Consider the following 125,211-nt stretch of genomic DNA (forward strand, 5'->3'; position numbering starts at 1 on the left):
ACAAGATGTTCTGGGGCCCAGAATTTGCTTTGAGACTAGCAGCTGCCCTTGCTAATTAAGTGACCTTAGGCTACAAATGAAGCTCTTACGCTCCTCTGCTTTTGCATCTGTAAAATTAAAACCATAATGCCTGACTTATTTTGATAAGTGTTTTTTTTTTGATAAGTGTTTTCATGAGAATTCCAATGAGATAATTATGTGGATAGGACTGGACTATTCCAAACATTAGCAATTTTACTAGGTAAAAGAAAAGAAGGAAGAGTAGGAACAGGGTTTGTTTTGCTCTGCACAAAGAAATCTAGCCGGGCTCTCGGATAGCTTTTATGCACTATCAAAGCATACTGACCCAGAAATACCCTCAAGGGATAAAAGAAATGCCAGTTAGCAGGCCAACTGTAAGCACTGATTTTTCTAAGGAAAAAGAAAAGATGGAAGTGCCAAGCCACAAGATTAGCCCCCTCAGAGGCTCCTGGCATCCTGAGTGGGGATGGTGGATTTCTTAAATAATCATGTTCCCTTCTTTTGGTTAGATGGAAGCATTAAGTCATCTGACCCAAGGATGAGTCATAGACAAACTTACGGGAAGATTCCCAAAGTCTGAGTGGTAAAGTAAGTGAAATGGAAAAAATGTGTATGGATGCCATGTTTCCATATGTCTAGAAAGATTAGCTAACATATGTTCCCCTTACGAACCAGACCCAATTCTGTTTTTAGGGTTCAAGGAGACTGCCTTATGTTGGGCTCTTCTAAGTTTGAATATGTGTTCATTTAGACAAGCTCTAGATTCAAGTGTATTGTTACAGTTTTCATGAAAAATTTTTAAAAAATTAAACAGCGTAAGGGCACTTCGGTGTCTCAGTCAGTTGAGCATCTGACTCTTGGTTTCGGCTCAGGTCGTGATCTCAGGGTTGTGAGATCCAGCCCTGAGTAGGGCTCTGTGCACAGCGGGAGTCAGCTTGAGATTCTCTCCCTCTGCCCCTCCCCCCACTCATGTGTGTGGTCTCAAAATAAATAAAATCTTTAAAAAAAAAAAAAGCAAACAGCATATTTAACCCTCCTAAAAAAAATAAAAGAACTTAAGTAACACTATTATCTACCTATGTATAATTTGTAGGCTCAATTCTTAGACACATTCTTTATAAACTTAACCACCCTCATACGGACATCCATTGTTAACAAGATATTTATTCTTCATAAGGACTTAGGGTGAGGCCAGTGTGGAGAATCTTCTAAGGTCTCTGTTGCTAACAACAGTTTTGGAAATCATGTTTTAAAAATGACTTCCCAAACTACAAAACTCAGTCTGTACCATAAATTCTATGACTCAGTTGAATGGCTCACCACACTCACCCACTTATCTCAAAACTATTCTCAAAGATTAACCAAATTAAGTTACGCCCTTCTGATAATCTTCCTGTAGCTTTCCGCTTATCCATATGCTGTGAAGTAAACTCAGTTTTCTCTCAGGGCCCTAGATCATCCTTCCCAGACCCTAAGGAAGGAGGCTTATTCCTTTTTTTCACAGTTCACCTGCTCAAAAAGGCATGCCTTGACCCCTCTGTCTAAAATATTTCCAGTCTCCCAAAACACTCTCCTTCTCAGCACTTAACACCATCAGAAATATTATTTGTTTGTTTATAGTAGATTCAGGGAAGGCAGGGATTTTGTGTTTCATGTTTACCACTGTATCTTCACTGCATATAACAGTGTCTAGCAAGAAGCAGAGACTAAATAAATATTAACTAAATGCATTGAATATAGGCAAAATGACATGGCCTCTATAACGATAATTCTAAAGAGGAATTTAAAAAGGTATAGATAAGAGTAGCGTCATTAGAATAATTGTGTCCCTAGCTCTGATGGCTACTTTGAAGGAAATTTATTATTTATTTGGAAATACCCATTAACCATAAGAAAAAAAATTTTGTTTAAGAATACAACAAATTATATATATGCAGCATGACTCCCTGCTCTTATGATCTTCTAAGCCTTTTGGCAAGAGATATCTAACTTCTGGCTATTGATTTTCCTGGGATATAAATCCAGGAATAATTTTCTCCTCACCAATTTGTTTTCCAGAGAGCTTTTCTGGGTAGGCCCTATCAGGTGGCTATGGTTAGGAATCCAACTGATGTCTCAGAAGTAGGCCTGGGAGCCTGGGAGATGTTAGTTGGACTCATTTCCATCTCAGAACAACTGGTTGCTAGTAGATGGAGCTACTGGTTGAGGAGATGGAAGTTCACTGTATTGTTTTGGGCATTTGTTACAAAGAGAACACAAGGGTGTTCCAGTTGGTAAAATGGTCAACCTGAGACTATGTCAATAGTTTCTGGAAGGGAGGAGTGATGGTTGTTGGTAGCAACTTTTTCTTATTTTCTTTGTTGTTGTACCAGGAATGGCACATTAATAAAAGATAACAGGGACTTGTTTATAGGGCAGAAGATTTCTTATATCTGAGCCCTGACTTTCACATTTACACATAGGAGTAATTCGTGACTTCATTCATTTCTAGGTTGGGAAGAACTTCTTCAAATTGGTAAATACTTGAAAAACAACAATCACAACAAAACTCAGTATTGGGTATTGGCACTGGGCACAGAAACCTAGGCACAAGGGAACTCAGTGAAGGCTAACTTAGCCGACTCAGCAGAAGTGAATAAAACTGAAATAGAAATCTGTTCAGAGCAAGATGCCCATGAGAAGCAAACCTGGGGTTGAGGGCCTCTATTCAAGAGGAGAAGCGTAGTGTCAAAGAATTTTGTGCCCACGTTTCAAACTACCTGAGTTCCAGACAAGGAAACTCTTCTCTGGAGCTTAAGGTAAAGAACTGTCTAACCCTCTGCGCTTAGGTCCAGTGATAAAGAATGAATAGGAAGAAAAACAAAAGGCTCCCGAGCCCAGTGAGTCAGAAGGAGACTTGGCTAGTTGGGGGCTTGGCTGCTCTGAGCTTGAGGAGGACCAAGGTTTCTTTTTGGCAAGGAAAATGGGAAAATAAAGTAGAAATAAAGAAAATAAGATCACTCATAATCCAACCACCCAGAAGTAACTAGTGTTTACATTTTGATGTGTTGTATCTGCATGTATGGGAGTGAGAATGTCACAATTTCAGTGAGAGAGTGTGTGTGTGTGTGTGTGTGTGTACGCACACGTGCCCATCTGTGTGTGTGTGAGCACGCATGTGAAACCTTTTGATCCTACCGTATATGTCCTATGACATTGTTTCAACAAATTTAATGTGGTTGGAATGACACTGTGTGACTTACGAAGCTGGGTCATGAAACGCAATGCAGCTTCTGGCTCGTTACTCACACTTAGTTACACTGAACCACCGTGTGACTTCTGACTACCGTGAAGCTGCCGTGTTATGAGTCAGCCTCAGCCCCAAGGCTAGACCATGTATAGGTGCTGAGCCCAACAATGAGAGTGAATGGCCTTCAGATGATTCCAGCTCTGTAGGGTTTCCCCCTAGCCTTGAAATCTTCCCAGCTGAGGCCCCAGACACGGAGAAGCAGAGTTATCCTGTTCGTACTGTGCCCTGTCTGAATTACTGACGGCAGAATCTGTGAGTTTAATAAAATGGTTCTTTTAAACTATACTGCCATTTGGGGTAATTTGTTACACAGCAATAGTAACCAAAACAGGAAACTTGAACCCAGCTTGAGTCAGGCTTCTGACAAAGAGCTGAAGTCAGCTATTTTTTCCATGGCCCAGGAGCCAAATGCAACCATTCTTCTTAGGTTGACATAATGCTTTTCCCAAATATTCCACCAACTCAAGCAGCCTGAAGGAGGAGCTCTGCTTCCTGTTACAGGGATGCCCAAGGAGGCCCTAGGAATAGAAACTCCTCTTAATAAATCGTATCTTTTCTTAATAAGGAAATATCCTTAATAAATTATATCCTTCACCTGTGCAACTTCTGGATCCTTAGGATTTAAGGACTCATTTTCTTTACCTCTTAAAAGTCTAGAAATCTTCTGTCTTCCTAAAAATACATGCACTTGCCTGTCTCCTTGTCTTCCAGTATGGATTTAGCCGAAGATTCTAATCTCTGAAATTTTTTTCAGACTTGGCCTGGGTCACATATACCTTGAATGTCAGAGATGAGAAGAGGAAATGAAGTCAAAGTAAACAACACACAAGCTAAAGATAAAAAGAAAGTAAAAGGTAAAGGTAAAAAGAACTGTCATTCTTGGTTATTGACTGTGAACCAGTAGTTACGTGTGTTATGTCATTTCAGTAAAACAGCAGTCCTAATGAAGTCCTGTAATAAACTGATACACAGATTTTCCCCAATATGGCTGATAATCATACCCAGGAGTCTATCAGGAGTTTGAAACCGGATCCTGCTCTCTTAACCGCTAGACCTTACTGTCTAGAAATAGTCAAAACTATTTTCACAATAATATTGAGTTTATTTGACTTTTTTCACTCTTATTATCTCATGTGTGTGTATTTGGAAGATCTGCATAACTCAGTGAGCCAATATATTCCACATTTTTAATGCACAGTGTTACGACATCATACATAAGTAAAAGATTCATTCAAAGTGCAAAATAGACCAATGAATTTTAATGGAACACAATACCAAACATTTATTGACATGATTCACTTTGCAACTAACCTTTCAGAAGCAAATTTTGATGTGGCATCAAAGAAGAATATCCACAATTATCTAAAAAGGCTATCACAATAATCTTGTCTTTTTTGTCTACATATTTGTATGAGACTAGGTATTCTTCATATATTTCAACCAAAAACCAAAACATCACAACCAATTGAATGTGGAAGATGTGTGAATCCGGCTGTTTTCTAGTAAGCAAAATATTTTAAAAATTTACCATTCTTCCTATGGAAATATGTTTTTCATAAAATATGTTATTTATGTTAACATGTAGTGAATATAACATGTAATGAATAAATAAATATTATTTAAAAGTCTGTTTTAATTTTGATTATGGCTACTATCAATGAATATAACCCACGCAAACAAAACATCTTCGGGACCTGTCCTAGGCAGTTGAGGCCGCTACAACAAAATATCTTAGACTGGGTGGCTTACCCAGAAAATATTTATTTCTCTCAGTTTTGAAAGCTGGGAAGTCCAAGATCCAAGATTCAGCAATGGGAATAGGGAGGAAGGTGGGTCAAACCATTTATACTGATGACTTCCACATATTCTGTTAAGCAGAAGACAAATGATTCTTTTGAGATTGAGATTGTAAGGAGGATCTTGAGGAAAGAAGTAGAGAACTCTACAAACCATTACAGGAGTAGGAGAGGAAGCTTTCCAGAAACACTTAGTCTTATCCTGGCAAATGATCACAGATAAACTGTCGAATTCCTGAAACTTTCCATGGAAGAACTTAACAAATGTTTTTGTTGTTATCGAATATTGTTCATTCATATTGTGCTTAGCTCATGTGAAGAATGAAAAATGAGGAAAAGGGTGTCTTATAAAAATGACTACAATAACATCTTGGAGTTAGATATGTTAGGTAATTCTTACTAAACTGAGCAGCAAATTAAATTAAAGGTTTTTATTTCTCTCTTTCAGAAAAGCTGCTCTCCGTATTCTTCTTGCATATCCACTATTGATTAAAAACAATTGACTATTTCAGATTTCGTTTGTGGCTTTAAAGGATAGAGCAAGGGTATACCATTTATGAGGCTGGAAATGAACTCTTGATCAAAAATCTCTTCCTGGAACTAGCATTCAAAGTTCCCTAACATGGAGTTGCATTATCGATATAATTTTAAAATATATGGTGGGCTCCACTTTGTTGGGTTTACAACCCACCATGACATAGCTACCTCTCAAGCAAATCTATGAAAGTATTAAAAAATGCTGCATCAACTTAATTCATATTTCAGAATGATTACATGTGTTTACATGGGGGAAGTTGGTTGTTTAGGCTGTGAGGCAATGGAGGGCTTCGTTGTAACTCTGGGCCTGCCATGTGTCAGGGCCTGGGAGGGGAGAGAAGACAATTCTGGTGAGAGCGCACTGCAGAAGCGGGAGATCTTAAGGTACAAAAGATGACCTTGCACATCATATGGCATTATCCTACTTTAAAAAAAAAATCCCGTTTTTAATAATCCCTCTGAGAGGCAAATGTTTTATTGTTTCACTGCACAAGGAGATTAGTGACACCATCAATGATGTGACATTGTATCAGCAGAGCCTTGAGATGGTTCAGGGAAATGTTAAACCTATGTCTCAATTTCAAAGACAACCTCTTCACACTGTCATGTGACCAAAAACAAACTTTCTACAAATGATGCGGCAAAAAGACACATGGAATATTTTTATAGACTGAAATATGAAAGTCGCAGCAACAATTGACAGGAAGGGGACAATATCAGTTTGGATCATCTTGACAGTGACCAAAGACGAAAGGCCAAATCTTCACCTCAGCCTTCAATGTTCAGCCTTTAGAGCCTCACCCCCAGCATGACACACAGCAAATGCTTGCCTCAGGCTTTGGAGACATGCACATGGGTAAAGATTATTTTAAAAATATAAGAAATATTGTTAATTTAAAAATTATTTCTTCAAATATGTTTTATTATTTCAAATTTCATCCAATAGACTATACTGTACTGATTTTTTGGGATTTCTAGCCCTATGATTGCAATTAATTAGATGATAATATACGTAAAGATCGGTAGAGTTACACCAAGACCTACTTGTCTACACAACAGGAAAGCAAGCATATGTTTAAACAAATTTACATGGCCTCAAATTAAGCTTTATTTAGTACCTCAAAACACTTATTGTCTTTTAAAAATTCCATAATTAAACACCTTGGAGAAATGACAAATATTTTATAGTAAACAGTTGATATAAATGAATATTTTCTGAAGAAATCAATGTGACATCATGTTATTAGTGATGTCTAGTCTAGATTGACTGACTTTACAAAATACTAATAAATATATTTTATTAAAATCAGAAAAGGTTTTGGGGCACCTGGGTGGCTCAGTTAATTAAGTGTCTGACTCAATTTCTGCTTAGGTCATGATCTCAGGGTCCTAAGATTGAGCCCATGTGAGACTCCATGCCCAGCATGGAGACTGCTGAAGATTTTTTCTCTCTCCCTCTCTCTCTTTTTACCCCCGGCTGCATCCCCCTCACACACTCTCTCTCTCAAAAAAAAAAAAAAAAATCAGAAAAGGTTTTATCAACCAGTTACAGTTTTCTTATGTTGTCTGTAAGTTCCCTCTTGTTTTCTTTTTGACTTCTGATGGGAACAGTACTCCTATGGAAAACATTTTGTTCTTTTCACATATTATTATTATTTCAAATCTGATAATACATCACACTTGTTTTTAAATATTTTTAAATACCAGTTTTCACACAAAGTCTGATAAAATTCATAATAAGTCACAATATAAGAGCAAACTAACATTATTTTTCATTTATGATGAAACTTTAGAATTTGATAGGAAAAAAACATTATGGCTCAATTGAACATCCCTCATTGGACTGAAAAGGTACAATTTCAATAGTCACTCTTCCCAAACTCATAGCACATGGTGGTAAGCTAAACATCAGTTTTCCAACATCTGAATCAAAAAGAAGTGGAGAAGTGGAAATGTAGGTATGCAAAAGGGTGAAGCAATTAAAAACAGGGAAGTACAACTATAATAGTTTATAGAGTGGGGGCTGTATACAATTACGTAAGAGGAGTCAATATCCTGCTTTATTAATGTCAGTATATAAGTAAAATAAGTATGTATCAATTACTGAAATACTGATTAGAAGAGGAAAACAATGAATTGGGTCTTTATATATGACAGAAAGGGGGAAAATAGTAAAGGCACTCATTCATTCATCAGATATTTATGGCATGCCTGCAATTTTCAAGGCTTTGGGGAATACGAACATGAATCAGGTGCAGCCCTGCTTTGGAGGAAAATACAACCCATGTGCGAGGAAGTAAATATAGTCTGAGATGGCAAGTGTGATGAAGGATACAGGCGAAATGTCAGCAGGGCAGAGAAGGAGGGGCTACTTGCAGCAGCATGGACCAGGGAGGCCCTTTAGTGATAAAATGATTAGCTGCTTCCTTTTTTTACAGCATGTCCAGAAACCATTAAATTTATTCTTAGTGACTAGGTCCATCCTGATGATACAGTTTTTAAAGAATAGACGTCTAATATGTTGATCACTTGGACTTTATGTAGCAAGTAGTGATGAAGATTTCTATCAGGCAACACTGTGGAAGTCCCTCAGGTTTTGATAAATGAAAGTCTGACAATTAGAAATATTAGAAATATTTATAAATCCATTTCCAAGTCTCATTCACCCCCTTTCCCCTAAATCATCTTATTCACACCAATAGTTTGCCCATAGGAAATTATTACAAAAATAACATTCTTTATAACCACAACAAAGAGATAATTATTTGCTGGGATGGGGGACAGGAGGTCATCAATATGTACTAATGACAATGGGTTCTCTAGGCTTCCATTTTGATGATTTCAGCCCACTAGGCCTACATGTCTGCATCTGTGAAATGCATGATTGTAACTACAAAGATATTTTCCTTGTTTAATTAGTAGGCTCTTGAATGCAAGTTTGAAAAATTCAACTTAATGTAATTAGAAAAATATGTAGTAATCAATAAACAGAAAAGCCGACATTTCTATTCTTATGGAATTTTTAATATAAAATTGAATTGAACATATTTTCTTATGCATTATTTGTTGCATATAAATGTTATATGTATATGTTTTATAACTATAATAATAATAATAAATATTAAGTTGCTGCTTATTATGTGTTAGGCAATGTACTAACAATTTTAATACTTTGCTCCTTTAATTCATCACCCATACCATGAGATAGGTACTGTTAACATTCTCATTTAATTGATGGTGAAATTGAGGCTTAATGTAGTTAAACAGATACCTAGTTAAATATAGCAGATTAAACACATACATTTCTACTTTCTCCAAAAATCCAGCTAAAATGTAAGGGAAAGAATACAAATGAAGGGGTAAACCCAAAAGGTAATATGAGTAGGATGAGAGGAAGTGATGCCAGTAAATTATGGGAATGTGTAAAGCAGATAGATCTCTAGCAACTCTCTTAGCAGAGTGGAGAAAGCTGAAACCTGGGGCCTGCAGACGAGAAACAAAACAGTTCTTGCTGGAGAAAAGGCTCATAATTTGGAACTGCCGAATACCTTGGAATGCAAGATGGAGTGGTACAAACAAGAGGCTTGGTTAAAGGTTTGTATAGAAAGTCTGTAAGCCTCAGATCCCCTGTCCCACCTGCACAGCCAGAACACTATTCTTTCTTTGACTTCCTCCTTCCTTCCCCTATCAGTAGCTGGAGATTTATTGTCTGCAGAATATGGAAAAGAGGGCCTGGATTCAGGGACCCACATTAGATGAATATAAGGAGGGAGGAGGGGCAGAGGGAGACGGAGAGGAGAGAATCCTCAAACAGACTCCCCACTGAGCACAGAGCCTGCTGTGGGGCTGGATGCCATGGCCCTGAGGTCATGACCTAAGCCTAAAAAGAGTCTGATGTGTAACCAACTGAGTCATCCAGGCCCCCCACGACAGTTAAATTTTTTAAAATGTAATTATTAACCCAAGGAAAAACAGAAAATATACAAGAAAGGAAATGAAACCATAGAAAATTACTTACCTTAACACTGAATATTATTTACACAACCATAGTTGTGCAAATTTAGAGAGTAATCTAACTAAAATCATGACACATTTTGGGAAGTTTGGAGAAGGAGTGTATGTGTAAGAGAAAAAAAGAAAAGTACTGAATCCTCAACTTAATTGGTAGCCAGCCAAAAAACAGATAATGGGCTATGTTGGCTGTCAACCATTTACTCATTCTTCCTAATGGAACCTTAATTTTGTTTAAGTTTCCAAAAAAAAAAAAAAACCCTCCCTCCCATGTGACTCAGAGAAAGGTGACCCTATCCACGTTTCTAGGGAAACATCCCGACCAGCTAAATGTGAGTGGCGATCCCTTTCCCCCACCATGATTGGTTTAGTAATGACTATGTGACCTAATTCTGGCTAATGACACCAGGGGAAGTGTTTTGACATGTTTTTTGGGGGCAGTTGCTGGGCAAAGACATGAAGAATGGCAGTTCCTTTTCTTTGTCAGGGTATCCTCCTGCCGATGTGATGCCTAGAACTCTGGCACACATGTTCTTACCAGTCCAAGAGCAAGGGTAGGGCAGGCCAAGAGCATCAGAGACAGAGCCAGAGACCTGACATGCTAGGCCTGAGGACCTCCCTGCTTCTGGACACCGTTGTTTGTGCAAGAGTAGATTTTCTTTAATTTCAACCAGTTCAAGAGGTCAAGAAGCTAGGTCAAGATTTCACAGGTATTAGGTGGTAGAATTAGCATTGGGACCCAGGTTGACCTGAGTCAATGATTTGAGGTAAACATAATGCCATATCGCCATTGCTGAAATACCTTCAATGTATACTTTAAAAGTATACTTCAGATTATATTTTGTATACTCCCAAAACTGGTTTTGTGACAGAGAAAAAAATTAGGGCCTATGCAAGTTAGCTGATAGGCAATATTGGTCATGAGTAAAGACTGTATTAAAACTGTAATAACTTACCTTTCAATGCTTTATTTTTGCAATAAAAATGACACTTTTGGTAGTTTATTTTTTTATCTAACTGAAGTATCAAAATTAATTATTTCCTAGGTGTGCACTATACTGAGAATTGACATAGATAACAACAAAAAGACATGAAAGAACATAACATTTCTTCATTATTTCACTATATTCCAAAATCAGTAAACAACAAATGCTAGTCTTATCCTTATAAACAAGAAATGACAAAAAATAATTACCTTGAGAGGATAATTCAAATTATTATTTTATCTGGGACATCAAGGTCTATCCCCAATATTCTGTTATCCAAAATTCAGAACATTTTTTCCCTCTAATAAAATTTTATTTAGGTATACTATAGACCAGATTATACACTAATATGATTTAATTTACTATTTTGCCCAGTGATTTCAACATGTATGAATATATTCAAAGTGAGAGAACTGTCTAATTCATTTTGAAAATCCTGAGGACAAAGTAGTTTCTGGCATATGATGCCTGCATAGTAACTATTTGTTGACTGTATAATGAACAACTGTGCACCTACTTTAAGGAAAACATGGGCAGAATAAAGAGAAAAAGGGATTTTCCACTTTTGTGATTGATTTGGGGCAATTTTGCTGTGTGGATACTAGTTGTAACATTTATTTGTTTTGATTTAGGCAATAAATAATAATTATTGAAAAACTGAAAAATTCAAAGGTTGGCATTTATGTAACTGATTTGGTAATATTTTTCATTTTAAGAGATTTTTAAATTTTTAAGAAAAAATATTCTTTTTTAAAGACTTCTTCTTTACATGATTATTTGCCTTTTATAGCCTATACCTGAAACATTTTTTTAAAAAACTGATAATCCTTTGCATCTAAGTAGTGTTTCCACTTTAAGTTAAAACTGTGGTTTTTTAAGAATCATATTAATAGCTGGGGGGAAAAATGAGGGCCACACATTAACAAAGTAACATGAGAACAGTAATTAAGAAAAACACTGTGATTGAAGGTAAAGATAAATGAGAGGGCAGTCACCAAATGGTTACCTTCAGATACCAGAGCGGTGTCAGAGATAATGTCAGAGAACTTTGCAAAATATGATGCCTGCAGGGAGTTCACTGAACATTTCACGTATGATACAAAGTTGCGCACAAGCAGTCAGCAAGTGGGCTGCATGATCATTACAACTATCTTCAAAGGTATGAAGGTGCTCTGTGAATTGTGATCTGTGTCTGTGATACAGAAAATTACATCTGACGCAAACCATTTCTCTTGCAAACCTGTAATGGAAAATGATCTAAAGAAGACAACACGTATAATTCTGGGTGCTGCATTCAGAATGGGCATGGCATGGCATGCTGACCAATGCCATGCTTTTCTCTATTGGCACACCCTTTAAAATAAACCCTTCTACCTTTCAGTTCTATTGCAGAAATATTTCCTTTAACATATGTCACAAAATTCATTTTCCAGATTTTCAGAATGACAAATTAAAAATAGTACTAGTATTTTCATGGCGTATTTTAAATAATATCCATTTCCCTGGGGCCAAAGCTTTATAATATTCTATGATTTTATTCTCTGTTCTTTTTATAACATTTAATATTAGAGTTACTTATATCTCTTTTATTGCATAATGGATCTACATATTTCTTAGCTAGGCTATGCTTCACTTCCAATTAACATCATTGGAGATCTCACCAAGTGAAATTATAATATAATCATTTTACTCATAGTATTCTGGCTGAATCAAACACTCATAATCAATGTATGCTAAGTTTAGTTCTGCCTTAATCAGCTCTGCCAGAACAGGGATGTTCAGAATCAGACCAGCCAGTCATGGGGCAGAATACATAGGAAGCACCCAACCACAGGTGATAAGATAGTGCCAGCAGGAGGCCTTGAGGAGTTTCAGAGGTTGGCGAAGCTAAAGAACACCATTCTCTGGAGATTTATGAGACAAGGAGAGCTCTGGGTCTGAGATGAACTAGGCTATCAGACAGGGATCCAAGATAATAGCTAAATACTTGAGCTAAGGCATGCAACGAAGAGCTCAGTCACACAGGAATAAGGTGACAATGTCATTTTTGGAAACTGGGCATCGTATAAGATCAGAGTTGACTCAGGAATTTATTGATTATAGATTCCTTATATTCTCAATACTTATGGAAAGAATTGGGTCTAGATTTAAGGGTAGGACAAGGAATAAATCAAAGGTTTAAAGTTGATACCATTTTAGGCATTATTAAGAAGAAAAAGACCATAGAGTTACAAATATAGAATAAGGTAAAGAGTGAGTACTTATTTAGGATAAGAAGAGTAAACCTAACAATTGATGGAATCCTTGGGGTTCAGGTGTCAATTCTTTCCTAAGATCTCCTTTGGCAGTTTCTGTGAAATGCTGTTTCAGTAACTGTTTCTGATTACAACCTTGCTTCCTTCTCAACACAGCGTATTATACAATTCCCAGACACTCCCAATATGCCCAGAAGCTCTCGTAAGTGAGGGCACTTTTGCTTACGCTCTGTTAGCTTCAGGGCAAACGTGCCTCTAGGTAGAGATGTTTCCACAGAAAGGAGTTAAATGGTCCTGAGAAGAAGCAAGTCCAGGAGAATGAGGGGCCAGAAAAGCTACCATAAGAAATCATTAGAAACTACTGTCTGAATAAGAAATTTTTGACACTATATTGCGGTTAATCAGAATTAATGTCATTCTGGTGTCACCCATGTCAGCAAAGATGTCACAGCTTTGGTATGGAACTTTGGTAAATTGTTTGGAATACTGAATGCAGAAGCCACACATTTCTTCTGCTGACCTTGTAGGGTGACTCACGGCCCAGACAGCTCTATCCCAATGAGTGTGAATAGTCACAAAACATCTGTTAGGATCATCTTTGGAGTACTTGTGTGCTCTCTGGCTCTCTTTGCTATCCTGGCCTGCTCTTCTTACTTTGAATCTGGCTGAGGTTAGCTTTATGTCCAACATCATTTTGCTAGGTATGAGGGTTTCACAATTCATATCTACCTAGGGGAGACTGTATACAGTTATGCTCAGATGCCTAAATCATATAATGAAGGTTAAAAAAGTGGCTGGAAGTGCTGAATGGGACCTGGAATTTATAAAGGGCTTCTATCTTTTCCCGAAGACAAAAAGAAACCAGAGATGTAAAAAAAAACTTCAGAAAACAGCCCATGCACATTTCCCCTATGATACATAAATGTTTTTGTTGGGCGAAGAAAGCTCTTTTGCTTACCATATGTTAAGCATGTGTTTATTTTCTCATACTGGTCTTGTCTGGATAGCCAACTCTTGAAAAAGTCTCTTTGGAAATACTTTCCCTCAAATTGCAGCAGAAAGAATTTAAAAAGAAGATGGCTGGGGCCCACAGAGTGTGCTATGAGCCTCTCGTTTGTAGAAGGTACCTTCAGCTTGGTGGCAACTTGCTCTCCCTAAATTTAGAAAGGCTGCCCCTGACCACTGCAGAGAGGCTGATTTAGACTAGGGTAACAGCCTAAGAGTTCTGCTGCTGTGTCCTCCACGCCCTCATCTCCAGTGCATGTTACATCCACTGTGGCTTCTGCTCCCATCTAAGCTTTTGAGCTTAAACTCATGTCCGTAGTGCTAAAAGCACTGACATTTTCCCAGGCTTTCTTCTATTTCCCAAGTCTCTCTTTTGCAGAATTTTTGCTATTTCTCAGACTTTATCAGTCTCCTTTGCTAACTCCTCCTCTTCCCCTCAAAGCATTTGTCTTCTCCAAGTTTCAGCTCTTGGCTGTCTGGTTGTTTTCCTTCTCATCTATTTCATTTAACCTCTCCCTTCCTCTCCACCCCCAGGCCTATTTCATGTCTTCCCAAGGTTTGACTTCACATTCATTCAACAAATATTCATTGAATAAATATCCTTGTCTTTTTTTTTTCTCTCACACCTACATTCCAACCATCAAATTTTGTTGGCTCTACAATCAAAATCTATTTAGAAGCTGACTTGCTTTTATTGCTACCAACCAGGCTGAAAGCCCCGTCATCTCCTGGACCACTGCATTAGCTTCCAAATTGGTCTCCAGGCTTTGTATTTCATTTTCCCATGTCCCTTAGTCAAACCACGCATCTGGATTCTGTGAGCCTTCTCGAACCCTACACAGACCATGTCACTACTATGTGTATAACCATCTGATGACATTCTCTCTCTCTTTTTTCACCTGTGGTGAGAACACTGACCATGAGATTGACCCTCTTAACAGATTTTTAAATGTACAGGAGATTATTGTTATCTATGGATGCAATGTTGTTCAGTAGATCTCTAGAACATATTCATCTTGCATAACTTAAATTTTATACCCACTGATTAGCAGCTCCCCTTTTCCCCCTCCCCCAGCCCCTGGCAATCACCATTCTATTCTTAGTTTCTATGAGTTTGACTATTTTAGACGTAAGTGGCTTACGTATAATGTCCTTAAGGCCAAAGATGTTACCAGATTCTATGACTGATTTCACACTGTCTGCTTACCTTTACCCTCCTCGTCACCTCTTCCACTGGTCTTACTGAACTCCTGTTCATTGCTATCTTCTTTTACCACTCCAGAGATGTGCTAGCCTCAGAATCTTTAAACTCCTTGTCTCTTCTTTCCAGAACACAGTTTTCCCACCCAGCACAATGACGCTCTTTCCCTCACCACTTTTAGGTCTTTGCTCAAGCATCATCTTCTCAGTGAGGTCTTTCTAAGACTTCCTATTCCAAGTTTCCGCATACCCTCTCCGCCTTGGTCCTTCCTATTACCTTTCCTGATTTATTTTCTTTCTACCACTTATTATCATTATATGTTGTATTATCTCTTTCTTTATGTAAGAGCAAATGCATCGGGATGTTTGTTTTTTCACTGATATATTTGTTTTACCAGCATCTAGTATGGTGCCTAGACAGAGTAGGTACACAATGTTTTCTGAGTGAATGAATGAATGAATGAATGACTACATGTTACTATGTGCCAGTTACTTAGTATGCAGTGATGAAGAACAACTGGATCCTGCCCTCAAAAAACAGTTTAATAAAAAAAAAAACACAAAAAAAAACTGTCACTAATGAGAAAGTTTTGTTTAAGGAATTAGAAAGCCTGGAATAGGGATACCTAACCCAGCCTGAGGTAGGCTGAGGCACCAAAGTTGGGCTTCCTATAAGAGGTAGTGCCTGAGCCTGACAAAAGTTAGCCCAATGAAAGGAGAGGTTTGGAGAGGAACTTTTCAGATGGAGGGACAACATGAACAGAGGCATGGTGGCTGAGCAGGTGCTGTTAGTGCTCCTCTCATTTCTCCCCAAAGCTTTTTACCATTTCCGAATATGCCAAGCTGACTTATGGCCACAAGCTGCATCATGCTGTGTCTGTGAGCATAAGCAGGATGGAATGCCCAAGAATTAATGAGTGCCCCTCAGCTCTTAATGACTAATGAGTGTTGGGATATATATACCCCCTTTCTCTTGCCCCTTGGCCAGGATATTTCTGAAGGGTAAGTGCAGCAATTTTGTGAGGTTGAACTCTATTCAATTATTGTTGTTGATTTAATAATGCACCCATTATTGACTAAATTCTCTTTCCTGTGTCACTTCACCTTCAACTATGCCCTTTCATTGACACTCCCAACAAACTGTTGACCCTTGAATATTGGCTCAGGGTTGGCCTCTGGAAAAACTCAAACGAAGACAGTGATTTTTACCCAAACTCTAGAGAATAAAAAGGACAAAGTCTTTGGCCTGCTTTGGGAGATAATAAAGCAAGCCATATTGGTTGTGTACAGGTATAGGGAGAGGTGACTAGGCTTGATAGTAAAAGAATTTGAATTCTACATGAAGGGATTTGGACTGTTTCCAAGTTCTTTATGAAATCTTTGAGTAATCAAAAGCATATCTGAGTATGATGAATCTAGCTGTGGCATGTAGTGGTATTGTACTGGGGGCAGGAAAGGTCTACAGTTAGGAAACATTCAGGCAGCACAGTTAGGATATACTCAGGAGTGCATTAGTGAGGTGGCAGTGAGAATGGAAAGGAATAGATGGAGAGAAAATGTCAAGGGAAAAAATGACAGGATTTGGAACTGAGTTCTGTGTGTTGCGGGGGTGGGAAAGGAGACCAGAAAATGTCCGAGGCTCTGTGAGTTAGAAGGCAGAAGTATCATTAACAGAGTTGAGGAAGCTGTGAATGGGATCTGGATTTGATGAGTTAAAGACATTTGGGGATTGTGCCAGTGGAATGTCCAAGCAGAAATGTTCAGCAGACAGCTGGAAATATAAGAAGGCAGGAAGGATTCGGTTTCAGAATTGGGGCTCTTTTAGACAGCGATAAATGTGCCTGGCTATGTGAATATCCTGAAGAAACACTTGCTTTATACGGTCTTACAGTCCTAACCTTGTGACTCTCAATAGAGGAGAAATTTCATAGTAACCTGCAGTGATTGGTGGACTTTGCAATTGAAATACATACTTGTGATGTGGAGAGGCTCTAAGTGTGTATACAGGCAAAAGGGGGAGTGACAGGGCAGAAAGGTAGCCTCTGAGCGGGTGAATTCTTGAAGATGCTGGACAACCAGGGAAGCAAGAAGTCCAATTCAAGGAGTTTGGCAGAGTTCAGGTGCAGTTGACAGGTTCTGGAATTCTGGAGACTTAGATTTGGCCAAAAGACCAGCAGCTATTCCCTTCGGAGTCCTCAGACTCAGAAGACTGATGTTGTTTGTTTTCTGCCTGGTTTTATGGAGTCGTGCTGGCCACATGCTGAAGGATGTTATTAAGGAATCCATCCCTTAGCTTTTTCTTCTTCAGGCTAAATAAACCTATTTTATTCTTCTCACAGGTCATTCTTTCCATTTCTTTAATTATTTGTTACTCTTCTCTGAACTTTCTCCAGTTTTCCTCTTAAAATCCTGAGACCCAACTTTCAAAACAGTAACAACTGGGTTAGTTCTGGGCACAGGAAATGATTTTCTAAAATGTCACACCCAGGCAACATTTCTTTGCAGGTTTTTCCACCTGTTTTAAATGCAACCATTTATTACTCATCTTATCTAGATATCATGCTAATTTTAGACAAAATGTGATCATAACGGGGTATATTTTTCAATAATTTTCTGTTTTAACTTCAAAGGCTCAGAGTTGGAAAAAGTATTGGCTCAAATTATTATTTTTTTTTTCATTTTAGGAAAATAGAGGCGGAAGATTACAGAATACCACCGTATTATCAGTCTGATTCTTTTTCTCCCATAAGATAGCTCATGTCTTGAAATATATGAAGCAAAATTGTCACACTTGTACTTTTTACCCCTGCTCATCCCAACAGATTAAATACTGGGCTACCTAAAATGTGATGAGATGTAATACAGAAAAAGGGAATTTGCTTAGACATGAGTCAAAACTGGAAGCAGGGGAGGACGTGCCAGGGACCTGAGAGATCGCTCAGACAACTCTGGGAGTAATTTTCCATGTGGACTGAAGGAAGATCTTGTAAGGCACTGCCCCAGGTTACACATGCTGGACTCCAATTCCGCAGAATTTACAAGCCATTACTGGAGAGAGTCTATGGCTCTCCTGGCACAGGCGGAGGAGGAAGAAATGTTCACTGGACAATAAAAAAATTCGGTTTACAGGGTAAAATAAAAACACGGCCTTCCTTCTACAGAGTGAAGAAACTTGCCCCCCCGAGTAAGGGTTGAGGGTGGGGGGGTCGATTCATTTCTATGACTTAGAGTCTGGCGAGGTCTCATCGGCGAAGATTGCTGAGGATTTGTAGTCACTTCTGATTAGAGAGTCTCCAAATCCAGAGAAGAGCAAATTCACACCCTCTGAGGCTACTGGGAAGCTCCTGGTGCTGAGGCAGCAGAGAAGAAGGGGAGGGGAGCACCGCCCGCCCGCCCGCCAGACTCCCCGCGGCTCCTCCCCACTCTCCCAGGCCCACTCCCAAACTTAAGTACTCGCTCCCCTGTTCCAGCCAGAAGCCCTGCGTGAGCCTCTACACGTAGCCGCAGACAGCTCCTTAAATAGGTCGGCGTTGAGCAAACAATCCCAGACGTGGGGCCGGGGAAGGCGAGCGGAGGCGACCGCACCGGCGCGGCGGGTCAGCTGGCGGCCAATAGCCGGGGTGCGGCCCGCCCTGTCGCCTCCCCCTCGGGGAGTCTATAACTTGCCCGCAGCGCCGGGGGGCGCCCGCTCCTCCGCGACTCAGCGCCCGCCTCATTTCGGCCGCCCTCCCGCCGCTCCAGCTGCCCGCCGCCGGTCTTTTGCGCGCACTCGGCCCGCCGGCTCCCGCCCGCAGTCGTCGCCCCGGGCGGACCGGGGTCCCCGCGCTCTCGCGAGAAGTGCGCCGCTGCTGGGCGGTGGGGGTGCCGGAGCCGGCTCGGGCTCTCCAGAGGCCGAAGATGGGGTGCTGCGTCGTGAAGGCGCAGCTGCTGCTGCTGCTGGCGCTTGTCTTCCAGCTCTGGAATCCCTGCCTGGGTGCAGACTCGGAGAAGCCTTCCAGCATCCCCGCAGGTGAGCCCTCCGCGGTTTGCCCGTGTCCCGGGAGGCTCGGCCGGGTGGGCAGTTCATTCATCCACTGGCCCTTCGCGCGGGGCTTGCCAGGTGAGTAGATGGGGCGCCCGTCCCTCCCCAGGACTGCAGAGATGAGTCGGTGGGAGCCTGTCCTTCGCCAGGACCACCGAGGTGAGTGTTCCGCCTCCTCAGGACCGCTGAGGTCTTCCCCAGAACTGCCCTCGGGAGGCGCAGGTCCCCGGGGAAGTGTGGCAGCCCCCGCCCTCGTCGGTTCTTGGAGTTCACCGTAACCTGTGAGCGCACGAAGTTTTCTTCAGCACAAGCTGGGGTTTCCTTTTCGTCTTGCAGGTCACTGGGCGCCAACACCTTTCGGGCAACTCTCCTTTCTCCTCCTTTCCTGGATTTGGCATGATTTATTCGTGTTGGAAGAGGCAGTAGTCCCTCTGTGACCTAAACACGGGGCTCAGTGTATTTTCTGATTGATGTTGACACATTCCTTCCAGCGCCCCAGGAAGCAGCCGGTAACACGTCTACCTTTTGCCAAAAACAACGCTCAAAACCTTGGTTGTTTTCAGTAAGGCTGCCTGGCTACCAATACCTCCAGGCGGCTGCTTTCCTCCTTGGGGATTTGGAGGGGAAGCTGTGGACACACATCTCCCCTTAGCCACCCTTTTCTTAAGCCTGGTGCCATTTCTTGTTTTCAGAAGCTGGAACTGCAGTGAAGAGTCCAGTCAAGTTCTTGTAAAACAAAACTTTTTACATTTACCAAGATTAAAGAGTTTCACCACATGTTTGCCAAAACAGACTTTGGTGCCATTTGCTGCACAGGAGATATCCTTGGAGTTTTCCACTTTTGTGCTCTGACTCTATGCTCAACTCTCTGAAATTAGATCTCGCACTTAAATATCCTGGTGCTGTACTGTTTCTTTTTTTAAATTAGGATCATTTTGTCTTTTTTTTTTTTTTTTTTTTTTGGTGAAGTAAATAGGGCGCTTTTCTTCTTGAACTTTAAGCACAAGGACAAATTTCTATTTCAGGTTTACAGTCAGAAGATGACATTTGGTGTAGAACCCAGCTAGTCCATCTAAGCAGTAGTTTTGTCTTCATCTTTAAGTGTTTCAGAAGGCTTCAGTGGGCTAAATTGCCCATCTTTCTACATTCCTGCCAAACAGTACTTGCTTTGTTAGCTTGTAGATGGATTTTTGTCAGTTACATGATGCTTGTCTTTCTCCTAGATAAATGTGTTGGTTTCACAATGGATTTCTGAACCCTGTGTGGTTCCTTTAAATTTGAACTGAATTTTTTCATAACTTTAAAATTTTCTTTTAGTATAACACCTAGAAAGTAGACAAGTAAATGCCTTCAGCAAACATGGAAATGGAGATATTAAAAAAAAAAAAAAAACAACAGAAAAATGACTTTCTTTGTTGAAACACCCAAAGAAAACTTACTGGGAAATAAAATAACCTCGAAGGGCTTTGCTACTTTTAGAGGGACCTCTTCAGCCTCTGTATATTTTATTTCAGTGCATTACCACCCCCCCTTATTTTTATAGAATACATCTCTTTGTAGGCTCCTTTAGGTTTACAATCAAAATCATCTTGCTTTCCCACTCTGGCTTTTAAGTTTCATGGAGCTGGACAGTAAAGTTTTAATGGATTGTAACATGAAGGGGAATTTTAGATATGAATGTTTTCCTCCGAAACTGACCATGTAAAACCCACTGCTGAAATCTGAGGTCTGGTCGATCTTGGTGGGTAGGCATGGGGAATTCAGTTAGCACCTAAATGCAGGAAGATATTAATTTGTAGTACATGGAGGCAGCAGTAGCCAGTTTGGATTATGAACTTTTGTGTAGGTAAATGTGATGAGTTGATAAATATAGATGATACACTGCTCAATAACACGGCCAGTCATGTACTATGTTCCATTTTCTCCCTAAAATAGTGTAACCGAAAATTTTTAAATTTGAGATTTTATTTATCCATCTGTCAAGTGAAGTTTAGAACTCTTAACTTGTTTCACTTAATAGGAGGTCTTTAAGAAAAGTACTTATCATTTCTATCCACCTGTATTTGTCACTATGTCCCAGTTAGCCATGAAGAAATAGATTAGACCAGGCTTTCTTGGCCCAACTGACATTTTGAGCCAGATAATTATTTATCGGAGGGGGGCCGTCCAGTGCATTGTGTTATGTTTAGCAACATCCTTGGCCCCTGACCTCTAGATACCAGTAGCACCCTCCTCCACGTGTGAGAATGAAAAAGGTCTCAAAATGAAAAATGTCAAAATGTCTCCTGAAGGGCAGAATTGCCCAGGGTTGAAAACCCCTGGATTAGAAAAATCGGTGTGTATCTGAGGCAATGTGGCATTATAGTGTTACTGGAACGATACTAGCAACTCCTTTTTGAAAGCAAATGTTTATAGTGATTTTCCATTTTTCCACTGTAGTAGGGAATGTGCTATTTGAATCACATTAATCAAGTTTTGGAATATGTTTTTTCCGAGCTTTCTTTGATGCTGTCTGTTGACTAGAGTTGAGAATACTGCTTTTAGTTATACCTCCTGAGGTTTTTGCTGTGTACTATGTTCATTCCTATTGGTTGCCACTTTGTTTTTAGCATGGAAAGAATCTAAGATTTTGATTAAAAACAATTATTTTCTCCTAGAATTATTTATAGGAATTTTCCCTTAAAATTTTATCCCTGTGGGAGCTTTTGAGGCAAAACCCTCCTAATGAGTATCCACAAATCAGGTTAAAACCCTGATTTATCTTTCCTATACTCTTTTGCCTTCTGGATGAGAGGGGGAGAAGAGTGGGTGTATTTCCACCCCATATTTACAACCAGGTCTCCAGGCTTGGATCAAAATTTCTGTGGGTTTTCCAAAGTACCTTGACTATTCCATGATCTAAATTGGGCAGAAACCAAGTTTTGGGCAAAAATGGAGGAAATGGTTTCAGATGTTTCTGTCAAGACCAGTATTTTTCAACTATGTTCATTTATGAACTCTTTAATTTACTCTGGCACATTCAGGGAGGAAAGGAAAGGTTTGTCCCATCTCCTGATGCAAACTGGCAATTTTTGGGGTGGAGAGGGAAAGACCAAGGTCCTGGAGAAACGTCGGGAAGGGAGAGAGAGAGGCTTGTCCTCTGTGTACTTTGTGTGTCCCGGGCTTCAGCCGCACAGAACTTCTCATCATGCGTAAGCAGATTATGCCTTTTATTTCATGATATAAACAGGGACCTACGAAACACCTATGGAGAATGTGAGGATAGGAAATGAAAGCTAAATTAAGATACCCTTTTCTACCATCACGTTGACTAAAGCATTTTAAAAATAAACTCTGATCATAACAACTGTTGTAAGGATGGGAACCTGCAGACTGTTGATAGAAGCACATCATTTTTGGAGAACAGTCTAGTAGAATCCATAATCTACATACCCTACAATTCTAGATACATACATGTACAGTACTTTCAAATTTCTGTGTCTGTCTGTTCTCCTTGAAATTCTATTCATTGTTAAATCTAGCTCCTAGGACATACATATATATATATATATATATATATATATATATATATATATATATTTTTTTTTTTTTTTTTTTAAAGATTTGTTTATTTGACGGGGGGTGGGGGAGGGAGGAGTAGGGGAGAAGGGAGAGGGAGGGGAAGAATCTCAGCAGACTCCCTGCTGAGCGTTGAGCCCAATGACAAAGGGGTTCGCTCTCAGGACCCTGAGATCCCCACCTGAGCTGAAACCAAGAGTCCATGCTCAACAGACTGAGCCACCCACGTGCTCCACCCCTTACTGTTTTTTGTTTGGCTCACTTTCTAACTTTTTCATGCAGCTGGTTAATATAGATCATAACTGCTTTGTATCATAGATTTTTATGTTTAATAAATTGTAGATTCTTTGAAGTGAGGGACTAAGCTATTCATTTTTGTGCTCCTCACAGGATCTTCCCTGTTCTAACACAAAGGTTCTCAATGTATATTTGTTGAGTGTCTGGCCCACTTGTGGAATTTTGAAAAGTGACATGCAGTCAGTGAGATTGCTGGATGCTCATTTTCCCAGGATTTTAACTAAATTCACTGAACTTCCTTTCTCTACCCATACACTACTATGATCTAGCAATTTATCAATGAAATATCTGGCAAGGCCTTGTTTCTGAACTGTGGTTTGGCACCTCTTTTCTACAGATTCTATTTTTCTGCTCTACCTGCCTTACTCAATATAAAGTCACACCTTCAGAAATACTCTCAGGTGATTGGATACCATGATTTTTATTTCTTTTTTTAATTTTATGGATTGTGAAGTAGAGATTTGGAATAGTTATGTAGCTTGCAGAAGATCTCATAGCTGGAAAGCAATGCAGGTGGGGCTTGTGTCCTTTTCTCCAGGCTGTGCTCCATGTCTTTCCTGACATCCTAATTGTTCTGTTGGACTTTTGGGACCTATGGGAAATAAATAGAGACTAGACATCAGAGACCTAAAGAAGCAAAAGGAATGCTTTGCTAAAAGGAAAGCACATATTTGTAGGTTTGTGTAAATGGAGGGGAAAGGGATTGGCACAGGCTGAAGGAAAACTGGGCCCTAGCCCAGGGCGGCAAACGGTGGCCCATGGGCCAAATCTGGCAGGCCACAGCTATCTGCTTTTGTATGGCTGGTGAGTTAACAATAGTTTTTACATTTTTAAATGGTTGGAAAATATCAAATAAAAAGTAGTATATCGTGACCTGTGACAGTTACATGCAATTCAGTAGCCAGGGTCCACAGAGTTTTATTGGCAGACAGCCATATTTGTTTATTTACATATTGTTTGTGGCTGCTTTGGTGCTCCAAGGCAGAGTCCCGTAGTTGCCATAAAGACTGTATGGCTTGCAAAGTATAGATTATTTACTATCTGGCCCTGTACAGAAAAACCTTATGGATCCTTGCCTTAGGAGATGACATTCCATTTAAGCGTGGCTCATGGAGAGCTGTTGGTCTCTTAGAAGGAGCTGGATTCTGGACAGTAGCAGCTGATTCCGGGCATTCGAACAGTCTGTTTTTCATTTTAGACTTTCCAGTGATTTCTATGGTGTTTTTAATTCAGAGATACATCTTCTGTGTTGCATCTTTTTAAACATGGCACTGGATGCTAGCTAGACATGTGCTGTGGTGTGAAGAGTGTACTCATGATCAAAAAGGAATAAAACACTGATGACTGATTGAAAAGGAGATGCATGTTTCTTCTTCATAGCTTGTGGGTGTTCTAGAATTTGGTCTAGAAACTTGGTTATGAATTTGTGGCTCAGTTCCTGGGAGGAAATGATTAGCACATTTATCAGTGAGTACTTTTATTTTTCTTCAACAATTGGTATGAATTAGGCTAAACTGAGAAATCGGTGGCTTTTAAAGTGACAGATATTTCTCTTTTACATTTTACTAGTTTGCACTTGCAGAGGTATGCTTGCCTCACTAAATTAAACTTAAATAACAGAACTACTTTTTAGAGCTATCGAGACTGTAGTTAGCCAGAAATAGTCATCCTAAGTAGTAGCATTATAGACAGTCTGTGATAATTTGTTATCATTATACTGCTTACTACCTTAAGGCTTATGTGTTACAACCTGTGTTTAGAAATGCTGTTAGGATGGTCTAGCAATACAGAATTCATTATTACCCTATTAACCATGTCATAAAAATGCCCCTTCATGGGGCACCTGGGTGGCTCAGTTAGTTAAGCATCTGCCTTCGGCTCAGGTCATGATCCCAGGGTCCTGGGATCCAGCCCCACATGGGCTCCCTGCTCGGTGAGGAGCCTGCTTCTCCTTCTCCCTCTGATGCTCTCCCTGCTTGTGCTTTCTTGCTCTCTCTCTCAAATAAGTAAGTAAGTAAGTAAATAAATAAATAAAATCTTAAAAAAAAAAAAAAGGATGCCCCTTCAAAAACTGTTGTTTATAATTAAAAAATAACTCGCAATATCTCCAACTCAGGATAACTTTATTTTAAAACAGAAGTCAAAGAGTGGAGGTATGTTATTTTTATACACAGAGGAAAGATTTCTATTATATATTTTCTTTTGTATGTTAAAAGAGGGAAATTGACTTCTGTTAATAATTTTACTTAATTTTTAAATATAAATCTCTTTATTAAAAAAACTAATTCAGGGTAGTGCGTTTATGTACTTAGTTGCTGAATTGACTCAAGTATTTTTCAGGCCTTAAATTGTATTAATAGCATACTGTAGCAGTTTTGGGAAAATAGCAATAATTTTTTATTCCTATTGAAATATGTCTATATCTTCTCCCTTCTTAAATTTATAACTTTAAAAAAAAAGATTATGTTTATTTATTTGACAGAGAGAGGGAGCACAAGTAGGCAGAGTGGTAGACAGAGGGAGAGGGAGAAGCAGCCTCCCCGCTGAGCAAGGAACCAGATGTGGGGCTGGATCCCAGGCCCCTGGGATCATGACCTGAGCCAAAGGCAGACGCTTAACTGACTGAGCCACGCAGGCGCCCCTTAAATATATATCTTAAATGAGATGTGATTAAGTGAGAAAAAACTTAATTCATTAGTACAGAAATATATTTTGTTTACTATTTCTCTTTACAAGAAATTTGGTTTAAAGTTTAGTTTGTATAGGTTTAGAATTTAATGTTGTCTAACAAGGGAAAAGCTTTAAACAGTGAGTAGTAGACAGTCTTTGGTTTGCTTTATTTAGGGTTAACACTGATATATATTTTTTAAGTGTTCTTTTTGAATTTTATTCTTCCTACAAGGGAGTATCAGCCAGTTTCTACGCATGTTTCTGAGTGATGGGAGCACTCCAGTCATTATTAAGACGGAATGGCAGGGTCTACCACATTTGCATATCTTCTCCCTTTAGGCTGAAGGCTCATATTTCTGAAGAATTACTGTGTTTATAATCAAAGTCTTCACTATAAAGGGAAAAGAAACCCACCACATTTTAATTTTAATACAATTCAAAGAAAATGCAAAAATATGTTCTTTACATATACTCTATAATAAGTATACAAATATACAGTGTAAAACTTTTAATACTAATAAGAGTTTTGGTGAACATACAGTTAAAGTGAGGGGCCAAATGAGGGGAATGGTCAGGAAAAGTGTTTCTAACAAATATGTTTTAGTTTCTAAAATGGGTCAGTTTGTAAATCTCATTTGTTAGATTGTTATGTTGATTTTAATAATTGCTTTCCTTATTTTGGGTGCTTAAGACATCCCAGTGTGTATTACATTTACTGGTCATCTATGCATTTTCTTTAGGATTAAATTCTCAAACTTGTAGAAGGAATTCTCCTGTTTATTTTCTAGTTACTGTTAATCTGTTTTGAAGTTCCTTCCAAAGAGAAAGAGAGAGGGTTTTCCTCTGATTTAAATGCTAATGTGGTTCTGCTTCTTTATGCTGTGGACATGACAAGGTAAAGAGTCTTACACATGAAGGAACTTTAAAGCACATGCAATTTTTATCTCTTTCACCACCATCCGCAGTCAGTCCCAGACCCTCAGGTACACTAAGTTGGACATGCGTCATGCCACACAGCTTCACCGTCCTGCCCGCACAGAAGCAAGTAGGAGGTGTACCTGCAATCCCGGAAGCTTCGGATTCCCGATTCTGGGCATTGTTCAGGAGAAACTCCAGAAGCTCTACTTTTTAATTTCAGTGGCTGCAGAGTCTCAGCACAGAGCCATTGTCTCGTTAGCAAGGCTCTGTCATTGACTGGTGACTAGTTTGAAGCCACAACTTTCATGTGGCCTGAGGGTGCTAATTACTTATAGGGACTATACAGAGTGCTAAGAAGGAAGCCAGTTACTTTGAGATATTTTAAATACATTCTCTGACCGGTTCTTTAAACATTTAATCCTTGTCTTCCTGGTTTCTTCAAACCAGCAGCTATTTCAACATCTCAAAAAAAAAAAAAAAAAAAAAATCAGCAAATATAGAATTTAAATCATTTCTTAAAAAAAAAAAAAAAAAGAACAAAAAGAAGCTGGCAAACATTTTGCAGGCAGACTAAAATGACCTTCCTAATTCAATCATCTAGGGAAGTCTCACAGAGCTGTTATACAGTGAGCAAACTAGTCCTTTGCTGGGATTTTCCAGTCATGCCCAAGCAGCTCTGAGGCCCCTTGTCTTCAGAGGTCCCCCCTCTCCTGCTCTAGCCATGCAAGGTCTTTCCTGGCCTCCAGCTGGCACCACCACTGTGACCAGAGTGCTCTGCTTGTCCAGACCCTCTGGAATTCTTGTCGGCCACATCTAGAGAAGGACAGTTCTCCTTTTCTTCTTAGTTTAGTTTGAACAGGGTTGGAATTTTTTAAACAGTGACTTTACTAGGTAACCAAGGGCAAAACAAAACAAAACTCCAAATTGGAAAACCACCAAAGCAAAGAAATGAACAGACTTACAAAGTAGAGACTCAGAGTTCTTACTCTACTCTGATTTAAGTATAGTTAGAGACCTACATACCTGGCATATTTTGGGGGGTTCCTAGGTTCTGTGTCCTCAGCTTTTCTTTCTCCACTCTTTGATCCCATTTCTACTTCTTACCACGTTCTTTTACACAGACAGCTCTTTCTTCTCCAGGGTTGGAGTCCATAAAATCACAGACTTTATTAGTCTATAAGTGTTAATAGGTTGTGAAATAATAAGAAATATATATTTTGGTCTCTGCCCCTGGTTCCTATTAATATTTGGTCTTTGACCCTGGTTCCTGACACAGACCTTCTAAAACCCTTGTGATTTTTGAGTGATAGGAGTATCTGTCAGAAAACTACTAAATTCCTTAGAATTCCCTGGGTGAAAAGAGCATCTTTTGTTCTAATGAGGTTACTCTTAATGGGCCTTGAATGGGGGCTGATCACCAGAAAGATCAAGGCATGATTAGAAGCTTGAAGCTTTCAGGGGTGCCTGGGTGGCTCAGTCCGTTAAGACTCTTGATTTCGGCTCAGATTGTGATCTTGGAGTCATGAGATTGAGCCCCACGTGGGCTCTGTCCTCGGCGGGAGTCTGCTTGAGATTCTCTCTCTCCTTCTCCCTCTGATCCTTCCCCTGTGTCCTCTCTAAAATAAATAAATCTTAAAAGAAGAAGCAGCAGCAGCAGCAGCAGCAGCTTGAATTTTGAGCCCTAAACCTCATTTTCTGAAGAGGAAGAGGGGTTAGAAAATAAGTTAATAATTGATTATGCCTACAAAAAGACCTAAAATATGGGGTTTGGAGAGCTTCTGGGTTGGTGATTGCATCTGTGTGCGATGAGGGTGGTATACCCCGAATTGGTGGGGACACGTGGGATCCTTTCAGATCTTATCCTATTTATCTCTTCATATGGCTGTTCATTTGCATCTTCTAAAATATCCTTTGTAGTAAACCTGCAGTAGTAAACTGTTTTCCCGGGTTCCATGGCTGCTCTAGTAAATTATCGAACCGGAGGAGGAGGTCTTGGAAACTTCAGATTTGTAGTCAAGTCAGACAGAAGTTGTGGGTAACCTGGGGCCATCTACGTGTGGTTGGGACTGAGCCCTTAACATGTAGGGTCTGTGCTAATTCTGGTTGAATTGAATTGAATTACCGGACACTCAGCTGGTGTGGGAAAATTGGCCGGTGTGGGAAAAAAACCTACACATCTGGTATCGGAAGTATTGTGTGTGGATAGTAGAGGAGAAACATGACTGTGTTTTCTGTAGACATAGGTGGACCTGATATCTATAAAGTTTTGTGGGACATATGAGCATAACCCTAGCCATTAGGCAATCTATTTTCTTCTGTGAATGAAAGTTTTTATGCATTTTTTACCTGTAACTCTGTTGGTATTGCTCTAATTCTTCGTTTTGAGTAGCAATTTACATTTTCTTTAATGAGTCTACATACTTTAATAAATCTATCTTTAATTAATTAACTAAACTTTAAAAGTTCTCCCAGAATACATTTTTATAGAGATAACTTACATATTGTAACTTCCTAGATACAAATGTGTGCTATGAACAATTCCCATTGTGTAATACTCTGAATATGACAATTAATATTTCAAAATTTAATTCGAGTATTTACTCAATGACTAGTCTGTGTTCTGTGTTGCCTTATGTGAAGGAAAAATAGAAAAACAAAACAACACAGACAAAAAACACACCAGGCTCAGTTCTTGCTCCACACTGAAATTCTGATTCTTGCAGGAGAAATAATGCATATATAAAACTGAACAAATCAAAGAAGCTCTTAAGGTGAACCTGCCTGGCTTATGGGGAAGAGCACTGACATGTGGGCATCAGGAAACCTTGATCTAAGTTCTGACCCTTCTATTCACCAACCTTGAGCCAATTACCTTCTTCTCCAGACTTCCTTTGTAATTTATGATCTTTATAGCTCTGTTATTTGATGTCTCTTGAATCCTAAGTGTCAGCATTTGGAGTAGAGACAAAGGCTACAGGAATCAGAAAACAGGCCTGAAGGGAACTTACTATTAATACATTTGTTTTGCCCAAGGAAGCATAGATAGAAAGTTGTTTTGTATTTTAATATTCTAGTTATTCTCTCAGGAGTTGAACAGACCTTGATATTGCTTTTTTTCCTAATTAACTTTTGATTTAGAGGTAAGAACATAGATCTAAGAATAACTGGAATTAAATTTACATTTAAAAATATTCCAAGTGCTTTAATTTGAGAGAAAAAAGTCTGGTGTTTATATGAAGATATTTTCCATCTTCTGAAAGGAATCATATACTCTTCCTGTTTTAAAAAATACCTTTATATTCTTCTGCTTCAGTCTCAACTGTTTAAGTGCTACTGGTTAACAGAAATGATGCTGGTAACTCTTTAAAATTAGAAAAAGTTTTTTTAATGAAATGTGCTGTTTAAAAATTGGAGGCCCTCTTCCAAATTGTTCCTGAAACAGTTTTCAAATCACCTATCTAATTTTTAGATTCACTACATATCTTTAAAATATGATTGTATTCAGTAAACTAGAAACATGGTAAATAAAAAGAAAACCAGTTTATGGGAGAAAAGTATTTGTTTGAGTATCTGTCTCTGTGTGTATGCATGTGTCTCTAGCCAAGGAGATTACTGTTAAGCCTTAAGAATGGAGTAAAAAGTTGGAATGCCTTTTGATCTGGAATTTTCTTTGATATACTGCTCGATCATTGTCACAGTAGCATTTATTCTACATATGTTTGCACGTCTAGAATGGAACATATCTTGTGAGCGGTATTGTCTTAGACCCAATCTTTGGAGGAGATGGTGGTGCCCAGTGCTTTTTCTCTTTTCTTGACCTTCCCCCCTACTGTTTGCAGAGGGATTTTATGGAAATTGAAGGAAGCAGTTCAAATAAAACAATTGGAGAAGGAAGAGGGTGGCTTAATTTTGAAAATATATACAGTTGTTGCATTTTCAAGTGTAAGATTACCAAAAATCACAGAACCATTTAGCCTGAATGTTGTTTTTGGAGATTAACTGTGATTTTTTGAATAAGCAAGTAAGCATTAGCAGGTGTTTTTCCTATAGAGTAGGTAAGGTTAAAGAAAGATCTGTTTTAAAAACTGATAAGCTAACCTTTATATTATTATTTAATATAAAGTGGTTGGTATTTTTATATCCCACAAATGTAAGCATACGGTTTTTTCATATGGTATAAAATCCTAAACAGCCAAGCCCCTCTTCTCCATAGCAAGTCACTGAATGGCTCTATTGCACCAGTATCAGCAGCACCATCATAGGCTATGGTTTATGGATGAGTGGATACGTAAGATTTTTCAGGTTAAGGTAAAAGATAAACTAAGCAGTGTACTTTAAACCAAACACACAACCTTAAGAAATGACTATAATTGATAGTTACAGCTTCTTTTCTGTAACAGGATTTAAATTCTTTGTAGATGCAAATAATGAATTTTTCTTAAGTGTCAGAGTAACCCACACTTGAATTAGTTTCAAGATATTTGAATTGTAGAAAATCCTTTTGAGAATGAATCCTAGTCAGCGTGAAGAAGTGGTGGAAGGTAGAAGGTAAGTGGAGAAAGGGAGGTGAAATTGCTTGTAAGCATGTTAGAAAATTATAAAATACGTGATTTGAATGTGTTCAGACAAGTAATTAAAAAAATTCTGAACTAGAAGTCACTGCCCCAAATGCTGGCAAAAGGGAATTTTGCTTATGTAAAATTGGATATGCACCAAGCAGAAATCTGGTTTGCATATTTTCATACTTAGGGATTTGTTTATCTGGATTATGCTAGTTGATGGTATAGCATTTCATATTAACCATAATAAATTGTATATCTCAGCCGTTCTTGCCATGCCCTGACCCCTAGCCTGCAGTCCTGCATACATGGACCCTAATGGGACACGCACTAGGGATGGTGTGCAGTACTGGATTCATCCCATTTGGTTGCCTTGGGGATCAGCAGAAGTTCAGGAAAATAGATACTGTAACTCTGTGAAGCCAACCATGGCCATGTTCATGGTGGAAGAGGGTGCCTCACATTTCTTGTAATAACCAGAAATATCTGGTGAACTGAGGTACAAGTCTCTTGTGCTTTGAATTATCTGGAAAGCTGTATCGGTCCCACTTTCATCTTGAACATGATACTAAGAATTTGAGGGAAATGCTCCTTTGTTCTTCAAGCATTAAGCAGTACAGAAGAGAATGTTTGCTTTCTAGATACAGCCAAAAAGGGTTTACCATATAGGAAGGGGGTTGGACACCTCTAATTGTGAATTAAAGGTATGTATGGGCTTACCTGGCTCACGGGGATACGTGATTTATTTTAAGGCCGGATGCTAATAAACTGCTTGCCTGCTAATTATGAAAGATGCCCGTGGGAGACAGTGTAGGGTAATGGTTAAGGGGATAGGGTTTTGGAATCAGACAGCCTGAATTTAAGTCTCCTCTCTACGTGCAGAGGAGGAGGATAATCTTGCTGATTATCCTTGGAATAAGTTACTTAAACTCTCTGCATCATAGTTTCTTTATAAGGATAATTGTCGCCTAGGGTAATCTGATTTGGGGATTAAATGTGATAATGCCAGTAAAAGGCTTATTAGCACAGGGTCTGGGAACAGAAATTGCCCAGTAACTGCTGCTAACTAATGTTATTATTTTAAACAGAATTCTGATTAACATTGTTCTAAAGTGGAACCTAGATTTAATGTATAGAATTAATTCTTATATTCTGATTGGTAATGGGAAAAAAGCATAGGCTGTCAATAAATTCTAGAAAATACATTTTAACAAGTTAAGATGTAAAGACAACTTTTTCCAGGGGAACCCAAGGGAAATAAATAATAAATTTAGTGGTGCAGTCTCTTTGGTGATGTTCTTTATTTACTCAGATTCAAATCTTTGAAGTCGCTTTTCCTCATTCCTCTGATTTATTTTTGATATTCAAATATGTTGAATTCCCTTCATTATTTTCTCTATTTTTTTTGTTTCACCTATAATGGAAAGCTTATCTATATATAACATATAATTAAATATCTCAAACAGATGAGTCTTTTTTTTTAAACATAATCTTAATACCATTATCACACTCAGTAGTAATCCCTTCATGTCATCCAGTGTTTATTCAAGTTCACTTTTCTTTTTTTTTTTTTTTTTTTAAGATTTTATTTATTTATTTGACAGAGAGAGAGACAGCCAGAAAGAGAGGGAACCCAAGCAGGGGGAGTGGGAGAGGAAGAAGCAGGCTCATAGCGGAGGAGCCTGATGTGGGGCTCAATACCAGGACTCCGGGATCATGCCCTGAGCTGAAGGCAGACGCTTAACCGCTGTGCCACCCAGGCACCCCTCAAGTTCACTTTTCCACCTTTTCTCAAAACTGTCTTCTTACAGTGGGTTTATTTGATCAGGATCCATTAATTTCTCCTCCTAAGCACCCTCCCAGCTATCACTGCTCTAGTCCAGGCTGCAGATCTTGGGTAGCTTGAGGGTTAAACCCAGCCTGTTTATAGTTTTCCAGAAAACTTGAACTAAGTCCTGCATTTTTTAAATCAGGAAATTTTTACTTAAAAGTCTGGTATTTATTTCTCTTGGAAGAGGAGGTGGGGAAGAAAGACCTGGAAGCCTGGATTTGCCTTCCCATGGCAACAACAGCTGGCTGATGCTGAGGAGTGCTCTCCTTGGGGATGGTGCTTGTGCACGTGTGTTCACCACAGCTCCCACCTGGCCTCTTCACTAATGTGTGTTTGCAGCTCCTGGTCTGGGCACACATCACAGAAGGGGATAGTTATAATTTCTTCTTAAATTATTACTCTTACCTCATCTTTCCATACCAATCTTTCTGGAGTCCAGTAGCTCCTAACCAGGAGTGATTTTGCCTCCAGCCCAGGGGGTCTCGGTAATGTTTGGAGACATTTTTGACTGTCATGAGTGGAGGGTGCCACTGGCATTCTGTGGGTGGAGGCCAGGGATCTGCTCAGACATCCTACGGTGCCCAGCACAGCCCCCACAGGAAAGAATTGGCTGGCTCCAAATGTTTCTAATTTCTAACTTCACTGCCCTGTTCAGAAGCTTCCAGTGCCTTCCCTATTTTCAAATATATTTATTATTTCCCAATTTTCTCTGTATTCATACTGGACTCCTCACTGTCCAGCCAAGATATGCTTTTTTACCTTTCTTAAGGCATAGCTGTTTTTCTAGTTCCCTCCCACTGTCAGAATCCCACTTGTCCTTTTTAAGACCTCCATCTTTCCCATTCATGAAGCTGTCTTTGATGTCACCTTATCACAGTGTTCTCCAAAGATCACTTTATTAGAACTGGAAACTTTCTTAAAGATGACTGATTTTAATATTTCCCCTTACTATCATCCTGCTTCTCTAGTCCAAGAAACTGAATCTAGAGGTATTAAGTGATATATTCAAGGTGTCTCCTGGTTCTTTGTCCTCCCCCATGCTAATATATAATCTATTACTTAATTAGGTATTTAATATGTTATTCTTAGCCTTTTCATGTGAATTAACTTCATATTCTCAGCTGGATTTACCTGCAGGAGGACAGAGATAGTATCTCTTATGGTGGGTACCAAGACTGTGAATTGCTGGGGTTTTTTATTTGCTTGTTTTGTTTTAAAGATTTTATTTATTTGTCAGAGAGAGAGAGCACAACCAGGGGAGCAGCAGGCAGAGGGAGAAGCAGGCTCCCTGCTGAGCAAGGACCCTGGGATCATGACCTGAGCTGAAGGCAGACGCTTAACTGACTGAGCCACCCAGGCGTTAAAACTTAACTGCAAGCTTCTGGAAGTTTCTTTGTCTGTGGATCCTACAGAGGGGTCTGGTAACCCATGGGTCACCTCAGTCACAACTACCGAGAGGAGTAGGCACCTATGTCTGTCAGAGTACCACTCAGAAAAGGGAAGTCATTTTAAATATTTGGAGCAGAAAGGGATTTAACATAAGTAGGTAGGGGCTTACACAATTGTGGTAAGGCTGGAAGGGCAGGCTTTAGGCTGAGCCTTCAGCCTTGACAACTAGAACAGCAAAGCAGCTATCCAAAGTAGGAAGTTACTCCCTTGATTACAGTTGAAGGGTAGGTCTGTTGAGTTATGAATATGCTGCTGTAATATAATTCAGGGATCAGGAAGCTGTCTCCACTGACTCCTTACTCCTATGAAGCTGGTGACTAGACTCTAGAAAGCAGAATTCAACTGTGCCTCTGCAGCAGGTCTGTCTGTGTGTCTCTCTCCCTGTCTTCTTCTTTTTCTCCCTTTCTTCTTTCTTCCTACACAAAATGGAAGACTGGAACACTAATGTAGAAACTCCACATCTTGTTGAAACATGCTTCCCAGTAGAAACAGCCAGAAGTCATGGGGAGAAGACCATCTGTCTTCCACATCTTATAGACATGAATCTGAAAGATGGGGCATAATTTTCATCTAGAGGTTTAGCTCCAATGGAGTTGGAGGAATATAGCTTTAACATTTATGTTTGTATGACTTTTTCAGTAATTGTTCTTGTAGGTTGACAAATCATTCAATAATTTCAGAATTTTATGTCTTTTTGACAGTGGGGATGCAAGTATGGGGTCAGCATTACATAAAACACATGCTCTACTTACTAACATGAAAGTATTATAAAATTCTAAGATTTTTGAATACTTTCTCAAGTTTCAAAAACAACTGCTGAAGAAAGTCATGAGGAAAATGAAATAAAACTATAAAATAGAGGCAGTAAGTAATAGAAATTTATCTCTACTTATCCTCTTTTTTTTTTTTTTTTTAGGCCACTGGATCATAACTTAATGTGGAGGACAGTGTAGTGCAACTTATCTCTAATTACAATTTTATAGTGTTTATTTGACTTTTAGCTATTCATTCATTTTCTTATTTTCTAGTGCTTTCATCTCACAACACTCTATTAGTCTTCAGTAATTACTTAGCTGACTAAAGTCACTTTTCTGAGATGAAACAACTGGGGCTTATTTAAGGCTTCTGGAATTTGAGAAGGTCAAGAGATAACAGAAAAAATTCTGGCTCATTTAGGAAGAAAGGATTTAATTTGACTCCACTTCTTAAGTATTCATGAAAGCAAAAGTACAAGAGAAAACTTTTGGATCACCATAACTATACTTCATAATTACAGATTTAATGATTTTTATTTGAAAGTTTGGTTTTCAAGTAATTTTTTTTTAACTTTTGTAGTTTCTTTGCCCATAGCAGAAACTATAAATAAGCTTGTGGCTGAAACTTCTGCTGAGCAAATCTACAGGAGTATCTTGCATTATAATTAGAATGTTGGGCTTCCTCAGAATTTGGAGTTGGGACATACAGTACTTCATTTTACTTCTCTAGGCTCTAAGCTCTTTGCCAACTACACATGGCATTTATTTATTTTAAAATTACATTTGTTTTGCTTAATTTGATAATTTTTGACAACTCCAGATGATAAGTACATACACTTCAATGTTAAAATGAACAAATAAACAAAACTAGGTTGGAAATGGATGGGTTAGATTAATAAATACAGGTTTAATATGCTGCCATGGAAATTTCAGCTTTTCGTTTTTTTGTACTTGTGTTTAAAATGATAAATCTCAAAAACTTTTGCTTTCATTTTGGAGAAGATAAAAATAAGTCTTTGGTGAATCTGGATTTATTTTGATGGCATGTGCCCAGTAAGCAGTTAGTTTAGCCCTTTCTAAACATGTTTTTCATCTGAAAATCATTCTGAAAACCAGTAAAACATGACACATCTTTTCTAAGACATGTTAAATACTAAGATACAACAGACTTCATGAAGGTGGTATAATATCATTTAAGAATTTAATTTTGGTTACTATGAAAATAAATGCATATAAATGAAAATGAAGACATTTAAGAAGAATAAATTAAATTTGTCCATAATCCCACTATCATTAGTAAACAGTATAAAGCATTTTGATAGTTTTTTCCCTTTTTTGGTTCACATTTCTTCATGTTTTCTTTATAAAATCAGGATACGTACACATATTGAAAAGCGTAAAGAGATAATTTTACATTCTACCATATTCACAAAACACTACATTGTAAGTATTTTCTTATGGCTTAAAATACTGTTCAAGTCATGATTTTTAAGCAACATTTTGCTATCTGTTGTGGGGTTATGCCGTAATTTGTATAACTATTATTCTATTATTGGATAGATGGCTTTTTTTCTATTTTGTAGTAACAGAAATAACATTGTAGGGATATTCTTGAAAACGTGTTTTGGTTTCCATTTTTATAAGACAGATCCAAGAAACACAATTTTGTAATCAAAGGATATGAACTCTTTTATCTCTTGTTGCATATTATCAAGTTGCTTTCAGAGATTATATGGATTGTCATCTCTACCAGCAGGTACCAAAGGGTCTGTTGTGTGGAATTCTCAGTAGCATTACTTTTAAAAGATTTTCTTCTAGTTTTTATGGGAAATAAGGGTTTGGTTCTTAAATTTATAATGATTTCTTTCTTTACTTGTCAAAATAAAAACATTTTTTTTGTCTCTGCTATTTTTTCTGTGAATTGCATCTTCATATCAATGAAGTATACATTCTAGTGGAATAAGAAAGGACAATAAACAGATGTACTAGGTAGATATAAGTATCAGAAAGGAAAATAAAATGGGATGAGGGCCAAGAGTGCTGAGGCTGGCAGTGCCATTTTAGGTACTGTTTTCAGAGAGAATTTTCCATATTGGTTACATTTGAACAGACATGAAGGGAGGAATTGTTGCTGGGAGAAGAACATTATAGGCAGCAGGAGTCACAAGTACCAATGCCTTAGAACGTGCCTTATGTGTCCCTGGAAGAGCAGGTTTTCCCATGTGCCTGCAGCAGGGGCAGGGAGGGGCTAGTGGTGGAAGAGGAGCTCAGAATGACACGACCAGATCACTTAGGGACTTGGAGACTGTGGTAAGGAGTTTGTGTTTTATTGAGAACAAGCCACTTTGCTGGGTGGCTATGTGGAGTACAACTGCTCAGTTATACACTGAAGCCCTCAGCTGACAGAGTTGTAGATGTGTCATTCTAGGGACAGTGTAAGGAATAGGCTGAAGTGGGCAGGGGTAAATGCAGGAAGATCCTTCTGGAAGCCATTTCAGTAGTCCAGGGAAGAGATGATGGTGCCCAAATTTAGACCACTCACAGAGATGGTGGTTAAGTAAGGCTGGATTCTATAGTGCTGATAGAATTTGCAGATAGATTGGATGGGGAATGTGAGCAGAACAGAGGAGTCAAAGTTTCGCATGTTAGAAGTTTAAATTTGTCCCCAGGTTCAGGCACCTACTGGGAGTGTTGGAACATATCCCCACCAGTAAGTGGGAGGGAGAGGGGGACGACACTGCTGTATATGTTCATCAAGCCATCATGCTGTACACCTTAAACATACACAATGATGTATGTCAATTATTTCTCAATAAAACTAGAAGAAAAGTTTAAATTTGCCTAAATTTACGTCAGTAATATAGTCTAGCTGCCATTCTTATTTCTCACTTTTGTGAGATTTGTGGATTGGAACTTCCTTGAGATTTTGGTAACTATTTTATACAGTTATTTTAATAATCACCGTTATTAAAATTTACAGTCTGTTTTGTGTCTATAATGTTGTTATCCAAATGTTTATTTGGTAAAGTGCTGGTACTGAAAAACAGACTCCCTACAACAGAAATTTTGCAAGGGAAGTCAGAGTGTTAAACTCCAGGAAGAAGGCCAAAACAGCTGCTATGATTCATTGAACTGTGAGTTTGGAAGGGAGCACTCTGCAAAAATGATAGTTAAAGTGCTGAAAAATTACAGAGAAGCTTGAAGCAGATTTTTAAGTTTATAGAAATGTCATATAACCAAAGCAAGGAAGATGGGAACAAATGGGGGGAGGCTCTGACTTCATGACTGTAAGATCAGTCCGTGCTGCTGCAGTCCCTGAGTCAGCTGTGGTTTGCACCAAGGCATCAGTGCATTTGATTTGACCGGAGATTGGAATGCGCTGATAATGCCTTTCTCTTTTAATTTGATGCAACGTATTAACTGAAAAGCTTTATTTGAATTCAACTTTTATTGCTTGTTATTTATCATGCTTAATATGTTTAAAGGCAAGCACTGGGAAGGAGATGTATATATCTGGAAAACACTCCCCTTCCCTGCTTTCCATTTAGATCAATGGGAAAACTAATAGTGTAGTAGGAGAGGTTTGGATTTTGCAGTATTTTCACTGACTATCCTTTGCATAAAACATGCAGCTACCCTGTAGTTAGAAAAAGATCCCCAGTGCTTCTGATATGTGCCACTGTTAGTTTTCTGAAGGAGATGGAGGGATAGAAACGAGAAAAAGACACTGAAAATGAATAAGCAAAGAGAGGAGAAAAAACAGTAGGGAGAAATATCTGGAGGGAATAGTTTGATATAGCTGGACAGTGAAGTTGGTGGTAAAATTTTTGCTAATTGAATCAAACAAGGAAACTTGTTAGATTACATAATTTTCTATTTACTGAGAATAAGAAAATACCATACACATTGATTAGGTGACAAAAATTTGTTTAGAAAAAAATTAGTTTCTTTTAATGAAGGAAATTAAATAGCAGATAGTAGCTTTAGTTGTGGTTTATTTTTACTTACTTTCAACAGGATTTTTTTTTTTTATTGTGTTAAGTTGTAACTTGGTAATGGCTTTTCCAACAGGAACATTTGGTAAATGATACAGTAAGAGACATTGTTACAACTCCTCTAACCCTCTAGAAACAGAAATGAAAAAATCTGGGGCGCCTGGGTGGCTCAGTCGTTAAAGCGTCTGCCTTCGGCTCAGGGCGTGATCCCGGCGTTATGGGATTGAGTCCCATATCAGGCTCCTCCGCCGGAAGCCTGCTTCTTCCTTTCCCACTCCCCCTGCTTGTGTTCCCTCTCTCGCTGGCTGTCTATCTCTGTCAAATAAATAAATAAAAAATCTTAAAAAAAAAAAAAGAAATGAAAAAATCTGAAATAGCTGGCTTTTAAAGAGGGCACCCCTGCGATGTCAAAATTCCTAGGTTATATTCAGTTCCACTCCCTATACAAACAGTACATTTTTTCACCTTAACCCATCTTTCCTCCAGGTCTCAGCTTCAGTGTGAATTCCTGAGAGTTCTTCCCTAATCCCCCAATTTAAAACATTTCCTTTATTAAAATCTCTCCTCTCATTTTTTTTTAAAGATTTTATTTATTTATTTGTCAGTCAGAGCAGCAGGCAGAGGGAGAAGCAGACTCCCCGCTGATCAGGGAATCTGATTCAGGGCTTGATCACAGGACCCTGGGATCATGACCTGAGCAGAAGGCAGATGCTTAACCAACTGAGCCACACAGGTTCCCCAGGCATCCCTCTCCTCTCATTCTTGCTTTGAATTCATCCTTACATTTACCAAAATTTCCACTTGTACTTAGTTATGCAATTATTTTCTTACTGTCTGCCACCCCACTCCCTATTATATTGTAAAATCCATGAAGGCAACAATTGATTCTTCCAAGAATATTTACTGAGTGCCTACTATGTGTCAACTAGGAATTGGGAACACAGCTCTTAAAGTTTACATTATCTTAAATTCTGGTGTTTGCTTGTATCTCTAACATTTAGCACACAGGGCCTGGTTCACAGAGAACCATCAATAACTATTTGTTGAAAGAATGAAGATGAAAGCCATTGATGATTACTTGCAAGTCTCAAAGGTAGAGTGCTGTCAAGGTCTAAAAATGTAGTTCAGGAATGTAAAGTTCTGCATTGGCTGGGGCTCTTTTCCCTGATCACAGGCTGAAATTTCCAAGTGCCCCTGCCCTTGCAGTATTCCTTTGGTGAACGAGGGTTTCTCTCTGACCACAGTGATCTACCTTTCTGAAAAGGGAAATAAGAATAATCCAGAGATACTAAATGATTAATTGGTCCAAGGTAGGTTGGGGCATCAGTATTGTTTGTTTGTTTGTTTAGTCTCTTTAAGTGTTTGTGTTATGCATACCAGGTCTAAAATTACTCTCCTAAAGGAAGAAGAGAATGGAGTTTATGTCTAGAGGGTTCTCCTCTCTTCAAATACTACTTGTTTTATTTTGGCAGGGGAGTTTTTAGGTAGGATGTGTGTGTGTATGGTTGTACATTTTTTCCCCAGAAGGAGTTTTGAATTTTTTCCATGCCATTCTAATAATTATCAAAGCAACACAAATTTTCACCAAATACCACGGGAACCTGAGATATTTTTCACTACTTCAGCCCGAGGATGTTTTAGGTCAGCATGACTTTTTTTTCAATAAAAACTAGAACCTCCCTAATGTTAGATATTATTTTGTAACTGCATTTGGGGAGTTTATACAGTTTAAGTAAGTTGCAAGATACATCTCTAAAGACTTCATGTGGGTAGTGATCACTTGATAAACATTGTGAAATGGTGAAATTTTAATTCTAACATAGTTAACTTTGTACTTTTTGGACATAATCTAAACAGCTAGCTGTCTCTTTATATTACTGATAATTAAAGATAGGAAAACCATTTATTTACTTTATTTAGTATATAGTATGAACAAATGAATTTTCTACCTCTCAGTACATAATATGTTATGAAAATTACAAGGGGGCAGTAACTGGAAAAACATTGTGTTGTTGATAGAAGCAGACAGACTGACATTCAGACATCAAAATGGAGACCAAGAAGTTAAAGGTAAGAAATATCATGTGAAAAACTTATTATAGGGATAAAGAGTGTATAGAACTAGATGTGTTTTGGGGGAATTACTGTATCATGGGAAGATATTGTGAGAAATGATCATGAAACATCAGGAAGAGATAATAGTTGGTGTTCTCTGCTTAATTAGAGTATTTTATAGAATGGTAAGTGTTTAGAAGAGATCAAAGGCTACATGGTTTAATTGACCAGACTGCTCAGTGATTAAAAATGTTAACAGAGTAATTTGTGACTTTGAGAAAATATTTTCTATTCTTATTTTAAGCCACATTGTATATTTCTGGATAATGACACATAAATAGTATAGTTTAATCCAGAATCTCCGATATAAACAATATACCAATTTATGAAATCACTGTGAGTTTTCTCTACTTTGAGAAATTCCAGAATTAAGAGCAAGTGAGGAGTGTTGGAGAGGTCTTCAATGCTAAGAAATACTAAATGCTTACCCCTGCTTCTAGGTCACAGTGAAATCAGACTTCACTGGGGAGCCGTTATCTGATGAGTAATGTCAGGAACCCTTTCAGCAGTGGGACTATCTCTTTGTTTTACTCTTTAGAGTTTGGATTTTGGGAGATTCCTCACATCGGTAGGTCCCGTGTGACACTGGCCGAGCTGTCCAACCAGGGGATCTTCATTCCTGTTACACACATTCTCTGACTGAAATGCTGACTCATTTAGATACAACGTGAGTCAGTACCCGAGAGACATCCTGTCCTAAATGGATTGATGCTGCTGAGATTAGACCGCACTCAAAAGAGAGCTATTTTATAAACATCTGTTTTAAATGTGCATCTTGTTTGTGACTACGTAATGCCTTGCTATGTTTTTGTTCTTTTTGAAGAACCAGTTGAACCATTCATTTCTAATGTGTCGCAGCTACGTATTAATAGAATATGATTGTACAAGAGACAGGAAAAGAGAGGTTGGGAGAGATCACCTTTTTCACAGTGACCATCCTCCAGCAATGCTCTTTGCCAACAGCTGATATTTCTTTTCCCCAGCTGCTTTTCAATGTACATGTTCTCATCCTTGTAACACATTTCTTACTAATGACTCAAAGTGATGACATTTATACAGGAATGTGCAACTATGCCTTGCTTATTTTAAAATAGGGTTTTTTTTTTTTTAAAGAAAATCTCTGCATATTGATTTCTACCTAAAACCAATGAAAATCTAAATAAAATATTATGAAGTACAGAAAAGCTTCACATTTTAGGATGAGTTCAGTCATCATCCTGTTATATGCATTATAATAAAACACTTAATCTACACTTAGGTTGTCTAAGAATTGGTGTCTATAATTCCTCCAGAAGCAAACAAATGACAGAGAGAAGTTATAGGGAAGTTATAGGGACTGTATCCCTTCAGGATAGGGAATATGGCATTTAGATATTTTTATTATCTAGAAGGGCACAGTAAATACTTTTAATTTAAACATTTTCTTACCATTTTACCCACATAGCAGGCTAATCTTTTAAAGTTAGTCTTCTTAAACAAACTGGAGTTCTTCTTCACTCCTTTTTCTCAAACCTCACATTTAATCTATGAGTCAGTTTTGTTTAATCTGCCTTCAAAACATATACAAACTGATCACTTTTTATCTTCTTTACTGCTACGCCTTGATCCATATCACCAGGGCCTCTACCCTAGATTATTATTGTAAACACTCTCCCAATCAGGCTTCCTGATTTTATTCTTCTTTCAGTCATAGCAACCAGAGTAATCCTGTTAAACTTCAGTCTGATTATGGGATACAGTATTGTATAGCAGTTATGAGCACAGACTTTGAGCCAGGCTGTCTGGGTTCAAATCTAGGTCTTGCCATTTATAGTCTATTTAATTTAGGGCAACATATTTAAATGTAAAATTGGGCTAGCTCTATCTTTTTAGGTTTCTGGACCCAATGCCTGTGGGGGTGGCTCCCCCCAATAATACCTAGTGATTCTCAGACACCAACTGGGTGTCTGAGAATTCAACTCAATTCTGACACCATCTACTCTGGAGATAGCATCAGATTTCATGGGTTAAGGGCTCAGTCCTTTAAGACTGCCTCCCACCCCCTACTTCGGACACCAGTTGCAAAGTTACATGAGCTTCTGACCAAATGGCTATAGACTGGAGGTTCCGATTAACTCTTCCTTAGGTTCTTTTAATTTGCTAGAGTGGCTCACAGAATTCAGGGAAACACTTACATACTTATACTAGTAAGGACATAGTAAAGTATACGTATCATAGTAAAGTATACGTATCAACATCCAGATGGAGGAGATACATAAGGCAAGGTATGGGGAGAGGGCACAGAACTTCCATGCCCTCTCCAGGTGTGCCATTCTCCCTTAATCTCAGTGTTTATCAACCTGGAGGCTCTTTGAATCCAGTTCTCTTGGGTTTTTATGGAAGCTTCATTGCATTGTCATGAATTGTCATTGGCCATTGTCTGATTCAACCTCCAGCTCCACTCAGAGGTCAGGAGGTGTGACTGAAGGTTCCAACCCTCTAATCACGTGGTTGTTCTTCCTGACAATCAACCCCCACCTTTGGGTGAGATCCAAAAGTCGCCTTCATTAATAACAAGACAGCCATTTTCACCTTTATGGCTCTGAAGCATTTTTAGAAACTGTGGATGAAGACCAAATTATATCTGAGAAATATGTTTTTGTCATGGAATGACCAAATATATATTTCTGACAAATCATTATATCACACTGTAGTACTTAAATTATTTAATAGTATCTACATGGTAGACACTGCTAGTAGTAGTAGTAGTAGTAGTAGTAGTAGTACTACTACTACTACTAATAGTATTTAGCAACTGTTATGTCATCCTTTCACTCAAAGTGCTCTAATAGCTTCCCATTGCATTTGGGAAGACAAATCTTTACAATGACCTACTAGGCCTTGCTCAATTTATTTATTCTGACTTTTGAATTCATCTCATTTTCTCTCTTGCTTAGTCTCTTCTGCCCATTCTGGTGCCTGTAGTGTCTTCTCCTCATTCCCTCAAGGACATATGAAGGCTGGACCCAACTTATATTCTTTGTATTCATTGCTTCCTTTTACTGGAAAGCTTTTCCTGAGGTGTCTGCCTAGCTAGCTTACTTCCTATGTTTTATGTTACGCTCTCAGTAAAATTTGGTTATGCTATTCAAAACTGTAACATATTCAAGACTCCCTATTCTACCCCCCTTCTCTTAAGCACTGTAAGTTAAAAAAAATATTTTGTTTGGTTTTTGTCTACCACATACATGTAAACTCCATGATGGCAGTCTTATCCCATCTTTGAGGCCCACCTAAAATTTTTTCTTAAGTGGGAATATCCCAACTACTCTTGATTTCTGCCTTCATTGTTTGACTTCTTCATTGGGCTATAGTCTATAATTGGAGATGCCTAAATATGTATATTCATTGCATAGCTATTCAGCATCATCATCATCTCCTAGTGCTGAAGCCTGGTGCTCAGAAGTTATTCCTGAGCGTTTCCCAAGACATACCAAATAAAAAATTCTGGGGGCATGGTCTAGAAATTTTTGTTTTAATAAGCCCTTGGGTATTTCTAATGCATGCTAATATTTGAGACCCACTGGACAAGGACATTGTCATGATTGATCAGATTGGGAGTGTCTGGATTAAGGATCCAGTTGGATCTTCAGGGTTCAGTGATCCCCAGGGATAGAAGGAAACTAAACTGGGTATAGAAGGTCCAGAAGTAGAATGTTCCAAGAATGAGTAAGCAAAAACATTTCTCTCAAATGTATCAGAAACTGGGAAGTGTGTCTACAAGATAAAGGGTAGTCAAGGGAATCGAAATCTGTCAAAGACTTTCTTGTTGAGTAAATTTTGGAAAATAGATGGTTAGCAGGGAACTTGGAAGTTATGACTGTTAGCATCAAGCAAATCTTGAGAATGGTAAGCCATGCAAAGGTTAAGGCAATGCATGCATCCTTTTCTGGGTGGTGAGAATTTGAGATACCCCCTCTAAGACTGGAAATTTTTGATAGGAACTAAAATTAAGGAAGAGGATACAAAACCAGATTCTGGTTACCTATTGAAATGATATATCATGATAGAGATCTGACCACTGATGGAAGAAGGACAAGAAACCCAGTTATTAAGAAAGGAATACATCTCTGCAGAAGAGCTTGGAATTGGAAGAACCTGAGGACTGAGAATAGGTTGGTGTGAGCTCCTGGAACAAAGTTAAATTGCCTCAGGGGTAGTGTTTAGAGGGGCTGGTTATCACATAAATCATTAGGGTCAACAGTGTCTACTCCATGCTACATATCAAATTAAATATTTTACTTGAAGACAGGTGATTTATACATTATACATTTTTCTGTCTCTTCATTGCTTGAATGATAATGAATTGAAATCAAACACTTTCAATTTTAATCATATTTTAATCATATATATGTGTTTACTATGTGATATCAATCTTTTTTACCTTTTCCCCCTAATTTTGAACTTGAATAAAAGAGTGCTTCACCCACTGAGAGAATATAGCACATGTTCAGAAAGACTTTTGGCTCCCTGCTAAAACTGACTTATCATACATGTTACCATGGGTATGAAACTTAGAAAAGTGAACATGTTCAGGGTTTTATATTTTGCATGAAATAAGATAGAAGTTCAGTTGTGTAGAAGTTCAGCAGTTTCTCTGCTGCTGTCCTTCAAGCGTTCTAAGCCGCATGTTGAGGTGCATACTTACCCACATTACACCATCCCCACCTCATGGAATTTGCCTAGATCTGGGAGTGTAGTGCAGGGGTTCTGAAGCACCATGACTGGTGTGACTGAGGCCATACTGGGAGGATGGCTGTCTCAAAGTTGCAAGGTTAATCAGACACAGGCCAGACTTGTCAACAATGACTTGTCAGAGAGAATCATCCATGCAGGTATTTTAACATATAACTTGGTTCGGAAATCAAGTCACTATTCAAAATTGAGAGAAGAAACAAGAAGGGAGGAAAAACAGGTACTGAGACAACAGGGAACTGTTTGGAAAAGTGTCTGTTCATATCTTCTGCCCATTTTTTATTTATTTGTTTCTCGTGTATTGAGTTTGAGAAGTTCTTTGTAGATCTTGGATACCAGTCTTTTATCTGTAGTGTCATTTGCAAATATATTCTCCCATTCCGTGGACTGCCTCTTAGTTTTTTTGGCTGTTTCCTACTGTGCAGAAGCTTTTTATCTTGATGAAGTCCCACAAGTACATTTTATCTTTTGTTTCTCTTGCCTTTGGAGATGTGTCATGAAAAAGGTTGCTTTGGCCAATGTTGTAGAGGTTGCTGCCTATGTTCTCCTCTAGGATTTTGATGGACTCCTGTCTCACATCGAGGTCTTTCATCCATTTGGAGTTTATCTTTCTGTATGGTGTGAGAGAGTGGTCAAGTTTCATTCTTTTGCATGTAGCTGTCCGGTTGTCCCGGCACCATTTATTGAAGAGACTGTCTTTTTTCCACCGGATGTTTTTTACTGCTTTATCAAATATTAGTTGCCCAAAGAGCCGAGGGTCCATTTCTGGGTTTTCTATTCTGTTCCATTGGTCTGTGTGTCTGTTTTTGTGCCAGTACCATGCTGTCTTTGTGATCACAGCTTTGTAGTACAGCTCGAAATCTGGCATTGTGATGCCCCCAGCTTTGTTTGTCCTTTTCAGCAGTTCCTTGGAGATTCGGGGCCTTTTCTGGTTCCATACAAATTTAAGGACTATTTGTTCCAGTTCTTTGAAAAATGTCCTTGGTATTTTGATCGGGATAGCATTGAAAGTGTAGATTGCTCTGGGTAACATGGACATTTTAACTATGTTAATTCTTCCAGTCCATGAGCATGGAATATTTTTCCGTCTTTTTGTGTCTTCTTCAATGTCTTGCAAAAGTGATTAATAGTTTCTAGAATATAGATCCTTTATGTCTCTGGTTAAGTTAATTCCAAGGAAACATATGGTTTTTGGTTTTATTGTAAATGGGATTGATTCCCTAATTTCTCTTTCTTCAGTCTCATTATTCGTGTATAGAAATGCAACTGATTTCTGAGCATTGATTTTGTATCCCGCCACATTACTGAATTGCTCTATAACTTCTAATAGTTTGGGAGTGGCTTCTTTTGGGTTTTCCATATAGATCATCATGTCATCTGCGAAGAGAGACAGTTTGACTTCTTCTTTGCCTATCTAAGAAGGAAGTTCATAGCAATAAATACCTACCTCACAAAACAAGAAAAGTCTCAGACAACCAATTTTATATCTCAAGGAACTAGCAAAAGACCAAATGAAGCCTACAGTTAGTAGAAGGAAAGAAGTAACAAAGATTAGAGTAGAAATAAATGAAATAAAGACTAAAAAGATAATAGAAAAGACCAGTGAAACTAAGTGCTGGTTCTCTGAAAAGATAGAATTAAAAAACCATTGGCTAGAGTCACACACACACACACAAAAAAAAAAAAAAAAAGAAAGAAAGAAAGAAAGAAAGAAAAGAAAAAAGAAAAAGAAAAATGAGGGCTCAAACAAAATCAGAAATGAAATAAAATTTACAACTGTTATCACAAAAAAATATATATTTTATCTTAAGTAATTTTAAGTAATATTTTAAGTAATCTCTATACCCAACGTGGGGCTCAAACTCATGACCCTAAGATCAAGAGTCACATGCTCTTCCAACTGAGCCACCAGGTGCCCCAACATCACAGAAATATAAAGGATCATAAATACTACTATAAACAAGTATTTGTTAACAAATTGGACAAATAGGAAAATGGATAAATTCTTAGAAACATACAGCCTACCACCACTGAATCATGAAGAAATAGAAAATCTGAATAGATTGATTGCTAATAAGGAGATCAAATCAGTAATCAAAAACCAGGTCCAAGACCAGGCTTCACTGGTGAATTCTACCAAACATTCAAAGAAGAATTAATATCAATCCTTCTCATTCTCTTCCAAAAAATAGAAGAGGAAAGAACTCTTCCAAACTCATTGTAAGAGGCCCAGCATTGCTGTGATAGCAAAAACAGACAAGGATGCCTAGATGCAAGGAAGTCTTTCTGGAAAAGAAAATTACAGGCCAATATCCCTGATGAACGTAGATGCAAAAATCATCAACAGAATATTAGCAAATTGAATTCAGCAATAATTGAAAGGATCATACACCATGTTCAAGTGCTATTTAGTCCAGGGATGCAAGAATGGCTCAGTATCCACAAATCAATCAATGTGATACCCCGCAGTAACAAAATGAAGGATAATAATCATATGATCATCTCAATAGAGGTAGAAAAAGCATTTGTCAAAATTCAACATCCATTTATGATAAAAACTCACAATAAAGTGGATATAGAGGGAACGTGTGGCAACATTATAAAGGCTAACATAGTGGTAAAATGTTGAAAACTTTAAGATCTGGAGTAAAACAAGGATGCCCACTCTTGCCACTTTTGTTCAACAAAGTATTGGATGTCCTAGTCAGAGAAATTGGCAAGAAAAAGAAATAAAAGGCATTCAAATTGGAAAGGAAGAAATAAAACTGTTTTTTGCTAATGACATGGTATTATATATAGAAAATCAAGATTTCATCAAAAAACTGTTGGAACTAATAAATGAATTTAGTAAAGTGGTAGACACAGAATCAGTATGCCAAATTCTATTGTGTTTCTGTACTCTAATGAACTATCAGAGAAATTAAGAAAACAATCCCACTTGCAGTTGCATGAAAAATAAAAATACCTAGGAATAAATTTAACTAAGGAAGTGAAAGACCTATACATTGTAAACTATAAGACAATGAAACAAATTGAAGAACACATAAATAAGTGGAAATACATTCTCTGCTCATGAATTGGGAAGAATTAATATTGCTAAAATGTCCATACTACTCACAGCAATCTGCAAATTTAATGCAATCTTTATCAAAATTACAAAGGCATTTTTTTCACAGAAATAGAACAAACAATCCTAGAATTTGTGTGGAACCATAAAAGACCCTGAATAGTCAAAGCAAACTTGAGAAGGAAGAACAAGGCTAGAGGCATCATGCACCATGATTTCAAACTATATTACAAAGCTATCATAATTAAAATAGTATGATATTGACACAAAAACAGACACATAGATCAGTGGACCAGAATAGAAAACCCAGAAATAAACTCATGTGTGATCAATTAATTTATCATAAAGGAGCGAAGAATATGCAATGAGGGAAGGACAATCTCTTCAATCAATTGTGTTGGGAAAACTGGACAGCCACATTCAAAAGAATAAAACTGGACCAGTGTCTTACACTATATACAAAAGTTGACTCAAAATGGATTAAAGACTTGAATGTGAGACCTGAGCTATAAAACCCCTAGAAGAAAATACAGGTGATAAACTCCCTGACACTGGTCTTGGCAACAAGCTTTTGAATCTGAACCCAAAAGTAAAAGCATCAAAAGCAACAATAAAATACACAAAAGCAAAAAGAAAAGAAAAGCACCCAAAACAATAAGTGTGTTGTACTACATCAAACTAGAAAGCTTCTTCACAGCAAAGGAAACTATCATCAAAATGAAAGGGCAATCTACTGAATGGGAAAAAAATATTTGCAAACCATACTTCTGATAAGGGGGTAATATCCAAAATATATAAAAACTCATACAACTCAACAACAACAGCAACAACAACAAAACAATTTGAATTTAAAAAATGGGCCGAAGGTCTGAATAGACATTTTCCAAAGAAGAAATACAGATGGCCGACAGACACATAAAAAGATGGTCAACATGGTTAGTCATCAGGGAAAGGCAGATCAAAACTGCAATGGGATCACCACACACTTGTTAAAATGGCAATTGTCAAAAAGATAAACAATAACACAAGGGGAACCCCTTGTGTACTCTTGGTGGGAATATAAATTGGTACAGCCACTGTGGAAAGCAGTATGGAGATTCCTCAAAAAATTAAAAATAGAAGTACCATATGACCCAGCGATTCCATTTCTGGGTATTTGAAGAAGATGAAAACACTAATTCCAAAGTTACATATGCACCCCCATGTCCATTGTAGCATTATTTACAATACTGAGATCTGAAAACAACCTAAGTGTCCATCAATGGCTAAATGGGTAAAGAAATGCAGTACATATATATAATGGAATCTTTCATATAATGGAATCTGAACTGAAATGCAGTACATATGTATAATGGAATCATACATATAATGGAATCTTACTCAGCCATAAAAAAGAATGAATATTGCCATTTGTGACAACATGAACGGACCATGAAGGCATTATGCTAAGTGAAATAAGTCAGAGAAAGACAAATATCATGCGATCAATTTTATGTGTGGAATCTATATATAAACCAAACTCGTAGATATGGAGAACAGATTGGTGGTTGCCGGAAGTCAGAGATGGGAGAGGGGAAGGGAAAATGGGTGAACTTTTTTTGCTTTTTTAAAAAAATTTTTAAATAAATTGAATTAAAAAAATTAAAATATGCAAAAGTGGAGTGTAGGATATATATTGACATCTTTTGAAGCATCCATAAGAACAACGTTATTGGTATCTCCTGGGGGAAATTCAGCTAGAGATCTGGGAGGGAATATCACTTCCTACTTTATCACCTAGTCCAAAGAAGTAAATTACTAATTTGAGTGGCTTGGGAAGGAAAAATCAGTCATCTGTATATATAAACGTATTTTTAAATCTCTAACTTGGCACAGTGAATGCTAGAATGTTTCTTACATTTTCTGGGACGTACTTCCCCCAAAATAGGACATTTCTCTTACATAAAGATGAAAGTTTATGACAGTTTACAACACAAATTAAATAATAAAACTCCTTGGTGGTTTTTTTTTTTTTTTTTGGAGTCTTATAGTAATTCCATAGAACAAGGTATCCATAGTTGTAGAAATCAAATCATCTACATTTAATTTTACGTTCCCCAAGTATCAAATATACAGATTCAATTTTCTAGTAATCTCTTATATGGCAAGTTCAATTTGCTGAACAATGTGGAGAACTAGAAAGTTGTTGGGGGAGGATTCTGAGCTGCCAAAATAGATGCCATAAAACTTTCCAGACAGTGTGGGGGTTGGCTGCTGCTCAGATTAAATGTACTCATTTAGTGCAAGATGGATACAATGGAAAATACCCTCTTCACAAAAATGTATTTATAATGTGTTCATGGCAATGTGGAGTAGAAGAAGCAAATGTTTATACTTTAAGATGAAGAATGAAAGTTACGACTTCTTTTCTTGTTTCCATTTCAGCCACTCTGTACTTTATCAGGTATGCTTTTAATTTTGCATCCCACATTCATTTATTTTTATTCCTTTAGGGTAGGCAGACTTCATAATGATTTTTGTTTTTCCATGATGGAGGAGTAAGGCCATTTTGGTACAGACACTTCATCCTTACAGCTTTCTTTCAGAGCGTGGCTTGCTTAGCCACAAGTCCATCTCAAGTTGGCCTCTGCCCGACGACAACTCTTCTTTTCATTTATAGTTGAATTAGCAGGAATATGTTATCTCAGCCTCTGCTGTTTTGTACTGATTGTTAACTTTACTATTAATGCCCTTTGCTTATGAGTCTGGGAAAATTTTTAGTGCCTGTGTAAAATACGGAATAAACAGCAATAAATCAAATTTGTTTGAACAAACTACATAACCTTGGGACCAGATTTTTGGCAGGCACTTTATAGTCTCTGCTAAAGCATTTGGCTAGCAGATGGGTTACCCCAGCCCACTCAACGGAGGTTCTCATTATTGGTACATCTTTCTATTTTGGAGGTTGCTGTAACCTTTGAACCCTTGGAATTCTACATATTAAAATCTGTTCTGTCTGTGAAGGGGGCAACGCCTTTTCCGTTTGACATTAAAATTATAACCAAGGTACAAATTTCATATTTTAAATGGATCAAGTGTGCCCTCGAAGTCATAAATCCTGGAAAATGGACCTATCCTCTTTGTATTAATGTTTATAACGATGGGAAACACTGCTCTACCAAGACAGTCCATTCATCCTGGATACTTTTAATCATACTTTGTATTTGCTATGGTCTGAGTGTTTGTGTCCCCCCACCCCATATTCATATGTCAAAAACTTAGTTCCCAAAGGTGATGGTATTAGAAGGTGGGGTCTTTGGAAGGTGCTTAAGTCACGAAGGTAGAGACCTCATGAATATGGTTAGTGCTTTTATAAAAGAGCCTCCAAAGAGACCTCGGCCCCTTTCACCGTGTGAGGACACAGGGAGAAGATGCTGGCTGTGAACTAGGAAGTGTGCTGTCACCGTGCTCATGGGGTAATCCTGGACTTTCAGCCTCTAGAACCGTGAGAAATGAATTTCTGTTGTTCATAGGCTACCGAATCTATGGTATTTTGTTATACCAGCCTGAATGGACTAAGACAATATTGATATAAAATCTGCCTTCTCTCCATTAATTCTTCCCCAGCCAGTTATCTTCTTTAAAATAAGATAGAGGAACACTATTTTTTTCTTCTCAAATGTGATGAGGTAGGGAGGTGTTGAATCTTTTTTTCAGGTAGAAAAATTCTCAATCCCTCAACTATTCACTATATGAAATAATTGTCAGAACTTTAATCATGCTGGTCAAACTCTATGTTTGTCAAAATTTTCCTCAGTGTAGCATGCCAAATATCTCATAATTTTCCGTGCATGGGCTGCACTGATTACAGAGGGATCATCACCTCTCTTGTCAAGATAGCTTTTTTGTTTGTTTTGGCCAGTTGTCTCACATATTGGCTCATTCTTGAGTTTATGTTTGGGTAAAGCTTTTAGGGAACTTTTTATTCTTTTATTTTTTTAAGTCATGTTTTACTTACCCTGATTGAAGCCCCCCTTACTGTGATCATTCTTGGTGTTTAAACTTTAGTTTCCCCTTCTAAACTCCAGAAACAATTTGTTGGAACTCAGTGTACAGTTTTTGGCTGCATCGGGTCCTTGCATTTTTATCTTCATGTTTCTGGAAGGGGATGGAGATGGGTGTAGAGGAGTGGTCTCCTTTAATTTTCTTCTTATCTATCACCTTTAGGCTGAGTTCTTAAAATTTAGGTCATGGATAGTTATTGTGAAGGATGGTGGGGTTATTACCAAAGAGAGTTATTGAACTGGAGTTCTGAATAAAGTTTGTTCTTTTTTTTTTTTACACAGTTTGAATAGATTATATTGTTCATATTAATGTTTTTCTAAAGTATATGAATACTTTTGTGATTAGGTGAATATAAATTTGTTTAAATATAAATTTATTTAAGTTTATTGAATATGTATATTTATATCAAGGTTTTTCATAATTTTCTCAATCAATGGTTGCTATGATTAGTATGGTTATAGAGGGGCCCACAATTTTTATATTAAAAATTTCACCTCATTCTAAAATTCCAATGTTATCCTAATAGTTATCCAAGTTTTACTGACTACAGATACACTAACTTTGATGTTTTTTGCAATATAATTATCTCTTTGAATGCTATTCTTAAATGCCTTTAACCTTTCATAGCACTGCAAAAGCAACTAGCTGCTAGGAATTCTTGGGCATAATATTAAATATCTCTTTTGACTGTGTCTTGAAATTTGTCTTTCATTCACTACTAGGTTAGTTAATAAACTAAACATGGGTATATACATACCATCAGGAAACATGGGCCCGCAAAAAGAAAATCAGAAAACCTTTTTTAAAAAGGTGATATTAATTTTAGTGTATGTACAATTTCTTATTTGAAAAAAAAAGTTAAAAATGCATATGATGGTTTGAAATACTTATGAGGGAGAGGAGTGGTCTTTGTCCACTTTGACCTTTTAGGTGCCTAAGGCCTCAGGTGGTCTTAATCTGGTTCTGCTTTACTTGATATCTGGTGTTGGTTGAACTTCTGGTTCTAGAAGTGTTTATCCTTAACTTAATGCCCTCCTACCATTTGGCTCCTGGACCATTTGTCATTCAGTCTTTTATACATAACTGGCAATATTCACCTTCTCTAATCCCATTGCACATACTGCTAAAGGGATCAAATTGTCCTGATTTGCTCAGGACGTTCCAAGTTTTTTTTTTTTTTTTTTTAATTGTGTGGGTTTTTTAAGAAAAGATTTTATTTATTTATTTGGCAGGAGAGAGAGAGAGAGCATAAGCAGGGGGGATGGCAGTCAAAGGGAGAAGCAGGCTCCCTGCTGAGCAGAGAGCCAGAGGTGGGGCTCTATTCCCAGGACGCTGGGATCATGACTTGAGCTGAAAGCAGACGCTTAACATACTGAGCTACCCAGTCACCCCAGGACTTTCCAAGTTTTAAAACTGAAATTTCTGTGCTTTGGGAACCTCTGTAGTCCTGGGCAGACTGGGGTGATTGGTCACCCTACATACTACCCTTCCTCCTACTACCTCACGGCACATCTTCTGATTTGCTGTATATCTGTGCATTGTCCAGAGTGGGCTGTGGAAGCTCGGGCATCCATCTGAAAGCTGTTCCCTACGTAGCATTAGTGGTTGAAAGTTTATTTTTATTTTTTTTAAGTGTTCCCTTTTCTCCCCACTTTCCTACAAAAATCCTAAGGAATCCTTTGATGTCTTTGACATATCCTTTTTAGGTTTTTTTCTTTGTTGACATTTTTGACATTAGTTGTTCTTGAGGAATCTTTGTTTTGAATTTTTTTCCACAATTCCACAAAATACAATTTGTTTTCTTGCTACCTACACACTGTGGCTTTGGTTTAATTGTCATAGTGTTTGGGTGACTCAGTACTTAAGAAAGCAACAAAATTATTCAGTAGGACCTAGGAAAACCATGTTTTTAGTAATTGAGAGTCTTGAGTTCTAGTCCTAGATTGGTTACCACTGAGTTGCAGGATCCTGGACATGTGTTGTTTTCTCTTTAGATCTTGGTTTCCTCCTCTGTAAAAGAAGTGGACTTTGCTACATTATTCATGAGTCATAATTTACATTAAAATAAAATGACTCTGGGGCATCTGGGTGTCTCAGGGGGTTAAAGCTCTGCCTTTGGCTCAGGTCATGACCCCAGGGTCCTTGAACTGAGACCCACACTGGGCTCCCTGCTCAGTCAGCAGCAGGGAGCCTGATTCTCCCTCTCCCTCTGCCCGCCTCCCCACCCCCACCTGTGCCCTCTCTAGCTCTGTCAAATAAATAAATCTTTAAAAGAAATAATAAAATAAAATGACTCTCAGCAGAGGAGCAGAGTGTGATTGCCCTATGTTCCAAATAATTCTCTGGAGTCTGGAGTCTTTAAATCTCTCTAGTGTGACCTTTGAGCCCTGAACCTAATACCTAGCGCTTTATCAGACACATAACTAATTAGGCCCATAATTTTTTTAGATGAAGACTTTCTGCTTGTAACTAGAAGCATGTTGGATTTGGCATCCTCAAGGCCATCCATCCCCAGATTCAGGCATTCATTAGGAGGACTAAGAGGATTTAGCATATAAGTCATACTTATTGTTGTGATTTATTATGTTGAAAGGATATTAAGCAAAATCAGCAAAGGGAAAAGGCACATGAGCCAATCCAGGGAAATCAGATGCAGCTTCCAACAGTCCTTTCCCAGTGGAGTCACACAGGATTTGCTTAATTCCCCTAGCAACTAACTGTGACAACACATGTGAAATGTTATTTATTAGGAAAACTCATTAAAGACTCAGTGCCCAAGGTTTTTAGTGGGGGCTGGTCATATAGGCAATCTCTGTAACAAAATTCCAAGCTCCTAGAAGGAAAGCAGCTGTTCAGCATAAGTACATTGTTTCTACATTTCAGGCACAATGAACCATTCTTATTAGGAATGGTGGGAACCCTCCCCAAATCCAATTTTCCAGATGGCAACCAAGGACCAACCGTGCACGCAGGTCTTTCTAAGGATAGAAGTTTCAGGCTTGCTATGTTCTCTCTTTTCTACACATGTAGTTAAGCTCAAAGTTTGTGTCTAGTCTCTTAACTTCTCACTAGCAAGTAAGTCCACGTGAAATGTTGGAAAGAAATGGACTTCGAAAAATAACTGAAGTTCTGTTCCTGGCTTTGCTAGTAATATGTTGGGTGATTTTAATAAAATTGTTTAACTTATTTAAACCTTAACTTTCTTCATTTCTGAGTTGGAGATAATAAAACTAATGACATAGGGATTTTGTTGAGAATAAACTATTTTATATACACATTCACTTGAAGCATAGCGTACTTGTCCCTGAATCTACTCATTGAACAAGTGTTTAAGAGTCTACTGTATGCTAAATACTGATATACCTCAAAGGTGTACTGTTGAGAAAAAGATATCCCGTAAGACATTTATAGTCTAGCTGGGGGGAGAGACTTTAATCTCAAATAATAATTGTGACTATTAATATACAATTTATGGTAAGTGCCCTGAAGGAGAGGTAGTCAGGGACAGTCTCCCTAAGGAAGTGGCTTATTGTAAGAATCTGAAATTTCAATAGGCAGTGACTGCATCAAGAGGTCAGGAGGGGAATTAGATAACGATGTTGTATAGGCTCTTCTCTTTGGATGGGAAGGAGCAGGTGTTGTTGGAGAGTCAAAAAAAGCCAGGGCAGTTGGAGCAGAGAGAAGAAAGGAGGGAGCAGTAATGGATGACAGTGGAGAGGACCACTGTCAAGGACCACATTTAGGTGATAGAGCTTGGGCACCATCCTAAGAGCAATGGAAAGTTATTTAAGGGTGTTTAGCAGTGGAACAACATAATGGGAGATCTACATGTTTTGAAAAGATCACACTGGCTGCTTTGTAGAGCTATGATTGGAGTGGGTTAAGTGGGTTTAGGAGACTATTGCTGAAGCCTGGGCTAGTGATGACCATAATTGGAGTTAGTGTTATGGCTTGCTTGGAGATGGAGAGAAATGTAAACATTTGAGAAGGCATATCTGCATTTTCTTGCTAAATTATTTGAATAAATATCTTCAAGATGAACTGTTTTTACATAGGTTGGGTTTGTATGTGTGTGTTTCAATCATTACTAGCATCATAAAATCTTGAGAGTTGGAAGAGATATCAGATTCTTGAGTGTGTGTAACTCTGGTAGAGAAAGAGATAGAGTTATAACCTGCTGAGATTTGCACAACTATAGCCTACCTTATCCATGCATTTGTTGAGTAGAAATAAGAAGATACTATCTATGTAGATATATGTAGACTTTATAGTGTGTCAGCCACTTTGCATATATTAACTAATTTAATTTTCACAACAAACCTATCAGGCAGGTGCTACTAAACATATATTATAGATGAGACATAGACAGTGACACACGTAGCTGACCAATTTCTAACAAATAAATGGTAGAGCTGGGATTTGATCCCAAGTATTTGTCTTCATATTCATTTGGCCAACCCCAGTGGCAAACTATGACTCTTAGGCCAAATCTGACCTACCGTTTTGTAAAGACAGCCAGAAAATTAAAAATATAAAGAAGAATCATGACAGAGATTATATGTGGTCCACAAAGCCTAAGATATTTACTTTTTGGTCTTTTACAGTGACAGTTTGCTAGCCCCTGCACTATGCTAACTATTACTAAGAAGGTAGGATATGTTCCTTCAGTAGAAAGTTGAGAGTCACTGATCTTTATAGATAAAGGACATATCTGGTCATAAAATGTGTTAGTTGCAGAGTGAGAATAGTATACTCATAGTTCCTGTTTTAGAAATTTTTTTCTTGATATCTGCAAATTTAAAATTGAAGACTGGTGTGACTGTGTGGAGAAAGTTTCTTGGAAAGATAAATTTATCCTTCCACCGTAAGATCAAAGGCAGCTGGGCTAATGCTGAGTTACTTAATGTGATGACTGTCATTAAGACAATGAATTTCAGATGAATTTTATGTGCTGCTTTAGCATTTGGAGACGGTATATCAACACAAAACTTTCTATTTTAAACCCATGGTTTGCTTTTGAAAAGAAATTAGGTCAGCACTAAATATTGATAAATTCTGCTCTTATTGCAACAACTATTTGGAGAAAGAAGAATGCCTCTTTAACAATACATTTCTCCTGCCCCCAGAACTGTATTAGTAAGAAAAAATATAGCATATTTTTGGCCTTTCTAGATAAATTGACTTCTTGGTTTTTTGAGAAATTCTGATATTCATCTGAATTTTTACAGAGAGCTATATATTTAGCCACTTTAGGATTTATTAAATCTTACTATTGATAAGCATTTGGGGAGACTGTAAAGATGATTACAAAAGTTTTTGTTTGTTTTTTGCCATGGTGTGAATTTTTATTGATAAATGGTGGTTCTAATCTACCACACTTTATAGAGGAATTACATGTTTCTTGCTCATACAAACTATTAATCTATTTTATAATAAGGCCAGACAGTGGCAATAGAGGTTACATTTGGTCACAGTTAAGCTTCCATTTGCCTTTTCTTTGACACCATTATAGATTGGTTTTGGTAATGGTTGATAGGTACCTCTTATTCAAGCCCATTTCCTTCCTCCATCATCTCACATTATCATTTTGGTTGTGGTGGGTGGATTGAGTGAAGTACTAATGGTAGGTGTTTAAATTACAGGTTTTTTTGGTTAGAATGTTTCTGCTATTTCATCCTTCTTTTTTACTTATTTAGACTGTTAAAAGTTTTATATTGAATATGTTTGTGTAATTTTTCTGATTGGAAGATTGGGGATTGTGCATAGAGTTGAGTTATCTTTTAATTGTAGGATTTTCCAAACATATACAAAAGAAATCCAGTTTTAACAGTCATCACTTATGGCCAGTCTTGTTTAATCTCTAGCCTCCTCCTTCACTGCCTCCTCTCAACCTCAGACAGTTTTAAAAGAAGCTGTAAATACTGTATATTATTTCATTGGGTAAATACTTAAATATGTGTCTCTAAATTATAAGGACTCTAAAAAATCGATGCCATTATCACAATAAAAACTTAACAGTAATTTCCTATATCCACAAGTATCCAATTAGTGTTCGATTTTCCATAATTTTCTCAAAAATACCTTTCTGCAGTTAGTTTTTCAAATCAGGAACCAACTAAACTCCATGGTTTACACTTGGTTGAATTGTATCTTAATTCTGTTAATATACTATATCAGTGTCCCTTCCATTCTTTTTCCTTTTTGCCGCTGATTCTTTAGGTCAATTGTGAAATCAAGTATGTATCAAATTTAGGTTAAAGTTTTGACAAGGATACTTCATAAATGATGACCAAGTTAGACTCTTGAATTGATTGGTGAAAACTTATGAGCGGTACATGTCAACACTTTCTTCTTTTATTGCCCCCAATTGAGTAAGATTTATTTCTCATCATAGTAGTGATACTGAATAACAGGTAAGAGGAAACAGATGTTTATATGTAATGCTATTAAACATACCTTTCTTTAACAAAATTGCTAATTCATTATTTGTTTGTTTTGTTTTGTTTTGTTTTAATTAGCAACAATAGTAGAACAACAGGGGTCCTTATTTGGCATAAGATTGCCAGACATAGTCAGACTACACGTTTCTAATTTTGTGAGTCACTGGATTAGGTAACGTTTCTGTCTACTCAGTGGTCTGGCCAACATTACTTTTCCTATTAAGGATGTTGAAATCCTTGCTGTTAATTTTATACTGAAAGTAGTAAGTGTCGAAATCCATCTAATCAAAATCTAAGCTTGTAGATAATTCTTATGATTTATGTATAAAATATTTATAAAAAATTTAGTATTCTCTTTCAGAATTTATTGTGAATGGTAATATGTCACATTTTCTCAGTCAGTCAAGCCTTGTTTGAAACTTTACAAATGAAATTTTGTTTTTTAAAAAAGAATAGTTAATTGAAAAAGTACTCTTAAAATATATTGATTTGGGGCCTGACAACTTTATGAAATAACTTATTTTTCCTTGAATATTTATTTCTCATTATGGTGAAAATTATGTGAGATATACCTTTTTCCAGAAACAACAACAACAACAACAAAGAATGTTGATATTTATCTCTATGGAAATGTTTTTCCTTTTTTGGTTGACTAATAAATGTTTGAATCTGTTATTTCTTCTTGTGTGTTGCACCTATATATTTTATTGTTTTATTTATTTTAAAACTTTGATGGAAAATTACATTGATTTATGTAAATTATTTCTAATCAAATTCTATAATACATTAACGCTATTTCCAATAATTGCTTATTGCTTAGCAGACATTTATGAATTTGTGGATTTTTTTGTTATTGTAACAGGCAAGTGAGAATCAAACAATACAGCTCAGTACCTAGAATGTTGAAAAGATGTTAACTTTTGCTTTTTTAGTCCACGAGTCCTTCTATGTCCTATGGTTAAAAGAAATGTCCCAGCCCTTTTGATATCTGCTAATGTCCTTGTTTCCTTTATGCATTTTCCAACATGCCTTTTCCTGACAAAGATTCTCGTCAATAGCTTCTACGGATATTTTGAGATGATTCCTTAAATCTACCTCCTTCTACTAAGTAGTGGTTTTATGTTGGATAGAAAATAATCATCCATTATAAAATGGTGACTAAAAAAACTGTATTTACTAGAGCCGTGCTGATTTTGGTTCCTTTATTTGTTAAAAAAATGAAGCACTGACGGTGATATAAATGTTGCTGTGGCTTTTAACACTTCATTACAAAAATTAACAGGAGGTTGGCGGGTAGGTTTCGTGAGGACTCTAATCACTGTTGTGGGTTGTAAAGTGGGAGCATTTAACCTCTTGGTAAACCATCTTATGTTGGTCCCTTCTGTCTTTGCAGATAAATTATTAGTCATAACTGTAGCAACAAAGGAAAGTGATGGATTCCATCGATTTATGCAGTCTGCCAAATACTTCAATTATACTGTGAAGGTACAGTATATCTTTTAATTCATGGAGATGTTAGAATATCTGACTAAACTACAGTTTTTCATAACAATGACAATACCACCACCACAATCTGCAATCCACACAAGGAAGTTGAAATTTGGTTACATAGTTACTGAGTTTGTATATATAGTTGATTGTTTCAAGGGTACATTTTGACCTTTTAATACTCTGCCTCTTAGACAATAATTTCTTCATATTTGCTAATGCTTTGTATAAACACGTTCTATAAAACAACAGAAAAATCGATTTATATATATTTATGTTTCTTTTGGGGGTCATATACGAGCACAGCATAACAGATTTGACAGTAATGTTTTTCACTTACTTTGAATAATTTTTTTCTGTAATGGGTGTATCTGTCATAGTCTGTTTCTTTGTTTACAGAGAATTGGAAACATGATGGTGAGGAGAGTACCTTTTCTGTCCCGTTATTGAGAGTTGCTCTTCCTGTTGTTTGTTTTAGAGGAATTTGGGAATGTTATGAGTATAAAAAGGTTTTTTAGAAGACTGACCTCCAGGGGAATATCTCATTGATAAATGATCAGAGGAAACCTGGAGACTTTGGTAGAACTGGTAAACTGAGTGTAAAAGGCCTGCTTTTTTTTATTTAGTTATTTATTTTTTTAATAGAAATGAGGATCTGTCAACCAAGTCTTTTCCACAAATAAGAGGTGGATGGAGATGTATCCCAAGTAGGAAAATAAACAAACAAACCAACAAACAAACTGAACACATTTACAAACCCCTTCCCCCCCAAAAACCCCAAAACCAACCAAATGAACAAGAAAAAACTTAAAAAAAAGAGGGGGGGAAGATTGTTTTGCTTAGGGAAAAACTGAGCTCTTCTAGTATGTAATGTAGAAAGAAGGTAGTATTCACTTACATAACCCCTGGGGGACTAGATACAGATGTTAATATAGAACAGCTATTGAGGAGGCTAAGCTCTGCTGGAAAAGAGATCTAGTGTTAACAACCAGATGTTTAATGCAAGATAAATGAGAAATATGTTAGAAGTTTGTTAGGATAGAGGAAAAATATAGTAGTATGTACTGATGGGAGGCATATGGGAGTAACAGAGAAATCAGGGTAAAATAATACTGAATAATGCTGACATCCAGTAAGGGGGGATCTTTAGAGTTTGGACTGGGGAGAGTGTGGGGTGTTCCTTATATGTGAAGCTGTTCAGAACTTTATATATTATTGTATGCTGTTGAAACCATATATGTTAGATATTACTTTGTTTCTAGTTAAGGAAATCTTGCCACAGGGTATATAGCTATGAAATGTCTGGTCTTGGACCCAGACCATTTGAGTGACTCTTGCTGTCTTCCCAATTATGAAATGCAATAGTTCTTAAAGTGTGGACCCCAGACCACCAGCATCAGCATCATCTGGGGAATTGTTAGAAAGGAGATTCTCAAGCCTGACATCCGTCCTACTAAATAACAAACTCTGGCAATAGGACCCTGCCTGACACAGTAGGACCCTATATTTTTTTTTTAATTTATTTGAGAGAGGTAGAGAGAGAGCACAAGTGGGAGGAGCACAGGGAGAATCTCAAGCAGAACCTGATGAGGGGCTCAATCCCATGACCCTGAGATCATGACCTGAGCTGAAACCAAGAGTCAGACACCTAACAGACTGTGCCACCCAGGCATCCCAATGCAGTCCGTGTTTTAACAGACCCTCTATGTGATTCTGATGCATACTAAAGTTTGACACACTGATGGAGTGGAAAGAAAATAGAGAATAGAGCTTAGCATGGTGCCCTGCACAGAGTAGGCTCTTGGATGTGGCTGGGTCTGGTATTACTGTAATATTGGAGAAATCCAGAATGGTTTTGGAGTGGAAGTGTAACAAATCACAGGGCCAGAGGAGTCCAGTTTTTAGGGCAAAAACTAATAATTCTACTAGACTAATAATTCTCCTAGACTAGCCCCGATATGAATCCAGATCCACATCCGTTTTGAGTTTTCTTGGTAGCATTTATCCCCAACCTGCAATAGAGGTGGTGATAAAGTGATAACTGGAGATCTGAGGATAGGAGCTCCATGGGCTTTGCCAGCCAGGTTTATATTTAGTTAAGTGTTTAGTGATGTTGGAGCTAATAGTATTCATTTTCTAAGAAGCAACAAAACTAAAAGGCAACCTACTGAGGGGGAGAAGATATTTGCAAATGATATATCCGGTAAAGGGTTGATATGCCAAATATATAAAGAACTGATACAACTCAATACCCAAAACCAAATAATCCAATTTAAAAAATAGGCAGAAGACATGAACAGACATTTCTCTGAAGAAGGCATGCAAATGGCCAAGAGACACATGAAAAGATGCTCAACATCACTCATTATCAGGGAAATGCAAATCAAAACTACAATGAGGTATCACATCACACCTCTCAGAATGGCAAAAATCAAAAACACAAGGAACAGGAAGTGTTGGCAAAGATGTGGAGAAAAAGGAACCCTCTTGCATTATTAGTGGGAATGCAAACTGGTGCGACTGCTGTGGAAAACAGTATGGAGGTTCCTCAAAAAGTTAAAACCAGAACTACCCTATGACCCAGTAATTGCACTATTGGATTTTTACCCCCAAAATGCAAAAGCACTAATTCAAGGGATACATGCTCCTCTATGTTTATAGCAGCATTATTTACAATCACCGAACTATGGAACAGTCCAGTGTTACCAAGCACTTCCAATGTGGGAGGCAACTGCTGAGCCTAAGGCAAACAGGGAGGAGAATAGCTACAAGTTTAGCTTTGATTAATTGTGCTTAGGCAATTTCTTGCATTGATAAATTATTATTAAGCTTTTGAGGGTGATGTAAGATTTATAAGGTAAAGAAGGTGACATTTGACCTAATGCCCTCTGTCTTTCCTCGAACAACCCATTTGGTTCAGTAGGAAAATCACCAAAGGGCTCTGTCCAGGAGTTACTGAGCTTTCAGTGTTCATCGCATAGATTTCCTGCCAGATTGAAAAGTGTTATGGAAAGTTTCTGTATTTTCTTTTTCATTTTATCTGAACAAATAGAAATAAGATATGAGAAATATTGTCTGTGCCCCCCAGACCCCTTGATCTCCTTAATTAGAGTCTGTTTTTGAAATGGTAAACTTGGAATGGCATTTTGTGGGGTGGATAACATTGAAGAATCATGACCTGACTTACACATCAAATGTTTTTTCTGTAGCATTGTGGTTTAGTGATTTGGTGAAATGTTTAAAGAGTGGATTCTATGTCATACTATACAATAAGTTGCTGATGACTTCTAGCTTTTATGATACTGTCATAACTTGAGTTTTTCCCAGTGATAAATGTTGATTTCATTTATAGGTCCTTGGTCAAGGAGAAGAGTGGAGAGGTGGTGATGGAATTAATAGTATTGGAGGGGGCCAGAAAGTGAGATTAATGAAAGAAGTCATGGAACATTATGCCAATCAAGAGGATTTGGTTATTTTGTTTACTGAATGGTAAGAGAAATAATCTATGGATTCTTAAGTTTATATTAAATTATTTGTGAAAAGTGTCAAAATTAATGTTTGCAGATTATATATTAAATTATTTTATTCACAAGGCATTATTATTTTAAAAACTAGATTTTACTCATAATTATACAACCATGGTCTGACATAATTATGTAATGGATTGAATCTGATGAGTTACTGTAGGCAACAATGAGAAAACATGGTATGAGCTAGCATTTTTATGAAATTCATGTTTTAAAATCCTAACTTGAGGTGGAAGAAAGATCATGTTGAGCTTTTCTGTTGAGGAGAGTAACTCAGTGTATCCTCATCAAGCAGAAGGAAACAGATCATGAAAAGTTATAAGTGAGAAAGCCAATTTTTAAAAAAGAAAAGCCTTTCCAATGTATGAATATCTTTTTGTATATTGTTTTACTTTCCTTCTACTTAATTTCAAGTGTCCACTGTCCTTCTTTACCTTCTTTCTACAGGTTTTTATAATGTCAAGTGGTCATGAGTCATTAGTGATTGCTACCTTCTTTCTTCCACTTTTTTCTGTCTTTTTATTTTTATTTTTTGTCATTGATTGCTCATTTCAAATCCCCATGCATTTTCCACTGTAACTTAGGAAAGTTTATTTATATCTCTCCCTCAGTTTGAAAATCCAAAACCATAATTACTGCAGATAAAAGTAAGAGTAAGGCTTTTTATGCAGATATATAAATAAGAAAGGCATAAACTTTGAAAAGAAAATAGGCATAATGAAGTCCTAGTGCCATTAACCATAAACGTTGAGAGGGTCTGTATACTTGCTTCTTTAGAATTTCCCTAATGTCTCCCAGGAAAGAAAGTTCTGCTTATAGCTAACCTGTTCTTGCAACATGAAATGTGGGATAACTGTTGTCAGCTTATGTACCAGGAATTTTTCTGCAGAATCTATTATTATATATTTTTTATCCTTGGAAAAAAAGTTCAGATTAAGTATTGAGTATGTTTTGGTTTAAAATTACCGTGGATGTCAAACAACCATTTTGGTCAGCTTGAACTTGCCACATGTACATTTTGATTTTGACTTTGAGGCAAATTCTCTTTGTGAAAGTTACCACATATGTGCCAGTAATGGTTTTAGACACCCAAACCTCCTTTCGTGTTTTCAGAAGAAACTCTTAACCTCTCCTGCCCCATTCCACCTCCTCCCACCCCACCCCCCAATCTAAGATTTAGCCTTGGGAGAAACTGATTTAATAAGACGCCAGTTGTTTCTCTTAAGAAAATGGACACTTTGAGATATCTAAAAACTGCTCTGTTTATTTAGATTATATCTTAAGATCCAGCTTGACAAAAAAGACAACAGTAGGACTTATTTATTTGAGAGGGAGAAGGGGCAGAGGGAGAGGAAAAGAGAGTCTTTTTTTTTTAATTTAAGATTTTATTTATTGGGGCGCCTGGGTGGCTCAGTCATTAGGTGTCTGCCTTTGGCTCCGGGCGTGATCCCAGAGTCCTGGGATCGAGCCCCACATTGGGCTCCTCCACTGGGAGCCTGCTTCTTCCTCTCCTACTCCCCCTGCTTGTGTTCCCTCTCTCGCTGGCTGTGTCTCTAAATAAAAGTCTAAAAGATTTTATTTATTTATTCGAGAGAGAGAGAGAGAGAGAGAGAGTGAAAGAGCACAAGCAGGGGGAGCAGCAGAGGGAGAGGGAGAAGCAGGCTCCCCACTGAGCACGGAGCCTAATACAGGGCTCACTTCCAGGACACCGAGATTGTGACCTGAGCTGAAGGCAGACTCTTAACCAACTGAGCCACCCAGGCGCCCTGAGACAGAGAATCTTAAGCAGGCTCCGTATCCAGCACAGAGCCCAGTGCAGGGCTTGATCTCACAACTCTGAGATTATGACCTGAGCCAAAATCAAGAGCTGATGCTTAACCAACTGAGCCATCCAGGTGCCCTTTAGAACATTTCTAGTACTTCCAAATAATCCCTTGTACTCATTTAGGTAGGTTTTTGTGAATTAATTTGGAAGCAATTTTGTAACGTTGCTTCAATGGGAATATATATTCTAAACTGTCTTTTGGATGAACATTAAAAATTAGAGACTAGATGTTTGTAAATGTACTCTCTAGGGTATGATTTATCATATTTAATTTAGATATAAACAAATATTTGGCAAGGGTTTGGGTTCTTAAAATGAAAACTGAAGCTCTTCATGTGAGAAAGTACCACAAACTTTTTTCAAGTTATTTCATACTGTAGTGTGTATATGTGTGTGTGTGTGTGTATGTGAATATAATTTAGATGTTTTGTATAGCTGACCATCTCTCCTTGATTAGAGCAACTACCAATAATTATAATGAATTTGATGGCTTGTAATGGAGGAGTGTGAGTTCTTTTGGAATTGGCTCATAAAGATTTTGAGGACAAATACTATAACTTGGTAGCTGCATAATCCCTTAAGGAGAAAAATTATTCCATAATGATTTTACAATTCACCTTAATCAAAGTAACTGAGCACTTTGAGTTTTATTACAAGGAACATGGCATTACTTTTAGAATTACCTTGTAAACTATGTATTTCTTTTACTTTAGTTACATTGAAGACAGATGGTTGGATCTAATTATTAGTATATAGTAAACAAGGTGTTTTTTTCTTTTTTTTAGAATAATGTATAGGCCAATATGTAACAGAAAGTGTTTTATTATGAGTAAATTAGATATAAATTGAATATCTCCACAAGCTTGTTCTGTACTAGACAGTAAATTTTAAACCAGCAGAGTCCAGACCCCAAAATAAGCATGTGGTGGAATACTTTTTTTGGGTATTAGATTAATGTTTAATAAAAACGTTAGTTATTTCTTTTATTCTTTTTCTTTGAGACTTCAGAAAATTCTTTAGAAGAAAAGTAATTAGAAATAAAGTTGGTATAATTATTTGAGATTGAATTTGGACTGAGCAGAAATTTCTACTTTTTTGGTGATGTTGAATATAATGCCATTAATCAGAATGCAGGTGTGCTACATTTTGAAAGACTCCCGATATATGAAATATTTAAAAGACATATTTGGTGGTGGTTATTGGCCTCACCAAAAGGGAATATTTCTTCTATGAAAATATCTACCCAAGGATTTTGGTAGACAGAGACTCCTCAGTTCATTTAAGTATTTGTTTAAATATGATTAACTATATGACTTTGAGGTAAGATAAAGGAATTGACTTTTTGGTTTATAAGCTCTTGCTATCTGAGCAGTAAGGAAGACTGAACTTAAAAAAACTGGTAGTCAATGTTACAATACAAAAGTTGATATAGAATTAAAATGAATATAAAGTAAAGCCATTATTATAGTAGTTTTCTAGTTGGCTCCGGCCTGGGACATTGATCAAAGATAAGTAACACTGGTTGAAAAACACAGGGATAATCTTAGTCATACAAATCTTTTCTTTTCTTTTTTTTTTTTTTAAAGATTTTATTTATTTCTGTGACAGAGAGACAGCCAGAGAGAGAGGGAACACAGCAGGGGGAGTAGGAGAGGAAGAAGCAGGCTCCCAGCGGAGGAGCCCGATGTGGGACTCGATCCCGAAACGCCGGGATCACGCCCTGAGTCAAAGGCAGCCGCTTAACGACTGCGCTATCCAGGCGCCCCCATACAAATCTTTTCTGTTAATATATATGTTTACCACTTATATATTGCTACTTCCATTTGCTTATAATGTTGGATTCTAATTGTCCTTATTTCTAGACAGTGAAGCTGGGGGATGTACCTGATTTAAATATTGTCTGGGTAAGTAGCAAGTTATCAATAAATATTAGGTAAAAGAAACTTGCATTAAAAGAGCAAGAAATAGATCTTACAAGAAGAGAAATATGGTGGATGTTTTGAAGCTGTTTTTAAAGGTTTACTTATTTGTTTTAGAGAATGGTTAGGGGAGGAATAGAGGGAGAGACAGCCCCAAGCAGAATCCCCGCTGAGTGTGGAGCCCAGTGTGGGGCTCAATCCCACAACCCTGAGCCAAAAACAAGAGTCAGCACTTAACCAACCATACCACCCAGGCTCCCTGTAACTGTTTTTAAAGGTTGATTTTCTTCATTCATTTAGAGAAATAAATGAGTTATAAAGGCAGGAAAGCATCCAAATTTTCTAAATCTCAAAGTTCTAAATGAACTGAGGTGTCTCTATCTACCAAAATTCTTGGGTAGATATTTTCATAGAAGAAATATTCATTAGGAAAATGAATTTTAATTATCAGAAGCCGTGAAAATGAGGCTTCTGATCTTCCAGATGTAGGCCAATGTTTCTTTTTTTGACTCCTAACTAAATATTATTTTGCTGAGAAAGTGAGATTAGTGGACAGATTTTTCACTTTACACTTAGTACACATGTCTTGAGCACAAACTGTGATCTAGGCATTAAACTTAACACTACAAAAAAAAAATGATAAACATAGATCCCACATTCAAGGAATTCTCATATTATACTAATTTTGCAAATAAAACTGAACAGACCTAATTTGAAAGATATGTCTTCAAAAAAGCTTGGATGTTAAAAAAATTTGCATGTTAGCATAATCTCTTTAGAATCATTTACTTTTAGAAAACTGTCAAAGATTATGTTTTATTGGATCATTTTGGTAATTGCTTATAAAAATATTTTTATGATTTTATTGTTGTCATAAATATAAATTATATGTATTCATTTTATAGATGACCAGATCCAATCTATTGTATTCCATGAAATAAATATTTTATACCATAGTTCAGGTTACGTACCCAGTATGCCTGCATTTTATATTGTCTTACATAGATTATATAGGAGACAGAATACAAATTTTCTGAAAGCAAAGCTTTTCAAGTATGATGGGTATAATTTTGACCAACTATGGCAGATTTATTTGATGGACTCCTCTTTCCTGGCAGTGATGACAATTTAAGTGTGCAGACACAAAGAACCTAGTCATTAGCAATGGACAACATTTCATTATATTAGTATGAAGGAAGCCAAAATACATCAGAGTTCTTAGTTTCAGTATTGCTTTTTTCATTTTTTCCTTTTTTGAAGGAAAGATTGAAATCATTAGCTGTCACTTAAATATATTGCACTGCCTTCTGGCTCATCCAGAATAGTCTGAAATATGTTTAGGAATTATGTAGGAATTGAGTGACTTTTGCTTTTTTTCAAATTGTTCAAATGTTCTTGTTAATACTGAGTATATTTGTGAGTATGTTGGAATGAGGAAGAAATATACAAAGAAGTATACAAAAGAAGCATTGGGTTTATACATATATATGTTTATATATTGTCTATTTATTTATCTATCTGTAGATTGATATATGATACTCTTGTATGGCATGAATTTGCCTGACTCTATGTGTGTGTGTGTGTGTGTGTGTGTGTGTGTGTACAAATACATGTGTGTGTACAAATATATAATGTATATATGTATATATATAATTTTTTTCCCAAACCAGATTGCCTACTCCTTGAAGTTTGTTCTTTTGAGTAAACATGTATTAAGTATCTGTTGTGTAAAATATGGTGCTGGCCCCTGTGGTTGGAACTGGAGTCGGGAGAGAGGTCTGAGTGGGACAGAAATCTTGCCCCCTGGGTATGTTTTTCTAGCCATAGCTCTGTGTATCTTGTATCTGGCATGTTGTAGTTGAATAATAGTAAATTTGGGGGATTTTTAAAAGTTGTTTTTGATTCCCTCATTGATTTACTGAATACTGTATACTAAATATGGGTCAGATTTAAAAGTTCTCGTGTTGCAGAGATAAACTTAACTATTATTTCAAAGGAGAGGGAAATTTTCATTTAATTAAGCACCTTTTGACTATTTTCCCAATACGGAGACTGACCCAGAAACAACCAGTGGTGGTGACTCTTGGCCTCATAGGTAGATAGCGGCTTGCACAGTTTGACGTCTTGCCACCATTCCCGCCTTGGCTGCCTGCTTTGTTAGGTCTTACTCCAGCACTAGCCACTCAGAAAAGGTCTGGAGAAAATGACTCTACAGCGTGGCAGTGTCCTCATTGACTCCTATCTCTACCCAGCCTCAGTAAGAATTCTGTACAGGAAATGAAAGTCTATACCATTTGGAGGAAAAAGCCTCCCAGTAATATTTAGTTTTAAAGTAGTACCCACCTTGAAGAGCTAATTCCTACTCCTTCCTTCAAAATTCTTACAGGAATATATTTATCATTTTTTTTAAAGATTTTATTTATTTATTCGACAGAGATAGAGACAGCCAGCGAGAGAGGGAACACAAGCAGGGGGAGTGGGAGAGGAAGAAGCAGGCTCACAGCGGAGGAGCCTGATGTGGGGCTCGATCCCACAACGCCAGGATCACGCCCTGAGCCGAAGGCAGACGCTTAACCGCTGTGCCACCCAGGCGCCCCAGGAATATATTTATCATTTTATATTACGATTTTATTGTAATTTATTTTGCAAGTTCGACTGCGTCAACGTTGTTTAAAAAATATTTGTTTATTTATTCTTTTTAAGTAGGCTCCACACCCAATGTGGGATTTGAATCATAACCCTGAGATCAAGAGTCGCATGCTCTACTGACTGAGCCAGCCAGGTGTCCCCTTGTTGACAGTTTTAACTGCTTTTTCTTCAGGGGGAGGGGAGAGTGGTTTCATAGTATTGGTTTGCGGTGTTATCTATAGAAATATAGATACGTATGTAAGATGAGGACATGATTAAAGACAGAAATATCAGGTGTGTTGCTACTTGTGTGCTTCGGTTTCATTAGACTTTAAGCTTTTAAACACTAGCTGCTAATAGTTGGGATGATTATAACTTTTGGCTTAAGTTTGTGTCAGTGATGATGAAGAAATTGTTGGTTTGGGGAGGAACAAATAAATAAAATTAGGGAACACTTCTGTTGCTTTCTTTTCTGGCTTCCCAGTAGCTTTTGCTTCTTGTTAAGACTGGAGATGACTCATTCATTCATTTATTTATTCATTCATTTGTTCAACAAATATTTATTGACTGTCTTCAAAATACAAGGTGAGGGGAATACACAGATGAATAAAGATGTGGATCTGGCTGATGAAGGGAGAACAGGCAGTCTAGTATAAAATAGGCATTCCTAGCATGAAGACCAAGAAATAAAATGTTTCTTAAAAGGGGAAATGAAAAGAGCTATGGGAGTTAAAAGGAAGGAAATGATCTTTTCTATGTAGGCTGATCCGCTAGAAGTTTTTAGAAGAGGTGAGATTTAAAATGGGCCTTGAGAGTGAATGGTGTGGAGCCAATTGGGAAAAGATGTGCTAAGCAGATGGAACATTATGAGTAAACACAGATGACAGATCAAATAATTCAGTCTGGTTTCAGAACAGGTTACTTCATGGAAAGTTATTATTGTGATGCTGATTAATTTAGACTTTATTCCAAGGTTGGGAATTGGTAAACCATGGTCTAGCCTACTTCTTGTTTTTATAAATAGTTTTATTGGAACACAGCTATGTTCATTGCTGCTGGCTGCCTTTGCATCACAACAGCAGAATTGTGTCCTTGCAATGGAGACCATATTGCCCTCAAAGCCAAAAGTATTTTCTGTAAAAGGCTAGATAGTAAATATTTGTAGAGTCCTGCTTTCGACCTAGTTGAGAACCACTGATCCAGTCTAGGGACTGGAATGGTTTTTAGGAGAGTTTATTAGACAGTCCTTACCAGAAGTGGGGTGGAGATAGGTAATGTGGGGGCTTGTAGGGTTTTTGAATTAATCTAGTCCAGTGACTTCTAGAAAGAGTGAAGAGGATTTGAATGCTAAATAGATTAAGTAGATGGAATCAATAGGATTTGGTGAAATATTTGATGAGAGAGACTGTAGAAACGGAGGAGGCAAGGCTGGAAGAAAGATTTTCAACTTGGGTGACTGGGTGGTTGATGGTGCCACAGAAACAGGGAACACAGAAGGACAAACGCTTGTAAAAGTTTGAATGACCTGTTGGAGATAGAACGCTGACATGTCTGTTAGAGAACTCAATATGACCACATGAGGTGGGACCTTATGATTTTTGCAGGACCCAGGAATATTTACCAGAGTTAACTATGGAAAATTTTATTTTATTCTTCATATTTAAATGGACCAAATTCCTATGAGAATTATTTTTGTGACCCTTGTGCATTTTAAAAAAAATTGATTATTTGGGTCGTTGTGGCCAAAGTAATTTTAAGTAGAAAAACTTTCTTCTCTTTGAAAAGTTTTAAATCAATTTAGAGAACTTTTCTAAAGTACTTAACCACAGAAATGACAATGCCACTAAAATACGATGGGAAAGTTTTAGCAACCTTAAGTTTTTATTCAAATTTTTACTTGAATTATGTGAACATAATTTTTGCCTTTACATTTTGCTATAAAATAATTGTTTTTTGTTATAAAGGTAATGAATGCTTATAAACTACTAAATCATAAAAGTAAAAGTTGCTACAAATCCTCCTTTTCAAGCTACTAGCTTTTGCTAATAGTTTGAGACATATAGTGTGGATACTGTATCCTTCACTAGGGTTATAAAGACAGAAAATACTCACTTTCCAAATGTGCATTTATACCTTTAAAGACACAACACTGCCTGCAAAATTTCTGAATCAGTTGGCCTCAGTCTTTGACATAATAAGCCCCTTTTTGCATCTCCAGACAATGTATTGGGTTCTTCTGCAACTTGCAAGGCAGTCTCTGTCTCAGAAGGTTTGATTTATTTCCCTGCCTCTCATGGCTCAATTACCCACGACACTGGTCTTCGTTCCTAATCTTTAATATTAAAAAGAATATATCAACAACTGGTAGTCTTCAGGAAAGTACCCCTGTTAGAAAAGATAGGGTTATCTTAGGAGGCAGAAATTTAAAGTGGTCATACTGAGGAGCTAAGTTGTACTTGTTTATAAGAAAAAGAGGAACTGGATATATTTTTATAAATATTATTTTGTGTAGTCAGATTAATTCAGTTTTTTAAATCAACAGGGAAAAGCTAGTTTGGGGTTTTAGTCAGAACACATTTATTCTGATTTGAAATTTATCTTAACACATATGTGTATATAAAAATAAAATTATTTTAAACTACAGATTAGTATAAACTTAAAAGTGAGCTTTCCTCCTGCCTCTCCCATTACTGTAGCGTCTTCTAGTAACAATAATGTTAATTTTTAACTTCATTGAGTGCTTATAATGTGCCATGTATTGTTCTTAATTTTTTATTTTTTTCAGTAACTTGACGAGATAGGTGCTTCCCTCCCCCAGTTTCTACATAAAGAATCAGAAGCATAGTTTTAGTAATTGGTTTAAGGTTACTCAGCATGTGGCAGAGCTGACAGAAACCCAGCTAGCAGACTTCAGATTGTATGCCCCGAGTCTCTTTATGAATATGTTCTTAATAGTATTAACAGAAGCTTGCCAATTGATTCTGGAAGAAAGAAAAAGCTATGTACCAACATATGTATATATAAATATATTTTAATTTTGAGGTAATATTTTCTGTAACTGAAGAAAAAACAAATCATAAAATTTAAATCCTCTAAAACAATATAAAATGAAAAGAAATAGTCTATCTTTCTGATCCCAACCTTATTTTTACTTTTTAAAAAAATTGGCTGGGTGTAATTATTAAATTTAGTTGGACATTAGTACTATTTAACTCTCTTAGTTTTGCTTTAAGATTCAGAGGTGGACTATATGGTGAGTCAAGTGTTTTTTACTTGTAAAGTGTAGTTCACCATGAAAGGGAAAAAAGAGAGGGAAGGAGCAGAGGGTGAGCAACTTCTTTTTTAAACTACAGGACCTGGAGATTACAGACACAAGCTCTGCTCACATTCTACTGGTCACACCTATCGTGTGGCCACATGGAGCTTCAGAGTAGTAGTCTTTAGCAGGACGGCCATTTGCCCAGTTAACACAGGGGGATTCCATTATTTAAATAAAGGCTCGGGAATGTATGTGGGGGTCAGTTAGCATCTCTGCCACAAGTATAAACTTACACTACTCTTGCTCAAGGAATTTTTAAAACTTCATGGGGTTTTTACTTTTATAGAGATGAGCAATAGTGTGTTTTATTTTGATAAAATAATTCATATATAGAAAGTTGTTAAACCTTGCCTGAGTCATTACTACTATCCTGGCATAGTAATAAGCTCTTTGAGAGCAAGTCTGGCTGGGAAGGTCCCGTGGAACAGTCTCCTTACTCCTCCACTCGCATATCCCAGCAGTGCCTCCGGACGATCGGCTGTTAGGAAGACTTGGTGCTGAATTTGTGAACATTAGTTTGTTCTTATTGTTTGCTACCTGGATGTTAGGTCAATAAATTATCATCTTTAGAAACTTTTGGTCTTGAGGTACTCTGATGTGGAAAAAAAAAAGGATGCAAAAGAATGTGTAGTTGTAATGAGAATAAAGAATTTATTGCAGAGTGGAAGCATATCAGGTAGTGGCTTATACACTTCCTGTTTTGTTAAGTCATTGTCATTCTGTGAATGAACAATGAGCAATAATGTCTCTAGAAAAATCAGTGAAACTGTAGACATTAAATTATAGTGTCAACTTTCAGACATTTTTTTCAAATTCATTGAGCTTTAAAAAGATGCACTTGTCTCAGCACTTTAATTTTAAGGTTTTAGGCTAAATAGTGGTTCAAATATAAATTTACATAGGTGACATTTAGTAGTCGAACACACTTCGTCGAAGATAATGAAATCCTCAGAAATTATAATGGATGGGTACAAATTACATTGAAACATTGGGCAGTTATAATGGCAGCTTCTGTCAATGACTATGTCTATATTATTAAGTTATATAGCGAGTTATTGACTTTTTAACCTTTCAACACTGGTTTAGCATTTTGATTTGGGGGGATACTAAAACTAGTACTAAAAATGTTGTCTTTATTTGGACTTCATTTGCCAATGTAATGTAAATATGAATAATTTAGTACAATCCATATAATTTAACTTGAGGGAGAATTGTTAGGAGTATTCTGTAAATAGTTCGTATTAATCTTAGGTTGGATTCTAAATTCTAACTTTATTAGTGACTGTTTCTTGGTTTATGTGCCTAAATTCTGACAAGTGTGTTTTAAAACTTCTTTTTCCCCCTTCATTAAACAGCTTTAATGTCATATTTGCTGGTGGTCCAGAAGAAGTTCTAAAAAAGTTCCAAAAGTCAAACCACAAAGTGGTGTTTGCAGCAGATGGAATTCTGTGGCCAGATAAAAGACTAGCAGACAAGTATCCCATTGTGCACATTGGGAAACGCTACCTGAATTCGGGAGGTGGGTAAGATACCGGCAGAGAAGTTTAATGCTAGTCACAGAAAATTATAAAGATTGATGAAACAACCTTTTTTTTGGTATACGTAACTATAGACGTGAAGCTTTATTTTATTTATTTTTTTTTATAATGATTTTTTATTATATTATGTTAGTCACCATACAGTACATCCCCGGACGTGAAGCTTTAAATAACAATTATCTTCTTATTACTATGAAAAAATTATATCAGTGTAGAATCCATGGTGTGTTTTGTAGTTGACAGAGATTTTCTACATATCATATCATATGATACTCCTAACAAAACTCAGCGGTCTAAATCTTATTATTTACAGACTGTACGTGGGAAAATCCCTGCTCCCCCAATTCAGGTGACTTCTCCTAAAGACATTCAGTTGTTCAAGGAAAAATAACATGGATTTTGGTCTTCTGATTATAGTTGCGTTGAGAATTTTCTGGCTATAGGATAATGGGTTTAGTAAGTTCCCTTACTTAGGAAAAAATGCAAGCTATAATCACGTGGCTATAAAAAATAGGTATTACTTAATTTTATCTATATTTTAAGTATATCAGAGTAAATGAGTGATTTGTCTTGAAATCACTAGTCAAAAATTTCAGCATTGAGTGTCTGGGTATAAAGTGCTGCATTCGCTTTAATCATGGATTAAAGGAACAAATTATCACATTTTCCCTCTCCCTTCAAAAAATAAAATAAAACTTAACTTTGGACATTATTTTGACTCCAGAATATTTTCCTTAGACTGAGATTAATATAAACATATGACCAGAAGACATAACCAAATAGGATGGGGGACACGTTAGAAAAACAATTTGGGTGGAAGTTGCAAGCCACATTGGGAAAACAAATTTTTGGGGGTGATTTGCATGTACATAACTGATACTGTTCAGTCTAATTCAAGTACGTACTACTTGAGCTAACAGCATTTTTGGATTCTAGGCTCTGCTCAAGCCACTTATGGCAATGAAACCTTTAGCAAGTAATATAGTTTCTCTGAGATGCCTCAATTCCAGCCCTATTTACGTGCAATATATTTTAGCAACCCTTCCCCGTAGTTGTACCTCAGAACTTTGCCAGCCCGTTATAAATATTGCGTTTCTGAAACCTTAAATTCCAGTTTGTATTGCCTAGTTTCAGCTCACTCTTTCTCTCCATGTCAGTACAACCACAGTGTATCATTTGGGGGATCTCTTGACCATTTTATTCTTCTCCCAATCTATCTACCGCCTTTAGATTTCACTTCCATATTCAAGTCAGAACCTAGGTTTTCTCAGATTGGTCACTCCAAACTCATCGCCTTAGTCATCTTTTCCTCTTAGATTTACAGTTTATGCGCTGATGAAGCTTCTCCCTGAGATTGTTGCCCATTCTTGACATCTCTGTCTGGACCCTCAGCTAGGGATTGGTGGCACTTCTACTCCAAACTGCTAGGTTCTCAGTAACACATGGCCAGCTTTTAACTTATCTGAAGTCCTAGATAGTTTAAAAACCATGTAGCTATGGACCACTGGGAGAAGTTTTATTTTACATTTATTAATTTTTTAAACATGGTATATGTAGTAAAATATCATATATAAATTCATCTAGATGGTGATACATCTAAATTTCAGACAGATAGATACAGTGCTGTGGGAACAGCAGAAGACTAGCAAGTGAGTGCCTTTGTGAGCTAGTTTAGGTAAGGAAAAGGTGCTTTTAAGTGGAAAAGAGATCATATAAGGACATCAAAACATGATTCTTGTGCTTTCTATAGTCATAGTAATTAAAGTGATGCTAGGAAATCTAAATATATTCAATAAAAGTTTATGTAATTTCATGAATGGTATATTGAGAGTTATTTAAGGGACAAGAGTTTTGTTTATGGTTAGATCATTTAGTTTAAAAAATTTATCATGGAAAGAAAACATGTTTCCTAATCAGGAAAATTTCAGAATGTTATAAACTTTATTAGTTTGAAATAATATGGCAGTTTAATAAAAAAATATAAATCATATGAAATAGGAATTTCTTTTCATTTTTGAAGTAGATTTATAAAAAGGATAAAGAAACATAATTTCTGAAAAACAGCAATATAAGCCATTGGAAAATGTCATGTGTCACTACTTGGACGTATTTTTCATCACAGTAGATGGGTCATAGGAATTAAAAATGCACTATTTTTCAGTGTTTTAGGATTTTTTAATTTGATGAAAATTACAAAAATGAGCAACCAGTGATTGGTTTATGCATGTTTTCATTTTGTCTTGTTTTCTCTAGATAACAGTAATATTCCTGGACTTATTTCTTTTCATTCTTTTATTCCTATGAGGAAATTTTAATTTTGAGGGTAAAAAATTAGGTTTTCTTTCAATTCACAGGAGTAACATTGGTCCCTTTTTAAAAGTATTGCATGTCAATGAAACATAGCAGCTTGGTTGCATTTCTGAAATGCAGAGGAAGATTCAAAAAGGGGAAAAATGATCCTGTTGTCCGTGTCTTTTATAGACAACTGTTATTGGCAAATTTAATGCTTATGCTTGAAGGCCAAAGGGAACAATCCAATTTTAGACTTCCTTTCTCCAGACTGTGACACACAAAATCTGGCCAGAAAATGGTTTAGCAGGTACAATAATGACTAGTTCAAGGAAAGGAAAAATTCCCAAAATGTCCTAGATATAGAATTTCTTTGAGATGTTTGCAGTCAGTGACATTTCCAACATTCCTTTGATTTTGTTAGCATCACTGGCACTGACATTAAAACCACGGTAGTAGAGATTTTTTTTTTTCCAGAAACAGTGAATCCTCTCCAAAGGATCCAAGAAAGAGCATTTTAGAAGGTCAGGAAGAAAATTCTTCTGTCTTATTCTGTTCTTTTCCTAGTAACTTTTTCCCTTAGGAGACTTGGAAAACATTATTCCCTCTCTTGTGTCAATTAATTTTGCGAATGTTGTTTATTCGAAAAGAGTCTCTGATTTGTAGTCGGTGGTAAAAACTCACTCTGTCATAGTTTATATATAAAACAAAGGACAGTCAATAACATTTCTTTCATTGTGAGCTGTAAAATTTCCAACCTAAGGGTTAGGCCTACTGGCTTTACAACTCTGTGCAACTGGTCAATGGAATTAATAGACACAAGTTTTGGTCTTAGACTACTAAATTTTCTAATCTCTCTTATATTGCAGGATTTATTGGTTATGCTCCAAATATCAACCAGATAGTTCAACAGTGGAAGCTCCAGGATAATGATGATGATCAGCTATTTTACACCAAAATTTACATTGATCCACTGAAGAGGGTATGGAATAGCTCCCATTTTCAATATAACCTCCTTGTTTAAGACAGCTACTGGAGCTCCAGCCATTGCATCCATAGTCTAGGCAGTTAATAGGCAGAATAGTAAATAAAGGGCCATCTCAGTTGTATCAACTCTCTTTAAGTAATCTTTCTAGAAAAAAAAAATTCTCTTACTTTGCTTTGACCCAAACACATTTATGTGGCTATGCACAATATGCAAAGAAAATGTTGGCCTTTATTTCACGCAGAAACATCCTACTGAAAATCTGAGTTCTATTATTAAGGGGGGAATGTAGGGAACAATAGCTGTGTTATTGGCCCTTGAGAGAACATTCCTGAGATTGATTGAAATGAAACTTTGGAGAAAAGTAAAACAAAAGTTCTCTAATTTGAGAGTATTTTTAGTATATTTATGTAATGTAAGTTCATGTTTCATAAATTCACTCTGAGATAGTTTAGAACTGCTATATTCTAAAATGTACTGAATTGTATAATTTGTGGGTGCTGTTATTGGAAACAAGTTTTTTAAAGTATATTTTACAGTGGGTTTGCAACTCTAGCTGTTTCTGTTCCTTAGATAAATATTTCAGTCATCTAAATATTTTCATTAGACATTTAATACTTAAGAAACTTTATTCTTAAAATGTTCATTTTTCTTCATCTCCATTTTTTGCTTTCCCTCTTATGTGCCTGACACAGCAAGTCTGAGGACTTGCTCTTTCATCTGGGAGGAGAAACCTACTGTTGGCATGAGTGCTAGCCAATGCAGCATCATGCTTTCTCACTGTTGAGATCGTAATGTTTTTAGTTGTGTAAATCCTCTTTAAGATTCTTTCGAGCCTCTGGACTCTGGGAAACAAACTGAGGGTTGTGGAGGGGAGGGGTGAGGGGGATGGGATAGCCTAACTGGGTGATGGGTATTAAGGAGGGCATGTGTTGTGTTGAGCACTGGGTGTTATACACAATTAATGAGTCGAACACTACGTCAGAAACTAATGATGTATTATATGTTGGCTAATTGAACTTAATAAAAAATAGGATTCTCTGGAAGCATAAGATTTTACTGGTTAGCATGTGTCCTAGTCTGTTTGGTTTATCATAACAAAATACCATAGACTGGTTGGCTTAAACAATAGAAATGCATTTCTCACAGTTCTGGAGGCTGCAAGTCCTAGATCAGGGTGCCAGCATGGTTGGTTTCTGGTGAAGACTCTCTGGCTTGTAGACAACAGCCGCCTTCTTCCTGTGTCCTCTCATGCGAAAGAGAGAGAGACACAGACACAAAGACACACACACATACATGCAGAGAACGAGAAAGTATGTGTACAAACTCTGCAGTGTCTCTCCTTATATGGGCATTAATTCTGTCATGAGGACACCACTCTCATGACCTCAGTTTAACCCTAATTACCCCCCAGAGGCCCTGTCTCCAAATACCATCACATTGTGGGCTAGGGTTTCATATGAATTTTGAGGGGACACAAACATTCAATCTCTAACAATATACAAAGTCAATTTGAGGAATATTATTATGACAGAGAAATGTAGCAGAAAAACTGGTGCATTGAGAATCATAAAATTTGTAAAGCAGATTAATCTTTATGATTATGTTGATTAATTACATACCCATTGTAGCAGTCGGATTGGGGATTATGCTGCAATAACAACCCAGCCTCAACAGCATAACACAGCAGAGGCCTGTTTCTCTTGCTACGTGTCCATTGTAGGTCAGCAGAGGGTTTCTGCTTATTGTCATCACTTGGGACCCTGACTGATGGAGCAGCCATCTTAGACCTTAGCAGTGTGCCAAAGAGAGAGCACACTTGGGGTCTCACACTGGAAGCTCCATGCTCCAGGTTAGAAGCAAAATAATTTCACCTCTGCTAAAAATGAACTGGTTAGAATTTGTCATAAGGTAGGGAAGTGGAAATATTTGGAGAATACCATGAATACTTTGCCATTCCCTTTATCCTTTAATTCAATCAACTATAAAACTACAGTCTTTTTGTCTTTCTGAAGAACAGTGCTATAATAATTTACAAATAGGATCTTTAAATTCTACAAAAGAATAAACTATATTAACATGATAGTGTTGTTTGCATATTTGTTGTCATTTTCAATGGTATCTGTATTCTCATTTTTAGGAAGCTATTAACATCACATTGGATCACAAATGCAAAATTTTCCAGACTTTAAATGGAGCTGTAGGTATGCTTCCTAAATACTGAATTGCTCATGTATACAAATGAACACCTGTGTTTTCAACTGTCTGTCCTTTATCATATCTATTTTGGGGCTATGATTAAGGTTTACTGTATAGATATTATAACTTTCAAAAAATAATGGACTTGAGCTTAGCTTGATATAGTGAAATGCATCTACTTAAAATCATGTCCTAAGAGTAGTGCAAAAAAAGATAAGCTTCTAGCTTTAGGTAATTTAGAATTTAGTGTCTCACCATCTGGAGACTGTAGATATATTTTTAAATTAATTATACCTTATTATTACACATTTTTCAGTATAAGTTCTTTATATTGTGAATTACTCAGGAGTATGAATATTAGAGTACTTTACCTAGCTGAAGGTAACTGGTAACCAAGCACATACACTCTGTGTGTGTGTGTGTGTGTGCGCATATGCATGTATGCCTGTGTGTGTTTTCCTAGATAGACATATGTCTTGGCAAAAATATACTAATACATCAATTAATTAATGAATTAAAAATAAAAATACATTAATTCATTAACACATTAATACTTTAAACATTAAAAATACATTGCAATTCAGTCCAATTCTTTAAGGCAGTTCATACCCTAAAAAGTTTCTCAGGATGAAAGCATTTAGTTTGGAGCACTTAGGAAATGTGAGGAAGGGAACTGGAAAACAAGAACAAAAAAACCCAGCTGTTTCTGCTCCCACCTGACTTGTGTATTCCTGGAATTGGCATTAGACCTGATTTTCAAGAACTGGCAATGCTCTCGATGGCCGATTGTGGAGACCTTGCTTATGTCTGTCAGTGTTCTATTCGTCATATTTATATTGTTATATTGTTATATTGTTATTACCATCATAATAACTTTGAAAGCCCGGCAAGGATCTCATTTCACAGTTGAATCAATTCAGACAATAATTTAGTCCATCCTGGAACCCATTACTATCAAGACTCCTTGGAGGCAAGATTGCAAAGATGCTTTCCTTCTGCCAGACACCTCATTGGCTTAGCACCTCAGTTCGCTGGTGCCGGGTTGGAGTGATTGAGGTGCTCTCTGATGTAGTGTAGGCAAAATTTGTAAAAGTGTTGTGGCACGTGGAATGGCATTTGTGGGAAATTTTATAACAACCAGAAGATACAGATAAATGTATGCGTATGTATGTGTATATGAAAACACACACATTTTAAATTACTAAAATCTTTTTTTTTCTTTTTAACCCAGATGAAGTTGTTTTGAAATTTGAAAATGGCAAAGCCAGAGCTAAGAATGTATTTTATGAAACATTACCAGTGGCAGTTAATGGAAATGGACCCACTAAGGTGAGTCACAGTGACTTTTCCCTGTTTCTTTATTTCTTGGAGATAGACTTTAGAGCAATATATAGAATGTCATCTTCTCTTCCTCTCCTTCACCTGCCCTTCACCTTCTCCTCCTCCTTTTTTTTTTTTTTTTTTTTTTTTTTTTTTTTTTTTTTTTTTTTTTAGTGTCTTTACGAGGCTCTATTTGGTGCTAGTAATCTACTGGCTTCATCTTTTATACTGTAGATTATGTGGCTTCCTTCAGATTCATCAAACTGGTGATGTTTCCTAAGCAAAGTGATACCTTTCCATTCTGTTTGTAACACATTTCACTTTGTGTTTAATAAGAACAGTGAACGTGAGAATGAGCCATATTTCCCTCATACAGGATGTCCTCTCTGAATAGGAAATGTGCAGGTCTGTAAGTCACCATTTTCTCATGTAACAACTGTTAGGATTGAGGTGTAACTATATGGCTGGAAGATTCTTACACTTACGTGAAGTTTGCTGGGTTATAATTGACAAAGACTTAATGTGGCTAATGAAATTTTGGATGCTTTTCAAATATATATAATTGAGTGTGCTGAAAATGTTATCGACTGAAAAATTCATAGATAAGTTTGATATCTATCTATCTATCATCTGTCTATCTATCTATCTATCTATCTATCATCTATCTATCTCATGAAAACTGCTTAAAGCAGTGTTCTGAGATACTGGGATGCCTAGTTTACTCTAAGTACCTAGAAAAGAGATTAACAGATCTGCACTGTGGGAAGAGAGGGTGGGGAGTTGTCATCTGCTGTTTCAGAGGATTGAGTAGTCTGGAATTCCAATAAAAGCTGTATGGATGGGAAGAAATGCAAACGAAAGTCCATACCGGCGGCTTTTCCACCATCAAATTGGAAGAAGTAGATTCCTCTTCTCCGCTCGTTAATCTTTCCACCTTGCTTTTTGTCCCATTCCAGCCCTCCTACAAAGCCAGCTTGCTGGGTTCAGTCCTTTCTCTATCTTGGATCAGTCTTCCCTTTCTATTCTCTCATATTCATAAACATTTTAAAGACCCTCTAGTCTTTCACATCTTAAAACAAAACTGAGCCAGCACAAACTAAAATATCCTCCTCAATCCCCTTGCCTTCCAACCTGCCTATTTCCCCCGCCCCCTTTACAGCCACACTCTAAAGTAGAGACAAACTACCTTCCCCTCAGTCCCTCTTCCCACCACCCCAGGAAATGCTCTTGCTGATGTCTGTTGTGACATCCTCTTCAGCCCTGATTTTTACTTTACCCAAAGATAAAGAACCAGCAATGTTTCTTTCTCTTCTACAAAATTCTTGGTTAATTTGCTTCATTGCTATGTCAGCAAATCCTGTCCTAATGTTGATGATTTCCAAGTCCTTGCTCTAGCTCCTGTATCTTCCTTGACCTCCAGGTCTGAATACCCAATTGGTAGATCTAATTGTGTATCATATGAGCCCTGTCACTCAAGACCTTCAGCTCTGCCTCCTCTTTCATCCATTCGGTTAACTGGAAACTAGGTTTTGTTTTGGCTCTATTTGCTTTCCCACTCCCAATCCAAACGCTATTTTTTTCTGACTCCTGTCCATGGGGTTTTGTCTGATTTTCTCAGTGCCAATGACAGCTTTCTTAGTTCATGCCACCTGCACCCTACCACCCCTCACAGTCGCCCACCAGGAGCCTGGGACTAGGGCATTTTGCTGAAGCAGAAAGCCCGGTCATGTCACTCACCTGTGTAACGCCCTCTGTGGACTTCAGGGTGAAGATCCAAATTCTCGACTGGCCTTTAAGGCTCTTTTTAAAATTTCACTCCTGGTTTAATGATCACCAGTCCACCATCCCATCTACTCCCCCACTCCTGACCCTACAATATCCACACAGACATTTCTCATACTCACTCATTCTCTCTCCCTTCCTCTCCCTCAACTCCTACCATGCTGAATTAATTTGAATTTTGCACATTTCGTTTTTCCTCTTTCTACAAGTCTTCTGTGCCTCCATTTCACTCACTCTGGAATCCTCTGCCCCCAATTCCCACTTGCTCTACCCACCTACTAAATCTTCACCTTTTAGGTGTTAGCTTGGTCTTTACTCCTCATGCTTCCTACATGCTTTTATAATATTTGGAACTTCCTCCATCACAGTATGTATTGCCACACTCTGGACAGGGATGGAATTTACTTGTTTTTTGGGTCTCCCTTACTGGACCTTTAGCCTAGGAGTTATAGAAATCATATCTGTCCCATTTACTTTTTTTTCCCCAGGGTCCAGCACATGTCTGGCATATATTAGCCTTTCAAAAAATGTCCGAGTTTAGAAACAATCTAATGACCTAGAATTATTCTTGGGAGTGGTAAGACAGATTATTTTTTGGCAGGACAAAAAAGTCATAAAATTGAGGTGGGTCCTGTAGCTATCCATAAGCAGATAGAGGGACAGATTTGTCTACGAAGCACTTTACAGTATGTGTGTGTGCGCGTGTGTTTGTGCACAAGCACGCAGGCTCAGTGTCTGTTTTAGCCCTCTGTCTGAGACCATTAGTGCCAGTTAGGCAAGGGCTTTTGCGCAACCAGACATCTCCTATAACTAAATAGGGTGCTGTTTCTTCTTGGTAGTTTTTTTAATCAAATGTAAATTCATTGTTTTAATCTCCTCATTCTTGCTCTTTTTCTAGTATCTTATATTTTCCTAGACAATCATGCACTTTATTCACGTTTTAAAATATATTTCCATAAAGTTGAAACAATGATTATCTTAATTTCCTCTTTATTATGGTTCATTCTCATTACCAATGCTAATTTTGTAATTTTGTGCTTTTTCCTGGATTTTAAAGTTAAGTTTACCTATTGATTGATTTTTTTTGCAAAGAAAAATATTCTGAATTCATTCATTAAAGTTATTGTTTTTATTTTTAAAAAATGTAAATGTCTTGAAAAAGGAGGCTTAGCCCTGAGAATTCAGCTGTTGTGGGTAAGGCCTGATGTTCAGTGATTGCAATGTCATCGCCAGTGCCTTCCCAGTTCCCAGGATTGGGAACTGCCTGGAGTTTTACATAGTGACTAATTTAGGACTTCTTGTAAGAAAAGGAGCCCTAATCCTCAGCGCATTTAAAAAGACCTGATCTAGGTCTTCTAGGAAACATTCTCAGTTTGGGCTATCACAGTTTCTGGCATTTCAGGCAGTGTGATGATCCTATTATACTTTCTCTGACATGATCCTGTCTCATCTATTCTTGGGATTCTATTTGGCAGCAAAATGAAGTAAGTTTTTTTTATTATAAAAATTATACTTGTTATTACATAAACATTTGAGTAAAGATTATGTAAACAAGCATTTAATTTATGCTAATACCTTATTTAATAATATTATGTTAAAGTTAGAGCCACGTGAATATATCCCATTTTCCCCCGTGTCCAGGCTAGTGGGGAAAGAAAGCAGATTATTCTCTAGATACAAACTTTGGTTTTTTTAGCCATCATGAAAGACAAAAGAATATTCTGTATGAATTTTTTAAGTTAATTTTCCTTATTATTTTATTTAGTAAGGGGCAATTATAATGTCAGTGGCTTTGAACCATAACATTGACCTAACTGATAATATTTAAGTCATTTTTTCATTTAAAAATTATACATAATCTGTAAATAATAAATTGTTTTTAATGTGTTTATGGACCAAAGTTATTAAAGTTAATTAGTTACTTTCTCTAAATTTCATGCTGTTAATAAAAATAACTTTTAAATTATAATTAAAAATTAATGATTTTTAAATTGTAAGTGACTTAAAAAATCACTTATAATCCCACTAACCTTTGATGTTGTTTTGTTCATGATTGCTTTCAGTTTTTATGTCCTTTCAGTCTATATCTTTGAGCATTATACTTTTCATTTGTTTTCATAATGATGTGTAAACAATTTTGTGTTTTTTAAGTAACATTTTATTTAAAATATGTTATCTACATAATTATTTTCATACGTGGCTAGATACATACAATCTGATATAAATAAGTTTTTAGACAGAAGCTGTGATTTCTGGCTGAAGCTTTACTTTTTATGCTTGAAGCTCATTTATTGTTAGTAACACATCATAAGATGCTTACTTTAATACCTAACCTTTTTTTTTAAATATCAGGTAATATACATGTTAAGGTAATCATGAAATTGGTGGTATTTTTGTAGAGGCTAAAATCGAACAGAAGGTCAAATCACCTAATTTGCACATGAAAACAAGCATTTCTGAAACTAATTTGATTTGTAATAAAAATAAGGGTGTTAGTTTTGTACATATTGGCCACTATGACCTTGAATAATTGGATGATTTGGAAGAGAGGGAGAGGGAGAGAGAGAGAAAGAGAGAAAGAAAAAAGAAAAGAAAAAGGAAAAGGAAAGATCGGTTGGAAAAGTTTCTCTGCCAATGAAATGACATCATTCCTGGAAAGGGTTTGATAATTGTGCAAGAAGGATCCCGAAAGTACTACCACCTAGTAGCCGGGGACTGCCTGGAACAGCCTAACTACATAAACAGTTTCCTGAACTTTCCAAAGCTGCCAGCATAAATGTCTGCAGATTTTAATGAAGAAAACAGATGTAAATGGAGGGTGGGGGTGATGGATAACTTCTCCCTCTGTAGTGAGAGATCCAAAAGAGAAAAAGTAATTTCCAGTCAAAAGTAATGTTTAAAATATCTTAATTATCTATGAAAATTAAATTGAGGTAAAAAGTAGAAAGTGGAAAGGTTAAAAATAAAGTCTTAATTCTGAAAACTAAAAGTAATACCTTTTATGCTCTAACCTTTTAAAAGATATTGATCATTTTCATATTCACATAAGGGTTCTAATAGACTGATCAATAATTCATGAGATAAATATTTAATTTTTATGAGATTTCTGAGATGAGGAAAGTGCCAGTCTTTATACATTGTTGGAAATTTTAGATATGGCCAACTATTTGAGGTTTTTTTTTTTTCTTCCTTTAAANAAAAACTCTTTCCCCGGATATTTTAAACAAATTATATTTCCCACCAGCCTTTAAAAAAATGTTTTAAAATTCCTTTTAGAAATAATGCTTAGTACAGGATCCATTTTCACATGAATCTATTTTCTTCCTTCAAAACCATATTGTTGTATAGAATATGAATGATTAATGTTTGCATTTGTAATTTGACAATAGCAGTTTCTTATTGTTTTTAATATAGAGGCACATTCAAATGACCACATTGACCTTTGAATTGTCATTAATGAATTTCATAAGTACATATTTCCTGCCTTGTAATTTGTTTCCTGAATTATCATGTAGTTCAAAAGAGACGTGAATGAGTTGCTTTTCCATGTCCCGTGATCGTACTCCACAGATTACACATAGATTTTCCCATTGTAATGAATACTGTACTGTTTCAACAACATTTGTTTCGGTTTTAGTACAATAGAAATATTTGGATGGCATCCCAAATATTTGAGAGGAATCTGGTAAAATGGTACTAGACTAATTACCTCATCTATTCTGTACTGGAAGATCTTTTAGGGTCTTAGGAAGCTAGAAAAATCCAGTTGGCACTTCTATACATTTTTGACCATCATATTTAATATATTGACACTTTTTTCTTTTGAGTTCATCTCACCTTTCTAATGAAAAATTAATGATTATATAAGCATAGTAGTATTTTAGTTTCTTCCTTTGCACAGTAATATAAAATCACAGCTAAACCTAGTTTGCTGCAGCTTCACTATCTTGAGGTGAAATAGTTTTTGAAAAGAAATAAAAGCATAAAAATTTAAAAGCTACAAATGTTCATACCACTACAGGTATTAAAACTGCATAGAAAATTATGCTGATTTATTTAAAAAATAAATCAGAATTTTCCCCTAAAATGTTTACACTCCAGGAACACTCAAGATTTGTTTGAGGGCTCATATTTTAGTGTTTATGTCTGTCCTCTACCTTCCCTCATTTTCTTCTCCACCCAAAACACACACAAGGGACTCAGATTTTACAGAAGAAATGATTGCCAATGGACGCCTGAGGAGAGGGGGAGATAAATTACAAAGGAGATGCTCTGAGTGATCTGAAAGGGGTGGATGGGGAAACAATATTGTACTTCAGTTTATTGTTAATAGGATTTGTAGGGTGGCAGTAATTAGGACCTTGTTCTACATCTGTTTTAATCTGCAAGCTTTCTTTTCCTGAAGTCAGTGCCCCTGAACCACTGCCCAGAAGCCTAGTTTATAGTAGGTAGCATAGTTTCCTGGAAGAGTTTAGTGTTTTTTGGTGATAAGGTATGTATATATAATACCTGTTTTGTGTGGTGATGGTTGGCAAGAGGTTACCCTGGCACTGCCCCATTCACTGTGGGTGTCTGTACCAGGCCTTTGAACATATTTATCTTATTACTAAATTACTATTCACATGATTGCTCTTATTAGTGGTGTTTTTGCTAAGTCTCATTAGCTCAATTAAAACTCTGTGTTTCATTATTTGACATATTTCTTTTATTTTGTCTCATCTGGTATTATTTCTTACATACTGAAATAAAATGACCTTTATGATTAATAATCATTTTTTGGCCTTTCTAGACAAAGTTTGCCCTGATTTTATGATTCATTGTCTGGAGAGACCTTAGTTCAGTGTATACCTCTGGGTGCTAAATATTAGTAGAATTATTAAGGAATATACCCAGTGCAGAAAACCTGCTTTGAAGCTAGCTGTTTATAGAATGAAAGCACATTGGCGGGAAAGGCTTACTTTTCTTAATAGAGTTTTCCTTCATTTACTAGATTCTCCTGAATTATTTTGGAAACTATGTACCGAATGCATGGACGCAGGATAATGGCTGCACTCTTTGTGATTTGGATACAATTGACTTATCTACAGTGGATGTGAGTGGAATTGACTATGTGTGAAATGTAGAAATAAAAAGCACAGTGTCATGAAATGCAGTGATTTTTCAAAAAAAAAACACGTTATTTTATAGTTTTGGTGATAATGGTAGATAATGGATTTATAAAGCTAGAACATGATGACTCAGAAAATTGCTAGATTTGTGTGTTTCTGAACCGTTTTTGAAAGTAAAACTGGCTAGTAGTTGATCCCAATAAAAGGGACTTAGTTGTCAATATTTAATATTGGTATGATTGGATGCTTTTGTTTTATTTTAGTCTGCTAACTTAGTCAAAGCATTGAGGAAAAATGCTAGCGTTTGTATTGACTAGTATTATCTGTGCTTGATTTTCAAATTTGATGATTTTAAAAATAATAAGATTATATAACTAAGGACCTTATTTTAAGTACTTTATATAAAATAACTCAATTAAACTTCACAAAATCTCTTAAGCAGCTAGTACTATTGGTTTTACAAATGAAAGACTGAGGTACATACAAATTAAGTAATTTTGCTTAAGAGCACCCAATTTTTTTAGGCATTGGAGGTAGGATTTGAATTTAGGCAATCTGATTCTAGACCCTGTATTCTTGACCACTGCAGTTTTGCTCCCATGTCATGTACATATTATATGCCAGGCACAGCGCTACTTTTATGTATATTTCATGGAGAATTGTAGCTGTAGTTTATCTTTTATACCTTGAGGATAAAGGAGCAATTAGAAATAATATTTACCTGTAGAACATTTTGATGCATCCTTCTGTCATCAACCAGAGAATTTTTAGGATATCTTATAGTAACATTTTTCTTCCAAAAAATTGCTCTTGTAACTTGGAAGACTGTTATTATATGTATGAACAGTTGGACTCTAGGGATGATTTTGTCATTAAGGCTGATTCTTTCCTTCATTCATCATACGTTTATTGAGTATTTACAGCATGCCAGATAGGTAGAACCAATATAAGCAAAAATAAAATTCCCAGTTATATATCTTGATAACTCCTGGATCCATGCAAATATAAAACACTCTTACTGTAAAGAACCGAAGCTCCTGAATTAAATAGTTTCTATGCTTATCACTGTCTGAAAGGAGGACAAAGAGTAACTTGTGCACATTTAGCAGCTTCTGAATAGAGCCTTACTTTTCTTGAAAATAAGACTTTTTGGCTGGTCTCTCAAATAGCAAACTGAATATTTCCTATCCAGAAAGAGTGCCAGAATATTTTTGAATGAAGCAGCACCATGATGTTTAAAAATTCATCTTGATCTTTTTTGCAGAAAGTAGTGTTGTCCTTTGGAGGAGGGGTTAATGCTTTTATCTGTTTACTCTTCTTTTACGTAAACTTTCTGGTACAAAGACAGAAAAATATTTACTTGAAAATTGTCTAGTTATTATGCAGTAGAGATATGAAAATTAAAATGATGTGGGTAGTTAAGATCTCAGGCCTACCATATTCTTAGATGTGGTCCATAGGCAAGTTTCTTTCTATATAGAGAAAGGGAGGGTTAAATGAGACTTTATACATATATGTGTGTGTGTATATATATATATATATATGTAATATTTTATATGTATGAATTATATATATATGCAGTGCTAAGGTTTCGATCTATGTTAACTGTTGTATTATCAGTAGTATATAAAATGAACTTAGATGGAGAATGAAAAAGTAGCACTTTGAAACCCAGTTCTTTACCTACTAATTATGTGTTCTGAGTTGCTTAATTTCTCTAAATCCCATTTTCCTCATGTGTACACTTGGAATAAAAAGTAACTTCTAAGTTATAATGAAATGGAAATGAAATGTATTATTTCATTTAATAAGGGAGAGTTGTGATCAACTTTTTACTTATTTCCCTTATTAAATTGAGAACTCCTAGAGGGTAAATATTTTGTCTTTGGCTGTTTGTATTTTCTTATTCAGTAATAAATATTTGGGTGAGTGAATACATTGATAAGGAAGTACAACAGTATATAAGGTATACGTCAATGTAAACAAATATTAGGTTATGATCTAGATAACAAAAATGTGTGAGGCATCATGCATGAAAAGATAGGGGAGGAGGTACCTAATTCAGCACTTAACATATATGATACTTATAAAAATCTTTAATGTTAAATTCAGACTTTAAGGCATGTTTTAAAAAGGCACTATAACAAAATCTTTCATATAGTTTTGGTAATAACTCTATTTCATGGTCATTTACTTACGTTTCTTTCTTCCCCAACCATTTGTAAATTTTTCAAGCCAGAAACCTTTCACTCCTTGTCCTAAATGTTGCTCATCACAAGGACTGACAAATATGATGAATATTTCAAAAGTTCTCATGCAATTAATGAAAGATAAACGATCCTCTAAAACCTGCCCGAAAAGGATTTTTAAAAATACATAGAAATAGATTGAACAAGTTAAACTACATTAGTGAAAGAAAATAGTTTTCTTGTATATAATAAGGAAGCAAAATAAAGTAACTGTCCAAAAAAGGAGATTAAAGGAAATACTCAGGATAAAAATAAAGGCTCAAGACCTCCATGATTGCTTTATCTGAGCTACAAATTAAACGATGCACTTCCAAGCCATGGAAACCAAAAGGGAAACACAATTAGCATTCTGACTTCCTGGATGAAGATGACAAAGTAGATTCAAATCTGAAGGAGATCTCTTTAAAGACTATCATAAAGGAAGCATTGAATGATAGAGTAGGCAATTTCCTTTATTACATTCATGTAATAAATATGATAGTAAGTTTCCTCCTCAAACTTAAGTCATAATGCCAAGATGTGATTGGGTAAATCACTTTGATGGGGGCCATAGGAATGTATTTTAAGTGTTAGAGAATTGCCATGGGGCAATTGAAATTTAGCAGATTATGTTTAACTGATATTCCTAATATATGTTACGTTGTATTGATTAAGACTTAGATAGAATTTAGAGAACATCCACACTAATAATAATTTGCTTTTATGTTTGCCATAAAACAAAGGTCCATCCAAATGTAACAATAGGAGTTTTTATTGAACAACCAACCCCTTTCTTACCTCGATTTCTGGACATATTGTTGACACTGGATTACCCAAAAGAAGCGCTTAAACTCTTTATTCATAACAAGGTAAGTATTTGAGAAATGAATATTTTATGTGAAAATTGTTTTTGATCTTCTTTGGAACTATTTGCTATTACTTGTTTATGTCTAAAATAACCCATTGAGCTAAATACAGAGCGGAATTTTGGAGGTAATTACTGCCCTGTTTATTTAGGACCTAAGGATTTTAGAGTCTGGAAACTAGTATCACAATATTGGAATGAGCCACATGAAACTTAACTTTGTAGATCCAAATTGGTGAAATATCAGCTATTTTCGTATGGCTCAACTTAATATATGAGTGAAGAAATGTCAAAGGTCCTCATATTCTTTGCTTTTGGGTTAGTTCTAGTACCTTCTTTGATGGAACTGGTCATTAAATTGTTTGCGGCTTAAGCTAATACTGTGACGTCAGAACTTAAAATAGCTTCCAGATATAGTATTGTTTTGATTAATCACAAAATGGCATGCTCTTCCCCAAAGGATTTTGATACCGTCATTTCCTCCAAAAATAAGCAGAACCTCCCCCAAACCTCCCACATATAATCTAAGCTTAAGAACATTTTTCCTTAGTATTTTCCCATTTACTTGTCTCTTTCCTGTTAAATCAATTGACACTTAACATCTTTTAGAAAAACACAACAGCTACGAAGTATGCATTTTCTCTCCTTTGTCCTAATGCTTTTTGTTTAACATTGTTCTTTCTTCCTAATGTACATGTCAGCTTATCATTTGCCTTTTCCAGAGAATATTTTAAATTTGCAGAAAACCACCTAAAATAAGTTTAAAAAGGTGAATCATTGAGCATTTGCTTTGTAAAATGCATTGTAATATATTTATTTACAATGAAGTGTTTCGTTTTTATATATTGTGTTGTTTATTTACGTCTTCCTCCTTTCATAGGACCTCCTTGATGAGAGGGTATTTTGTCTTCTCATTTTTTATATAAAATTAACTCTGCGTAGTTTTTATGCTATAAATAGTTTTAACAAGCTGTGAAAAGCTTTCAAAAATACTTAGAGAAACTCAATACACAAAAAGCTCTGAAATGCTCTAATGTTGGAGACCCATAATATTATGTAAATTTTAGCACAGTTAATCATAGTAATGACTTTTATGTTCATGATTTTCCTATTATATTTCCTTATCAATAAAGTTTTGTTAAACTTTACCTTCTTTTTGTAAAAGTACAATTTGGTATATGACCCTTCATTTTTCTCTCTGGCTTCAAAGAGTATTATAATACTTATTTTATAAAATATGATTGTATTTATAACTTAGATTAATATCTATTAGGTTTAATAGACATTTTTATGGATATTTTAAAGCACGTGTCTGAGATTCTCAGGCCACAAGCCATTTTTCCTTCAAGTCAGAAACTTTTGTAGCACCCAGGATTTAAATATTTCTTCAAGGACCTGTCTAGGAGTAGATGTTAGAAGAATTTCGTACTATCTTCTATTTAAAAGGTATTGATATGTATCTATTTTAGATTCTTCGTGTGATATTCAGGTAACATTTATATCTAATGTGTGTGGTATAGGTTATCATTTCATCTGTAATTGAGGGAATACATGAATTGTGGAATTCACAACTTCGAATAGGATGCCATCCCTGCATATGAATACCTATGAACACTTCAGTCATCCTATTGTCATTTTTGCACTAATTTTCTGTTTTTAAATTTGTTACAGGAAGTTTATCATGAAAAGGACATCAAAGTATTTTTTGATAAAGCTAAACGTGAAATCAGTACTATAAAAATAGTAGGACCAGAAGAAAATCTAAGTCAAGCCGAAGCCAGAAACATGGGAATGTATGTTTTCATCTATTTAAATTAAGTAATTTCTACTAAAGAAATTAAAAGAAAAACAACTTTTCTTCAAAATTAGTATCCTAAACTTGAGCGTCTCAATTCTGTGTGTGTGTGTATGTGTGTGTGTGTGTATGCACATGAACACACACCTCTCCTGTTAGACTATATTTATGTTTGTATGTATTTACATGTAAAGGGCAATGGAAATTATATATATATATAGAGAGAGAGAGAAATGGCTAAGAGTCAACATATTTAATGAAACTATTAATTGAACTGCAGATCAAAATTTTAAAAAATACTCAGAGATGCCTGGCTGGCTCAGTCAGAAGAGCACGTGACTCTTGGATCTCTGGCTCATGAGTTTGAACCTCATGTTGGGAGTAGAGATTACTTAAAATAAGAAATTAAAAAATACTCAGACAAGTGAATAGTATGACTGATGTAGCAGTGATTTAAATGTTTATTATCTGAAGATTATGTGTGGTGAAAATGTATGTTTCAGATTGTGGGGTGTAAAGGTTATTCCTACTTTCTAGTCACCTACTGGTCTAGATAAAACAAACTATAACCCTCAGAAGAAAGTTTTAGGCCCTTTGTTTAGCCCCTTTAATACTTTAGATTATTACTACTAATAATAAAAACAATCATTTTTCAGTGAATGTTAATTGAATATGCTAGCAGTGAGTTAAGAGCTGCTAAGAAAAAAGGTGAATAAATCATGTGACTTCTCTTCAGGAGGTGTTCTCTGGTGTTGTGGAAGCTCAGGGTTCCTGGGTAGTGCCTGGTGTGGGAATAAAGGCATAGGCAGGAAAACAGGCCCCAGAAAGACAAAACTAACAGTTGAATTTATTCATTGGAGAATACCTTGGATCCACATTTGGAACGTATTTTCTCAATTTTTTTTTTAAATATAGTCTGTTGTGTCTGGCTTCTTTGGCTCATTACAACGTATTCTCATTCACTCATGTCAGTGCAGTTATCATTCCTTTCATCACTGACTAATACTCTGTCATATGAATATACCACAAATGGATTTCTTATTGATAGATCATGTCCAGTTTGGAGCCATTTGAATAAGATTGCTGATGAAGATTCCTTATTAGAAGTATATGTGTGTGTGTGTGCGTGTGTGTACATATTTTGCTTCAGTGTATTTTAGGAAAATAGCCACGATTAGACTAACTAGGGTGTAGGGTTAGAGTAAATGTATGTTTAACTTTATAAGAAACTGCTAAACAGTCCTCTCAACTGTTATACCATTGTACACTCCTGACAGCAAGGTAGTTCACACCTCTCACAACTCCAGATTTGTCAACAGTTGATATTGCCCATCTTTTTTATTTTAGCTACTTGATCAGGTATCAAAAATATCTTACTGTGATTGTAATTTAATTCCCTGACAAGGAATTTCCTATTTGTGCGTTGATTGGCCATTTGTATGTATTGATTTGTGGAGTATCTATTTAAATCTTTCATGCATTTTTGTTTACATTGGGTCGTCTTTTTTGTTGTTTATTTGCAGGAGTTCATTATATAATCTGTATACAAGGGGTGTGTGTGTGTGTGTGTGTGTGTGTGTGTGATGTTTTGTGAATATTTGCTCCACTGTGTGGCTTGGTTTTTTACTTTTTTAATCCTGTCTTTTGATGAGAAGAAATTTGAATTTCAATAAATTTCCATTTCTCTTTTTTTTTCTTTTATGCTTTATGCTTTTTGGGTTTATTTTCTATTTAAGAAAACTTTCTTATTCCAATGTCATGAAAACATCCTTTGGAATTTTTCTTTTATAAGCTTTATTGTTCTAGCATTTATGTTTAAGATGTTTCAATCTACAATTCATCCTGAATACATTTTTGTGTTTGGAGTGAAGTAGGAGTCAAATTTTATTCTTTGCAAATGGAATTCCAGTTGTTTCAACACTCCTTTTTATTTTAGGGCTTTTCTTTTCCTATGTACTTGACTTGGCTTTGGCCAAAAATCAATTGACTGAATATTTATGAGTGATTATGAACTCTCTACTCTGTTTCGTTCGTCTTAGATCAATACCACATTTTATTACAAGGGATTTATATTAATCTTGAAATCAAGTAGTGTAATTTCTTCGGTTTTTATTCCAAAATAATTTTGGCTATTTTATTTTCATTTTATTTTATCTATGTATTTAATTGAGGTATAATTCACATATAACATATTAGCTTTAGTTGTACAACATAGTGATTCAATATTTGTATACTTTGTATATTTGTATATTTTGGTGACAGGATCACCAAAATAAGTTTAGTTACCATCTGTCATCATATATAATTACAAAACTTTAAAAAACTTTTCTGTAATTTTTTGCACAATTTCAGCAAAGTTTCCTGTCTGCTGTCCTATATGACAGTTGCTTAGAAACAAATGGGATACATACTGACAATAGTGGAAAGTGATAACTAGGATCAGCCGTGAGGGAGGGGAGCTCAAAAGGAGAGAGCCCCAAGTGTAGAAACCATAATACTTGGAAGCATCTCTTGTATAACAAGTAGTTCATAGCTTGTTGTTCCTGATGATAAGGCTACAGACTCTACCAAGAAAAACATACGTCATAGTCCATGACCCCTGATAAGAAACAGGGGAGTACATTTCTTAGAAAGAATTCCACGCAAATCAGGCTTAAAAAGTATTAATACCTAAACAATTATACATTTGTATCTCCAAGATTCACTTAGAACTGAGTTGTTGGATAAGCAAGATTTTGCACGGTGCATGTGTATACGTGTGCAAAAAGCATTTTGATTTGTGAAGAAAAGTTGTTGATAAATACATTGAAATAAATTATATTTCCCTTTCAGAGAGGTCTAAGTACTAAATTCTAAATTGCCATTCTTGCTGGGTATTCTATGCCTTAAACTTTTTAGTGGCTTGAAAACGTATTTCACTTGACCTAAAATTTTTAGTGTTGGTCTCCATATGAATATCTATGTTGATAAACTGACCATTTTGAAATTTAAGATAATATTTATCCCTTTGGATATTGTCTTACTATTTTGATTAGAAAAATATGTTAGAGANACTTTATTTTATATATATATATACATATGTATATATATATACATATGTATATATATACATATATATATATGCTTTATGTTGGCATTTTTTAACGAGCAAGTATTTATTTTATCTAATTCTTATTTCTTTTTCAATGTTAGGGATTCTTGCCGTCAGGATGAAAACTGTGATTATTATTTTAGTATGGATGCAGATGTTGTTTTGACAAATCCAAGGACCTTAAAAATTTTGATTGAACAAAACAGGTACTACATAAGATTCGTTATCAATTTATTTTTAAAATGATAATCATTTTCTGTGTCTTTGTGGACACACTATGCTTACAAATCTGTTTCATGAATTGAGGGAACTTACATGAAGTTATTTTCTAGGCTTATAAACTTCAATTCTGATTAGTTTTCTTTTAAAGGAGTTAAATAGAAAACAACCTGATGAAAATTAGAAGTATTTAATACTAGTTACAATCACAAATGCAATGTTTATCAATTATATTTGACCTATTTTTCTGTTTAAAGCAAAATGAAATTATGACATATCTGTAAAATTTGGAATTTTTAAATTTTCTGTAGAATTTTTAAAGTAGAATTTCATAAAACTTATGACCTAAAAAGTTATTGCAAACAGAGATCTAAGTTCTTAAAATTTGAAAAAAATTTCAGAGATCTGTGATTTTATTTAGTACTGAACTTTGTAATAATTATTACTCGGTAGTACCTGTTTTTATTTAATGGAATTGAAGTGTGAAAAAGACATCATCTATACCAGCTTATAATGATATTAATCATTATTTATTATATTATATTATTGCTACTAGTAGTTTATTAAGCCTCCTACTAATAGCCCAACTTTAATGAATGTTTACTAAGTGCCAGGTATTGTTTTTAAGTATGTTTACATATATTAATGCAATTATTTCTCTTAGCAAATAGTATGGTTAGCAGAGAAATGTTAGAATTACTGTTTTTATTTTGCTGAGTAAAATATATGAGAAATCTGTTATGCTATATTAACCTCCTCTATATGTAATATGATTTGCCAATTTGAGAATTCAGTTATTACTTCAAAATCTAAGACCTCTTAGTATTAATCTGTATATACAGCCCCACTGTATATCTATAAATTGCAAGTAATTTTTCAAAACATATGAATAACGTTTTGATCATTAGGCAAAGAAAAGCAGTCTACCTTAGAGATATGGGATAGAATTGCAATTTGTAACTCTTAAAACCTAGTGGAATTCAGTAATATTTTCTTAAATGTGCAATGTTAATTGACTCTTAATTTGATTTAAATTCAATATAATCGAATGTACATTTTTTAGATAATACTTATATGTTTTTATTATATGATACTTTTGCAGGTACTTATTCCTACAGTGAACTATTTAATGAATTCATACTATGTATTTAACACATATCCCCTTTAATGTTAATCTAATGTTTTAAACCTTGTAAAAAATAAAATTCCCTCATAATTAACTCACCTGCCATCTGGGGCCATTGCCCTTCAAGGGCCAGTAAAACTCAGGATATTTCTCCAATTCCATAAATTTCTGTTACTGATCAAAGGTTTAGGTTCATCTGATGCTTATGGTTCTTGCTTCTGTATCTGAGCATGTAGTTTTCATGAAGAATTTACATATACCAAAAATTTTGTGAGATTTAGTAAACTTGACTGAAGGTTAGAGGGACAAGGGATGGTTACATCTTAGGGCATATAGCTTTCCAGCATTTCATCAACTCTCTTTTCTGTCTTTTCCCATCTCTGCTATTTACTGCCTTACTCCAGATTTTACTCCTTCAGTAATATAGTGTAATTCATCATCCCCCAGCTGCTATCCTGATAAAGTAGTTCCCCCTTATCCACAGGGGATACATTCCGAGACCTCCAGTGGATGCCTGAAACCACAGATAATTCCAAACCCTATGTACATTATGTTTCTTTCCTATACTTAACAGACCTGTGATAGAGTTTAATTTATAAATTGCTCACAGTAAGAGATTAACAACAATAATAAAATAGAACAGTTATAACAATATACTGTAATAGAATTTATGTGGATACAATCTCTCTCTCAAAATATCTTTCTGTTCTGTACTCCCCCTTCTTGTGATGATGTGAGATGATAAAATGCCAATGTGAGGAGATGAAGTGAGGTGAATGACGCAGACAGTGTGACTTAGGCTACTATTGATCTGATTATTCATCGGAAGAATCATCTGCTTCTGGACCATGGTTGACCCTGGGTAATTGAAACCATGGAAAGTAGAAACCATGGATAAGGGGCCTTACTGTATTTCACTACTCAAAAACACTGAGGCATACCAAAGATGGATTTTGATTTCCATTTTTTTGCCCAACCTTCTTTGGAAGGCAGCTGGGATTATAAATTACAAGATTTTTATTTCTATTATATATTTGATCTTATCTGTTATCACCATTGAATTATTCCCTAAATTAACAAAATACATAGATTCTAATTTATATTATCATTTCTAATATTGTAGATATTCTAAACAAAACAAAATTTAAGTGTTTCTGGTTAACATTTCCTTTTAATAGGAACCAGAAAAAAATAAATCAAAATCACTATTTTGAATGATGTGCATTTACAGACTATGTTTCACTTTTCTGTAGGTAAGGGAAAGGGCACACCTGGTCTTCACAGGACTGGAGTGTTGTGAAATAGGTTTTTTTGTGGCGAATACCTGGTTCATAAACTTCCTCATGGAAGAGTTGGGTGAGCTTTTCTTAAAAATTGACACCACTGTAATTCACTTCATTTTTAAAGTAATTCTAGAGGAACTTCAGAATTACCTTATTTGGAAAGTGTTGACACGTTATAAATTAGATTTTCCTAAGAAAAAATCTGACGTATTTGAGTTTGTAACATGTGCTTGTCTCAAAGGGACTACTTTCCTGGTAGGTAGTCAGACAGAGTGCTATGGCAATTATCCTCTATTTTGTTTTTTTAAATAGTTGAAGGGCCAGAAGAATGTCCAGTGTTGCCAGGACTAGCACAACCCATTTTGAAAGTTAAAGAAAAAAAAAAAAAGGAAACATACTTTAAAGTAATTCAGGACTTAACTTTAGGAAAACTGGCCTATTTACAGATATCTCAGCTCATCTTTATTCATTTTTTTATTCAACAAATATTTATTGAATACTTATTATGTCTTCTCAATGACAATGGAAATATTTGATTTCATTTTGTATAATTTCTGAAATACAATAATTAAATAATTAAGGTAGCTTGACTTATTTGGATATAAGTAAGGTACTTTTAAAAGTCATTTTTATACTTTATTAGCATTTTCAATTACTTTGCCTTTTTTGTTACTTTTTAAGAAACATTGACATCAGCAGTATGCTTATTTAAGAAAAAGTGGGAAGAAATTCCTGTTTCTCTTTTATTTTACTTTTGGTTTTTTGAACTCACTACATGGGTGTTAAATGAACATTAGTGTTGTATGTGTCATGATAAGCCCAAAATGCATAATTCTATGGTAATTTAAGAATAAATAATTCCTTGAATTTATTTTTCTCTCATGCTGTCTTTAGAAAGATCATTGCTCCTCTCGTAACTCGTCATGGAAAGCTGTGGTCCAACTTCTGGGGAGCCTTGAGTCCTGATGGATACTATGCTAGATCTGAAGATTATGTGGATATTGTTCAAGGGAATAGAGTGTAAGTTCTTTTAATGTAAAGTACCACAATCTCAGAATGTGGTCTAGTTAACATTACCTGAGTTTTTCTTTCTCTTTTCTTCATGATTTGTGGAAATCTGAAAACCTGGAGACCACTTGGGATCCTGAAATACTAGTGTAAAATAATATTACAAAAATCTGTCCTTTAAGTTCTAAATCTTCACAGGAACAAACTTAACTGTTGTGGAAAATACTAAGAGATCCTACATGGTAGATGGGAGTAGCCATGAGATGGTTGTCAGAAGACTAGTATTATTTAGTTAAACGTTTAGATAAGGAATTTAGCTAATTTAGCCAGGATGAAATTTGTTTTGATAGCTTTTAAAATTTACAAGTGAACAAACAAAGTCAATATTAAAGGCAATTATTTACCTTCCAGCATTTCCTCCTGAAGAGTTTTCTGTGTAAAATAGCTAATATTCTGCTTTAAAGATCAATTTCTTCACCAATATCTGATTTCCATTTCCAGCATTTGAAAAGAATATACTTGCTACAAAGTGTATGCGTGGTTGATATTTGTCTCAGAGACAACAGTTGATATTTTTTAGACTAAAAAAAAAAAAAAAAGCAGAATTCAAATAGTGTTTTTTTGCTAAGGTAGTAATAGAGTAGAATGTTATCCTTTTTCTTCATATAGATGATGGACCAGAGTGACTGAGATGTTAAAAGCTTTGCCTAATTTCTCAGCTACATCAGCTCAATTAAAAAGGGAAAACATTCTTCATGACTAAAGATATGTGCCCTTAAATTCAAAATAAAAACCCCACGCACTTTTTCTTGAACAGTTGAGTATTAAAAAGATGTTTTACTTGTGAAAATAGTAACAGAAAATTTGAATGATAAATACGATAAAAGCTCTTGTTAGCTGCAATTATGAAGCACGACAGCTGAGAAAACACTGTTCAGATCATATTCTGTTGTTTCAAAGTATTTTTTTGTCTCTGGGATGATTTGTATAGACCAAATGCCTGATATTGTCTGTGGGTATAACAGAAATAAGGGTTCACAGAAGTAGGATATAGAATTAATGATTCATTTAAGTTGCTTTAGGCATGGTGGTATTTTGTACAGCCTCCTGTCGCTGTTGTTGAAAGTATGAGGAAAAGGATATGGAAGAGGTTTTTGATCTAGTTAATACAAAAATGTACTTCATGTCCAAAAGCTACATGAAGGAATGACATCTTATGACATGTATGCACACGGGTGTGTGTGTGTGTGTGTGTGTGTGTGTGTTTCTTCAAAATGAGACAACTGCATACTCTACCAGTGAGGAATTTCTGAATTCAGATGATACATTGTATATCCTTTATGGCTATTTCCCTTGAGGTTCATCTAGAAAAACAAACTGAAATCGTATTCCTTTTAATATCTAACTACAATTCCTTGGTCAAAATCTTTCCTTTCTGTTCTCTAAAAGCAGCAAGCGTATGCCTTTAGGTGAAACCTTACTCGCTATTCTTAGGAAATGAGTCATGTTCAGAGTGAAAAGACAAATGTGGGGAAGAATTAAGGACAAAATAGAATATCTCCCAACCCTCATGTACTTCTAGCTCTATTTCTTTCCTATCTTTTCTTTCTTAAGAAATTTGAGATGGCTTAGTGAATTTCAAGAGAATATATTTTAGGAGAATTTTTGCCATACTCAGTGGTGTGCTGGTAAAGGTCTAATAACTGGATCTTGGGGTTGAGGGATCTCCCGATTTGTAGTGTTTGCCAATTCCTGTGGTGTAAATGTTTCTGCCATGGCTGATTTTGAGCTTCCAATGTGAAGTCACTGAGTATAGCTAAGTGCTCTGGGGAGCCAGTGTGAGCTAGTTGTAGTATACCACAGGTTGTATGTGATTTATTTTTGCCATCAAACTGCTTAATCCTAAATGGAAACTCTTTCTGTACAATAGAATATTATACTCTAACTATAATAATGAAGTGAAGGATCACAGCCAAAATGCTAAACAGATATCAACCCTAAAATGAAGTTTATGTAGGGAGATAGTGATTCATTGCACAAAAATGTAGTGTGTAGCAAGTAATGTCAGATGTGTGTGTATAACTATGTTAAATATCTTTACATGTGTTTGCATTTGCATGTAATTTGATTCAATAATTTATATATACAAAATTTAAAAACATACAAGGTATTTGTTTTGAAAATATAAAAATAAACCTTTGAATATTTTTTATTTGTGGTATTTTGGAATGTCTTGTCTTTACTTTCAGAGGGATATGGAATGTTCCATACATGGCTAATGTGTACTTAATTAAGGGAAAGACACTTCGATCAGAGATGAATGAAAGGAACTATTTTGTCCGTGATAAATTGGATCCTGATATGGCTCTGTGCCGAAATGCTAGAGAAATGGTAGGGTATACAATGATGGCTTGCTTGGATGTTCTTATAAAATGGCTTGCTTTACCAGTTGATGTGTCATTGTGTTTTGATGCCCTTTTCTTTCTAATTTGTAAGTACTAGCCAATTTTTTTGGTTCCGTATTGAAAAATTAGGAGCAGTTATGGAGAATAATTTGTGAACGTTTATCTGTAGAAATAGTTTGGAAAATGCTAGGTTCCACGCTGAGGCTAATTCATAAGCAACAGAAAAATTTCAATCATAAACATGGATTTGTTACAAATCAGCTTTGCATTTTTAAGAATTCATCTTCACTTCCATTTGAAATTTTATAGTGGAAAACTGACCTAATTAAAATTAATTAGATAAAGCCTGGGTGAAATAATCATTTACACATTTGAGAAGAACACACTTTTGTTCTGAAATCAATGCCCATTATTCTCTTTATCATTATAAACTGCACTCTTCTCAAAGCAGTTCCTTACCACTAAACTGAGAGAGTGATTGTGATATGCAGTATATTTCATCTGTGTGAAAAGTAATGATACATTGCTATTCTACAAGTGTACTTTCATTATAAAACTTCAATGATTGTAGAAAATAGTCTGTTTTTCAAAATGTGTAAATGTTTTACAACATGTTTATATAGTTTTCTATTTTAGAAATGATTGGGTTATTTCACTCAAATTTACATAAGCAAATGTGATTTGGGAAAAATCAGAAAAGTTGGCAAGTATTTTTTTTCTAGTTTAATAAGGCATGTGTTGTTTGAGTATATTTGTTTTCCCACAAACCTCTGTGCATTGTTACATTGAGTATCTCAGTACTTGTGATTGTAATTTGTGCTCATGTTCTGCTAATTTGACTCAACAGCGCATCCTGGAATGGCCTCTCTTACACATTTTTTTCCTTTGTCTTAATTTTGTGTCTAATGAAAGTTCTACTAAGGAATGAGCTTGGATTTATGTCTGACAAAAAAAAAAAAAAAGAAAGGGCTGGAGTTGTTTCTTTGTGTGCGCTATAAGCTTTGCTTGTTATGCATGTTGTCTGTGAAGGACATTTCAGAATGTCAGCTTCTGATCAAGGGCTGCTAATGTTATTTACCTAAGAATACCTGAGAGAGTGTGGGTGTGCTGGTCAACTTACCCAATGCTTCTCTTCATTTTAGACTTTACAAAGGGAAAAAGACTCCCCTACTCCGGAAACATTCCAAATGCTCAGCCCCCCAAAGGTGTTATTTTTATTTATTTTTATTTGTTTTTGTTTCTTTAATTAATACTAGATATGGTATATTGCCTACCAGTAAAGTTTCTTTAAGAATCTTCTTTCCATTTAGCACGGTAAAATGTTGGTATTCATTGGTTCTTAATTTGTGTATGCGTGTGTATGTTTTGTGTTTTGGGGGTGGGCATTATGTAATACTCAACTCTTAGTTCTTTGGGCCGATTTACATTTTGTGGTTGACGAATGAGAGGGTTAAACCCAAATCACTTTCATTAGTTTTTCTAGTTTTTTTTTTTTTTTTAAGGGAGAGAAAAAGTAGGAGTAAGTATAAAGTACGTCTTGACTAAAATGAGATTGGGTTACTCTTCATTATTTTTTAAAATTAATTAAAAACTAACCCTTTACCATTAAAACAGGTTCAAAAAGAAATAAACTTACCATAGTGGTGTTTGCCACATTTATTTGGTTTGGTTTTCTTTAGCTGCCTTTAATGAATAAGTAATTTCTATGTTCAGTTTTTAAACATCAGGACAATAAAAAGAATGACATAGTCTGATGAAATAATACTGACATTTGAATTCTTGTTTAAAAATGTGACATTTTCTTTGAAAGGGAAAGAAGCCAAAAGAGGTACAATTCATTGCACTTTGGTGTCTCAAAAATATTTCTGCTTTCAAACAGGAATTTTTTTCCCCGATGTCTACATCTAGGATCAATGAGAAAGGGACAAAAACAGTCATTCTTCCTCTTCTTTTTTTCAGTTGAGTGTCAGTGCTATCAATTAGTTTTGTGTGGTGTCTGAATTCATAATTAATAAAAATTTTATTTTATTTTAAATCATGCATGTTTTATATGAAAAATAAAAATGCATGTTCAGGAATGAGATATAAAAGTTGAAATTAATATCTCCTATATATTTTTCCTATAGTTAAGTTTATTTTCTTGTATTTTCCTCTATGATTAATACTGTTATTTTTTGGCACATAGGGCGTGTTTATGTACATTTCTAATAGACATGAATTTGGAAGACTTTTATCAACTGCTAATTACAATACTTCCCATTATAACAATGACCTCTGGCAGATTTTTGAAAATCCTGTGGTAGGTATTTCATACTCAACTTCATTTATTTCTTCTTTTCCTATAACTCTAAATGGATGTAAATCAGTTGGGTTAATAATATGAAAATGTGGTAAGAGGCTTTAAAAAAGTTTAAAGTTTAAAAAACAGCTTAAGAAATATAATTGTGTCTTTAAAAAATATTTTGAATTATGTATTTTAATATTTTAAATTATATTTTTTAAAAGACACAATTAATTATATTTCTTGACCTAGAAATTTTTTTAAATTAAGACATATATTAGGTGTGGAGAAAGGAATTATCAGTTACTATGATTTCTCTCAATATTTCTATTTTATATATTCAAAAATATCATAAAATTTTTAATTGTAATTTCAGAAAAACTGTTTATAAGTAGCTCACATATGACAATATTACGTTTTGATTTTCAAGAAGAGAACTCAAGAAGTTGGTTTGGGAAAATACATTTTATTTTATCATTTTATTTATTTTTTTATAACAATTTTGTGAATGTACACCAGAGACAGCCAGAGAAGATTTCAGAGTAAGTGGATTCAACATATGTAGAAAATCTGAAGTTGAAGAAATTATTTCCTTGTAACTCTAAAATTATTTCATATCTTAAATTTTTGAATCATACAGGAATTCATTCCTTGTTTGTTTTATGAGAGCCTATTTTCTTCAGTCAATTTGGAACATTTATTCAAGGGAAAATACTCTCTCTAGTAATCATCTCTGTAATGCTACTGTTCATGGTTTTTTCCTTGTCAATAGTAAAAGTTTTAAATTACAGAGACACTCAATCCACCTGATCAGAATTGTCTTTTATTTTGTAGGAGTAGGTGACATCCAGGAATAGTAAATTTAGTGGTCTCTGAAGACTGTTCAATAGAAAAAGAATGTCTTTTCACATTTTTGTATTTTAAAAGTATTTTCATTTTGGAGCGCCTGGGTGGCTCAGTCGTTAAGCGTCTGCCTTCAGCTCAGGGCGTGATCCCAGCGTTCTGGGATCAAGCCCCACATCAGGCTCCTCTGATGGGAGCCTGCTTCTTCCTCTCCCACTCCCCCTGCTTGTGTTCGCTCTCTCGCTGGCTGTCTCTCTCTCTGTGTCAAATAAATATATAAAATCTTTAAAAAAAAAGTATTTTCATTTCATCTTAGCTGCATATCTTAATCTTTCACAGAAGTGTAACTAAAAAGAGGTTTTTTACATTGGTGAGGGTGGAATTATATATTTTACTTTGGCACTGAGTCTCTTGGTTGTTTTGAAGAATAGAATTATTTTATTTCTTGGGTAATATTAGTTCCTGAAAAAATGTCCCAAATTATATCCTGAATTGTAGACATTTGTGTCAGAATTCATATCTTTGGAGAATATGAAATGAAAACATCAGAAGTAAGTAGGAATTGCTTTTCTTTCCATGGCTTTGTTTTGTTTTTGGTAAATTAGCCTGATCGATAATGCCTCCCGAGGAGTGTCCCAAAGCAAAATATTTGACGATTGTCCCATTATCAGAATTTCTAAGAAATGAGTATAGTCACAGTTGGTTCAATGATATTTGAAGAGTAGCCTAAGATGAGAAGTTAATGCCTTACTGTACGATCTTAGGGACTTTTTCCTTTTATTTCGAAAAATCAATAATGATGCATAAGAAAAAAATACTTAAAGATTCTGAAATGTGATGAATATTTTTTTTCTAATTTCCCACCGTATTTTGGAATCAGAGAATAATCACTATTGAAAGGATTAATTAGATAATACAGTAATTTGATTCTTATATTTACATGCTATGTATAAATGAAATTCATTGAAGAATTTGAAGATAACTTTGGTTCTTCCATATCAAAAATATCTGAGCTACATATAAGCAAAGATGTGCAAAACTGAGAATGGCGTATAAATCATCAGGGCCTCTCTGAAATCTGACCTCAAAAGATATATTTCAGACAAATATTTCTGCAGTGCATTTTGTTTGGAATTATTTTGAGTCTGTATCTCAGTTCTTGCCTCCTGGCTCCCTATATTTGTACTTCGTAAAGAGAAAATTAAAATTTTTGTTAAACATGTCTAAATACATTTAAGAAGAGATCTTTTTTGATACTAAATCACTCCATATTTTCATATATACCTTCTAAATATGTGGTTTTTAAATAAAACACTTGACCCAGGAAAAGGATTCCTTAGCTTATGTTGACAAAAATTGAGATATCTTAGTATGTGGTTCATGTATCAGAGATTAGTCAAAGAGAAGAATCAGGTTCCTGAATTAGCATGAAGAGAAGCTATTTCTCAATGTTTGGTTCTATACCTTAATTTTAGTAATTAAAAGAAATGAAAGGGTTAACCCATGATCATTCTTTGGTACATATTAAAAACTGAAGTGAAGAGAAAATTTTGAAATAATTTTTAAAAATCAAAATTATTTTAGAGTAATTCACTATTAAAGTATATATAGGTAAGACCCTAGTTTATTAATTTGCTAATTTTACTAATATTTGTTGGTAGGATTTTGTTTTTTATCATTAACTTTTAGGCATATATTTACCTATCCCTGTGAATATGCATAGAATACAGCCTATAAATCTAATTGCTGTAAGATTACTCAAATTTTAAAATCTTGAGGTATAAAACTTCATAAATAAAAATTTGATGTTTCATAGAATGATGTGAGCATATGCAGAATCAGACTATGTTTAAAAACATAAACTGTGGTTTCTGAAAATTCCTTTTTGTCCAGTACACATAGTCATTTATATATTGAGCAATTTCTAAAATGCATATACTTTGGATTTTCTATTACTTGGAAAAAGGTATTTGCTTTAATCTGTGCAATTGATTTTTTTTTTGGTAGGATTGGAAAGAGAAGTATATAAACCGTGATTATTCAAAGATTTTCACTGAAAATATAGTTGAACAGGTTTGTATTAATAATTACTATGATGTGTAGAGTACTTATGCTCGTTCCAGAAGGGAACAATATTACTGCAATATTGCGTTAGCAGAGGATGTTGTTAAAGTGCAGAAACCATCTTTTAGGTAAAAATCATGTAGCTTAATTATAAATGTTATAGCCTTAAGGGTCATACAGTTGTAAAAATGTAGAACATGGAATTGAACAATAATTTTAAGATCATGCCCCTTTTTTGGCATGCTTCCAAATGTTGTAGCTATTTCAAACCACGAAAAATAAGGAACCTTTGGCAAATCTCTGGTGTAGGCCCATTCAGTAAGTTTATCTTTGAAAGAAATTGAACTTAAAGAGTCTCTTCTCAAAGGTGTTTTTTTTAAATGAACTCTAGATTAGTGTTCCAAACTGTTGCTAATAGCTTATTTCAGAGAATGTAAGGCATCTTTGATTCTGAGATGCTCTGTTATTTTGTGTACTATGAGAAAGAATAAGAATACTGCCAATTAAACTAGGACACAATGTTTTCTAGTCATTTAGAAACTTTTTATTTTATACATATTGGAAGAACTAATTTAGACTTATCAAGGTATAGATGTTATCATATGTCATAGAATACTGTATACATAATAACTTTCATTTCAATGGCAAATCATAGTGTAAATTATTTACAAAGCATTTCAAAGGGCAGATCAACTCAAGGGCAACACCAGCTCCATACGTGCGTGTACAGGCACACACACAGATATTACATACACACAAGGTAAGGCAGAATGAAAATTTGCCAAGTATATATACACTGTAGTATTACAACTACATCGCAGTGGCTGCTTGGTCAAATGTGAGTCTAAGATATATCTTGATTTTACAGATGTTAAAATGCAAAAAAGAAAAAAGTCTTAGCATTAAAGAAAAGCTATATTATTTGTAACAGTAATGTCAGTAATGTTGAGCAAACCTCTTAAAAAGGCATCTAAGTGAGATGAATATTCAATAGTCCATCCTGTCATTTTTGAAATGCAAATGCCATTTATTACTTAAAAGATACAAACTATTATTCTCTTAATGGTGATGCCTTGTTTTATAGCCTTGTCCTGATGTCTTTTGGTTTCCCATCTTTTCTGAAAAAGCCTGTGATGAATTGGTGGAAGAAATGGAGCATTACGGCCAGTGGTCTGGGGGGAAACATCATGTAAGTGGTAATTTCACACAAGTGAATGTGGATTAGAAGCAGGGGTAGATTATTTAGTCACTTAGAGGGGATTTATCTCTTTTGTCATGTATCTCTGACTCCTAGACCTAAATGCAGGGGCTAGCCAAGGCTGTCAGGAGAACTCTGGTAGTATTTAATCTATCTGGCCTCAGGTTCTCATTTATGTATGTAATTACACTGGATGGTTTCTAAAAGTCAGTGTCTCCAGGCTGGAATGGTAAGGTAATATTTGTCTATTTATTCTGTGGTATTGGTCTTCTCCAGGGCCACTTGTAATTCTCTGCATTTTCACAGTGAGCTATAGTGAAAGGACCAAGACAAAGTTTATTTGGTTGACTGCCAAAGCGTTTTGTGTGTGTGTAAACATTGGAAGAAGGAATCTGTTTGAATGCCATTGGTGTAATTCAGTTTTGCATTTATATTCGGTGTCAAAGACTTGGCAGGAAGTATTGCTGTTGGTGGTTCAATGTGTTTCTTTTCCTCTGAGAATCCACAGACGCCTGCTCCTTAACAAGGAATTCCAGGGGAATACTCTGGAATATTACTGTCTCTGCTCAACTTCATACCCCAGCTAGTTAGCTGACAAGAGAGACAGAAGTTCAAAGTTTGAGGAAGAACTTGAAGTCAGCAGGTTGTAGAAAAATAAAAAGCAATCATGGAAGGACTTTGGTTATCATAAAATTGAAGTGGGGAACGTAGCAAGGAAAGCAAGCTTGTTTTCAGTGGTAGGAGATACAAAGGGCAGACAAGCAGAATCTTTGTCCGTCAAGTAGCTCAGACTGCCTGAAGGGTTACTGTAAAAAACTAATTTTTTAGGAGGCATGGGAGGGCTTTGGAAATACATTTTATTTACTTTATAGTCAGACCTCACATATATATTAAATAAGTAAGAAGGGAGTCTACTGACTTTGCAATGCTTTGCTTCATCATTGATATATTTGCAACACCATGTTATCTAAGTTATTTTGATAGTTTTGTAATTAAAGCAGATGGTGCACCATAATTGAACAACTGTTATTTTTGTTGTCTGTTGTGATCTTGTGGTTGAAAAAAATTCTAAGGTAATATAAATGTGAATTGCATGTGGACCACACTTTATGACATCATGAATGCTGTTTCTAGGATAGCCGTATATCTGGTGGTTATGAAAATGTCCCAACTGATGATATCCACATGAAGCAAATTGATCTGGAGAACGTATGGCTTCATTTTATCCGGGAGTTTATTGCACCCGTTACGCTGAAGGTCTTTGCAGGTTATTATACGAAGGTAGTTATCCTCCCATTCCCCCTGTCTACCTCCTACTAGTTTTTATACAAATGTGCTATTTTATATTTTTATTGATAAGCAAATCCATAGGTTTACTTTGCTTTTCTAGGGGTTTGCACTATTGAATTTTGTAGTAAAATACTCCCCTGAAAGACAGCGTTCTCTTCGCCCTCATCATGACGCCTCTACATTTACCATCAACATTGCACTCAATAACGTGGGAGAAGATTTTCAGGTAATTACGGCTTTGATGTTTTACATCTTGTAAAAGAAATATGTCATTATGAAAAGGCCTTTGCCTTATTTTTTTAGATTTTGGTTAGATGGCATAATTTGAATTTTCCCACTGATTAAAAATTAAATATATAAGCTGATATACTTATTTGTTCCATCTCTTTTAGGGAGGCGGATGCAAATTTCTAAGGTACAATTGCTCTATTGAATCACCCAGAAAAGGCTGGAGCTTCATGCATCCAGGGAGACTCACGCATCTGCATGAAGGACTTCCCGTTAAAAATGGAACGAGATACATTGCAGTGTCATTTATAGACCCCTAAGTTATTTACTTTTCATTGAATTGAATTTTCTTTTGGAATGGACGAACATGTCTTTGAAGTTGTGCTTGAGAAGATGAGAGGAATATTTAAATAACTTCAACAGAACAACTTCACTTTGGGCCAAACATTTGAAAAACTTTTTGTAAAAAATTGTTTGATATTTCTTAATGTCTGCTCTGAGCCTTAAAACACAGATTGAAGAAGAAAAGGAAGAAAAAGTAAAAGCAAATATTTATTTCTATGCCTTATTGTCTCTGAGAATAATGACAGTTTTCTGAATTTGTGTTTCAATTGATAAAATATTCAGCTATAAATGTACAAGTGACAAGAGACTAATAATGTTTTATTATTAAAAAAGCATGAGAAGAATTTTATTTATTAACATGTAAACAAAATGAATATAAGTGAAAATCGGCAATTTTTGAAACATTGGAAAACTGGAGTTATAACTGAATTTGTATGCAACTAATTGTGTAAAGTATTTTTTTGATGACCTATAAAGGTGCCTTTTATAGTAGTTACTGAAGGAATACAAAGAACAATAAATATTTCTCCTCAAGAAACTTAGTACAGAATACAACGGAGGTTTAGAGCCAGTTGTAAACATTTTTGTTTAGATTGTTAGACAGGGTTTTTTGTTGTTGTTGTTGTTGTTACATTTGTATTAGAAATCAAACCCTATATTCCTTCAGATTAATTTTCCAAGGAGGATTATATTGAGTAGGTATTAGATTTAGGAAAGTTTTCAAGCCTTTCCATTTTGTAAAGTATATCAAATATCACCTTAAGATCAGCAAGTGTCCTTAAGTCAAAACAGGCTTTTGATTTTTAATTCTGGAAAATAATGAGGAAAAAGAAAATTTCATGAGATTAGTAGTAGCATTTTATGATTTTTAAAAAACTTTGTTAAGTACTTGAATTTTATATCAGGAAAATAAAGTTGGTGAGCCTTTCTTCTTCTCTTTGCCCTTTGCCTCCCTCCTTATTCTTTTTTAGAGAAGGTTATTTACCTTTTTGTCTTTCCAGCATAGTCTATTTTATCCTTCCTACTCTTTTTGCTACCTTTTCTTAGTCCCATTTTTAAAAAATTCCCTAGCACAAAAAAATTTGTGACCTGATTTTTCACCATTTCTCTGAGTGAGGTTTAAATATACTCATTGTAGCTACTGTTTTTAATTTAAAGATTAAACTTGAAAAAAAGTTCTAAGTCATGGTGCCAAAATAAATTTTTCTAACACTGTGTGTTAGAAAATTATGAAAAATAAAATAATTTAAAATAATTTTCTGGTGGTCTCTTTATTACTGGTGATTTATCTTTAGAAGAGAATGTATGGATGGAGTATCCTAAAGGAATGTCTGGATGTAATAGGCTATGATTTTTTCATTTTGATTGGTGAATTTACTGACATTATAACTTAATGAAAACTCTACTTATTGAATTATGAATTGAATTGCAATATCTTCAATCTCATAATGACTAGGGATTGATCTAATTTATTTTACAAGTGAAGAAATAGAGACAAAACATTTATTCAATATATATTTATCCAGTGGTATATTTATTCATTTATTTATTGACTCTTCAGATCACATTTATTAGGGGGATGATTTTTTTTTTATTGTGTTCAATTAGCCAGCATTTGGTACATCATTAGTTTTTGATGTAGTGTTCAACGATTCATTAGTTGCGTATAACACCCAGTGCTCATCACAATACGTGCCCTCCTTAATGCCCATCACCCGGTTACCACATCCCCCTACCCCCTCCCTTCTGTAACCCTAAGTTTGTTTCCTGGAGTCCAGAGTCTGTCATGGTTTGTCTCCCTCTCTGATTTCTCCCCCTTCAGATTTCCCTCCCTTCCCTTATGGTCCCCCGTGCTATTTCTTATGCTCCACATACGAGTGAAACCATATGATAATTGTCTTTCTCTGCTTGACTTATTTCACTTAGCATAATCCCCTCCACTTCCATCCACGTCGATGTAAATGGTGGGTATTCAACCTTTCTGATGGCTGAGTAATATTCCATTGTATTTATGTATTCAGTGGTGTTTTCAAGTCCCTACTATGGGCCATGCACTGTTCCAGGCACTGAGGAGATAGTGATGATCAAGATTATAATTACTGGAAGATGGATTTAGGAAATAAGGAAGTTGGGTTCTACCTCTTTTCTCTTCTTTGGTGGCACTTAATACTCAAAGTAAATTCCTGTAGCCCATCAATTTTGTTGAAGAGACGTGTTACTAATTATTTCTGAATTACATTACTATACTTCAGGGATAGTATTCTAAATATGTAACAACTGGTATGTCATGGATGCCAGCCTATCAGAGCAGACTGTGGTTATAAAAACAGAGTCCAAGCCACATAATGTCCCTTGTAATACACTTCAGAAGAAATACATCTGCTAGATCCTAGTTCTTTTCAGTTGTGGTTGACATGCGTGACAACCTGTAGTAACTATTTTAATCTCATGCTGTGTTTTCAGAAACTGGATCAAGGCAGTCAACAGTATTTTCTATCTTCCCTCTTGTCCCAGGTTTCAGGAAATGATATGACATGTACTTTTAAAAAGAACAATTCATAATTAGTGAGGGAAAGTGTGAAAATCACCATAAGAAGATCAGCAAATTGGAAAGATGGAAAATAGGTAGGATTGGATGAATGGAGATAATTGTCACTTGAAGCACACTCAGCTCTGGCGACCACCAATCTGTTCTCCTGTTTCTGTGAGTTCATTTTTTTAGATTGCACATGTAAGTGATATGCAGTGTTTGTCTTTCTCTGTCTGACTTATTTCACTTAGCATAATGCCCTCAAGGCTTGTCCATGCTGCCACAAATGGTAATATTTCCTTCCTTTTAAAGATTGAATAATACTCCCTTTTATATATACCACATTTTCTTTATCCGTTCATTCATCTGTGAACACTTAGGTTGTTTCCATGTCTTAGCTATTATAAATCATGCTGCTGCAGTGAACATAAGGATGCAGATTGCTTTTTGAGATAATGATTTTCTTTCAGATACGCTCCCAGAAATGGAATTGCTAGATCATATCATTGCTATTTTTAGTGTTTTGTGGAACTGAAATCTTTTACTGTGGATATATATTTGTGTGTTAATTAAATGGGAGAATTCCCATAACTAATGTAATTTGAATAAATGGAAGTATATTGATGTCCATAGTAACTATTTGTGTTTATGGATACATGTTTGTGTGTGTGTGTGTGTGTGTGTGTGTGTACTCCCAGAGAGCTTTAAATGCTCATATTGGTGGCTTTTTTCCTAATTCTGAATGTACATAGGAATCCATGTGAATATTTTTCCTTAATACAGATACTTTAATAGTAGTCCAGTATATTAATTTTCTTGATTCTGCTTCATTTTTGGAAAACGCTAATAATTTACTTGTCTTGGTAACTTACCGAAGAGATCAAATACCCCTCTACAGAATTAAAATAAGGAAAACTGTTACCATATGAATTGAGTCCATTCTGTCCATCCTAATGACAGAATCTCTTTATATATTCCTTCACTCCTATTTTCTTGTCTGTCATCTGCACTTATTAATTTCTCTGCTTGTTAAGCCCTACAGTCCATCCTGTATGACATTTTGGGGGCCTGTCATTCATCTGGAATATGGAGTGGTCTATTCAGCAGATCTCTTCAAGTTGCAGGAAAAGCCGAATACAATTTTTAGTCACAGTTGAGAGTCAGTCTCAGCAAATAGCCCTCTTTGACTAGATGTTGACTATTTTGGAAAATTAAAATCTTTAAGACTTCATGAAAGCAGCCTTTGTCAAACAGCACTGTTTATCTGTGGTCTTTCAGAATAGCAAGCTACAGGCTTCTTTTAGAATAACACTTTATTGAGAAAAAGCCCTTGGGGTGAAAAAAGGGGAAAATGTATAAAACTCTTTAATGATAGCAATAAATTTGGATGAAATTTGAAGAGAAATACAAACAAGTAGTGAAAAGAGTCGAAAACTACATGTAGGCATGCTTTAAAATGCAAGGTACAGTACAGCTTAATTATTCTAATAAAAGGAATTAGAAAAATTGGAAAGATGAGTATACATGCTAGGGATGTGTGGACTTTATAAATCTAAACTTTTCCTGACAGCTTTTTTTAAGAATTAAATTATATTTTTGTATCATTGTTAAATGATTAAAATATACTCATGTGGGGAGCACCTGGATGGCTCAGTCAGTTAAGCCGTTGCCTTCCCCTCTGGTCTTGATCTCTGGGTCCTGGGACCTTACTGTAGGGCTCCCTGCTCAGCAGGGAGTTTGCTTCTCCCTCTCCCTCTGCGGCTCCCTCTGCTTGTGCCCTCTTGCTTGCTCGCACGCTCTCTCTCTCTCTCAAATAAATAAAATCTTAAAAAAAGAAAGAAAGAAAGAAAAGAAAACACTTCATGTGAAAAGTAGCTTCTTTGCTGATTTTTGAGGTGGTGGTGTTTGTTTCTTTAACAAATCAAGTAACTGATTATTTTGGCATGCTGTTGTGTCTCTGCTGAAAAATGGTTAACTAAGAAATCTGAATCTTTGTAATCTTTTGAAAATTAGGAAGGAATTTTGGACTATTTAACAATACAAAACACACAAGTAATCAACTTAAAGAAGTTTTAACAGATGAAATGAAAACATCATGCATGCCTTAAATAACAACAACAACAAAAAAATATATGGTTTCTTTCAAATCATCCTTACCCCAAAGTAAACACAGTTGGCCCTTGAACAATGCAGAGGTTATGGGCACCTAGACCACCCTCCCACCCCCATTCCCCACACAGTGGAAAATACATGTGTAAATTTGACTCTCCCCAAGTTTATTAATAGCCTACTGTTGATTGGAAGCCTTACTGATAATATGAAGTCTAACGTATCCTTTTTGTTATATGTATTATGTACTGTATCCTTACAATAGGTGAGCTAGAGAAAATAAAATGTTACTAAGAGAGTCTTAAGGAGAAGAAAATACATTTACAGTACTGTATGGAAAAAAACCCTCACAAAGTGTATGCATGCAGTTAAAAACCATGTGGTTCAAGGGTCAACTATATTAGGTTACAAAAAAAGAATTAAGGGATAAAAAAGGAGAGAAAAATTTCATGTAGATTTGTGATGAGGAATGAACTTCTCTGTGCTTAATTTTACGATAATTTAAGGAGTATTTTTAAAAGACATTTTTCTTAACACTGATTTAAGTTCAGTAATTTTTAAAAATGCAATGTGAAATAGTAGAAAGAATCCTTAAAGAAATCACATCGTTATATATAAGTTTGCATCTACACAGGAGAATTTTGCATTTGAAAAAGCTCAATAGGTGCGCCTGGGTGGCACAGCAGTTAAGCGTCTGCCTTCGGCTCAGGGTGTGATCCCGGCGTTATAGGATCGAGCCCCACATCAGGCTCCTCTGCTATGAGCCTGCTTCTTCCTCTCCCACTCTCCCTGCTTGTGTTTCCTCTCTCGCTGGCTGTCTCTATCTCTGTCAAATAAATAAATAAAATCTTAAAAAAAAAAAAAGAAAGAAAAAGCTCAATAACTTCCAAGTGAGAAATGGACAAATTACAGTATGATTTTTTTTTTTTTGCTGAGCATTAGTGATTAGATAATTGAGTAATTGAAAATATATGCATATTTGAGACATGAGATTATCTTATTAAACTTTGTTTTACTAAATTATTTTCATCTGTTTACATAGTTTATCTAATTTATAAATCTTGCCAAATTGTGACATCACAGCCCCATCTTGTGGTCAATGTAGATAACTAGTAGGGTCTAAATTTGAAACAAAAAGCAGGAACCTTAATTTTTTTTTAATTTATGTTTTTAAAATTTTTCTTAAAGGCTAATATGAATAAAAATGATAACACTGGATGATTTGGGGGAATTTCTTATTTATTTGGTAACATGATACAATATTTTAAAAGAAAGAATTAGATACCTTATTCTGAAATAAGGGATAGCTAACATTATTTTCAGGTAGTACTGAGGAAATAATTTGTTTTCTATTTTTTTAAAGATTTTATTTATTTATTTGACAGAAAGTGAGTGCACGTGTGAGAGAGAGTGTGCATGAACAGGGAAAGGGGGTGGGAGAGAAGGAGGGGGAGGGGCAGAGGGAGAAGCAGATTACCTTGGGGATTCCAGGTGGGCTCCAGGCAGGGGCTCCAGGCCGGGGCTAGATCTCAGGACCCTGGGATCATGACCTGAGCCAAAAGCGTATGCTTAACCCAGGCGCCCCTATTTGTTTTCTATTCTTTAACCTACTTTGTAAACTGCTAATCTATGTTCACTAGGGAATATGGGCCTATACTAATGATAGAATCAGTGTAGAAGTGGTCAGACTCAACTACAACTGATACAGCAGTTGGTTTTGAGTAAATAACTTACATTAGGACAGTTCCTGAGAGTTTAATTGTAAAAATAAATATATTTTTAAAAACTTTGTGGTAGGCAAAGATAAATCACAATGATTTTTTCCTTCATAATCAGCCAAGGGGTAGTAAGTACATCAACGAGGACAGGATTCCTACGGTACAAAAATTAGGTGATTCGGACAAACTATGAAAGTTAATAATCTCTGTTTTGGCTTTTTGAGGATTAACGAAATGTGTTCCTGCTAAAGCTGTTGACAGGAGGTGTACTAAAATAGTGCTAATTTGCTCCAGCTTTCCTGTATTCAAATGTCGGCCACACATCCTCTCAATCGCCTTTCCTTCCATTGGGTCACCCTGTGCCCTGGCTGCTTGACTGAATTCAGGTGCTCCCCCTCTAACTCTAGAGTGACTCTATTAAAATTTTCACATTGTCCCAAGACAGCTTCCCTGTTGATCTTCTGTGAGCTAAGAAAAGAGGAAATTTAAAAAACATATACATGTATTACTGGAACCTACATGATTTGGTGCCTGTGATAGCAAGTCTCCAAAGGTGGTCATCAATGAGCCATGACTTCAGAATTCATACCTTTGTCCTGTTCCCTCCCACGTTGAATCCGGGTGGGTGTTCTGTGAAGCAGTTTAGCATGTTGCAAGGTGAGTCACAAGAGACCTTCTGGCTTTGATGTCTTGGAATATTCATTCTTAGGACACTCCTCTAGAATCCAGGTGCCATTCTGTGGCATGCCCGGGCCACGTGGCGAGGCCTTGTACAAGCATTCTCAAGCTATAGCTGGGCTGCTGTATGATTTGGCACCACGTGAGTGAATTATTTGGATACAATGAACCCAGTCGAATCTTCAGATGGCTGTTGTCTCCATAGTTGACTTCCTGCTGCAACCACATGTGAGTTCCCAAGAAAAATCCACCCGTTAAGCCCAGTCAACCCACAGAACCATGAGAAACATAGATAACCTTGTTTTAAGGCACTGAGTTCTGTGTAGTTTGTTACACAACTGTGGACAACTGAAACAGGGATGCCTATACTGTCTCTCCAGTTGGGCCTGCTTTTCTGAGCACTTAACATATTGCATTGTTTATTTACCTTTCATTTTCCTCAATAAGGCCATAAGCAATTTGAGGAAAGGGATTGGGCCTTATTTAGTCTTTTCTGTTTTAGACCCTAGCATACATTCTGGCATATAGTATGCACTTATGTGTGAATAAGTAATGGAGAGTTGGTTTTATGTCAGATCTTATTGTATTTGAATCTAAAGAATCCCCAAAGGGAATAAGAGTTTTGAATTTAACAGATAGACCAAAAATAAAAATAAATCTGTTTCCAATAATGTGTACTTCGGTTTTGATGTGTGAGGTAAAGACTTGAGAAAGACTGTACAGTTCATCCTTGAATAAAGTGGTATGTAGGTGGCCTCAAGTTGGGTAGAATGATATACTACAATGTTGTAAAAATAAACTGATATTGTTATTCTCAGCATTTTATGCTGAAGGACTGAGACAGGGAGTGATCAATTTATGAGTAACTGCTTTAGTTGCCATATGTGTATTAGACTTTCAATAAGTATTTTGAATTGCATGAATTCGGTTTTACCTATCTTAAAACAGTTTTCAACAAAATGCCTTAAAAAGCATTATGCTTATATAGTGACTAAAAACTCTGTATTTTATCATCCCACTTTAAACTGAAAAATATAAAATAGGAAAATGGAAAACAGTGCATTTTGAAACTTCAAGGACAGCGTGGCCTTGATGTGCATTTTCCTTGGAACTACCATTGTTACCATGGTTACACATTGCACTGCTGTTGGGTGTGGCTCGTTGATTTTGACCAAGCACCTTTTTAACATCTATTCAGTGTGCTCCTAGAAATGTGATGAATAATAGAATTAAAACTTCATAATTTCAGAAGTATGGACCTCTATGAATCCGATCAAAAAAATGAATTGTTTAGGAGAGTTGTGATGGAGATGTCAGAAAAATCCAGAACTTAGAAACTTCTTGAGTGCATATAACTAATAGTTTGAATAAAGCAGACTTGGGGAGCAGTATTTTTATACAAATATGGAAGAGAAATTTTTAACTATTTAAAATTGTTTAAGGATTGGGATGCCTGGGTGACTCAGGGGGTTAAGCTTCTGCCTTCGGCTCAGGTCATGATCCCAGAGCCCTGGGATTGAGTCCAGCATCAGCCTCCTTGCTCGGCAGGGAGCCTGCTTCTCTGTCTACCTGCACTGCCCCGCTTGTTTGTGTTCTCTCTCTCTCTGACAAATAAATAAATGAAATATTTTTAAAAATTGGTTAAGGATTTGGCAGATCTGAGACATTTAAAATGTAACAAGTAGTGAATTCAAGTGTGTAAAGACTTGGGAGAGAGCAATGAGATTCAGGAGTTATAATCAATCTAATTATATTTCAAAACAAGAATGTGACAAAGGACATAAACCCACATCTAATTTGCCATGGATTAGAAGGGTCACATCTACTAATTTGGGACATTTGTTTTGACCTTAAGATGTCAGATTATTCTATTATTTTTAGAAACTATGTTGTGTGCACTGTTTTTCAGTTTCATCCTTCAACAGACTTTCTTGCAAATATTCAGTCCAATGTTACACTATTTTTTTTGAGGTTTAAATGAGTACAGGACAAGAAGTGCAGAGTATGTACTTGTCTATGTGACATGATTAATTGGTATCCACTCTCACATGCATGTAGCCCAGAATCTAAATCTTCAGTGATGGTTTACTTTTGTGACAGTTTCATGTGCCTTACACAGCGTATACATATGCTCCCAGATTTCCCACTCGTAGGTGGAACCATGTGACTGCTTTTGGCCAGTGGCTTATGAGCAGAAGTGATGTGGATCACTCCCAAAGCCAACCACTTAAGAGCCCGCAGTAGTGACCCTTGAAGCATATATATTGAGATGTCTGGGTCCTGAGTCACTATTTGGTAGGAAGCTTGTCTTAACAGGTGCCAGGCCCACAACAGATGCATGTGAGACAGAAATTAAGTTTTATATGTTAAGGTTTCAAGGCTTTCAAGACAGCTTAATTTTACCGGATTAATAAAACCAATCACATGTTTGAGAAAATGATACATATTTTGTTCGAAGAAGATGGATTGAGGTATGTATTGATTTTACAACAATAAAAACCTAGAGTTATTGTAGGGTTTGGTGATTTAATTTGCTCATCTGACAGTAGAATCTCAGGATTGGAAATAGTCTTAAAAGTTAGGTAGTCCAATCTCTGCCCTCCTCCCACCCTAAATAAATCCCTTTCAAGCTTCCTTGGTTGATTATTATCCAGACTATACTTGAAAATTTCACTTAGTGAATGTTTGTTAGGTATTGTTACATGCCCATTATGGTACCTGAAATTATAGACGTGACTTCAATATCATCTTTGCATTACAATTCAGTGATGGGCTCGTCACCGAATCCTGACACAGAGACGGCAAAACGTTTTCTTAACTGTACTAAAATCTGTCTTTTTAAATTTCTGCTTTAAAGTTTATATTTGTGCATTTGGGAACGATAGGGAAAAAATGCCTTTTAATATGAGCTTATCTTTCAAATATTTAAAGCGGTAATCACCAACATTCCCTCTCTCACCTCCACCCCCTTCGCCTCACCATAATATCTTTTCCACACTTAAAAGATCATATTCTCCACTAGTCCTTATATGACCACCTTTGGACTTCCCTCCTGCTCAGTGTGGCTTGCTGATTTTACAAAGTGTTAATATTCCACTTGGAATGATCTGTCGATATGTCCACAGATGTTTGATCACTCTGGCCTGCCTTCAGCAAGAATCCTGTTAGGTTGGTGTAGCCAGAATTCCCCCTTTCCCTGATGCTGCCTCTTAGGAATTTTCCATCAGCTGACCTCCACCCCGCTCCTCAGGTATAAACTCCCACTGCCCATGCTGTGTTCCATGTTGAGCCCAAACTGTGCCCCTCATTGCAACATCCCACTGCAGTGGTCCCTATACTCATTGCAATGGTCCTGAATAAAGTGTGCCTTACTGTACTTTGATAGTGTCATTAAATAATTTGTCTTTAACAAAGATGTTATTTCTCTCATCACACAATACTTACAACCTATGCTTAGCTTACTGCGTGAGGATTTTCAGCTAATTAATGGAACCGTGTTAAATGAAAAATGTCTAATCAATCTTCAAATGGTAATCTAATGAAATCTCAAGTTTTCTATATTGGAAGACAAAAATAACCAACTTCTCTCTAGCTTACTACATCCAGAGACCTGACCAGGGCTAAGGCAGCCATGTTGGACCTCATGTGGTCACACAAAAAAATAGTTCACGGTTATAGACAGCCTTGGTTCCAGCCAAGTTCCTGCAGTAATTGTTTCCAAAACACTAGAACACAGTTTGAGAAATTTCCTGAAACTTCAAGGTGTTCTCTCAGGTTATTAATACAACGAGAAAGAAACGATCATTTAGTTAACCTCCTTCCCATGTTGATGACAGATCACTTGGCCTCTACTTGAGGATTTTGTATGTAGGTTGCTCATCTGTGGATGAAATGCTTTTGTTTTTTGTTTTGTTTTGTTTTTAAGATTTTATTTATTTATTTGACAGAGAGAGAGAGAGACAGCCAGTGAGAGAAGGAACATAGGCAGGGGGAGTGGGAGAGGAAGAAGCAGGCTCCCAGCGGAGGAGCCTGATGTGGGGCTCGATCCCAGGACTCCGGGATTGCGTCCTGAGCCGAAGGCAGATGCCTAACGACTGAGCCGCCCAGGCACCCCTGAAATGCATTTGTTATCAGAATTTTCCGTATATCGAGCTGATACAAGTTACCCTCTTAACTTCTTCCTGTTGGCTCTAGTTCTGCTTTCTGGAGGAACATAGACTAAGTTGAATGTCTTTTCCATGTGTTAGCAATGCAAATGGATTGTAATTTTCCTAAGTCTGCTCTCCAAAGTAAACATTTTAGGTTTTTGCAACCATCTCATCATCCTGTCCTCTGTGACTCCCTGCTTCTTTCTCCTTTGTCAACATCACACGTCCAGTGTGTCATCGGAGTAGGACATAGACTATTGCAGTGGTTCTGATCGCCTCCTTTGGTCTAGTCACTGTACTTCTAGAAAGAACACCTAAGATGTTATTAGTATTTATAGGGGTCATACCACAATGACTTAAAAGAAAATACCAGATAAGTGGTTTTCAAACCAGGCTGCAAATTAAAATCACCTGGTGAAGCTTTTTAAAAATACTGAGGCATGGGGCACCTGAGTGGCTCAATTGCTCAAGTATCCGACTCTTGATTTCAGCTCAGGGCATGATCTCAGGGCCCTGAGATCAAGCCTGGCATCCAGCTCCGCACTCAGCGGGGAGTCTGCTGAAAGAGATTCTCTCTCCCTCTGCCTCTTTCCTCCACTCTCCCTGTCTTTCTCAGTCTCTCTCCAAAATAAATAAATTTAGGGGTGCCTGGGTGGCGCAGTCCTTAAGCGTCTGCCTTCGGCTCAGGGCATAATCCCAGCATTCTGCGATAGAGCCCCACATCAGGCTCCTCCGCTGGAAGCCTGTATCTTCCTCTCCCACTCCCCCTGCTTGTGTTCCCTCTCTCGCTAGCTGTCTCTCTGTCAAATTAATAAATAAAATCTTAAATAAATAAATAAATAAATAAATAAATAAATAAATTTTAAAAAATAAAATAAAAAATACTGATGCCTAATGTTCTGGCCCTAACGAAATAAACCAGAATCTCTGGAGGGAAGGCCCACATACAGGTATTCTTTTTTAAAGTGCTTCGGTGATTCTAATACGTAACAAAATGTGTTTTGCTCTTAAATGAGGTTTCTCTCAACTTGTATGTAAATGCAATTTTTTAATTTGAATGTAAATATCAGATTTTGTTCTGTTCCAGTGTAATTATCTCTAATAATAGGATCCCCAGAATATCCAAATGTAATTTTATAAGGTCAATTTTCAACTAAATTACAATATTTAAAATTGCTATTGATGTCCATAAAGTGTTTAGAAAAATTTGGAAAGGATTTCGAAAAAGCATAAAGATTAATTCATTTCAATTTAATATTTCTTATTCTATTGAATTTCTGCACAACATAATTTGGACTGTATATAAAAGCATCCTGCCATCATAGTATGAATAAACTTGGATGATTATCAATAGCAAATGACATGGCCCAGTAAGCATGGGATAAAAGAATGGTTTTCCAAATTCAAGGTCTTTCCAAATAAAACAAGCATTAATGCTATGCTAGTTGGCTCTCTTTTTATTTAAAACACTGGGCTGTAAGGCATATCCAAATTAAACTACGTTTTAGTCCTTTGACTTTTGATATCTTTCAGCCGTTAAAAGGAACGTTCTTTCAGAAAGTTTGGCAGCAGAAAGCTTTCAGTCTGGCACATCTGAAATTAATCACATTGAGTAAGAGTTAAGAAGAACAACTGTAATTACTTTAATTTGCATCTCTGAGGCATTTGGCAAAGGCATTTTTTTTTTCAAAGTTGTTAAGATTGCCTGAATATTGCAGTGTAGTGAATGAGAATTTCACAAAAGTCAATGTTATCAGTCCTTTATTTAAAAGGCCAGGAGCAGCCCTCAGGTAGTAACACCCATTATTCTTGGTATATTGAGTACATTATTGATGATGACCAACGTGTACAATTTTGAAGGCGTTAGTTCATAGGCTAAGGCATCATACAGGGATATTTATAGTATCTGTCATACCTATCTGTAAAATGAATTACAGATAGTCTGAAGGAATAGTGTTTTGTTTTGGGTTTTGGTTTTATCCAAAGGAATAGTGTTAATACCATTAAATTGAAGATACGAAAGGTCAGAAAACATTTGTAGGAAGTAGTAAGAAGTTTACGGTAATTGCACATAAAACTTATCATTAAGCGCCCTTGATAGCCAAGTCAAAAGAAGAAACATAGTGCTTATCTATGTAGTGGCCTCTTTATACTGCCATAAAGGCATTCCTCTCTCCCCAGCTACCCAGTATCTGTTTTCTTTCTTCCTTTCTTTTCCTTCTTTCTTTCTTTTTCTTTCTTTCTTTCTTTCTTTCTTTCTTTCTTTCTTTCTTTCTTTC

The 125,211-nt window shown here is 36.1% G+C and overlaps 1 protein-coding gene across 1 annotated transcript; it reads left to right on the top strand.

The window, feature by feature from the left end:
• The first annotated feature begins 18,963 nt into the window (after positions 1–18,963).
• On the top strand, positions 18,964–112,955 carry PLOD2 (procollagen-lysine,2-oxoglutarate 5-dioxygenase 2). The gene is made up of 20 exons (XM_008711108.2): positions 18,964–19,109; positions 60,947–61,038; positions 64,394–64,530; positions 75,615–75,778; positions 78,956–79,068; positions 81,212–81,275; positions 82,502–82,599; positions 89,363–89,464; positions 92,452–92,577; positions 94,245–94,366; positions 97,561–97,665; positions 100,982–101,107; positions 103,345–103,486; positions 104,643–104,705; positions 105,686–105,799; positions 108,632–108,697; positions 109,773–109,877; positions 111,021–111,167; positions 111,277–111,402; positions 111,569–112,955. The coding sequence occupies exons 1-20, from the start codon at positions 18,998–19,000 to the stop codon at positions 111,722–111,724; spliced, it is 2,280 nt and encodes a 759-aa protein (XP_008709330.2). The 5' UTR covers positions 18,964–18,997; the 3' UTR covers positions 111,725–112,955.
• The last annotated feature ends 12,256 nt before the right edge of the window (positions 112,956–125,211 follow it).

This window comes from Ursus maritimus, unplaced genomic scaffold (genome assembly GCF_017311325.1).
Source record: "Ursus maritimus isolate PB19 unplaced genomic scaffold, ASM1731132v1 scaffold_20, whole genome shotgun sequence".
NCBI lineage: Eukaryota > Metazoa > Chordata > Mammalia > Carnivora > Ursidae > Ursus > Ursus maritimus.

Bases quoted from the DNA above. Each gene is read 5' to 3' on its own strand.
- PLOD2 (XM_008711108.2), top strand. From the start codon at position 18,998: ATGGGGTGCTGCGTCGTGAAGGCGCAGCTGCTGCTGCTGCTGGCGCTT. The intron at 79,069-81,211 runs GTATGGAATAGC...TCTCATTTTTAG, and splicing joins ACATTGATCCACTGAAGAGG to GAAGCTATTAACATCACATT. The intron at 82,600-89,362 runs GTGAGTCACAGT...TTCATTTACTAG, and splicing joins ATGGAAATGGACCCACTAAG to ATTCTCCTGAATTATTTTGG.